Source organism: Sipha flava, unplaced genomic scaffold, assembly GCF_003268045.1.
Source record: "Sipha flava isolate LNK unplaced genomic scaffold, YSA_version1 1_pilon_pilon, whole genome shotgun sequence".
Classification (NCBI taxonomy): Eukaryota; Metazoa; Arthropoda; class Insecta; order Hemiptera; family Aphididae; genus Sipha; species Sipha flava.
Window position 1 is genome coordinate 569,096 of NW_020272783.1, and position 144,179 is coordinate 713,274.

Below are 144,179 nucleotides of genomic sequence, written 5' to 3' on the forward strand. Positions count from 1 at the left end.
TTTTGTCATCATCCCGAGTTATTACAATACGTACAACGTTAGCGAACTATGTACGAACTATTAGGTACGTTATAAATATTATCATTGCGGTTTAAACGGCGCTGCGGCCCGGCCGCGTTATATTGTTGTGCGCCGCTACGGTAAATGTTTGCTTACCGAACATAAAGGACACATTGAAATTTCGAATTTTTTTTCCCTTCCCGTTCTCTTCCCGGGGACGTCGCCCCACGTCCCTCGAGTCCGCCTCGCCGGTTCCGTGCGCAGCACTATCGCCGGTGCTCCGCGCCGCGAGCGCGTATTATTCACGCGCCTCGCGCCCGTTCCGCGCCAATATTGTATACGTTTTTAAGTATAGCGCGACGATGACGATGATGATAATACACGTGTTCACCATACAATATTATACACACTCGTCCGTTGTGTACGACCGCGCGCCTATATCTTTATTGTTGTACGCCCATTGTGTTAATTCGTGTTTAAAAAAGCGAACCGAATCCTCCCTGCACAAGAGCGGCGGTGCGTGCAGTAGTGCATAGCGCCTACGTATTTTGCCGTTCGTGTACAACTTATTCATACACATGTATATCGTATACGATGTTGTACAGCTACCGTTTGTTTGATACGTCCGTAACGTCGTCGTCGTCACTACGAAAATGCAGTTTTCACGTTTGTAACATAACAAAGTATATTCGTTGTCTTAGGGTTCTCGAAAAACAATATTTCAACGTTAACGTATAACGATAAATCAGTTTACAAATCTTTCCCGCGGAAAATCATTTTTTTTCTCGTTCAGCAACCATTTTTTTTTCTCGTTCAGCAACACGTGTTCACATTTCTCGTTTCGTATTCCTAGGCAGAATATTGTATACATAAATCGAACACACAGTAGTAAATTATTTTTAAACACTTAAAGTTTAGGTGAGAACGATATAGTTAACTATTAAAAAGTTCGATGAATTTACCCTATACTATTTGAATACTTATAATTATATAGGTACATATAAACTGATTGACAAAATGATAACATACTTTTTAAATTTATATATTTTATCGTCATTATTTTACGTACGTGTTTATTTCATATATTGAAATATTCACTATACACGGGGGTAAAAAAAAGACTAAACGATTAAATTTTGAATATTATTATATTTTATTACATTTGATCGTACTCCTTTGTTTTGCGTTTTTTTTCATTAGTAATAGATACAAAAGTATGAGGAACATTATACTACATTTTCAAAAATTGTTGACCAAATTATTTATCAACATTTTTTAAGTGCTAAGAAAACAATGAAATTCCGATTTTCATGTAAATAAAAATAAAAATCTTTTGAAAATTATATCATCCCAACCAGTGACCAAAATTTTCCCTTCTATTATTCTATAAACTAGTGAATTTTCATGCCTCTATATGTGACCAATCATGTTTCATCGTCTTGTTTTTATGTATTTGAGTATCTCACTGCGTCCAGCTATTTCACTGAATATTTTTAGCATTTAAGTATTTAAAAATTTTATTCAACTGTAACATTTTATTTAATCATATGCACATTTAGAGAAGTATATAAATTTTACATTAAACTTAAAGAAATTCAAATATTTAACAAAAACAAAAATGTTTTTTTTTTTCTTATTTCTTTAAAGAATTTACGTGAAAGAAAATGTATGAAATAGTGAGAAACATCTTGAACAATTCATAGAAATATTTGACTGAAATAGTACTGCATTTAGAAATCGAAGTTTGATGTTTTATATATATATATTGATTAACCATCAGTAAATAGCATAGAAACTTAAGTAAAATAAAACGATACGTAAATGTATTTTCTTTTTAGAGTTCATTAAGTTGAATAATACTGAGTTCAATATGGTTTAGAGAAAATAAATCATATTATTATTACACATGTATACAATATTTACTAACGTTTTTTTTGTCTGTTTACTGATACTGCGATAATCGTTGTTGAGAAAAACATTCAAACCGTAAAACCGGTAGTTACGACATAATAATAATAATAAAAAAAAAGTAGGTATATAATTATTGTTCTGTTTTACATGCGTTGTATATACTTCACGCATATTGAACCGGTTACCTAGGATTTTGCTGAACCGTACTGAAGTATTAAAATGTGTTTTTAGCAAAACGTATGTTACTATACATATTAAGTGTACTACTATCGTGTGTTATTTCACGCACTCTATACACGAGTACATACGAACGGACAAAAGATAGCGACATTTATAGATATTGGTTGCATACATAATATTATCCATTTACATGAATACAAAAAGGTAACGAAAAGTATTGTATATTTTTGTATATTAATTTCGAAGTCATGATGTTAATTATCGAACCGTAAAAATGATTCCGAACGAAAGTTTACATAATTATATTAAATATTTACAAAAAATAAATAAAATATTACCAATCTTAAGTACTGCATCCCGTTCTTAATTTTCTACATAATATAAGTCATGATGGATTTAGTGCCAGGCAAAATGGAAAGATTTGTTTTTTTAAAGTTTATCTGCAAAGTTGATTTAATACGCTAAAGAAACGTGCCTAAAGACACAAACTTTTACTTATGTAAATCCGTCTTTGAAGATAAGGTATTATATATATATATATATATATATATATATATATGTATGATTCTATTGGTATACTTTTACTACTGGAATGTTTGATAACAATATAAATATACAGTTTTTATAATTTTTTATCTTTATTTGGAATTTAAAACTGCAGTTTTGTATAATTTCCCAAGAACATTTTTTTCTATATTTACTATAAATTTAGAGGTTTTTCTATTTTCATAACACATTATATCGTATAATAATTAATTGAATTGCATAAAAATTCAATTTTGGTTACCTATTAGGTACGTTAAAGTTGGAAAATTGTTTGTGCAAATAAAGAAAAAAATTACTAAACACTTAATGGGATATATTTCTCGATACAGTTCAAAGTTAATTTCGTCGTCTTATCGATAATTCAATCGTTTTACGTTTTTTCGTATCAATCGTTATTTTTATTCTAACTAGAACAAATGATTAAAATATCAGGTCAACAGTTTCGTTCAAATTAAGTGGCATATTCGTTGTTTCAGATTTAATTTTCATACTAGTTAGATACCGGTTTTTTTTCTAGTCTTGCTAACAAATCTGCGGCAGCGAATCAAATAAACGTCTTCGGAGCACCCGGTAGTCCGCTTTACGTAAGCTGCATTCTCTTCAAAATCCGAACCATTTGCAGAAGTCGGTGTGATAAAAATCCATAATATACATCTGAGACACAGGGGCGGAACTAGGGGGTGGAAGACGGTGATTCATCCCCGGGCGTAACATTTTTGAGGGTGTAATTTTTGTAATTATTAACAACTAATTTGATATTATTAACTTTGTTAAATACTGTTATTAGGTTAAAGCTCAACAAGTATGATTGTATATTAATTATTAGAAAAAAATTTTCGAGAAGAGTATTTGATTATTGGTCTATGATTAGGGCGTGATTTTAACACTTTCCCGGGGCGTGAAAATGTTTAGTTCCACCTCTGCCGAGACGTATAAGCGTATCATGCGCTCGTGCGTCATCGATAGAATAAAAATAATAAAAATAAAAACACGTACATTGCTACGCGCGTATGCTCGGTGCTGGTAAACGAGCGTTTCGTGCAGTAGGACGCGATACAGTGCATTTATGCGCAGCGCGATATGCGGTCGGCGAGGGGACGACGGAGCAGCAGGCGGGTGCTCCGATATTATCTTTTGCGTTATTCTTTTCCTTTCAGATGGAGTAACCGCCGCTCGACGTCGGTGTGCCGCGGTGTTTCTCGTAACCGATATCGCTCGTACCTGTCGTGACATTATCTCTCGGCCGTTCGCGCCCTCCGCCTGTCATCCGCTCTACCGCCGCCGCCGACCAGACGCATAATACGCGCGCAAGCGCGCGCGCGCGCACGGTCCCTGCATCGAAGGATCTCGCGTTGACGCGTATTGACACGTTTCCGGTTAAGTTGTCCCGCGTCAAAGGCACCGCGTTCCACGTCTGCGCGTACGAAAACATACACCTACACGCACGTATTTACGGCGGTACGGGAACGCATGCGTCGCGAACGAAACAGACGTGCACGAACCGCGTGCAGGCGCAAAACCATCGGCTACCGTGAAAACCGTCGCGATGCTATAGCAAATATAAATGCTACGTCATCCGTTGTGTTCGCGCCCGCCGATAGGGTTGTACGTACGTTTTGCCGGCCGCTGTCGGGTCGCGCGCATTGCCGCGTCAAGCTATGTAGCAGCCCCGGGGGCAAAATTAAAATATGCGGCCCTTGAGAAAATTACAATCCGGAATAAAAAAATAATATTCGTAATAGAAATAATATGTATTATAGTTATATTGTAGTCATACAAGAAAAATTATAATTATATATTTTTTATTTTATGTTGATCCTCAAAAATTTGCCATCCCGTCGAACATCATAAAATGTGTCACCCCGGGGTAATCTCCCCCCCCCGCCATAAAACCGTGGCTCTGGTCGTGCGGAATTCGAAGGACAGTGATATTCGAGAACGCGATGGTCATCCGAAACGTTTGAACGCCAGACGTGCAGTCCGCGTTCACGCGCTGTAAAACTGTTCGTCAGAGCTGGACGGTATTCAAGGATAGCGAGGACAGCGTGCATGTCGCGGGTACAGCTTTTCGGGCGCAAGAAATTGCGAGGGGTGTACTCTCGACGATTTTTTCTTTTCTTAATGCCTCCGCGCGTTTTCGTCATGCGATGTCGTAATTTCCTTACGGACGAACGACTTGATAAGCGTATCGCGAATCGTACGTTATTCACGTACTGCGTTGTGTCGACGTGTACATGCTTACGGTAAATTGTTATTGTTTTACACACGCACGCGTTGGGCGTAAAAAAAAACACGCTGTTCTACCGGTATCGTTAAAAACGTTACACATCACCAAAGGATACATACATATGTATGTGTACGCAAACCGTACACGGATAGCGCACCGTGTGACATTTATGTATACGTACCGTTCGCTCCCCCCTCACCGGTTCACTTTTTTAAACCAGCCGTAAAAACCGCGGCACGTATACGAGTCGCGTAGAGCGGTCTTATAAAAAAAAAAAAAAAATATATATATATAAAAAAAAATGCGTGCTGCGGCGGCGACGGCGTTATAATCATAGAGGGCACGTTTATATTTATATATATATATTTATACACATGTTATATATATATATATATATATATATATATATATATATATATGTACACAAATCCATTACTCCTCGACCGCCATTTTTTCTTACGCGAGTAAAAAAATAAAAATAAAATAAAAAATACGGCTCGTTGTGATGTCGACCAATGGAGAAGGAGATTATCTCGTCTGAATCCATACGTATATTTATGTTCGTATTGTACACGTGTTTATACGTATATTTATACACGTCCGTTCGGTATGCGTGTACGTACGCATTATGTAGCTTTGTTGTACCCGCCGCGCACGTCGTTACGCGTATAGAATCCGTCCGAATGCGTGTTCGGCTGATCGGGTCCGCGAAAGAAAAGCATCGCGCACGTAAACGATACAGCCGCGTGCATTATAGTTCTGGGAATTTTATTATTATTAGTTTTGAACAATACAAACATTACAATACGTGTAATACTTGTGCGCACCTACATGTGTACCTATACAAAGGTACATTTAGTATAAATACAACATTATTTAAAACACGTAATCTGTATGGTTTGTAAGACATAATATTTGGCATTCGCTCCTTGGTTCTGCTTGGATTTGTTTTGTTTAAGGTTCGTCCGTCGATTTCGTAAAAACGAATAAAATATATATATATATATATATTATCTATTTTATGTGTATCATGACGTACAAATTATCAAATGAAGTATACATCGTTTAATTTATTCCCGTTCAAATTAATTTACGCTAAGTGGTGTACCCTAACAGCCCAATAAAGGATGTCGGGGGTTTAAAAAATGTAAACCACAGGAAAAGTCAAATAGACAAACTCCATCTTGATTCCGCTCCTGATTTCACCATACCGCCTACAAGTTATGTCACTCCCACCTCAAACCAAAAAACTACAACAATCATGTGTCAATACATTACTCATTATTTTTATTTAAAACTGCCGTTATTTTCAATTTGTTGTATTATATGTAATAAGGTATTATGCTTAATGTTGTACAACTGTCGTAGTTAATTGTTAAGCTATTATATATAATTCAATAATTTTTGAGCTACAATAGTTTTTACTAAAAACTCTCAAATAAAAAAAAATAATAACTTATGCTACCAAAAACCAAAAAAATAGTTATGTTTGCAATTTAAGAAATGTTGTATCTAGTCATGATTGTCATTTTTCATATAACATAAAGTCACAAATGAATATTAACTCGATTCTCCGAATGTTATAAAAGTATGACCAAGTTAAATTAAAGAAAATAAATTTAATAAGTATTTTATTCTTTTAGAAACTTTTAGTCTTCTTACTGTTTTTTTAAATTGCAAACTTTTTATATAGATATAATTATCATATTTTCTTAAAATTTTAATGAATTCCTAGTATTAATTAAAAAATATATCAACTTTTGATTTTGAAACGGCCATTTATCATTTTAATTTTCTGAAAACTGACATATACTCATATAAATCTAATCGAACTCGTGATTTAATTATTTGAAATTTTGATAAAAAGAATACGAAAGGTTGATCATTTTGTAATGGCTAAGTTGAAAAAATAAAAAATAAATTAAAAACAAAAATGATTACATTTTTGCATTGTTATTGTTTGGTTCACTTTAAACATTATACATATTTTACTAAAAATGTATAATTTATATTTTATCCGAGCATAAACATAGGTACTTGAAAGTTGGTAGTAAAATTTACACTTGAAATAACTCTATATTATTAACTAAATATATTATAATGTAAAACCAACGTACACACCGGTATTGTCCACAAAAATACTTGCATGATTTATGATCCCATGACGAGTGACCTAACCAGTCAAGCATGATGTGTGTATAAGTGCTCTTTGCACTGTGTAGTCATCAGTCGTGCACTGAAGATTTTATTTTTTATACAATAATCACTTAAAAACATACAAGACTATTATAGTTTATTACATAGTCGTGTAAGTATACATTTTAAGGTTTATGATAGATAAAATACGTTCAGCACGAACGTGTTTTGAAGCGTGTGTGAAAGTACGATGTGTATCACGAAATTGCACGAAAAATATACCATGTTTATATTTTAAAAATGTACCAAAAATATATTGATTCGATTGCCATAAGTAGGACCAATGCACTTTACGTCGACCTAAAATTATTAATGATTACGTTGAAATAAACATAGCAGTGGCGCATATAGGTTTTCATTTCGGAGGGGGCCGATTATGTATTTGATTTTTGGGTGGAAGGGAAGGAGGAAGCACACTATTACGAAAAAAATTATTTTAACACTATAAGACTTCTCGACTGTCTTTACACCATCAGAGAAATATGAAACTCAATTTTTTTAATGATTTTTTATTTTTTAAAAGTATAAAAACTACATTCTGATAAACAAAATTTTTATTAGAGTCACTCAAAATTCACTACATATTTTCTTAAAAAAATAAACATATTTTATAAATATAAAATTTTAAATTATCACATAAGCAACATTCTCAGTGTCGCGACAAATTTTCGGAAACCCCCAGAATTAAGACATATCCATGTTAAAAACAACTATTTTTAACAATGGTGTTTTTCATTTCAGAGAAGGCCTGGCCCCTTCGCTCCCTCCCCCCATAAATACGCCCCTGAAATATAATGTAAATATATTAGGTGAAGAATGATATACTTGCTTAACCTATACATAGGTTTGGGATAGCATGAACAAAATTGTCTTTTATAAATAAAATAAAATGTTATCATTTTATAAATTATAAAATAAATGCTGACATTTAGCATACTTAATACATATTCGTATATATACATATACAGTTTTGATAAACATTAAAAAAATGTATTTGACGTTTAACTTTTACAGAAAAATATTCTATCCGTTTATTTTGAATTATATTATTATATATTCGTACACTGATGTTTACACCTATTGACATATTCACATTGAATTATAAAAAATTTGATTAAACTTACCTTTGATCTTATATCATCATCGTGAATATTTATATGTTTGAACTATATTGCTTTAGTTGTCCGTATAATATGATCACATTTTCGTATAATAATTGTATATATACAATATATATATATTTATACTTATGTTTTGTTATTTTTACACTAAACTGTTAGACTTAAACATTGAACACTCAGAAGCATCTGAAATGTATTTTATATCAGTATATATACAGCGCCGTATTTAGTTATTTTGCGCCCCAGCGCAAAAAAAAAATTGGCGTCCCTCTAAAAGGCTTGTCCACGGAAAATATAGGAGATAGATCCTCAAGAACCTTTTAGATATTCTAAAATCAATGCTATTTTTGTGTAGTAGGCACACCACTGCACGCCGCACGCAATAACATAATACGCCGTATTATTGTAAATAACTTACGTTTATTGACATTATCGCAACAAATTTGGGAACTGATATTAGGTATAATATTTTGGACCGCTAATAGCTATATTGCTATAGGCACATTAATGATATATATATATTAATAAATTAAATACATTAAAATTAATTCAGGGGCGTATTTAGACTTACTTCTAGGGGGGGGGGGCGTCTCAAATTTTATCTTTAATTCAAGCTCAACATTTTCAAGTCAAATTTTGGTGATATTTAAATTGGGTGAATCCTTAATATTTGTGGTTTTTTTTAATCTTAAGTCGGATCCACTTAAAATGGACTTCTATGTAGTTCTTTTTTAACACTTGTACTCGTATGTATTTTGAAAGTTACGCTTGTGTTTTATTTGATTTTTCACTAAGTATGAACCTTACAAAAAGCCCAATTCAGTATTCACAGACACGCGTGATTTAATTTCATTATAAAATGATCCACATTAAAAAAAATTGTAATGTGTATCTCACATACTCGTATAATCGATTCTTTAAATATGTATTCAGGGGTGACGATCGCTCTCTTCGCCCCCTCCCTAAAATACGCCCCTGTATTAAATTATGATACTGTTATTAAAAACAAAAAAAATCAATTTTAAAATAATTTTATAAGTTCAATAATTCCCTAAGTGACCAAATTTCCGACCACAAAATTTTAGAGCCCTTAAAAAACTGGTGCCCAGGGCAGTTGTAGCTAGTGCCCTCGTTTAAATGCGGCCCTGTATATATCATACACCAATAATTTACTATTAGTCGACTTCCTGGAAAAAATGTTTAGATATATTCTCCTGCTAAACGTGACAAATAAGTGTAATATTATAAGGGAGTAATATAATATAATTAGTTAAATCGTTGTCGCTGAATTTTTGTATTATACTCTACGTTTCTGACGTATTTTGATTATTCCTCTTATCAAATTAAATTTAACATACGTGTAACATAATTATATATACAGTGAAACCTTCTTTAATATATACCTCTAAATAACGGACACCTCCAAATAACGGATGTATTTTCATGAATGGGAAAATTTTCACAAATTTTTTATAGGAAAACCTTTAAATACGGGTACTCTAAATAACAGACACTTTTATAACATTTTAATTTTTCTCGTAAATTAAGAATGATAGTGGAATACCTAAATAAAGGTCTACGCTATTAAGCTAATTTTATTACATACATTATTGTACAGTATATTATATTATATCTTATCCGTCTAGTCGTCGAAATATCACGTCGATGAAATGTAACTAATACATCGTCATATTAGTATTTAGTTGTATTTTTAATTCCAATATGAAAGTATACGAATGTACTTTTTTACATAAGTGTTAATTTTAAGATGTATGTATCTCCTTCGCCTTTCTCCCAACTTTTTGGGGTTGGCCGCCCTTGTCCTAAAACTCCACTCCTCTTAATTTTTCATACCCCCTATTCACACACCAACAGCCCTCATATCATTCTCATTCATTTCCAACCATCACTTTTTTGGTCTTCCTCTTTCTATTTTCCCTTCAACATTTATTTTTAAAACCACTCTTACTGATTTTGTTTCCTTTCGCCTCATCACATACCCAAATCATCTCAATCTATTTTTTTCTCATCATGTCCACTATCGATGCTACACCAATACTACCTCTCACATATTATATGTTCCATATTCTATCTTTTCTTGTATTTAATTAATTTAAAAATTAAATTATTTTAATTTAATTTATAATTCTCATTTAAGAAAATAAAAATGTTTCCCTTTAAATAGCGGACAAAATTGCAGTAACCTATAGCGTCTGGCATTTAAAAGTTTCATTGATATTTTCATTTGACAATGACATTTGATTATTTTCATTCATATTTATATAGGTTTACTAGGTAAATTACCCAGCTTCACTGGAGTGTAGTTTTTGCTTTTTCTAAATTAAATTCTTAATTGTTGTTCGCGCCCTACATCATTTTCGCGCCGAAATTGCAAATGGCCAGTGACCACTTTGCGATTACACCGCGGTACTGGTTCAGTGAGCTTCGATACCTGCCGTCGCCGCCCGTTGCACAAAAAAAAACTGGAACGCGCCCCGCGTACCCCGTTCGCCATGTCCGCTTATCGCTTTTTCACGCCGACCGTTACAGCCGCCGTGTACGAAACGTTTTTTTTTTCTTGCTCTTCGTCACTGTCTTTTCGTTAGCCATTGCAACGTGTGGTCGTCGCCATTTTTTCGCGTTCGCCTCGAACGCTACACAACCATACCGCGTGGTTAAAGGTTCGCGAGTGCGTTATTCACGCGTTGTGTCATCAAGGGCGATTCGTGTTCCTCTCTCAACATTTTCTTTGTACGATACTTTTGCCTCCGCCATCTTTCCGCGGAGCCGTCGTGCTCACGTGCCGATCCCGCGATCACCGATATCGTCGTCGATTTGTGCCGTTACGTCGCGTTGTTTCTTTTGCTGCTGTCGGGCGTGTATATTGTGTCTTTGTGCGATACTTTTGCCACCGCCGTCTTTCCGCGGAGCCGTCGTGCTCACGTGCCGATCCCGCGATCACCGATATCTCCGCCGTTTTTATTTTCGATTGGGGATTTCCAACATCGATCACATTCATCACTGTTGCGTCGTTCACTCTTCGAAGCAGTTTGGCGTGCATTTGCTGGCAGCACTGTGGCGTCCGGTGATATGATTATCAATTATTATTATATAATATTATTATTATTATTATCAGTTGTTGTTACATGATTTATTATTATTATTTTCACTTATTATATTTGTGAGTATATTATTATTTACCCCCCTCTTATGGGCGCCCGTCCATATACACTTTTATTTTAATATTGTGTATTTTAATAGTACGTGACGCTGTTGGCTCGCATTATAATTTCAATACGTGTTCTTTTATTCTTTCGTGTACGTAAATATTATAAATACGAAGGTCACCGTCATTCTCCCAAAAACCAGGCCGCGAGTCGGACTGGTCATCCGCCACCATTGTAGGGACTACTTCGGCGCAAACAATTGTTTTAATTTAGTTAATTTGCTAAATAGTAGTAGTAGCTGAATTGCGAATAAAAAATAATAATAATATTTACAAATGATTCTAATGATTTTATAGTTATAATTATGTTTTGTATAACTTAACTTAATTCATGAATATTTACAAATGATTCTATACCGAATTACTCATTTTTCTAATTACTTAAGTCAAAACGTCTTGGTATACCACATTCAGGGTTTTATTTTGTGGTGTATAAAATGTATAAATGGTCTGGTATTTCAACTCTAGAAAATGCTACAATTGTTCATGTAAGGAACAGCTGTTTTCCATAGATACATCACAATAAATTAAAGTCTATGCTTGTACTTTGTTTATTGTCATAGTAAAACAAACTTTTATTGGAAACTGAACTCTTCAGTATTATGGTGATTTCAGTAAAAATATTTTTTTCTCCCTTAGCACAACCAACCAAAATTTTAGCTTAAATTATTAATTAATTAAATTTTTTATAAAAGAAGTGACCCGGTGTCTAGATTTATAACATAACCTTAGAGAATTCAAAATACATACGATACGACTGAAAATCCTACTGTCAGTGACATTTTATGAAAAGACATAAAATGATCAGTTTGTTTTATAAAAATAAGGATAAAAATAAAATTCCCCCTCCCCACAGACAAAAAAAAATTAAAAATCAGGTGACGTGGTGACATTCAGGAAGGTATTTGGAATAACTTTGTGAAAAAAAAAAATGGAAAAATATTAAATAGTGTTGTCACAAAATGGGAACATAAAAAAAGGCCTGTTATTTTATATATATAAGGATAACTAAATATCTATATTATTTCGTCCATCATCGCGGGAGCACGTGCTTATCGCGCTCCGTAGTCCGTATTGGCAACGTTTAATGACAGTAATCCGATCGTTATTACGCAACACATATTTAATGGGTTTGTAACGGAGCGAACCGTTTCACATATATTAGTATGGCATTGCTTCAATCATCACCGGCAACGAATTCTAAACGACACTTGTCTTCGCACTCCAGCTCTCCCAAGCATGAGAAAAAAACCAAATCTTTCACCTCGCCAAATCGATTCGCTGTTTTGTCAACGGCCAATGATGAGCTGGTATCGGACGTATTTATGTCTAACTCTAATGCTACAGAGCGCGAGCAACTACCACCAAGTCAAAACGTACTGAAGTCCATTCATATGCCGGCGATTTACGTAAAGAACATCAGAAACTTTTCTGAGTTTCATAAAAAATTAATACACCTCACGGGTATTAATGATTTTTCTTGTAAGTCCACACCATCTTATTTAATAATTAGGGCCAACAGTCACCCTGCCTTCGCCACCATTTCGAAGTATCTAATAAGCACTAGCGCGGAATTTCATACCTTCCGTCCCCATTACATGCGTCACTTTAAGGTTGTAATTCGCAATTTACATCATACCACTATTCTATCCGATATCTCCGATGCCCTGGCGGAGCATGGACACTCTGTGGTACGCGTGGTGAATATAAGAAAGAATCAACGTCCATTACCTCTTTTCCATGTCGAATTGGCACTTAAGAATAATAACCACACTATCTTCAACATATCAACATTGCTCCATTCCATTGTAGTCATCGAAAAACCACATTCTAAAATTAATGACCCACCTCAGTGTTTTAAATGTCAAGCATATGGTCATACCCGCAATTACTGTTGTCACTCCCCTAGGTGCGTCAAATGTGGTGATGACCATCTTACTGCGAACTGTATCAAAGACCGGTCACTCCCGGCTAAATGCGCTCTGTGTTCTAGTGATCACACAGCCTCATACAAAGGATGCCCAATTCGCAAGAAATTGGTACTATCAAATAAAAAAAAAAAACAAAAATGCCAGATACTCAAAGGCAAGAAGCTCGTACTCGTCATCATGGCAACAACACCAAAGTGGGTCCAACGTATGCCAACATATCTTCAGAGCAACCAAAACACACTACTTCTGATACTATATCTACATTTCTGATTGAAATAAAAATCTTATTAAACCCTCTACTTTCCCTTCTCACCGTCCTAATAAACAAACTCACAACGAATTCCCCATAAATTATCACAACCAATTACCAACAATTGCATTCAACCTATTTATGTAATCTATACGCCCTTATCTTTATATTAACCTTATTAATATTATTATATTTTTGGTTTTTTTTTTTTTTTTCTATTCTGTATACCTATTCAATATTATGATACAATATCTTATTGTTAATTTAATTTAATTACGTTGTAGATAATATAATTGTTGAGCTGTAATAGTTAATACTAAAAGCTAAATAAAAAAAAAAAAAATCTATATTATTATTATATTAATTTATATTAAATTAATAATAATATTAATAATATTATATATTAATAACCAGTACCGGATCAATCATTAATTATAAGATATTTCAAATAATTTCAATGGGCATGGAAATCGAAGTAATACAAGGAAAAAAAGAACAATTTTTAAAAAAAGGTATCTAAAAAATGTCTAAAAAGTGACCAATTATTGATTATTCTTTTCGATCCTCAACTGTATTGTTATTCCGTCAAATTTCACCTTTCGATTTCTTCTCAGGTGGTCTTCGTTGTGTCACATTATAATATAATATATTAGGCGTATAAGATATATAAAATTTACAAACTTATATAAGATACCTGTTGGCTATTTACAATGCACATAAACATATAATATTCTTAATAATACAACATCCAATTTCCGACAAATTTTGTTGACGGACAAAAAAAAAAAAAACGAATCGTAGATTTATAACAACATCATGATCTGTGTTTCTGACAGTAGACTCGTGCGCGTCTCAAAACGTGTCCGTGTAGTACATTGTACACAGGTATATAGGAAGTCTACGGTCGTGGTATAATAATATGTATAATAAAATGCATTACATATATAAATGTACTACATAAGAAACGTAGGACCTTTATTATACACACACACACACACCGTGCATGTAATAATTATATTATTAATATAGCTCTGTATGTGCGTATGGTGGCGGTGATATGTGAGGACTAGAAGCCGAAAAGAAAACGGAGTCGCGCGTGTGTATAATAATATAATGTCAAGAATAAAAAGGAAAAGGGTTGTGACCAGGTGTTTTTATTGCCGGAAGTTTCGATTGTCCGCGTCACGTTTAGGTACGCTTACCTACACGATATAATATAGGTATCCTTCGGTCGGGCGGTGGTTGCGGTGACGCGGCGACGTATATTGGTGGCGCTGTGTGCGTCGGTCGCGGCGCCTCGATCTTGTCACACGTCGTCGATTTTTATGTCTCCGACCGGGCCCGGCACCGAAATTCGTGTCGCGTATTTTATCTACCTGATTCACGGGCAGACGGTTCTTACCCGTTTTTGGCGCCAGTCTGCAGGACACACGGGATACGTGCGACTGCCGCACGGTGTATCACGCGCGGACGATGACGGCAACCGCGAGAATACAACCGAAAAAGACGGACAAGAATGAACACGCAGAGAGAGAGAGAGAAAGAGAGAGAGAGATAGAGAAACGATACGCCGAGGAAGCATAAAGAAGAAGGGATCACAAATACCGAAGAATATAATAATAATAGTAATAATAATAATAATAATAATAATAATAATAATAGTAATAGTAATAACAATAATAATATTGTACTGCGGTTCAAAACGTGCGGTGGACCCGGTCCGGGCGCGAGTGGTGTTCAGTCGGTCGCAAGGTCCGTCGCGGGATACAAGTCACACTCTCGCACACATAGCTCTACACATCACTTCCGTTGCTCCGCACACGTTTACGACGAGATACGCGCATATCGTTACGCCGCACTGCAAATATTTGCGCAGCGCTGCGGTTACGAGTGTAATCTGTTCGCAACAGCCGCGATCATCACGACGGGTTCAACAATGCCTCCGTACTACCACACTTCGGACGACAACAGTGAGTACCCGTCACGTTATATTATTACGTATGCACACGAATACGCGATGAAAACTGTCCGAGACGAACTGACCGAAGCTGCGATCTCGGACAAACGCACGCTCGTAACAGTGAGGACCAGCGGTCACGTCTCCGACCACCGTCCGGAGACGTGTTTGTTCGGGTCCGCGGTTCGTCTACGACAAGTTTCAACGCGTAACACGTTCGGCGAACACGTCATTTTTCGTTTTTTATCGAATTATTTTAAGTTCATATCTGTGCGCGCGTGCAACGCGGTCCACTATTTTCTTATTGTCATCTCCATTACGCGCATTACCGCGCGGTATGCACACGAATTATTACTACTACAATCGTTGTTGGTCGGCGCGCGCGCCTGTGAGAATTTTTATTTTTATTATACGACTCGGCCGTCGATGATGGTGTTGGTGGCGGCGGTGGCGGCGGCGGCGGCGGCGGTGGTGGCGGCGACGGCAACGGCGTCGTCTTGGTCTTGTACTTAAGGCGCCCACAAGGCGCCATAATAGCCCTACGATGCGATGATACGTGCGTCGTGCACATGATAATAATAACAATACGTAGCGCATGCAACCTTGGAACGTTACGTAAATCGTATTTTTTGGAATACCTCTAGGAAGGGGGTAATAATAGATAATACATCGACTATATATGTAGGTAACATGGCATTAAAAAAAATTTTAACCGATAAAGTTAAGACGAGCGTTAACGCTGTACTCAAATGAACTATACACTACGAGATCTACGGTACTAATATATTTTTGTTGTATACACGTAGCTGACTACATTATTATTTCTGGAGGAAAAAGAAATGTTTAAACGTAGGTACCGGTTATAATTGTTTGCTTGGTATGTTATAGATTCGAATATTAAAATACGCAAGGGTAAAATATGACGAGTCTTCAAATGTACGCCGCATCTTTTATCTCTAAAGTTCAATACGTATGTATAGTATAATGAATAAAATAATGTACTTATACAAAGTCGAAGTAATAAAACACTTATTATTGCGAAATTGACTATTGTATTACGGATGTATATTCTTGTTTTTACTTGATAGGTTTTCTGTCATTTAACGTTTCATCAACTTTCAGTCGAATTATTATTTGAAAATACTTTTTGCTATATTACATTACACACTGTACACCTTCTTTAAAAAAAAATTTGTACTCCATGTGAAAACATTTGACACCTACATTATATATCGTTGTATTGTTATAAAACAAAATTTCATATAAAACATTGTATTTATTAAAACTTCTAATTTCCTAAAACTTTATAACACGTATATACAATATACATCACACGAAACATTTATAGTTACTGTAGCGAGTATTATAATAGTTATATTGTCGTTAAAGTTTTCATGTTGGCCATTACAATACCTAACACAAATACATACATACGTATACTATTACTTATAGTTATAATAATTTTAAATGAAATAAGTTATATTTATTAACAGTACACTCCACTAATGTAGTCAACAGGAACCAGGGGAAATATATTAACCGTTAAAAATATTGACATAATACGGGGTGGATTTTCGTTGAAATAATTACTTTATTTATAAGGTAATATTTTCAATTTTTGCAACTGTTTTACTCTATCAGTGAACCAACTTAAATACACCATTTAGACTTAAGAGTGTAACTATTATGAAAAGCGTTTTTCACTATTTCAAATTAATAATATATAATTAATATATATATATAAATAAATTATTTTTATTTTCGCAATTAATATCCTTTGCATTATTTTTGCAAGTATATTTGATCAAATAAACAAAGTTTATGAGTATTAAGATTTTTTTCATTAAAGTTGTTCTATATATTTCATATTATCTTCCAATTCTAATTAATATTTATACCATAATCATTATATTCAATCATTTTTGTGATTTTTGTTTGTTTTTAAAAACAAAAGATGGTATTCACTTTTTTTAATACCTAACATAAAATCAATGATTAAAAAGTGCTATGAACATAAAAAAAAAATTTAAAGTAAATAAAAACTTAACATTTTACTATTATAAAACATAGTAAAATATTTCAATTAATGGTTTACCACCTATAATTTTGAAAAATACAAGCAAAAAGATTGTTAGTATACATTAAATAGTCCATAAATTATCATTAAGTAGGTAGATTCATTGTTATAGCATAATTACAAAAAATATTTATATACACGATATACAAACTACCACAGATTACCATTGCAAAGGAAACAGGAGTTAAATTATTTTAATATTTTCACCATATTTATGTGTAATTTTCAGCTGTAAACCTAACCTCATTCCAAAATGTTTCGGAACACTGCAAATGTATTATGATAATGTATAGATACGTTTTTCAAGAGCAAACGTATAGTTTTAATATTTTGGATACGTACAAATAATACAATATAACAGCTGTTTAAATGTACAATTTTGATATTTCAAATTGAGTACTCATATACACACGATATATATACTTATCCATAAATATATATGTGTAGGGATGTTGTCTGTAAAACGTTCATATATATATATATATATATATAAAATCTACGAATTGCACGTATTTAGGTATTTACAAGTTTTACGGACACTCATTTTTTCCTCACTTACATTTACGAACCACGGACCATACATTTTATAAAACATTTATTTTATATGTGTATAAGTGCGTGTATTTCTATATATATATATATATATATATATATACACATACACTATTTCACTTTTACCTCACGTCTTTTTTCACTGATCCTGTCCGTCGTTGAAGTTTATTATTTTAAAATTACTATATTATATATATCTACACCGTAGACCCAAGAGTTTTATACCATTATGATATATATATATTCACACACTAGGACGCACGCGCAGGTGTGTGTGTGTGTTGAAAAAAGTAATAACAGAGAAAAGTCACTCGAGGGACTAGCTGTAGAATCCCTTTCTTTGATTACACTTTTCGAAGGAGTAGGCTGCACTTGTTTTTCTGTTCTATACACAAAGTAATTTTCACACAGCGTTGCAGCACTTAAATAAACGAATAGTACTATATATAGTTGATATAGATACACATTTAAGCAGGTATATATCTTGTGCCATTTAAACATATATACGATATATCGAATCTGTATATAAATATATAGTAGAGTCAAAATGAATAATGATATATAAAACTATGAATTAATATTTTTTATTATCATATTTAAATAAGATTTATTGATGTATAAATATTTTTAACTATTAACTATAGTTATACATCAGTTTTGTTGTTTCATGTTGATAATATAAAATGTATAGTCTGTAAATGAATGAAATGCGGTGAGATATGCACTTACTTTCACATTGAAACGGATACTTATATATAGGTAGTATTATACTCGTGATGAATCCAGGGATAGAAATTATAATTTTGATATTTTATATCAAGTATTTTATGGTATGATATACTTTAAATTTTTTAATGGTAATAAATAATATGTATTTATATTTATAAATGAGAAATTTATTTTAATTCTTTTTTTTTTTTAATATAAAAGATGTAAAATATATTTCATGAAATTTACAATCGTAAAAAGTTATTATTTAGAACTTATTTAACAACTCAACGATTAAATATACAAACTTTATACCAAATTACATTAAACTTTATTATGATATATGCGTATGCGATAATACATTAACTGTACATATTCTACACCGTAGTATCATACTGTTTTTCTATGAACAAAAATATACATTTTTTATTTTATCCTTTTCCAACGTGTATAATTATACTTAATAGCTTCAATATGTAGTGATAATATTGAATTATCCCATGAAAATAATTACCGAAACGAAAAAAGTTACCATATAGATTCAATAGACATAGTTATATATATTGATCGTTCTATGTATGTATCATTAATAATTCGTAATATTTTCATGCATATGCAGCGCAATTTTTTAATTGTAAATCGTTTTCCTAAGAATAATAATTAGCCGTCATCATCTCGTTCAAATTAATCTATCCGAAAGACTGCTTTATGCGTATAATATGCCGTTTCTATGTGTAGATCAGCGAATTATCAATAGTTTGACGTTCAGACGATTCGAATTTTAAAATAATTCAAAGGCTAACAGACTGAAAAAAAAATGTCCATAACAACGTAGGTACGCACGAATAATATGTTTTCTAAAAATATTCGGATAAATCGAAATCCATAGATAAATATATCTAACTCTAACAAACATATCGATACTAGTTTTCCTATACATTTCTAACTGCAGTGTATGATAAGTATTGAGTTATTCCTTGTACAATATCGTGTCCGTTCGTTATAAATTATAATAATATAACATCGATGAATGTATTCGGTAAAGTCTTATGTTTGCGCTTCATATTTTATTCTTATAAACATTTTTCACCAAAGTCGCGCGGTATCGTTTGTCAGTAACGCGAACGCACGTTATGCGCGTGTGTGTGCTCCGCAGTGCACGCGTAATATTATACACACGCACACACGAGCGCGTACGCACCTGACGACGGGCGCGACGACGCTGTGTGGACGACCGACGCACAGCGACGGCGACGGTCGAATCGATAACTGCACGCGGAGACGAGCGCGCGCGCGCCGCCGCCGACCGTGGCCCGGCCGGCCATTTTACGGCGCGCGTCACCAATGGACGGTGTCGGTGGGCGCGGCCACGGGCGACGGCCAGACGGAGGCGGCCAGCGGTGCCGGTCATCCCGGCAGTACAGTGTGTAGTGCGGTGCCGCCGGGACGCGCGTCCGTCCCCGATATCGACACATCAGCAGTCATCGACGCCTGCACAGACGGAGGAGGACGATTTTTCCAAGTCTTCTTTTTATTTTTTTTTTTTTTTACACATATTATTTTTACTCTCGTGTCCGCGCCGAGAGGTGACGAGAAAATCGTTTACGACGTCACGTTCTCGTCTCGGCCCGGAGAACCGCCGCCGCGTACCGCGAATAATATTTATAATCGCCGTGCGCCGTATACTTGAACATCATCGACCATCGTACTTATGAATGCACACCGCTACGTCTTCTGCCCACTGCGTGCGTGACGTGTGTTATTAAACGCATCGCGTTGTTCGCTATGGTCCCGCTGCGGTCCGTACGACCGTCGTCGCTCTAATGAAAACGCCGCGGCTGCTGCGACGACAACGACATCAATAATAATAATAATAATAATAGTAATAATATTGAGACTCGTGTTGCATAATTACAGTGTTGATCGACATTAGTGTTCGTACGTGCGTGTGCCTGCGTGCGTGCGTGCGTGTAATATATATTCGAGTCCTGCAACCATATACGCGCGTACCTACGGAACGTTTCGTCGAACGCCAATTGCAAATCCGTTTTTATTTTTTCCTATACACAGTTTGCACGCGGTCCGAGTTGGTCGCCGACGGCGGCGATTGTTTTATGGTCGAACGAGCACCCACCACCGTGAGTTCGACAGCGTCCAGCGCGTGGGCGCCGGGACACGCGTGGTCCCAGTACTGCAGCCCGTCCGCTGGTTCCACGCTGGCCACCCTGATGCCGTCCGCCCTGCACAGGGGCCCCCTGAGAATATCGCCCATCAAGTCCGAGCCGTATGACATGGCCGCCGACATACCGCCGTCAATAAGTAAGTCGCTATTCCACATGCATTTGTATTTATTCAATCGTTAAAACATTACGTAGTATATGCGTATAGCGCCGTTAGGAATACGCATGATTTAAACTAAAAAAGTAAAAAAAAATTAAAAATGTCACGTTATCACGTGACAATAGCTAATATGCAGCCCGTTATTGTTTACTTAATTCGAATTATGCAAATATATAGGTAATGTCAAAAATATATCATGATTTATACATGTTCAACTACCTATTTTATAATGAGTAGTATTGATGCAAGTGTTTACCGTTTGACACAAACGTATAGGAGTTCGCTTATGGTGCACACAATATAGTTAATAATTGTATATTGTAAAGAAACCGAATGTTAGGAGATTGATGTTTGTATATAGACTTATAATATTTTAAACCATGTGAATCTATTATAACAATGCGTGTGAAAGATATTCATGTGTTGTAACAAATAGTTTTTGAAATTTAAAAATCTGTAGGTATATGTGTACACATTATTGTAATTAAAATGAGATAAAAATAAGTCTTATAATTTAATAAAATCGTGTTCGTGGACAGCTTTTGCGCTTATAAATTATTTGTTTAAGAGAACAGATTTTCAAATTATTTTTAAAATTATAATTTTTTTTTATAAGTATTGTACACCAAGTATATGATGCATTAATACTTTAATAAAAATGCGTTGTTAAAAATCAATACATTTATATTTTATCATTATGGTATATAAATATAAGAATATAATATATAGTCATACACATATAAAATAAGTCATAAAATCTAAATACTACCATATATAAAATAATACAATAATATATACGTAAAAATACTTCAAAATTGAAATATAATCACTACATGACATTTAACGTGATATAATGCTATTGTTTTTATATACATATATGTAATTTATATTATTTATGCTTAGGTAACAGGTTTCTATAACACAGGAATGGTAAAAAATTTAATCGATTTAAATTTACTTTAATTAATTATTAAGGGTAATGTGCTATATATTTTATACATTCAATATATACGTACCTACTACTGTAGTTATCTATATAATATATATACATAACTATATTTTAGATCCGAAATATATATTATCAGGTCCAAGCTTTTAATTAACAAAAAATTATTATTGTATAAATCAATACTGAAACCCATCTGGGTTTACGGCATTTGAATATGGGGATGTGCCAAATCTTCTCAAATACGTATTATATAGGCCTTTCAGTCAATCTTTCTTTATTAAATAACACTTTCGGCATGGTGTGTTTCCGATATCTCACAACACAAAGACCTTAAAATTAAAATAGTTTCTTTAACAATTAAAAACTACTATAAAAAATTCCACACCAAATCAATTAATTCTACTAATTTACTAATATCCACCTCAGCCAGTGGTTGCATCCCAGATAACCATTCACACCGATTAAAAAGACATTGGTGTTGAGATCCTTTGAATCACATCTTATTAGTTAACCAAATAAACTTCTCTTCAAGTCTGAGGGTATCCACAATGGTGAATCTTCTTCCCCTCGTTATTTCATGTTCTAAATTTATATTAGTCTTACCAAATGTAAAATTATATTAAAGATTGTAAATGTACTTACGTTTAAATAAACAATTAAAATAAATATCCAAAATGTATCTATATATACTTAGGTTTAACGCATTTAGATTTTGTATGCATTGATTTATTCACATCAATCATCTTTATAAGTAAATATTATAGGTATATACATTAGTATTCGTATTCTGTTTTAATATTTATTTCAAGTCTTGCATAAAAAATATACATTCAGTTAATCAAAATACTACTAAAATGTAACTTACTAAACAATTTACAAATACTGTTTTATGAAATCTTAAATTTACAACTATAAAACGAAAATTATTACACCTAAATTACTTTGTGTACATATTATGTAATTTAAATTTAATTGTTTAAATAAATAGCTTTGGTAATTAAACACAAAGAATAAACAATATTGTTTAATATTATTATATTGACGGTAAAGTTTAGACTAAGACACTATTTGCACATATTGCCGCATATTTAAAGCTCGAATAATCACCAAAACTAATGTTAATTTTATATTTTGTCTGTAGTTCCAAAATTATAGATTCTTAAATTACACACGCATAATGCATTAATTTTTTTTCAATGTACATACATGTCGTCTGTATACTTATATATAAGTACTTATATACCATGCGTATCTACTTTTTTTTTATAGTATTATCTTTTAAAGTAGATTGTATATATTTATATATATATATATATTGAATTTGGATGCAAACACATAATATTTTTATCTTTTAGATAAATATAAGTATAAATCTACACAGTATCCTATCCAACAATTTTGTATACTTATATTTGATATTTAAAAAATATAGTATATACATAGGTTATATACCTATATATACCTATATATATTTAATGTTATATAAAAAATAATTTACAACATATTACATCTATTTTAAAATTGCAAACATTTTTATAGAATACACCAACATGTTTAATGTGTAAAAATATGATATTCCTGGGAATTTCACACTATAATTCATGTGTTAACTTTCATATTTTAAATTAAAATTAGAATGTAAACTGTACTTACTACAGTATTTATTAAAATATCCACCATTCGAACCAATGACATTTATTTAATTATTTTTTTATTCTAAACCATACATTAAGTTGGTATATTATAATTATTTTAATTATTCTTCCTTTATCTTTTTATACTGCCAATTCTCTTTTCGGACCTATACATTATACATAAAAATCCAATTTAGATACATATACTGACAGTATGTATATATCAATACAATTTAAACTATTAATCACCCTAATTACATTATCATAAGGGCATTGTTAAAATTAAAATGATTAAATATATTTCAAATTTAAATGTATTAGTAAGCATGTATATATATGTTTTTTTTTTTTAAATAATGGGTTTTAAAATATTTATTTATTTACTATCAAGCATTAAATTAATATATAGGTACTCGTATAATCTAATTACAATTATGTTTTGTTATGCTGTTAAACGATAGGTGTATAATAAGTCGAATGATTATAATTTATAATAAAACACAACAATATTAGATAAATGGTACCTATCTAATGTATTTCATCTTTGTATATATTTTTAATTTAATAACTCGAGTTATTAAATTTATTTATAAATATCTGCATATGTATATAGTTTCATAACGAGAACTATAGGACACATAATTTTTAGCATGTAGGAAACATAACTTTTAAATTTTAGTTGATAATACTTCTAGCTTCGAAATAATGATGATTGTATATGTACATTTTATTTAATTACACAAAACACTGTTACCCAAACGAAAATTAACTATTATAATGTTTAGAAAGTTAATGTAGGTACTTGAAAATATTCTGTTTAATCCCGTTTGTGATTTATATTGAGCACACTTCTCTACACAATTATAATGTCAAGTCTGATCTAATATTCAAATATGCACATGCAGATCAAGGTTTGATTATCGTATAGTTATGAAAGTCCTATATATTTAGAATTTGTTTTTTCATAATGTTCTTCGAGTTGTTACTTAAATGCGCAATGTCATTGTCTTATTTTATTATATTATTTAATTACTAAAAGAGTAATATACAGTTTAATATGTGTTAACTTTTATTACTATTCGATTTTTATGCTAACCGTTCTTAGAACTGAAACATATCTAATGATTTTATAACATTTTCCATAGATAGTTTAATATATTTTTTAAAAGATTCTATTGAAATTTGAGAAACATTAAGATAACCATCAACCGGATTTTATCGACCTACCCAGACCTCTAAATCTGCTCATAAAATTGTATTATGTATATATTTTTATATTTTGTACCACAGTTACAATAAATTATCGTTATTTTTATTTATTGCGAATAGTATTATTTTATCGATGACTTCATTGGTTGGTTTTTGCCTGTATCATTGAATATATTATAATTTATAATTCTCACACACACACACACACACACTTGTATTTTGACATATCATGCATCTTCCAAATTCTAATTTTCGCGCGCGCCTGGTCCTTATAATCATAATCATAGTATAGAATGTATGGAACGAAAATACCTATACCATTTAATGGGTTTACGTAACACAAGTCTCCGTCAATTTGTTTAATAATTTTGCTCGTTTTGGTTATTAGTAACAATTGAAACCACTACTGTTTCACAAAACAGCTATTGTTACGCATAATATTTTTCTAAACAACGTACCAACACAAAAGTTTAACGTTGTTACAGTTACGTGTGCACGTTAAACGCATACAATTCGTAAGAATTAGAGATTTCAAACCTGCCGTCGCTAAGTACACATACATGTTAGATGTAAGTACATACGCGTAGAATACGTAATTACGCGTTTTTACATACTCGAGCGCGGATAGGTTATGGTATACTCGTATGCGTATCGTGTCCGGCTACTGTGGTAAAGGTTGAAACCGCTTGTACAATCTCGTTTGCCGGTCAAAGAATTTAATTGTTTCTACTCCCCCCACACACACACACACACACACACACAATGTATTCTCACTACGAAGTCCGTGCGTACGATCAATAGCACATATGAAATCTTGGCAAATAGCCAGTAGAGCTCGATATAAATATTTACGCTTATTCGAAGCAACTAAGAATATCGGTAAGGGTTCTAAACCATAACGCTAAAGGTATTGTTGGTACGCGACATTCATGTTGCGGGTATTATTTTTTGGGAATCGGTTAAAATGTGTGAGAAAAAAAAACACATCGTGTTTGACATTGTTCTAATCGTGGCCCAATGCATAAATTCAGTCGAACACACTGTTACACACTGTTTATCGAGTTATTGCAATAGAGGATCTTGTCTTATGCTTCGAATAATTTTTCATTATAACTTTGACAAAATGAATTATTAATTTAACTATTTAACTATTATTAATTTAACTGTACGTCAAGAATATTATACTCGTGAAGTTAAAACAACGATTTTGTAATCAACGACTCTTTTAATAACATGCATGTTTTTTTAGCACTGCACTACTGGTAGCTGCTATATCATTATGTAAAGGTACTTATTACGTAGTATTAGTTACATATAAACCTATGATAAGGACGATGATGATATGTAATAATAGTAAAATTCAATCGATTTAATATTGTTTGATTTATAAATAATTTGAAGTACAGGTATCAAAACTACTTCAAATTATTCATGTCAATTATTATTAAGTGGATATACTATGTATACAATATGTATCAATGCATTCCATTCTCTGAAATAAATTATTTATTTATACTATGGCGATATACGCCTAACATAAATTTAATGAAACGCATAAAATACTCATTCACACTTCAAAAATATATACACTTATTAAATATTGCTTTATTTTACGATGCAAAACTGTACATAGGTATATACGTTGATATAATATTGTTAATTTGATAAAATAATATTTCAAAATTTTGAACAGAACATATTCGTATTTGTTTCATAGGAATGCGATTTCAACAAAATACATCCGTATTATGTAAATAGATCTTTAATTATTTTACAAAGAGAAATTATTTAGAATTTATGTAGTAGTTTTTCCAAAAAAGATTATATAATATAATTTTTTATTGAACATAACACACATATAATTTTTTATAATATGTACCTGTATATATTATGATAATTATAATATATTATCATTTATAAAAGAACATTTTTCCTAATAATCCGATTTGTATAAATTGTTCACGTTGATTGTATTGTAAAAATATTTTTTCCCCTAAAAGTTGGTAAAAAACAGTTTTATATACTATTTTTTTTTTTTATAAACAGCAGATTTACAATAAAAATATTAATGTTATAATGTAGTAATATTTATATGTTTTATAAAATGACACAAATTAATGAAATTTAACTAAACAATACTTGTAAAACTTAATAAAATTTTAGTAGATAGGTATTCATGATATAATGTATTTAGGAACTGACGTGATTCCTATTAAAAAGTCCCAATGAAAACATAATATACCAATATATACGTAATTGTAAGGAATCAAATGTACGAAATGTGAATAAAGCTAAATGACGAGTTAATATATGTTGTATAGCCGTAAAGGGTTTATTACGAAAACAAGTAGATTATAGTGACATAAATTGACTGACAGGTGACATTTCCGCCAAAGCCGCGCATTGGTTAATGATAATAATAATAATAATAATAATAACAATAATAAAAATCGTATCATAAGCGACTCGTAAAATAAGAGAGAAAAAACAAGGGGCAATAAAATAATTTTACAAGTTTAACGTCATCACGTTATTTTCAATTCCTGAACGTACACACGTATACATATGTATATTACTCCATATTATAGGACAGTGTGGGACGAACGGTCTTGTATTCCGATGCGTGGTGTTATTTTTTTAATTTTTTTTTTTTTTTTTTTTAATACGAGGAATAAAAAAAAGTATATAAAGAAAAACTAGTTTCGGCGCGTCGTCTTTGTGATTCTTCCGTCTCCGTCACTCTCACTCTTTTCGTGGTTTTTTTTTTTTTTATTTCTTCTTTCTCTGTCCCTGTGTCCGCCGTCTCTCTTGTTCTCCACGGAACGACGGCGAGTTTCTTCTTCTTTTTACATACACTTAACACGTATACGTATATACACGTATGGATATAAAACTGTTTTTCGTCTCACTCTATCCGTCCGGTACACACGCACCAACACGAACGCACTCGGTGTATATATTGAAATTAGCGCGGCATCGATCGTTTATTGGATTAATTATGTGCGCCGGGGCACACATTAAAACCGCTGCCGCCGCCGTTGCTGTACCCGAAGTCTCTGCCGCCACCGCCGTCATGTTGTCTTATTTTTCTTTTTTTTTTTTTTTTTTAATGACCGTCTCATTGTTTTATCGTCTGTCGGTTGCGCGGACCGTCAACACGTTTTATATTATTATTCGAAAAAAACGTACTACACAGAGAGAAAGAGAGAAACAAGTACATAATATAATATATATATACATATACACATGATGAAGGAAAAGAAGAAAACAACTGAAATAATAAAACCCATAAAATAAGACTGCACCCACTTGCCGCCGGCGGCAAAGATACACCTATATATATATATATATATATATATACGAATGTATAGGTCTTCCTTTCTCGCGCACCGTTGTTTTTATACAGCGTCTCGGTATAAAAGACGATTTTTATTTAAATGTTAATTTATTCATTATCTCGATATCCTAGACGTGATGGTAGCGATGTACTCGTACTTAGGATGTTTCAAACGATTTTCGTCCGTAAGTTTATATCCGCATGCGCAGTGGCGTACATACGTTGGAGGATTTCCGGGTTCAAACCCCCCCAGGGCCAAAAAAAAAAAAAAAATTGTTTTATTATTGATCACGTGTAATATATTCGTAGTTTCATTATTACGCTTTGAACTTAAAATATACAACTATACAAATATTATGATAATTAAATAATTATATTGATAGGTGTTTGAAAAGTTTTGTTAACTATGCGGTTTTTTATATTCCAATAACCAGTGGCGTAGGTAAGGGGGGATTGGGGGTTCAAACCCCCCATTCGAAAATTCTATAATAATATAAAAAGAATTTTTTTAATGTACCCATATTTGTTTTTTTTCTATTACTATAATTATTTCAAGTTAACCCCCCCCCCCCCCATTAATAATCTATACCTACGCCCCTGCCAATAGCTAAATAATATCTGTTTATAGCAATTATTTATCTATTTATCAGTGCAACGAAAAAAAAAGATAACTATTATTTTTGTTAACCCCCCCTCCCCCAGAGCAAGATCGAATGTACGCCACTGCGCATGCAAATCGTGTGTTGCTATTATTATTATTATAGTATTTTTTAACACATCGAAAATCCCTCATCGAACAAGTCTTAGAATATGGCGTGAAAATAATATATTAAATGTTGTTGTTATTATTGATTTCACGTTATCAAACTTAAATTACGATCCGTAGTTTTCGTTACTGCGGTGCATATTTTAAATTCGTCGAGTGTTCGCGCACGGTAATGTTTTCGACGGCAGTCCAAAACGGTGATAAATTATACCTTGAGAGTGTATGTCTGCTCTGTGATGTAATTTGTCAATGACATAAACTGTATACAGAAATACTGATTATATATTAGGTACAGTATGACCGAAGCGTTAATATTCAAATAAATTTTAACTGGTCACTGTGCCCTTGTAGCTCAAAGTTTACACAAGATAAGACAAATAAAAACGTAACCTACGTAAATAATAGAGAGTTCAATATTATAAACCCAAAATGTAAATCTAACACGCACGTGGTATGCATGCACGTGTATACCATATTTACCGAAAAAACCTTAAATGGAAACATAATTTTCGTGATAACATACGTATAAAAATAAACCAAAAAGATATTTTCTCTAGTATTTTTTTTTTTTAGCATTTCATAATTGAATTATTTTAATAATATTATTCTGCATAAAATAACAGTCAATCGGTAGAACAACTGTAACTAAAAGCATACCTAGTAGTGTTTCGAAATGCAATGTTCGTTTGAGTCATTGGTTGTATACATTGTATTTGTTCTATTTTTTCGCGGTCACATATCTAGTATAAAACCATACGCGTTACCGTATAATATGCACGTAACGCGTATTATACAATATTTACCTTTATTCCTAGGTTTTAAAATTATTCGAACGCGTGTACACGGTTATAATCAATCTTATGTATATAACGAAAACAGAATCGACCACGTGTAAAACGCGCGCGCGCAAAGCGTAGAATTTTTGTAAAGGTGTACGATTCACGGCGGCGGTTTTATGTTGTAAACGTACGGGCACGTATATTACCGAGTGTTGTAGGATAAGGAGAGAAAAAAAAAGCCGCTTTGCTCTGCGACGTCGGCGCGCACACGGTGGCCGCGTGCGATGAATTTTCTCGCGGCGAACGTCGTGTCGGCGTTAATGAGCCGCACGTAACGCGCGCGCGGCGCCTCGACAATACATAATTTATCGTTTACGTCTGCTGCGGAAAAGTCGTGCGCATGCGGAATTCGATACCGCTCGACGCCACCAAAACTGTTAGTTCAGGCCATGCCAGTAATTTAGTCGAGTGGTTAGTGATTTACTAACTACTAAACGGTTTAGTAACCGAAAAGTGTTCAGACACAACTAGGGTTTAAAACTGTTTTAGTTTTCATTAGTAGTCGTTTCGGTGCTGTGAAAAGTGATACATTTATTATGTATTATATATTTAAATTTTAACGTTTGACATAAATATATAGCTATAACTTTTGAATTATTCAATCACAATACAACAAAAAATTCTCAGAACGTTTAAAAATAAAATTATATTATATTTATATTGAACATTTCGAACGATTATTTCGAGACAACTCCCGATTATAAAAATGTCTCGATTAATAATATTTCGTTTACTGAAATCATTCGATTTTACCCATCACTAGTTCAGACCCGAAGCTAGCTTATTTAGTTATCAGTCGGGAAAGATGGGGTGCTACTCGACCAAAAAAATAGGATAGAATAGATTGACTAAATTAAATTACTTTACTAAACTACACGACTAAATCGATCTTTTCATATATGATAAGTTATTAAAATACTCGCTACTTGACTAAATTACTGGCATAGTCTGAACTAATGCCTTTAGCGCCGTCGGCGGTAACGGAAAAGTTGTCGTACAAGTTACGCCGTATCCCACGTAAACACCATGGTTATGATTTTCCATAAATCCCCGCTCACTCGTTCCTTTTTTACCGTCGTTACCCGGTCTTTTGGTTAATATTTTCCATAAACTTCCCCCCCCCCACCGCTTCGTTGCCATTCCTTTTCCTTCATGCATACACATAACAAGTGTAATACTCGTATTATTTGTTTTCTTTTAGCCTGCAGGTACATTACGTGAATCTAATATAGACTCCGAACTTATCGACCGGTTTTCGTATATCATTTAGCGTTGCACATAGGATGATTGAAATCATGACGTTGGATAGACAACCATCGGGTGGATAGTCTAAGTAGCCGCGACCGATGAACCGAATAATAGATAAAGGATTTCGGTTCTGTCCGTACAGAATAACCGTCTAAAATACACTCTTATAGAGAAATTTTGATATTTTCAAGAATTGGAATATGCATTTTTCAATATATTTTAGATTTATCTACGATTTTTCTACGTCCACTAAGAACTTTTCAATAATAATCAAGAATAAAACAGAACTCGATCATACGTTTCTAAATAAAAGAATTTAAAACTTTTTAAAACTAATTGTGAACATATAAAAATTATTTTTTTCACCATTCATGTACATAATATATTACACTGCGTAGATACTTCAAGTACTTAAACATCAGTGTAAAAACAAAAATTTCATCTTACAAAATTGTAAAGACTAAACAAATCTAACGAATCAAATCTATAATAGATACATGAAAATTGTTGTTATACAATTGGCTTATGTATTTCAGAAAATGCTGCAGCTTCTTAATATATTCCTAAAAAGTTTTTTTGGGAAAACTTCTTTTCAATTCTATATTTTACGTATAGATAAAAAAAATCTTTGTAAAATATAATTATAATAATTTCGTTGCATATAAAGTATCAGTGATGAAGAGCATATATAACGATAATTTTTTTGTAATAATATAGTCAAAGAAGAAGTTCACATATTATAATATATTAAATTGAATTGTTTGAATCTAAAGGTATGTATAACACGCAAAAAGGGTTGGCGAAACGCCAGTTGGCCATCCCTGATATACGCATGTATATGTATAGGAAATATGCATACGAACACGTAGAAACTCATGGAGGGAGGGGTTTGCACAACAAACGAGGAATCCTGTATCTGCTCCTTTGCCGAAACAATACGAGTACATAATTTTGATTGCGCGGGGGGCGGTATGTCGATTGTGTATTCACATGTACATTAAGGGGCGTACAGATGGAGGGGGTTAGAATGAAAAATATGCACATCATGAATATTTTAACGTGTGTATAAAATGCAGTATTCGTCATTTTTTATGGAATCACAAAAACATACATTTTTCGTCCGAGGATGTATAAAAATAGATGTTTGATATTGACATAAGAACTATGTTTACAATTTAATCCTGCCTCCTCTTTATAAGAAAATTGAATGTACCCCACTGAAAAAAAAAAAAAGCTCTGCACGGTTTGGTCTAGATCGGTCCGGTCCCCTTGTTTAATAAAAAAAAATCAGTCCAGTCTGGTCCGTCCGCCTTCAGTATAATAAGATAATAATGGTCTTAATTTTGAACAACAATTTAATATGATATTATATAGTAAAATAATACCCAACATAATAATAATATTATGTTATTATAACTCAGATTATAATGTTTTGGGACATCAAATAGCTCGCGTCGCGTTTCTATCTGGTTTTATTGATGACATAATATTTACTCATTATAGTATTTAGAGCCAGAAATAGAAATTGAGTTAATGATTGTGAATTACCTTATCTGACATATGTATCATTTCCAAATGTGTGCAATATATATTGTGAACAATTTGATATTTTTATGGTTTTATATTTTATTTTGAACATTTTACGTCTTGATGTTGTACATTTTAACATTAGATGATTCATTAGGTAAAAATTTTTAAGCTTAATTTAAATAAAATAATATTACATACTACTAGGTGGCTATTTCCATGTTCACTATACTTGTAAACCAGGTCTCTTTTATCCAATAATTTATATTTTAAATCTTGCTAAAGTGTTATCTTTAAAAAATTGTTGTTTTTTTAATTATTTGAATTGACATATATAGCAGCCAGTATTTTGTGTCTATTATTATTTAGTCCGGTTTAGTCTTATCTAATATATTTTAATCGATTGTCTAATATAAAAATCTGTTCTAGATTGGTCTTATAACTACAAAATATTTAAGTAAGGTACAGTCTGATTTATGATCATTTTTTAAATATCGGTCTGGTGCAATCTAGTTTCATATTTTATTTCATTGGTCCGGTTTAAAAAAACGTACCGTGCAGAGCTAGAATAATATATGGGAATGATAAAAAATGTACAAATATAAATTTACAAATTCCAATACCTGTACGCTATTTTTATACGGACTCCTCTACGCTGGGATAAGAATAGTTCCATATCACCTTTTTTTAAAATTGTATCATCAATCGAATAATAAATACACGCGTGTAGTTATGTACCTGATGTGATGAAAAATCATTCAGTAGTAATAATACGCATAGATAAATAATGTCGAAAATCGTTATTTTCAATACGAACGTACTCATTCCACGTGCAACCGCATCGACATTTTCTTATTTCGTTACGCGAAATAGTCACCGGGTGGACTGCGCGCATTGCGACTGGCACGTTATCCTACCTCATAAATCTTAACACGCACATGTCGCCGTGAGGTATGGATATTCGCGTGTCTAGGTACTCGTCGACGATGTCATCACGATCGCCGCCGAAATCAGCTGATACGAGTGCACCGTAACGTTCATTATCTCGCGTTTACCCGTAGCAGTAGTCGCAGTGTTGTTGTTACGTAATATTTAAATCAAATACAATTATCATTAAGCTATTTTTTCTTCCTGTGATCATTACTATCGGTAACAACACTGTTCTTTATTTGAGTCGTTCTCTTTACGTTGCTCGCGCGCATAATATGCGTACATTGCACGACTTCACGAACGAGAACCTAAACGAGTTATGTGTACGACGAACCCGTCTCCGAGCGGCGGCGGCGGTTTTGGACGACAACGACTGTACGTCTAATTAAGCACCGCGTCGGTAACGGTGGGGAGCGGACAGCGGACAGGAGTGGGAATTAATTCGATCGCCGGCGCCGGCGTTATCGGGAACTGGATATTTCGTGTGTGCCGACGGCGGCGACACAGGACACATTGTACACACACACACACGTATATGTCGCACACGTACATTACGTACCTCTCGTCGACACTGCGCGATGTTATTTTGTATATTGTACATCGAAATCACGTTTATGTTTTTACAATAATCGTCTGCGAGCACCTCTGGTGGGTAAATATATTACACTTGCCCCCCTCCCGGCGCCCCGTGTTCCCACCGACGATGGCCGGCGGCCAAAAACTCGCGCCAATTGTCGCTCCGACAAACAGTAAAATAAAAAAAAAAAAAAAAAAATGAGAAAAAAATCCAACGAAAAAATGTCGGTTTACCTACTCGTACGTACACCGTACGTCTTGTTTTACCTGCAAATCTATACGTGTACGATCCGTCACGTTCAACTCGCGTACGCTTACCTGTATAATACGTCCATACATTGGTGAAACCGAAATTGGCTCATTACATTTACGTATGCGTACAAAAGAAAGCGAATGCGCAACGGAATAAGTATATAACATTAAATAATATAACGGTCCGGCGAGTGATTCACTACGATTGTCAATAAACTGTTAACATTGACTGTAGCCACCCAAGTGTGTTGAGAACCGTGAATTTTTTACGGGTACCCACCAACCCGTTATAACGCAGGGTGTCCCGAACCTGTTTGACAAACACGATAACTTTTGTTCTTGTTAGCATTATTATTATTAACACAATAACAACAAACAACATAGGCGTAACAGATTACTTATTAAAATAAAATATTATCAAGTACAAAATCATAGTATTTAAGATGTAAGAGATATTTTTTGTATGCTGTTGAATTGATTTACTTCATTGTATAACATTCAACAACCTTATCGCCCATCCATGTTATAGAACTGGAGCAGTCTGATCATGGGTGGCTGTAAATTGATGATCACACTTTTTGTACGCGTTTCAATTCCACATGATTCATACGAAATGTATTGAAAGAACTAACATGAACGCGAAAAAAAATAATTCAATTTTTTTTTTTTTTTGAAAAGATTCAATTATTCATTTTCTTTTTAAAAAGATTAATCTATTTCGTGCGCCGTAATCGATTTCGATTTCAATTTGAAAGTTGGCTTTGAACTCGAGAATAATCCGTTCAGTCGGTATATCCAGTAAGTACGATTTGGCCAATACCTATGGAATACGTCATAAAGATCGCAACGTTTTCAATCGTATTATCTGTGCGGCGATCGAACGCACGTGATTCGGGTTTCCGTTATGAATGGACGAGGGAGACCCGGTTTTCGTGCCGCGTGTATGTGTGTTTGCGCGCGCGCGCGTACGCTCACGGATTGGATGAAAAATGTTACTACTTACGGTGTAATGTATAAATATCGGATGTCACAGGCGCCACAAGTCCACCCACGTACCCCTGCGTGCGCGTATATCATTACATTATTAGGAAAAACGAGTCTTGGTCCGCCGTAGCGTCTGTTGTACGTACGAAAAACAATTCACGTCAGTCGTTACGTTAGGTCTCTCCGGAGTACATTTTTTTATTCTGATTTACATATGTGCCGACCGATCGTTTCAGATCGTCGGCTCTTTGCGTGTACATAAATACATGTTTTTATTTTATGTATATGTATACGTGTATTATTATTATTATTTTTTATAATAATATTTCCAATGGACAGAATTGCATACATACGTACCTTTATGTATACGCTAAGCATGTGTATATCTTTTGATAGATTTGTGTCGCGAATGACATAATATATACGTGTGTGTCTGTATGTTCAATTTTTATTCGTTGATTATTAATCACATGTACACGTTTAGCACTACGAACAATTTTTTCGTGTGTATAAACATATATATAAATTACCAATGCAACCATGTAGTACTTTCAATGTGTCAAAATGTTGTCTCTACGATCGTCACAGCAATAACACGAGATTTATAATTGTGTACACGTCAAAAACACCAATACCCTTAAAAATGTATTCATTTATGACACCGTGTACTTAACATTTGATGTTTAATACCTATCACGTAAAAATCACGTATTCTTTAGAATATTTTTTAATATTTTTCTTACCGTGTATCTTATAATCAATGCTGTACTTATGTTTAAAGAATATGCGTTCTACACATGAATACGATGAAAATTCGAATAAACTTCCAAAAATAACAGATATTTTGTGTATCGTTAAATTTGCAAATCGATATACTGATAACGATTAGCGCATACCTGCAGAAATGTCGACAATATTGCTGCGTTGCTGTTATAAAATTATTATGATTATGTAATCGTATCATAATCGCTGACTGGATAAATGACTACATTTTTTTTTCCGCTGATGGTTAAAATCAGTTGTCACAGTATTTTAATATTGCACATACGTATATATTTAACAGAAAAAAAAAATACCGAGTATACGTGCACGGCGTATACAGTAAACGGGTATTACGATCATCACTTTTTATACATGACGGAAGCTCAAACGCCTTTAATGTTACTAACTACTAAAACTACTATACCACTATAATTCCTGTTGTATATTACAACGTAGTGAGTGCGGTGAAAACGTCCCGACAAAAATGTAAATATACATATTTATAAATATATTATTCGAGCTAATCGAAAAGTCGAACTTTCCTCGGTTCATTTGTTATTCATATTCGCACACTATTTTGCGCACATACCTGACTAAATAGCTTCTACGAAATCTATCTATGATAATTAATTTTCTATTTGTTTACGCGGCAAAACTGCGGGTTATTAGTGTAATTTAATACGATTGGCCCGGAATTACTTTACAATACTTTTTATACTCTAAATATAGGTATACGTTACATCGATCTCATGAAATCAACGCCATTGCTGATTACGTGAATTTGATAATATGGCTACCGACTTTGATCATGCATTTCATGCACTCTGCAAATGTATGATTTTACAGTTGCCGAATAAGTGAATTTGGCAACGGCGTTGCTGGTTTCAGATTGTTTAAAAATATACAGAAGGTTATCTATCGTTTTTTTTAGTGTTCGTGAATAATTATAATATTAGTAGGTAGATACCTACCTACTACGTACGAATATACATTCGTAGGTAAATTATATACGTAAAAGCATAAGCATAAATCTACTTTAAATTACTTTAAAGTCGCTTGAACACCAAAAAATAAAATAATAAATGAAAGAAAATATATGTAGACCTATAACATATTGCATAATCATATTGGGTACAAGTATAAATATAGTATAAAGCAACCGTATTATGTACGCCTATTGTTATAACATAAAATTACCATTACCATTTTTGTATTTACAGAACAGAATATAAGTATATGTTTTTTTTCATCGTGCGGTAAAACGGTTTTTGCAAATTTCAAAAACAGTCTTTGTTCTTGAATCGGGAAAACATAACGAAAAAAGGAATTTTATGAGCTAAAATATAGTTCGAACAAAAAAAACAAACACCGAGGATTATACTAATTTGGAATGTAAGGATGTTAAGTACCTGAGGGGTACCATATGCGGGTATAAGCATATTATAATATTATGTATACCTTCAGGCTTTATACTATACTAGACATGTATTTTTATACTGCAATTTTAATTTCTATTCCAATTTATTTCAATAACATAATCTTGTTTTATGTGTCAACTGCAGTGCACCGGCGCCTGGATGGAGTCTCCTTATAATAAATGTATTGCCGGAATCCCATAATGCCCGCTTATACAAAACGAAAACATGGTTTTATACGTGTACCTTACATGAATACCAGGGCAACATCTACAGCTCTAATAGTTAAACATGATACTTGAAACTTTTAGACGTATATCACTATCGTGTATGTTTGTAAACGTGTATATTTCGAAATTTATGATTGATATATATTATTAATATTTAGAATTTGCACGTGAAACGTTCTTCTCATTAGTGTATCATTTAAATGATACACCAAATTTGGTATACCGACAAACGTGCGTACGTTTTTTATTAATATTTGACTCTATACGTATAAATTATACACTGATTTTCAGACACTTATGCGTTTACGTGTGTACTCGTACGCAGACGTGCTCATGTCGTAAAAATAAACGCATACTTATTCGTAATATAACTTTGTAATATTATATCATAATATATTATATTGTTTGACGACTCTATATATTATGCGTGCGGTATATTTAGAATCATGGTGTTAATTTTTCACGGTTATTAAATTACACTCAGCTGTAGCAGCGAGGGAATTGTCTACGTTTTTATTTTATTTTCCTTCAATTCGTTTCGATCGCAACATTTCGTAATCTAATTGTGCGCGCGTATGTTATTATTCTTTATGTGGATAGGTACACGTGTAATGCAGAATTACGGTTTGCGGACGATCACTGCAGTTGTCGGTTTTTTCTTATGGTGTACAGTGCAAAAAACACAAATATTAAAAGAATACAAAATATATTTGTTGTATACATCGACCGCCGAGCAAAATAAATACGTATCTATATACCTATAGAACTATACTAATTTACAGTTTAGCTGCAGACACCAGTTTGATCAAATTTTTAATAGGTAAATACACGTGAATGTAGTTAAATAACACCTATAGTTCGTTAAAAATCAAAACTAAATTAATACATAAGTACATAAAATTAGGCAATGAACATTCAGTATCATACATAGGAATTACATAATAAGACGATGTTGATAAATATTATAATAGTTGTCTTCGGTTAAATTAGAATGCAATATGAAATGTAATAACATTAGTGTATGATTTGGTTTCAAGATCACTGCAATGTGAAAATATAAGCCATGAAAACGAGTATTATGGATATAAAAATTAAACCACTATTATTTCGTCCGTATAAAAAGACCAAAGGACCAAAGGCGTATAAAGTAGTTACGGTTATACGGTTATTTATATTTGGCCTTTGGGTGTGTAGTATTTCTTTTGTTGCAGGTCGTTATTCTTTATACATGTGTACAGTAGATATTTTATTACACACGGAAAAAAGATATGTACTTATCTACGCGTGCATAAATTAAATACGATGCCGCACACTTTATTGATAATAGAATAATTTATATGCATAACTTGTTTTCTTTGGCCATATCGTTGCGACCGCGTGAATAAATTTAATGAATAACGTGAATAATGCTGAATAAATAGTGCTGTGCACTTATTCATATAGAATATATAAAGTAATAATTAGCGTTATCCTACTCGCAGGTACACAATACATAAAATATACGAGCGAAATTATATGTTACACAACAAATGTCATATTTACATCGAAGCCACTAGTTATTACTAGCCTGAAGATGTGCGTTTCTGCATCTGGATTTACCATACCTACGTAGACATATAGTCTATTATACTATAGACGATAGTAATAGTCATTGTGTATCTTCAAACGTATAAATATATGCTTGATTACGGTAATAGAACGAAGTATTATAAATTATAAAATTATAATTGAAACGTGTATTATACGTATATGTGTTTCAAATATTATTTCAATAATACTTATTATTTATAGTGATGTATGTTACATGATTTTTAATTGCTACACGTCTTCAATATTATAAATTGGAGAGTGAATTAATTTAGGTATTTTCATTGGCACATATTATTTTGTGATATTATTTGTTGAACGTATAATGTAATCCCCTATTACACGATGGACTTGAAAACTATATTGATCCTTGAACGTAGTCGTTTTAAAGATCAATATAATTTTCAAGTCAATCCCGTAATAAGGAATTACATTATACGTTCAACAAATATTTTCACGAAAATATCTTACTTAACCCTACATGATATTACAACAAAATTTATAATATTAAATTATAATAATCGATTTAACTTGGTTTAATAAGTAACATTATGATAAATTTAATTTTGAGCAAAATTATCCTGTATTTATTATTACATGTACGTAAATATATGAATCTAAATTTTATTCAGAAGTCATTCTTTAAATGTGGCTATAATTATAATATTTTTAATATTTGCAGTAATAGTAATTTTATTTTATCGATTATTTTGATAATATTTTCGCTATAAGAAATCACCCATCCGTAAATCCTAAATATTCAAAGAAATTATGCTAGAACTCGTGAATATTTATACATGAGGTTGTATTCAAAATCACTCGGCTGTGAATCCTACATATTATATACGTGTATACGCTAAATACTTTATGTTTTCAGTGTACATAATTAAGTTATATTTTTAATTAATTATTACGTGCGTTTTCAATAAAAATACATAGGTTTACAGTTATTATTCTTAAGAATAATAATTTGCATCATGTGTACATATATTGATTATTTATACTTCAAAAAAAAAAATAATAATTAATAATAATATATTACCAGTTTTCAAGTTTATGCCGAACAAAAAAATGAAATTTTAGGATAGTGCATGACAATAAATTAATATCTAAAGTAAACGATTATTTTATACATATTACATACATTCACGTAAAAATATATTAGTGATAATTGAAAAATATTTGATTGATCAGATATTCTACAGCTACGTGTAAATAATTCGTATTCCGTATTGTAGAAGTACACAGGTAGACTTTTTCAGTACATTTCTAGCATTCTGCAATCATTGCAGTTTCCGAATATGTGAATTCAGTAACGGCGTTTTTGAGTTACGCTCTGAATATAATAATAATAATCTTCTATAAACATATTATAATCGATTCGCGCATTGGATTTTCTTCTTTTTTCCGTATTTTCGACAGCTTTTACTTCTATTGAACACGTTTAAAATGCGTATAAGTAATCAATGGATTGTACGGACGCATTATTTTAATTATTTACATATACTCGTATTTACCGTCGACGCGACGACGACCAGGCCTTGATAATAAATGTATATCATTATTGTTATTACTATTATTGTTGTCGTGTTCGAAACACGTCGATCTCGTGTAAGTACAAACATGGCGGCGACACATCAAAGAAACGTTATCCGTTCACCGAACGGGTTCCGAACGGACGTACGCTTTTAACTCCGCCCCGGAGGGCTGTACCAATACACGACCAATAGCACGACAACCACGACGCCGTATGCATGCTGCGCGCACTACAATGCACACGTGTCTCTCTAAACGTTTGTATTTACGCGTAACAATGCGGTGAGCTCGATGGTGCGACGATGATGACGCCGAGGTGCATAGATCACGAACACCGTCAAGGGCGTATTTGAATTGAGGCCATGAGGGGGGGGGGGGGGGCGAAACTAATTTTTCTTCAATACAAACTTAAAAATGATTTACAGTTCATTACCTACAGCTCATGTTTCTGTTATAATGATGTACTAGTCATTTATATTCTTAATTATTTATACATTACATTTTTTTTAAATAAATCAATGTATTATATCAAAAATAATACGAGTCATGGGGGGGGGGGTGAATGTCCTCTTCGACCTCCCTCTCTCCCACAAATACGCCCTTGAACACCGTAATGTCGCCGTTTTTAACCATACCGTTTCCACTCGCCCTCGGTACAACAATAATAATATACGAATATATTTTACAGTATCCATAACAATTGCGGTCGTTGTGGTGACCTAGCTTTGAGATGTTACCCAATATAGTCATACGGTACGAGTAAGTCGATAGATCCGCGTAAAATTCAAGCAGTTAAGTCGTAATCGTATGAAAACAATTTTACAAAGAAATTATGAAACCATAGAGTTCAGATTTTTCTCTATTTAAAATTTTTTTTTGTGATTTTATTAGACTATAACGCGTTTAATAATGTTTCAAACAGAAAAATACATGAAATTGAAAAATATAAATTACCCCAAAATTTGGGGTAAATAAATTTTATATATTTAATATATTGTAATTTAGTATTTATTATTTATCTGATAGCACATAACTTTTTATTCTTCTACTATTAGCTTCAATATTATTATTATTATTATTCATATAAATATATTAATTTAATTACTTAATTATTTATTGTGTATTTTATTATATGGCATGTGTATATATATACATATATAGTTTTTATTTTCATTCTACAACAATCTTCAATTTTAATCAATGTCTATTTTTTAAATCGCATTTACTTATAGATACTATACCTTCGTATCTATTTTGATCACGGTATAGTAGCTTTATTCTTGTCTATCAAGAAAATCGCATGTAGGTTTACACACGAACGGTATAGTTACACAAATGTTACCTCATACAATATTCGAAAGATACTAAAATTTATTAGACTATATTTATGCATATATTATAATATATGCCAACGGTTTACTTGACGATATTTTAGGTTTTTCTGTTTTACCTCACCAGATTATATTACCTATAAATCTCACTATTTTTCGTGGGGTTCTGTATTTTTTCCGTGTATAAAATGTATACATATACCTATAATATTATATACACATGTATTCTGTTGCATAGTAATGTATATACGATTGTATTCCAAGTAATACAAATCCATACAATCCTATTACGTTTCTCATAAATACAAAATCCATTGTATATATGGTAGGTATACCTATAGTTATACGCATATACGTGCTTCACTATTCGTCACCACCGAGTAGTTATTCAATATGTGTAATATAGTAACTTGGAATATTTATCATACATACAATATTATATTATAACACATACATATTTACATATAATAAACGATATATATTGATATGAATGCATATATATATATATATATATATATATATATGCAAAAACCTTTGAGCGTATAGGCGTATATTTCTTAGCTCTTTACATATTGCATTTATGCACGCGCAAATATTCAAATTTTAATCCTCGTTACGTCGTGTATACATGTATATTTTGGTAAACTATCTGCCATTTCCCATCCCTATAGTATATATACTTTAACTTGAGCTGATTTTGCCTATACTCATGTATAGGCATCCTATACATATATACGAGAACTGCTCCGCAAGTGCACGTAAGACACAAATCACGGCCAACGCATTTGTCACAATAAAACACATACACACACACTGAATATAAATATATATAGATACATGAGGTGCCTAAAACTGTATATATGTATACATTTTACTATAAAAACTTTTAATTTACTGCGTGCGGAAATGTATAGGAGGTAACCGGCGTTATAATAAAACGCACGCGCCATGAATAATAATAATAATAAAACGAATCTAAATTTATCGACATCGCCGCGGCCGGTATATATGTATATTATATTCTTTTGGACGTTATAATGTTAAAATGGCGAATAAAAAGTACATTATATGCGTGTCTTACAGATCGTAAATGTTTACAAGCTGTGACAAAAAATCTGTTTATAAAAATGAGTCTTATCAAACGAGTTATAAGAAATGTACACATGTATAAATTTATAAATAAAATAAGGATTGATGTAGGTTGTGGTGATGCGTTACATAAAAACAACGATATATAATATAGTACGCATGCAAATATAGTAATAATATCAATAGTGTAATTTTTATTTTATATTTAAGTTTATAGGCACATATTTGGTAAAAAATATAGCTTTGTAAATACAGCTTTATGTATAGATGTTCCGTGACATTTACAATAGTTCTAAGTAACAAGGGATGAATTATTAAATCTGCATTATTGAGTTACGTAAAAAATTAGTAAATGTAGGTAATATAATCTTATAATAATGCGCTGTAATTACATAGTTACGTATATTTTCATATTCATATACCTTGTATGTGAAAATTCGATTATTTTTTTTTTTTTACTGTGGTAAATATTATGAAAATATCCAAAATATCGTGAGCTACGTAGTAAATACTCTTACACCACTTAGTTACCTTTTACGTAAACGTCCGTGGTATCTACTCGTATGTACTATAGAAGTAATTACGATATTATAATGAATTGCTTCTACTCCTCCTCGAAATATGTATATATATATATACAAATAAGTACACCTATACAGTGGCGTAGCCAAGGGGGAACTGAGGAGGCTGAAGCACCTCCCCTAAAACGTTAAGAAAATTATATTAATGGTCTATGAAAATCGCTAAAAAAAATAAAAATATAAAATATTTAAAAATGTTAGTATTAACACTTTATAGCTATCTATCTGTGGTAGTAGGTATTTAATACATATAATGTTGTGCATCGGTTGCGAAAAAACTAAACCACTATTGTTTAAAAATTGATCAGCTTCTGATGAAGAAAAATCCTGGCTACGCCACTGCATTTATATGACCTATATAATATTATGTTTTATACTCTGCACGCGCTTTATTGCTGTATTGCCCGATTTGACACGAGCAGCGTATAGATTTTATTTAAAATCAGGTGTGTTTTTGTTAAATTTTTCAGAACGACGGCGGTTGAGTCTGTGCGTGGGCTGTGGCGGCGCGATAAATGACCAGTACATACTGAAGGTGGCCCCGGACTTGGAGTGGCACGCGGCGTGCCTCAAATGTGCTGAGTGCCATCAGTTTTTGGACGAACATTGTACCTGTTTCGTGAGGGACGGGAAAACCTATTGTAAATTAGACTATGTCAGGTAAACCGTTGTTATTATCATACTATTGGGTTGTTTAATTATTTATTTATTTATTATTTTTTTTCAAAACATTTATTTTAAAAACATTCGTACCATATGATATCGAATTTAAGTGCATGTACTTAGAAAACGAGGGGTTTGTATTTGATGCTCTATGATGAAACCGAGATTTGCTTAAGACGAGTGATTTCTTTTTAACATCAATAACCTACTCGTTTTATAGCAAACATCCACTCATTTTGTGTACATTCTATATAGTTCACGAAAACTCACATTCTCGAAGCACATCACAACAAGCATATATGTACGCAGTTGAATTTTTTACTGCTAATATAATTTATCACTGTGATGTATACGCGCGAGTATACGTTTAGAGTTCAGTGCTTTTATTCGTAACATTTTTCATTTCTCAACAAATTTAGGTACATTTCTTCTTCTATCGTATCATGTTTTTCGGCGAATTGTTCAAAGCAGTGGTTTTCAATCTAGGGGTGGCCAAAAATAATGGATGAAATGGTTTTTCCATATTATTTAAAAAAAACAAAGTAAATTATTTATTAAATTTGTAAGTGTTAATTAATTAAAATTGTTTATCATGTAAATATTTTATCGGTAATTAAATCAAATTTTGATGAATTAAACAAAATTTTTTTTTGAAGGGGTCGCATTACACAAAAATAAAAATTGGGGGTTCATGATCCGAATAAGGTTGAAAACCACTGGTTCAGAGCATGCAAACATGTCGGCTACGAAGTAAAAATAAAAAACTCTGAGTATAAAATATGCTGTTAAACCGATTATCGCAACGGTTTAAAAATCATTAATTTGCAATGTTCGATGATGTATAAAATTCATTACACGATAAATATCCAACTGAGTGATTTAGTTATGTACTTATACTTCGATCCATATTAGACAGATATCGTCTTAATGTTGTTCATTGTACATGTTCATATAATACTGTATGTTCTGTAAAATCACAATAATTGGAAACTATATAATTTTATAATTTAAAAACAACAACATTTTCATTCATTCAATTTGTTTTATAACAATTAATTTAAACTCGTATTATTTTCTTACATTTCTGGATACTATATGAACATTGAATTACCAAAGTTCTACTGTATACAGATAGCATCTCGCACAGTATAATGTATAATTTATATTGGATAGCATAATAAAAATTCAATTGAATGTTGATAGTTACACTTAGCGAATGTGTTTTACTATGGTATATTATACACAGTACATCCAAATCAAGTATTATACGTAATAATTCACTGGAAATTTGGTTTTTGCCGATGAGATTGTTGTAATTCGCGACAAACTGATACGCATTAGGTTTTTATATAAAACATATCAGTATATTTTTTATTAATTTCCGTGAGCATAGTCATTTGATCCATAATTTTCAATTTTTATATATAATGATTGATGTTTACATTTTGTGACGGACGTCAAATACATCTGCACGCCTCTTGTTTTCGAATGTCTGCCGATGTTTACACGGTACTCATACCCGATTCTCCCTTTGAGTAAATAAATCGGCTCCGGGGTCTTCCATGACAGATGACATTGTGTCAATATAGCCATACACACACACACACACACACACACACACACACACGTATTCTATTATTTCCAAGGGTCATACGAATGCCGCCAAAGTTATGTGTGTATGATGAATGTTTTTCTTTTTTTTTTTTTACAAATATGGGCACAGGGAATCTACATCGACATTATATTTTGTACATGTATAAATTAAGACTGGAAAAGTTCTTTTTCCTGTACTGTTCATTGTTCAATATGTTAACATCGATAATACTTAGGGTATTACTTAACGTGATATAACGCATCGGGACGGGAACTAAAATTCTATACATTTCATAGCATATTTGTGATAAATTTTTAAAAATATTCAAAATATCATTTTGGGTTTGATATGATCATCGAAATAAATCTCAATTAAACAATTTACTTGAAGATTATTTGAATATTAAAATTAAAATAGTATTTCTTTTTTTGTAATTATTTTTTCTATCATGTATTAAATATTAAAAACCAACGTGTTTTGAAAATGTCAACAATGTACCTCAAATAATAGAAAGGGATTAAAATAATGAGTTAGTGGGAGCATGGAAGTAAACTTTCGTCCTCTTCAAAGTTTAGTTTTTTTGTAAAACTATTATAGTTCTTAATTAATTATTATAAGTTTATATTTACTGTATTATACATGTTCTACATTCTTCAGCTTACTAATAAAAAAATGTTTTTATTCACCCGTATGATATTTTATTCCGGGTTCGCGTATACTTATACTGTATAAGAACCCGAAATAATATATTGTTTTAGATACAGTAACCCATATTCAGAAATATATTTATGTATGTAGGAATACTCAATAAACGATCCAATCGTTAATCCATAATCCGAGAACACGATAACTACAATTTTCAACTGAAGTAGGTAAAAGAGAAATTTAAAGAACATCTAAATATTTCTATCACTGCTCTAATAAATGTTGCGGCTAAAATTTCTAAAAGCCTTTCGTGTCTCTCCATCTCCGACAGCGTCTTTATTTAAAATCGTCTCATACGTTCACGTTTGTTTCACAACGTTATCGGACGGTTTCGAACGAAATTTGTGTTTTATTTTTTTTTTCTCGGCCCTATAACGTATAAATATGTGTATATTTTATTTTACCGATGACGACGTTGAAAGGATGCGTCAACGAAACTTTTACTGCAGTTCCGCTGCTCCTTCGTCGCTGCGCCGTCGTGTTTACCTTTTTCAGTGTTTTCGTATACACACATAGTGTACGCGTTTACGTTCCTGTGTACATAAAATACGCACTATTGCAGCGGGCCGTAGCGTAAGACTGCGCACATATGCTGAATCCATTAATCTCGTCTTATACTGTGTGCGCTGCGTGGAAAATGAGTATACGAGAAACGTGTGTAAACGATTATTTTTTTCGCACTCGGACGTGTTTGTTTACAGCGACACGCGTAAATACGGTAGTCCATGTGTGTACATATTATTACTACGATTACGGTTATCATTAAATTACTGTACGGTAAACGCTCGTCGTACCGTTGCACGTGTTCCGATCCTGAGGTCCTGATGCGCGACGTACGGGCACAGGGGGTTTTTTTCTTTTCTTTTCATAATCCGTGTGTACACGAACATGTTTTCGAAACGCGCTAATTGCGGTCTCGACGCGATGTTTATGAAATATTTTTAAAACGTAAACGCGGCCTCGTTGGGTGGCCGACGGGATCCGATGTCTTCCGCGTGTTTCTCGTCCGTAGTACACCCCGTTCCACCGCAGCCGCCGAACACTTGTCAATGACGAATTCGACGAAGATGACGACAGATCGGACTTAGTTTATTTTTATTTTTAAGACCCGTCAACCGACTTTTTTTAATCTTTTTTTTTTTTTTTTTCATACGTTCGTTCTCCGAGCCACGATGACAATGTTACACATTGCTCAATGTACTATTATTATTTAGGTCCAAAACCTGCAGCTATACTCGCCTATAATCTATGTATTGCGTATATTTCATACGACCGAAAAAATTTAATTTTAGAATTGTATACGTATATGTAATAGTATACTGTTAACAACTGGGCGATATGAATTTCAAAAATAATCCACGCATTTGAAATGGAAACATTGTGTTATAACGGCGATACACCAGAGTAGTCATAATGGAAATGATAAAAGCGCACGATTTTAATTATAACTTTAAAGTTAGTTAGTTGAATTATACGTTTAATGATGAATCCACGCGAAAGCTCTTTTGAGACGACTCGCCGACGTAGTTTCACGGGAGATATTTCGAAATTTTGGTTTTAATCGAGTTAGTTTCGAATTCATCGACCACGCTGTCTCCTCTCTAAATAGTTATTGTACACCGTCAAAAAGTTTCGACGATTAGAGTAGAGTTAGAATCGATTCGCAACATCATAACCGTCGACAAGAACGGTGTCGACACACGCGTAGAAAAAAAAACAGTAAACGTGACAGTGAACCGCACGACGAGCACTCGCGTCTCCGCGAACAGCAACGGACACGAATAAAAACGAAATTCCGCTAATAACGTTCTCAACGAGCGTCCACTCTTATGCATAATGTATTCAACGTGTGTTGCAGATTGTTTGGCACCAAATGTGATAAGTGCAACCTGAGCTTCGACCGGACCGAGCTCGTGATGAGGGCCAAAACTAAAGTCTATCACATGGAGTGCTTCAGGTGCAACGCGTGCAGCAGGCAGCTCATACCCGGCGACGAGTTCGCGCTGCGCGACGACACGCTGCTGTGTAAACACGACCACGACCACCATCCGAACGTGAACGGCGGCCTGGGCGGCAACGTAGGCGGCGTGAAGAGCAAAATAGCCGCTCAGCTGCAGAGCAACGAGAACAACAACAACAACACCGCGTTGGCCGACCACAACACCAGCAGCACCAACTCGTTGCACCACAACGAAGGGTCCAATTCCGGTATGTGCACCGCGCGCTTACGCATAATTCTTCGCTGCAACTCAAACGCAACGTTTGCGCACATTCAAAATGTTTTACCTGAAAATCGACGACTCGTTTGCGCACGACAAAATCAGTCGTTTACTTGAAAATCGGTAACTCGTTTGCGCACATTCACACGCATGACACGTGTATACATATATCGTCACAGACTGCAGTACAAATTATCAAATATATTATCTTATAATCGACTGTGTAGACTGTAGATTATATAAATTTGGATTTTCCAGACAAATGTTAGTAGGGTTTCGGTAGGAATGGACTATGTACAGGGTGGGGCACTAAAATGGCCGATTTCCAAAGATAAATTTTCTCATTAGTTATTAAAATAAAAATTCTCTCTAAATATTATTAGTTGTAAGACAGCATGCCATTTAGTAAACATGGAACAGTGGAGTGATGAACAACGTGCTTATGCGATAAAATCATTATACAAAAATAATGACAGTTACGTAGTTGCGCAGCGTTCATTTCGTCTTCAATTCAATCTTAAACGCCATGATTCGGCACCATCGGCAAGGCTATTTAAATATGGATAACCAACTTTGAAGACACGGGTTTAGCATTAAAAAATATATGCCCGTAAAAAAAAGCATTCATAAACATCACTGCTGTTAAGACCGTTCTCATAAGGAGTCCGAAATGTTCTGCACAAAACATATTTTTTTTTAAAACTTGTTCAGTAGAAGTCTAGGTCGGATTTTACACAGCGACGTGTTTTTTTTCGTACAGGCTTCTTTTTTAATGTTGAACCCGACTCTTAAAAGTTGGTTACCCATATTTGAATAGCCATGCCGATAGTACTGAATCATGGCGTTCAAGATTAAAATGGATACGAACAAATGAACGCTGTGCAGCTACGCAACTGTTATTATTTTTATAAAACAATTTTATCGCATAAGCACTTTGTTCAGCACTCTACTGTTCCATGTTTACTAAATGGCATGTTGTCTTGCAACTAATAATATTCAGAGAGAATTTTTACTTTAATTGCTACTGAGAAAATATATCTTTGAAAATCGACCGTTTCAGTGCCCCACCCTGTATATGTAATATGTATATATATATAATATCGATACAGTGGTGACTAGTGTGTTGGCGACGTAAACTTTAATATGGCGTAGAAATTTCTAATATTTTTGAATCTCGGTGAGGAAAACGATGTTTTAATGTTGATAATTATAAATTTAGTGAATACCGTGTTTTAATGAGTGGATGTTCAAATCTTAGATGCACTAATAAAAAATGTCTTGCGAGTGTTATTGTTAATAAATCAAACAAAATAATAAAAGTAACCAACTCTCATAATCACGAGGAGTATAATAATCAACGACAATAAGCAAACGAGTTCTGACACTAGGGATTTTCGTCACAGGTAGCCAAATATATATTTGCGCAATCGAGTTGTGAATTTGTGCGCAAACGAGTTTTAGCCATAATTCTTATAGTTCTCTAAGGTAGACGCGGTCGTGAATTAAAATTGTTTACGTATTGAACGCGCGCCAAGGAACCTATTGAACCCATTGTTGTACCCACATTTGTTTCGGACACTACTTATCACTTTACAGCTTGTCGAATGCGCGCAGGATATCGAGCGTGCGGGGTCGTGTCGTATCGACTTATGATGGAAAAAAAAATATATTTCGAGAAATCTCCGTACGAAAACGTTTATGATACGAAGCTCACCCGTACTCTTGTAAATAAAATACACCCAGACCAAGTCGACGATACGAAATCTATACTAGAATACTCGAGTATGTGCGGACGTTAATATTTCGATTGCCACTGCTCCACGTCCGCGGTAAACGATGCACGACGGTATCGCAGGGAAGAGAGTTAGACATCTTTATGAAACATCGCCCCAGGGTTTTGTGTTCAGACGTATACTTTATTGGTGCCTGTGTGTGGTACATACCTTTTGTGTCAAATACATATTTTATACAAAGAAGAGTGTATGTGTGTGTGTTACATGTATATATGGTACCCATGTGCGTGGCCCGAACGCAAACTTTGGTGAAAGCGATGTAAAGGGTGGAAATACCACGTAGGCCAAGTGCGGGGTTTGCGCTCTAGGTATATATTTATATATACTATGACGAGTCATTAGCCTAATGGAAACACCGTACGTACGCGTCACTGCAGGACATCGTCCACCCCAATCTCGGCGCGCGTATACACACAACATACATATTTCACGTGACGTCGGTGCAATAAACTTGTATACCTATATTAAGGATGATTCATTTAGTGGCACTATTTTCAAAAAATAAAAAAATTATTAAAATAGTAAAATTCAATTTTGTTAGGTTATCTTTATCATTGTAAGAAAAAAAACTATTATTTACACTTATTTTTTTTAATATTATATCTTTTAAATGTTGGCCGTAACTGCGGTCAACAATGTCGATTTTAAAATTCACATTTCCAATGACACGTTCAAATATTTCGATTGGTTGTTGACCAATGACATTTATGATGCTGTCTTCTAATTCATCTATCGTAGTCGGCTACTACTTCTACTTCTCACAGTTTCTCCGTTCAGAAACCGCTCTGTCCGTCGCCGGGAAAACAGAGTAATAATCGTTGTATGTAGCGGCGGTATTGCGTAGGATTTTTACAAATAGTCACTGTCTTGGGCACTAGCGTTTTGAGCTAGTCGGATTCGAGTTTTTCGAGTTATAATATGACCGGCAAGAAGACTCGCACAAGCCTCGTGTTTATAGACGTAATTGCGGATGCGTACAACATAATATTATTTATTTTTGTAACTTTCTACATCAAAGCAGTGTATCTTTTGTAGTACACACGTGATGTGAACTAGCACGTGCTTTTATAATTTAAATATCACCTACGACGCGGACGTGGAAAGGCGTTCAAAATAATGTTCAACAACCTCGTGATTCACGTGTGGCGTTATTCGCGCATTATCGTAATGTATGAACGCGCGCGTCCAAGTACACGCATTATATCGATTACGCGTCAGCGGCGACTTGACGAAAAAAAAAATACAATAATAATAATAATAATAATAATATATACAAGTACAAACGCATACGGTGATAAAGCGGAATAATATATATATACTAAACACGGGTTGCCTTGCCGGGGGAGGTAAGTTTAATCACGTTAAAAGCGTTTTCGGATGGTTCTTATAAGGGGTGGCGGACAGAAGTCGTTTTTGTGTCAGCCGCCGCCGACAACCGTCTCTCCCGTCGCCCGGTCGCCCGAATGTTTCTCCGATCCTGCGGCGGCCGACACACGCGCCCGCGCGCGCCCGTTAAACGAACCCTATTTACGCCAAACAAACCCTATTCAACTCCGTGTCCCGGACAATATTCACCGCGACGCGTTTATGGCCGTTAACTCCGCTTTTCTACGCGCCCGCACGCACGCTGAGCACACCCAGTCACCCACACTTCTCGACCGTACTTATGTACGTGTGTGTGCGCGCATAGTACGCATAAGTGTTAGTCTCCCGCTCGTATCTGATATAATACCCACGGTGTATGTGTACAATAATGAAATTAGTCGGCCAAATCGAGTTAAAGTCAGCCCGTGCTGCAAAGTGTTTTTCTCGTTTAATACATAAACGTTTTCGATGCCCGCGACTTCTTGTACCGGGGTATCTAATGTTTCAACGAATTCAAACGACAAATTGAACGATTTCAACGACGAAAACGTTGTCAAAAAACTTTCCGAAAACAACTCTAATCGTATGGTATTATATCCATATGCAATACTATCCACACGTTGCGTCAGAAGTTGATGTATACGTTTCGACAGCAACGTAACTCGAAGACAATTTGTAGTTTTATGATCTTTGCCTTTAAATTAAAACTACAATACATAATTTTTCAAATTTTCAAATGTTTATGGATAATTTATCGTTTATTTTATGTTTCTCACTTATGATAATATTCGACACTGTATTACAGTATATACTATAAGTACTTGATTACTGAATACAAAATAATCAATAAATCATACGTGGCAATCGTCGTTTATATGAGTCACGTAACTGGTATATTTTTCATTCATAAATTCTATAATTAAACGAAATTAAATTGTTTGTTCTAATAACTATAACATCATCCCACGTGTATAGTAATATTGTAAGGACAATATGCTTAGCCATCGCGTATATACGAACAAAGTGGATTTTTCAAAAGCATTACGATGTCTTTGATATACTTATTTCTAATACATTTTTTACTCTACATGTATAGATGAAAAACTATACCCTAACAAACACGTATTATATATATATATATATATAATATAAATACAAATACATCTAAATCATATGAAACTGAGTTAGAGTGGAGTGTGTTAATCTCTTACTACGTAGTACTCAGTGCGATTCAATATGATAATCTTCTTATAGTAGATATGCACGTTCACTGCTTTGAAAGCATCATATACGCTGGAAAAATATTCAAACCATGACGTTGACGTGAATCGTAAATACAACACGGTTAATACAAACAGTACTGTACGAATAATGACTTTACTAATTATATTATATTATTAGGCTTATAATATAAGCTATTTTCTATATAAATATAAAATCAAGTTGCTGCTGCCGTATATAATTATGAACGCATTTTATTTTGATTATTCCATCTGTACATAGGTATACTTACTTTTATAAAAAAAAAATATTTTTATGCGCTTCAATATGAAGTAATATGGTAATGTTCAATAAGTACATATACATTTACATATTTATCATCGTGGCTGTCTAACAAATCTTGTTCTGGTTATATAATTTTTATTTTTTATAAACTTTGCGGCATTAAGTTCTCGAAATGTTACAGAGTATATTATTATATTTATATATAAATACATTCTAGTTCAGAGCAGCAGTGAAATTAACAAGAAAGAATATTAGGCCCCTTGTGCTTGGCGGTGCTCATTAAAGACCGACCCATTAACGGTGGTGGAGCCATTAGAATAATGTTAATTACCGGATTGTTTACGAGGGGAACTAAACGAGCGAGGGTAGGTGGATAAAACATCGCCATAGCATAAGACTATTGATTTTGCACCGCTACCGTGCAGAAACTTTTTTATCATGTTGTTTTCCGTTTTTATTCGTTACGTTTGTGATTCTGTAGGTTCAGCGGCGGCCGGATATTGCCATCGCGTATTTTATTTTATTTTAAAATCCGACAAACGAACCCTTTTTGCATAATACTCGTTCCCGGCTCGAGTACAACGCAATTTTTATGATTTTTGATTCGCACCGATGCCGTAAAAAACACGTTTTTAAAAAAAAAAAAACTGGACGTCCCCGAACGTTTCCATACGTAATGGTCCATTCGAGTGAAACAATAATAATAAAACATATACCTATGTAGTTCCGTGTATAATGCAGTCACGGTGAAACGCATACATTTTGGGAAAGCGAAAAAATCGACAGCCAGTACATATTGATTTTTCCCAAAGTTCATTTCTCACCGCTGCTGTAATTCGTTACACGATTGTATAGTGCGTTACAGTGCGTATGATAATTTATATTTAAGACTCACGTCCGGCGTTTATTTTCCATACACGCGCCCGCGTGCAGTGCAAAAGCGAAATGACTACCGGCGAAGCACTGTGGCAGGCGGCGGAGGGTGGCGTGCGCGCTGGGTATAATAATAACAACAATAAAACCGTCACGTGGCCGTCGCCGATGCCAACGGTCGCGGAACGTCGGTTTTCGAACACAAACGGTTCCGGACGCACACACTCGATATACAACCCTCAATTTGCTCCTTTTTTTTCCGCCTTCCTTCTCCTCCCTCCAGCCACCACCCCTCCCTCCCCCTATTTTCTATTCCGTTACCGCGTAGGCGAGCCCACCCCGCGCACGCGTCCTTGGAAAACCGCACTCGGACCGTGTACACTTGCGCCCGCGCGCGTCGGCGTCGTCGTCATCGTCGCACACGAGAAATTGAAAAACACACCACCTCCGACACTGCAGCAGTAGAGTAGTCGGAACGTGCACACACCCTTATATGCGTATAATATTACGCGGTTACGTGATTCCCGGGGGATGAACTTTTTTTTTTCCGCGGGGAAACCGCGACCATCTCCGGGGACTGGAAACAAAAAAATTACCGTCCCCGCAACACGCGCGCACGTTTAATGCGGTTAAAACTCGATAATTTTCAGTTTGCGTTCACCGCGACGGCGGCAAGAAGGGCGTTTTGACGTTTCAATCATGGTGCCCGCAGTCCTGGGCGACGCGTGTACCGTGTACACTACACCTACCGCGGCCGTGATCATTAGATGTTATTACATTTCGTCCGACCGGCGGTCATTGACACCCCGTTGCGACTAGATGCGCGGTCACGAAAATCCGATTTCTTTCCTTCCCCGAAAACCGTCTTCTTTCACACGTATAGGCGTACGTGATATTGTGTAACGTTTGATTTTTACTTAAACGTATCGTTCATTACGGTTCTTACCCGAATGCGTGCGAGATCAAAATACCGTCGATTTTTTATACTGACGGTCACGAAACGAAATAGACCGAATCCGGCACAAGGTTATGATAGAAAACAAAAAAAAAAAAAAAAGTCCTACATTATTATTAAATTGATTCATAAACAATTGCATTTAAAACTCTAAAATTACTCCCAATCAGTGACGTAATTGATTTCTATTCGAATTCGGAAATCGAATAATCAAAATGTTCATAACGTACGCGTGGTCGAATCACGTTTACTTAAATATGGAGGGGGGAACAAATGATGAAGTGACTTATGCATCGAGATGAATGGACATCAACGTGTATACATTATTCGAAGGAACCTTAAGTGTTGTTCGTGGGTTCGCGACCCAACTATATACTGTATACGAAAACAATTATTTGTAATTAAAAACCGTAGCCGATAACCTTAAACCTGCCAAGAACGGGGGGTCCAAATTATTCCACTTTCTATGGGAGTAAGTCTGTACGCTCATGTACACGCTTTTATGTATATTAATAGGTAAGCCTGCCAACGACAGTGCGTGCGCCTTGGCGCCAGCTATATATTTTATGGCCATTACACGCCGACATGCGGCGGTATACGCTCTCGATCCGGGCCCAAACGTGGTCGGACTCGACCGATTAACAACCCGTGTAAATCTCATTTTCCGTTTTGTTATGGATACACCGCTGCACGTAAATCTGATATACGTATATTATTATATTCTACCGAAAACGGTACGGTCGATACTGAGTTAGGTACTGTTACGCGCCTGTGCGTTATAGAAATGTCGGTATTCTCGTTTAGTATTTATAATACGTGTTGTACGTAGTACGTATTCGGGTACACACATTATAATATATACCGTATTAATTGAAGTATGTCGCACCACTGTATATACCGAACAGACACACCTGCGGGCACGGTGGCGGCGGTGGGACCTGCGTCTTTTTTATCTTACGACCGAACAAATATTATACATTCGAGCGAGCGCAAACACCGGGTACCGAAAAATCATTCGGCGCGCGTTTCGTATGTAAAAGAAACGACACCGCGCGTGACAAATATTAGAATTTGGAAGTATTACACTGTACAGCACTATGTATAAAGTACGAGATTTTTTTTTTTTTTATTTTAAAATCCCCGCGGAAATCGTCTCGCGTTGTCGTCGTCGAGTGCATCAGAAGAAATATAGAACCGTACATAAAATATTTAACTAAAACGCGAGAAATAAAGGGGTTTTCAGTAAAAAATGTATTTTAAGAGACGCGCAGAAAAAAAAATGATAGAAAACATTAAGCTACGTATATTTGAAGATTTAAAAAACAAAAGTTCCCACAAAACGGAGTCTGTTAAAGAAAAATATGAACTAAAATATATACTCTTTTAAGACAAGTATGTCTTACGTATATACCTATATATATATATATGTATATTTAACACGTACACACACAAATGTGTAAACACTTTTTTCCCCTGCAGGCTAAGTCCTTGAATTTTTTTTTCTTCGACATTATAAAGATGTGCGTGTACAAACAAGAAAAATAAGCTTTTAAGACATTTCTATACACAGGCACCTACTTACTTTATGTTGAAAATCACGTGAAAAACACTGAAAAGAGAAACAAAAGGTATATTGTTTTTTCCAACTCGTTTATTTAAAGCTATTTTTTCGTCTGAATGAAATTCTTAATATATTAACAATAAAATATATGTATATTTATAATTTTATTATAACAATCTAATACGGTATTACCAAAAGTAAGCTTAGCCTTTACTTACATTTCACTAGAGATCGAATTAGCACCCTTACCTGTATAAACATTGTTTAGTATAAAAGTGAATTTAGGTTTTAGGTTTTCTATGTACTTATTTCATTTAATTCTAAGTAGCTTTTGTAAACACACATTTTTGTAAGTACAATTTTTTTTATTAATATTTCAATTATTTTCCAATAAAATGTCACTATTTCCAAATAATTTAGGCATATAATTTTTACATTGTTATACAGTTTTGCACTTTACTGTGTATAGTTGTATATAGTATTTAAAGTATAAAAAAATCGATTCATATGCATCATGATTTTTATTTAATTTAAATGATTTTATTTATTATAATTATTTATAATATTAATTTGATATTATTTACTAAAAAATACGTAGTAGATAACTTTTTTTATGAAAACACTAATAATTTTTGCTATTTATTTATATCAATCTGAAGTATATTTTGAGTTTATTTTGCGTGTTGACCTACATATTAAATGTTATACATTAATTGCCTCCCGTATTATGATATAATCTTAAAACGCTCTTCCTTTCAGCACCGGTAGAACTAAACGTAAAACATAAATAAGCACTTTGAATATAATTTCGGCGCTATGTCCGTTTCATATTACGATTGTATATCGCGCGGTGCGTATTTATTAAAATCAAAACCCTTCTATTCAAATTTTACCAAACAAATAGTTTTTTATTTACGTTGTACTCACACAGACACTGTTTCCCTTTTCGTCGTCATTGTCGGGTCGCAGTCGTTGCATTGTACGTGAGTTACGACATAATATGAAGTACACTGTAGTGTATACCTACTATATACATAGAGTGGTGTAAGATTTATATATATATATATATATATATATATATATATATATATATATGAATGTATGTATAAACGTGACGGCGGAAATCCAAAACGAATATTATTTTCGCAGCTGTCGTGGGTGATTTTTTTTCCACCAACGAAGTCCTACGCGTCCTACGACGATGACGGGGAATGGATAGGGTTATCGAGGATCGGGAAGGATACGCTCCTGTTTTATACTACTGCTACGGCACATATTATATAAGGGGCCATGGGAACTGGACCACTTGTGTGGTCTTCCCCGAGCCGTGTTTACTCTTCGGCAGCAGCCTGCAGGATTTTTGTTCTTTTCCGAATATCCCGCGAACTGAAATCTCGGCGATCGCCGTTGTCATCGACGTACATATACATACGTATAAAGCCGGTGCACCAGAAATCCTCCATCAACTACAGTGGTACGTCGCAGTATAAATGTATTCTTCGTATTGGCTTGAATCCCTGAGCGAATTATTCACGTAAATAGTCCGACTGTTTCTAGACCGAATAGAACGGCTTTATAAACTATTCTGCACTGCAGTGGCCTCCCAGATCTTTAACTCTAAGACTTTTTGCTGCGATTTCAAACAAAGATTTTACAATGATAACATTTTTGTCCTTTAAACGCTATTTTTTATACGCTGTGAATCTACAACACCATAAAGTTTTCATTTTTTCTCATATGATCGAAAATTTGAACTCGAATGATACGTTTAGATTCTTTAACCTTGTTATTATTAAATATGCTCATTGATTTTACAAAACGTCTAATGTAAAGATGATTTACTTATGTTTTTCGAGGTAAAGCTTACAATAATTAAAGTTTACATAACATATACATTATTCGTTATCCGCTCTATTTGTAATATGATATTTATAAAATCTTTGATCACTATATGTATATTACGTTATTATGTACTTGTTTGGCTGGTTGTAGTACGTTGTTTACGATTTATTAACAAGCAGCTGTGTTTCGTTTCAGACTCGTCGGAATCGGGTTCGAACAAGTGTTCGGGGAGGACGGGATCGGACGGTCCGGGTAACAGCCGTCTCGGTTCGGCGGGCAAAGGCTCATCGGACGGCAAGCCCACTCGCGTCCGGACTGTGCTCAACGAGAAGCAGCTGCACACGTTGCGGACGTGCTACTCGGCCAACCCGCGGCCGGATGCCCTCATGAAGGAGCAACTGGTCGAGATGACCGGACTCAGCCCGCGGGTCATACGCGTGTGGTTCCAGAATAAAAGGTGCAAAGACAAGAAACGCGCAATCGCCCTCAAACAGCAAATACAGCAAGATAAAGTATGTACACATCGCATAACGTGTAAATTAAATACTCTTAAATTACGCCGTGGATGTACGTACATCTGAATAGAGTAACAGGGTCCTACAAATCGTACATGACGGCTCATTATTGATGTACAGCTTTTACCATCGCGTAAAAATTCAAAAATCTTGTATAACTATATGATAAGCGTTTGCGAGCATAAACTGTGGTGCCGGAAAATTCGTTTGCATCACGCGTGTATCTCTTGTAATCTATAATCTAATACTCGTGTGTACATACGAGTAAATACTATGAAACGTACAATATTTGTGATGCTTGTGTGAACGAATTTTATTTTGATTTAATACTTGACGTGTTGTGTAATAATAATATATTCAGAACCGTCTCGTATATCCCGTCGACGCACACAAACGCGTGCATTTGTACGTATGTAAATAAGTATTTTACTATACAGCGGAACAGCGACCGCGCGCGTTAGAAAGAAGACCAAAAAAAAAAAAAAAAAATTACCCGAGTGTTCGTATAACAATATAGTAGTATAAGCTTTCTATTTCCAAACGGATTAAACTTCGGAATCGGACGAAATCGGTGACCGTATTTAAGGGTTTATTATTTTTTTAAGCTATTGTGAACGAATAAATGTGCGTCCGCGCGGCCCTCCGCGTGCATGCGTGCCCGTGTATTACAATAATAATGATATGGGGAAAAAAAAAAATAAGAGTACCATACAGTATATTATATTATATTCTCCAGTTTCCATTTAGCGGTCTCAAAAACCGGTTACGCGCGTTCCGTGACGGCTGCCTTCCGATTACAATGTCGCCATCGTGTCGCCCGTTTGGCGCCGCCGGCACCACCGCCACTGGCGGAAGATCGTCGGCCGAAGACGACTTGTGTACGTACGGGATATGTGTTTTCCACGCTCGGCGTGTCGGTATTTCCCACCGACAACGGCGGCGATGACGCCAGTGCGCGCGTGTCCGTCGCGTACACGCATCGAATACGCATCCGTATACGTATCCGCACGCACGCACATTATTCTCCTGTTATCTCTCCGCAGACGCAATAATACGATATGCCGCTGTCGGTGTGTTTATTTATTTTTTCCTTCCCGAACACCCCCAGTCGCCCGTACCGTAGTAGCGGTTGCGGGCAAGAACGCGACGGGGTCAATTAACTGGCCTATACGGACGATGCCGCAACACGGCGAGAACCATTACACGCGGTGCACGCGGACGCACACGACCCACTCGTCCGTTGTACGCGATGCAACCCGTTGGCGGCAACGGCATCATAGGTCGGCCCGGACGACCAATGGGCTTGAAACGATTTTGTAAACAATACGGCGACGAAAAAACCGTAAACTCTTGCGCACCGTTTAAAGACAAATGCACTCTCCTGCATTTTCCTATCCCGGTACGTACACTCCGAGACCGAAAACAGTACACCTAACAGACGCGAGCGTCTGCGGTGCACATCGCACACTTTATATCACGATCGGAACCTTTTTCTTTTGTTTTTCAAACGATGTACCGTTTAGGTGACTAAACTTTACACTTCCACCGATATCGAACGAACAATGCGTGTACGTTGCGGTATAGTAATGAACGGTAACAATAGTTCACCAACTGTTTAAATCTTAAACACTATGTGTACAATAAGCGGACGGACTAATCAATAGTTACTAAAGTGCAGCGCTGTATGTCTATGTAGACAATAATATGTAGCTTTAGAAATGAGTAAATAAAAAATGAAATTCGTTTTCGCAAGCCCAATTTCTTGAAAGGGTATTTTTACGCGTCGTGCACCACGCGTTTGTTAAATCGGTTCACACTTCAAAACGACGTTTGACGGGTCTTTCTTAAAATACCTACGCACACGCTTAAACACATCGAATACGTATGTATACACACACACTCATAACCTCACACTTGCACACACACACACACACACACACACACACACAAACTAAAGTCGAACCTCGTATTATTTTTTAAACCATCAATTTCGTATAGGCGGTTTGTTGACGGACTGCCAACTACTTGGGCGGTGGTTTTTTTTCATTTCAATCATTGCCGACGCTCAGCTGTCGTGTTATTATAACTTTTTTTCCCTTCACCCTTTCTTTCGTTTTCACCTTACGAATCGTTCGAACGACGTTGTCGCCATTGCCGGACTCCTAAATAAACGACAACATGAGAAAACTAAACATTGCACGAGTTATACGGCCAACGAATCAAATAGAATGCACCGTCGGCAAAATCGTTATTGTTTTAGTGAATTTATCCTTACACATCGGTAAAAACTTGAACCGTATTCATAAAACTGTCGTTAACACGAGGAAACAATAAATTATATAGGTACTCGTTTGATCGTCGATGCTTTTACTCCACGGTACAATAATGAATGACTACTTCATCCACTGTATGTCTAGCAATAAAACCATAAAAATCTGTAATACTATACGTCAAATATAATTTCGTTTAGGAGTGTATAAATGTAGTGTAATACTAGTAAGTACTATACATTCTGAAGTATTTACAAGTTGGACTTTATTAGGATGGTATTAGTATAAATCGGACGACCTGTTTTTATAATTTTATTTAAAAGAACATTAACTATCAAAACAATAGGTATACGTTAATCTTGACAGTAATATTTTCGTATATTTCATTATAATGTTATGATGTACATGTTCATGTTCATATATATATACAGAAAAAGGATAATCTTGTATTTTATATATTGTACTTACACAATACATATACTTATGCGGATTATTACTAACGTGTCGATTGGGTTCACGCGTGTTTCAGGACGGTAGAAAAATGGGATACGGCAGCATGCAGGGTATACCAATGGTCGCGTCGAGCCCGGTGAGGCACGACAGTCCGTTGGGCATGAATCAGATAGAAGTGCAGAGTTTCCAACCACCGTGGAAAGCGCTGTCCGAATTCGCGTTGCACTCAGATCTCGACCGAGTGGACACCAATCAACCACATTTCCAACAGCTGGTCAATCAGGTGCTTATACACATTTACATAAACAAATATCAAAGTTAAACATTGCGCAGCACATCTTTGTTCATACCGATTATCTATATCAGGGTACTATTGAAAACATCGATTGATTGGTTTAACTGTAAAGTCAACAAATTTAAAAGCCGTCTCAGTTGTTTTCGTGTGCGGCTGTAGTACTAAAACGATATGGTACAACAGTTGTGTTTTGCTTTGTATTTTCATCAATATTACAATGTAGTCCACCGAATATTATTTCTCTCCGCGGTCATGAAGCGTAGTCGCAATGCCTTTAAAAAAAAATAATAAAAAAAATTTTCGTGTCGCATTACCGTTTTATCGTCGTAGGTGTAAATATCGATGAGCGATTACGGCTGTAAAGCGAACTCATTGCCTGTGTTCGCGCGTAATATCGAAAGCGTATAAATAAATAAATAATCGTATTCTCGCGCGCGCGCGCATCAACCTGTCGGCTACTGAAACTACGCGTACACCCGCCGAACAGTGGATCACAATAACGCGACCGACGACTGTACTACGTTAGTACGAAGGTTTCATTAATTTCTTTTTTTTCGGGCGCGAGACGTGGTCGCCGCTGCTGTCAAAGAATCGTGTTTTTTTTTACGATCACCGAACACGGACGGACGCTCACGTAGTGTACAGCGTCACACTGCCGATGTCTTGACAAGGATAATCCCGGTGATATTGGAAAGTAACAGCAGCAGCAATGTACACACGACTGCGCTGTCGACTTAGTGCGGGATTACATTGCCCCTGAATGTGTAATTACTACACGCGTGTCTGCAGCAGTGTATTTACGTATATGTATATGTATATATATATATATATATATATATATATATACGTGTAGTGGTCCTGGGTCACTAGACAACCTTGTCTCGTCAAATAATATTATTTTATTGAACATCCTATACGGTGTACACATATATAGTTATATTCACGTATCTTATATGTATGTACACGTATTATACGCGTCCAACTCGACCGAATAAAATTCGTGCACGTTTCTTATCGGACAATTTTCGAACGACGACGCAGCGCAGTTTATATTTTATAATATTGGTATAGGTACGCGCGTACGATTACACGTTCACTTTTTCACGCGCGATCCTCTTACGAAACCGTTTCGATTAGAGTAATATATTTTACACGTTATACGCGATTATAAAACGCATGCACATATATGTTTACGTACACAACCGTACGTATTACGTTTATAGCAGTACAATAATGTATGTGTTCACTTTTACGTATTTATTGTGATCGTATCTCGTATGCGTTTTTACGTAAACTACAAAACGTTTGTAAAGTAACGCGGTCAACGTGTTCGCAGATGCACGGTTACGACATCCACGGTCCTCCGCCGCCCATGACCAGGTTGGACATAGACCCGGGCCCCGTGGACATGATGCACCCGGATTCGACCGACTCGTTCGTCACATACCTGGAGAGTGACGATAGCCTTCACAACGACACGTCGAGTCCCTAATGCCGTCATCGTCATCGTATGCACGGGTGAGTAATAGATATTACTCTTTTACTACGTTAGTTCGTGATCTCTTCGATTCAAAACATGCATGTGGGCCCCTTAAGACCAACAGTAATTATTATTTTTCTCGGGGGAGAGGGGGGTGTACACTACACCGTGGGTAGATAAACCACGGTAGATAGTTACACTAGCAGACAGACTTTTTGTTTATTTAAATATGATATCCTGTAATGTTTAGCATACACACCCGTAACCTCCCAAAGTTTAAGTGATGTACCAAACGCGTGGTATACTAATATCGACATGTTTCGTTTTTTGTTTCAGGTCCGCACGACACCCATATTTATTTAGGCACATATATACCTATAAATCTTTGATTTGTTTTTTATTTGTTATACATATTTTCTTCCCCTATTATCGTCCTATTTTCTCCACTACTCCTCCGCTCCTCATCATAAATATTATATGATAATATGTATTGTTACATAAACGCGTGGTGGATACACGCGTCGCCGTCATAATTATATAACTATAATCATTGTCTATGTATGTACTTTATATTTATATTGTACGCATATATATGTGTGTGTATGTATTTGAAACCCGAATATAATCGTAAGAAAACGACGAGCAGTTCGTTGAGCATCCTCCGGGAATCAGCTGCCGTGCGCTGCACAAATTGTGTGTAAAATTTGTTGTAACTTTTCATGTAAATATATAATGTAATGAAAGAAATTCGTTAGATTTGTATTAATCAAAAATGTTTACTTGTTTTTTTTCTTTTTTCTTTGTTTTGTGTCACTATACACTTAGTGCGATTGAATGATTTGTTTATGTATTTAAACCGATTAAAAACATATTATGAACATGAATTTTCGTTTTCTGGTGATCCACACATACATTTTGTCGTTCGTGTATACTCGTATATTATATCATGTATACACGTATATATATACATAATAATGTTGTTATTATTTACCATTTTTTATCTACTACATAGCATTATAATATCGTGTCATCGTTTTGATCAAGAAACGCGCGAAAAGTGTCAATTTGTGGCCCAAACAACTAATAATTTTGTCCGGTGGCCACTACACATTATTAGTTGTTTTAAGTACTCGTACGTATGTTGTAGCAGTAGCAATAATTGAAATAATATTATGACTTTGTTTATATTTTCTTTATTAGACACGTTTACGAACGAATAATTTTGAAGAAATGCAATTAAACTAGTTATGGACAATAATTCTGATGCGCATTTACATAATACACTATGTTTATCGATTACATTTTTATTCTTCACCGCTGGCGTTTATAATATTTAAATATGTACGTGTGTTGTATACAAAATAAGTCCCTTTTATATCTATCCGGTATAATCTCCGGAACTACTGTGTCAGTTTACACGCGATTTTTGTACAGTATATATATATATTTAATATTCGTAATACCTCTCTGAAACTCGTGCACATATTTCATATTGACAACATTCGCAATTACTTGTGACAATAAGCTTTTGACACTCGGATAAAGCCGAGTGATTCGGTAACATTGCAATCGTCTAGGAACCTATTTGTTAATTTTTCGTAGTATTTATTTTATTTTTACATAAGGGAACAACGATATCCGCAAATCAATATTACAATTAATATCCGTCCGGTTTTGAACGTGTGAAAATATTTACCATCTGTACGTAAAACGAAGTTTGTGGTCGGATTTTACACCACGCAACGTATATATAGGTATAATATACCTGGTATGTTTATATGATTTGCGTACATACATATAGACACAATACATTATTCGTTAAATGGGTAAACGTTCGGTTTTTTTTGCGAATCGGAAAAATATAGGGCACAACAATTGCTGCCACCATCACTGGAGTTATATATACGTATATATAAACAAAACAACAAAATCGCTAAACGACCATTAATATTATGTATGCGTGCGGGGATGTGACCTTAGTAGATCAAATATATATATACCTCGATGTACACATAGTGATCGGGACTTACTTTTACATTGGTTTGTTTATATCGTATGTACTAAAAGAAAATGTATAGAATACAGCTTTTTTTTATGAAATAGAAAAATCTAAAATAATTATTTCCTGTGTTTTTTAAATATATTTTATTACACAGCACTTACCAACGCGAATGAAAAATTAAAAGTGTTTCGCGTTCAAAAGATCACCATGTTGGTAGGTGCCTTTCTGTGACACGATTTGGTTCTACGTACGAAATATGACGTTGATCCGGACCATAGTCAAGTACTCCGCGAATGATTTATGTTATGTTCACTCGTCCTCGTATGTAATTATTTATAAAACACTGCAGCCGTATAGTAAACAAACGCTTAATAAAATGTCTTACCGCGGTACTCTTTCTAGACTGTTCATGCACTATGTGGTATAATTTAATCGTCGATCGTAGTTGAAAATAAACATTTTCATTGCGTTTTCATTTTCATCCGTCGTAAATACAAAATTATTATTATTATTATTATTGATATTGTAATAATAATTGAATACATTATTTATTTACCATCAACATGTATTAATTATTTTATTCTATACAAATAAACAGCCCAATGTTTGGAAAGTTAGATTACAAATATAGTAGGGCCTTCAATGATATCTTATCCACGGGCCTCGATGATCGCAGTTCTGTCACTAGTTATACTGAACGCACTTCCTAGGTTAGAAACTATGCTGTAAACATTGTCGAATTATTGATCGCGAAGATGACCGTCTCGTGAATATGATACGGCTCATATTATACTACAATGACAGCGCAGAGCGACGGCTTTTCGCAGTGAAATCTCCAGCAATGATTACCTGATAATATGAACACCTCAGAACTGAACTCGAATTGTAAACATACGTACGTATCATAATACACTCGGGCGTGCACGGAAAAAATGTATGCTATTCTGTACTACTATATTCTATGAGAACTGTGTGAGATTGAACAACATGTTTACTGCGTCTAAGACTCTTGTTTATCCAACATCGTATCCACCATACATTTGACTTGATCAATAAACTTCCATCACGGATAGGTTTCTTTGTAATTCGATGTATTACGATAAACCGGGAGACAGATACACCATGAAAAAAAACACCAAACCGATCACTCCTCTCTCCATCACTCTCCCGCTCGTTTTCCTAAATATTTCTTTTATTTCTTTCTCTCTATTTCTCTACCGACCGCTGGAAGGGTTTTTGGAACGAAAGGGTTTGATAATATTCAGTATCTAAGTAAAAAAAAAAAAAAATACATTCTTCGTTTCATTCAAAATTTTAACACTACACAATTGATTGACTTTTACAAATAATAATTGATCTATGCATATATAAAATAACTGTTATCACAATAGGTGAATTAACATATCCAGAAACGCATTTTGGAATTTTCTCGTAAAGGATATATCAATTAATTTTATTGTTACCTATTTTCACGTGTATTGGGTAATGATAAAACACGTAAAAAATTATAAACAAAATTGTATATTTTAATACTAACGATACAAAATTTAAATTTCTTTTTTTAAAGTAATATTTTTCAATAATTTAATCTGTAGTCGTTCATACTTCTCGATGGCATAAAACAAGGCTAACGAGATTGTAATTATAATTTAATCTCAAGCGATTTACGTAATTAATTTAATTTATATTATTGTAAATCATTATCACAAAGGTCAACATGATTTCTAATATTATAAGTTATGAAAGTATGGATTGTTTTAGATTGTGAATGTAACACTTTTACCAACAGATTATCATATTTAAGGCTTATTATTACCTATCACAAATCGATTACTTTTGATAAAAAAATCAAATCATATTATTGTTTTAAATAATTTATAAGTATGAACCGTAGAACCATAGTTACACTAAACTTTTTTAAAAAAAAAATTGGGTAAAGAAATCCATCCGCCTTAAACACATGTCTAAAAATTATCACCTTACAGTTTTACACGTAGTACATATTATAATATATTAATAACTTCATACTTTTTAATATTATTGTTTAATAGTATATTACGTTCGTATTTAATTTCAGAGTTTAAAATTTGTGAACACAAGTCACAACTATCATTCCCAGTAATGATCATTAATAATATTACAAGCCGACGACTAAAAAATTATCGTATAAAACAGAACACTGGGTACAACTTATGACATCGCCGACTCCAGTTTCCCTCGTCCCTAGCAAGAAGAGACCGTCGTGTAAGAAATACGCGTCCACATAAGACGTACAGTATACAGATCTTACAGATCTTGGTGCGATTGCATGCCCCCCTATCATGCAGATGATCTGCAGTTATACCCATCTCGGAGTGCAAATAATGATTGTGATCTAATATTATGAGGTTCAATAGTTGCTTAGAACGCAAAAAAAAAACACTGTTTTTCGATAAATTTTTCATCGTTATGAATCCGAATGAAGGGTAAACAACTGTCATTCGAATTGCACGTGTTCTCTACTGTTCAAAATCCTCAATCGGAAATATTTCAAGCGAACGCCATGACTTGGAAGGGGCCGCCGAGTCGAGTCGTCGCTATGTACGCCCCGAGGAAATAATAATTTCACACTACCGTCGTGAAACACGCAAAAATAATAGCGTTCCGGAGCTGTACCAGTTATAATACGCGTTGTGCTGTGCTTATATATCTCGTATACGTACGCTACGGCGAGCATAGTACTAAACCGCGGGAGGTGACTCGTTCAAAGCACTAGTCGGAGGGTGGGGGAGGATAAAAGTTTTAAAAACGCCGAAGTCTCCCCGAACCCTTGCCGCAGGATAGCGTAGTTATGGGTCTTGAATTCGCCATACGACATAACATATACATATATGTATGTGTACACACACGCACGAACGTATACGATACAGATATATATGTGTGTGTACGTACAACAAGAGGGTCCTGCGAACGGAATATAAGCGCGTGCTTTATATAATATGTTTGTGCGCACGTGTACAAGCCAGTGGTTGTGCAATGTGCGTGCGTGCGTATACAGCGTGCGTGATGTGCGGTGCGGTACCGCGCCCGATTACCCCCTAAAAGGGTCATGAAAAATGTATTTTCCGAGGGCGTACTCGGAAAAACTCCACCCCGCCGCGTCCGCCCACGACCGCACCACCCCGCGTACCGCCGCCGACCCGCTGCAGCCGCTGCACAGTACCGCTGTTACAATACTTCGTGTGTAATATATATATACAATACGGGCAATATGGAATACCACCAGGCAACGTACACTTCGCCCGGGCAATTCGAACCTGGAATAGGAATAAATAACTGTACAATATTTTACTATTAATTTACCACGATTGTATTGTTAGGTACCTATTAGTGATATACGTATTTATTAGATTAAGAATATTTTAAAACAATGATGTATCGTTTTATCGATTTTTTTTATATTATAAATATTAAAAACACAAGTTTTAAATTATAATCAAGTATTAATACATTATTATACTTGATAGTATTACGTTTTAAAATTATTTTTTATTCATTTTCAAAAGGTACGCTGAAATGGCAATTAGGATTACAAATACGTCCTCCTTTTTTACACTTGCATTTATTGGTCTTACAAAGCTGCGTACAAGTGCACCGATCATATCCCTGTCCTCATAAATTACAAATGTTACGGGCTACTTCTCGTAGTGAAATTAAACAACACCGGTATATCATCAATCTGTACAAATTTTTCTTTACAAATCGTAAATTGGTTTCTGCTGTTTAATTTGTTTCCGGTTTCATAGAAGTTATCATTTACTAAAATATATTTTATAATGTTTATAGATTTTATAAAATTATTTTATCGATAAGTTATGAAATTATTACTTAATATTATTACGCCAAGAACACATCGAAGGTCATATTATTATTATATCATCTGCGTGCTCTATCCACATTTGGAATTTTGACTTTAACTGAATCTCCAATATTTCCTTGGCAAAATCGTTTTTCGGACATTTCTGTAATTTTTGTTGCTTGGAATTTTCGGTTATTTAACGAATCGTGTCGGTTTTGGCTTATCAATATTTGCCTTGTTTTTGTTTTACTTCATCATATTCTTCTATTTTTTGAAATATTTCATTATGTTCATTGTCGTTCGAAAGAATTTGTATCGACTTAAATTCTGCTTGTAATTCTTCTTCGGTTCTTAATTCTTCAATTATGTTAACAGGAAGTATTGTAGGAGTTAAATCAATTTTAGGGTGTGTACCAAACATCGCTTCATATGGTGAATGTTTTTTACCATGGTGATGAGCACGATTTTTCATAAACTGGACAAATCTCAAGCCATAGCTCCATTTTTTTGTTTTATTGTCATAATTATAACAGTTATTTATTTCTATTCGAGGTTCAGATTGCCTTTGCAGGATCAAATTGCCCGGGCAAAGTGTACATTGCACGTGTATTCTATATTGCCCGTAACATATACGATACGTGCAAACACGGAACCTCCACCCTGCAAGCGTATGGTTAATGGACATCGCACGCGGGTTTTCTTTCTCCCACGTTCACTATACGTCACTAGCCACAGTTCGTAACCATGATACAAATACATATACGTACGCGCCTACTAGGTACCAAATGTAACATTTGATGCGCTACGTGCGCGGAAAACTCCAATGTTGTAGTACGTGTGCACAGCGCGATGCAGTTAGTCTTCGTTTTTTCTTGAGTAGTACTGATGCTCCGATTAGAACGCCGACTCGATGGCTCATCTCACCGAAGTGTGGATTGACGTGGGCCACGTCGCACCGGTCCGGAAATATAACGATTCGTACATTGCACCCGCCAGCAAGTACACGTTTTTCATTTTTCTGATTTGCAACGTGTCAAATGGGCTTGTAAAAGACGTATTAGTATTTTGACGACGCGCCGAATTCGGAATAGCTACCCTGTAAGCCAGGGGTTGGCAACCTTTTGAACCACCGGGGCTTTATTTTTTTTCAAATATTTATCAAGGGCCACATTAAAAAAAATTTTTACATATGATATATACTAATAATTGTATTGCTATTATATTTGATTATTTTACATAGAAATATGAGTGTAAAAAATACGAATTTTACTGAAAAAAATTGCTTTTAAGAAAAAATTTAATTTTTTGACAAATTAAACATAATGGCTTACCTTTGTTTTCGACGAAAAAGTATAATAAATCAACCCAAGAATTATTAAAAAAATGATGTTCATCATAAATTTTTCTTTTTTTAGTCGCCATAATGTTTGGATTTCTTATAAAATGAAATTATTACAAACGCAAATAATCAGACGTACGGACGTAATCACGGTGTAATACTAATTGCTACAAACGCAAAGTAACTATGACCATAGATTAAATATATTAGATATATATGTATTAAATACATAGATTAAATATATATATATATATATATATATATATAAGTATATTTAATTTATCCTATGACTGAGTAGTGCAGCCATCATTATCTTCGACTCCAATTAGATAATAATAACAATTTTATTTATAAAGAAAAAAGAATTGAATAGTATTGAAAGTTGTATGAAAAATGTATTGAATAAAAATAAAACACAACAACTAACTACCTTTGTGCGGGCCATAAAAAATTGCTTCGCGGGCCGCGGGTTGCCAACCCCTGCTGTAGGCTGTGGCAAATGCATAAGTTGCGACGAGTTCTTGCAACGGGCATAAGGTGCGAGTCGAAGCATTTGTGTAAGCGTATGCACAATAAAACCGTTTCCGAACCATACGATATCCGATATTTCAGTGGTTTTTTTTTTTTTTTATCACCGCATTGAGATGTTCTATTACAACGCAGATACGGTCGTAATGCTGTTAGAATTCATAGCAGCTACGTGGACGCAGGCAGCCATTAGACGTTGCTGCAATCATTTGCATCCGACCGGATCGAACACGTTTTCCACAATCGAAACAACCATTAAGTTTTCTATTGTTCGGAACCTGCTTTTATCAATTGAATGCAGATGATTACGGTAATGTGTCTAGTGGCTGCTCTGTAGTCGCTACTGATTTATACAATACAACGGCGTATCTGTATATTATAAAATTGATTGTGTAAAAATGCTGTGATTCAAACACACGCTTTTTCGTTCGTTATATTGCCACGAGATACATATGATCTCAACATTATTTTGAAAATTCACGGGTGTACTTCGTATACTCTCCAGCAGTTCACGGAGAATTTTAAAACGGAGTTCGAAATTAATGTTAAATATTTTGATTTTAGTATATCTCGATTTTAATTTTTCCTTTTGTCAGTAATCGACGGCACGCTATACACCTACTATGACGTAATTGATAATACAATATTGTAATTATTTATTTTTATATTTATAAACATGTGGTACGTATTGATATTACTATCGGCTACTCAGCTGTTACGTGCTATTGTAGTAGCAGATATCTGAGCGGAGGATACTCTACACATGAGTTACCAACGAAATAATTTCGTCAAAATGGTCACATGTCAGTGTCGATCCGTCAGATTTTTTTCAATTTACTTAAATTCGTTTTTTTTACTTATCATATAAACGACCGTATGCAAACACTCGTCGACATAGTACGTTTCCTAGCACCGGTTCTACGTACTCTACGCCGTTCTTACACTATAGTATACGTCAGCACCATAGGCGCAACTAGAGGGGCGCAATAGGGTTTTTAGCACCCCCGAGTTCGAATGTAGCACACCTGTTTTTTTTCTTCAAATCTATATAATCTATAGTAATTGCTGTTGAATACCGTTCAACATCAATTTTCATCAATTTCAGCACCCCCCCCCCCTTACAATATATGGGCTCTAGTTGCGCCCATGGTCGTCAGTGCATCGGGAACGCGGTTCGTACGCGTAGGTACGTTGGTGTGTGTTTCTGAGCTAACCGTTTTCACACTCGAGCGTCAGAACCGCAAGTGAAAAGTTTCTCACACACGTCAAGTCGAATTTGACGCGGCTCCGCCGGTGGTGTGCACCTACGCATCGGAAGCGAACGCGGTGTCAACTGTACGCATTCCTCGCACAAGTCGCGACCGTCGGATCAATAAACCACCACGTGTGAGAGAGTGTGCGCGCGCATGTGTGTGGCCGCGTGCGAATGTGTTCGTGCGTTTACGCGAATATTTGTGCGCGTACCTACACTCCAAGTGCTTCCGTTCGGAATTTAACCGAGCGAAATCCCCGGAAGCAAACGTACCAGTGGCGTGTACAGAAAATATTTTCCTGATGGGCTACTATGGACAGTGTTAAATTACCATTGCAATCTAAGAATCGCTAACAAGACACAGTAGGCACTTATCTACATTTAATTTACAGAATGTCCCAAAACGATTGGACGCCAATTTTAAATAAACATAAAGCACCCTTACAGTATAGCATATGTTTAAAATAATTTTTAAATTTTTTAAAACATTTCGGGGGGGGGGGGCTGTAGCCCACTAGGCCACCCACTATATACGCCACTGAAACGTACAGTGTACCGTCGACGGTGATATTAATAATATTATTACTGTCGGCATGTAATTACATGTAATCGATTGTTTACGATCGTGCATCGGTAGCCGGCTCACCGTGTGAGTAGCGACTTACCGGGGCGAAACGCGGATATCGAACAGATCACCGCGGCAGTACCTCGATTTACGCTGATCGCATTTATTTCATAATGTGTAGTTTAGGCCTTCCACCCCCCGTTTTTAGATTCTGTGGTTATTTCGCATAGTAGCGATTTTACGAATAAAGAAACGCTTAAAGAACCGTTTGACTATCGTTTTCAATCGTATTAATTCATATTAGTGGCCGCGATGAGATCCTCGAGTCTATTCGTATGATTACGTGCTGGCAACCGTGTAACACTTTTAAATCCTATACGAGAAGTTAATCGGTCGAGCACTTCGACGGATGAACCAGAGCGTGTAGGTATACGACGGATTGATCGACTGGATCGGTAAAAGTCGGATGGTCGAATGATAGCAGCATTGTAATACTCAGATTATAATCAAACATAAAAATACGGAATGTGTGTACGAACCAAATTTTTCTAAAAACGAAAAAAAAAAAATTTAAACACACATATTCATGTAGATGTTTCCAGTTGCAATGAAGCCCATTCAATTCATTAACAACAATGCATTTTTTAAATATTTAAAATGCATTATAAGTGCAATGGTCAAACGTTAAATGCATTTTAATTTTTTTGTTATTTGTGGGTAAATAGTTTAAAAGAAAATTAAAACTATATAAATATTGAATAGGGTATTGAATATAATTATAAATGACATCATTATTTTGCTTACAAATTTGTTTTTTTTTTTTTTTTTGATCTTATCGCGCGGCCTATAAACCTCATAAACTACGATTTGTTTTGATGTAATTCACATCATATTATAACGATGGGATCCACAACAGGTAAACATTATATAAGTGTCATGCATACATGCATTACTGTTTAATATGCATATGGTCGTGAAATCATGCCAGTCGCGGTTGATTTCGTGTCAAGTTTATTAGGCATGTTATTATTTCGATTTCCCTATAGTGTAAATAAAAAATATAACTAATGCTACTCATTTTAATAATATTTACAGCTTTGTACGGATAAAATATTATAACACATTATTCACACGTGTTCGACTGAAATGCATATTTAATTGACGTGTTAATGCTTCCGTTTAACCCACCGGCCAGCAGTAAAATATACTTAGCTCCCTATAAAACTATTCCCTTCGCTTGCGCACCTGAATGAACGAATATAAAATAATATAAATATATCGGTTCGTCTGTAGAGACATGCACGTGCAAGCAAAAATCGACTTGTCGTGATGGCTAAAAGTCCGACGACGAAAAGCAAATAAATTAGACTTGAACATTTTTACTCTATAAAAATATATTTAACAATTTTCCTGAATTTCGAGGAGGAAGGATTGAACCCATAAACCCTCCTTGTATACTTGCATGTACACACCTATACATAAATATATTATATTGATAAATACGTGGATTTTGGTATGTATTAAAGGGTGTGCAAATCATTACTCAAAATCTGACTATGTATACATATAATAAAAATACCATTTTGTATTAATTGACTAATAAACGTACAGTCAAAAAATATCACACCGGTTCATCGAACATTTTGAAAGAATGTACAGGTACACTAAGAAAATACTTCGAAAATCACATTTTTAAAGATCGTAACAGTTTTTGGGCTGGTGATTGGGTTTATATATTTTTTCACTTTTTGGTTAAATACCTAAATTTTCTTTTCTTAACTATATTAATTTTAATAATTACCGATTGTGGTATATGTAAATTAATACGATTTTAATAAGTATCAATAGAATGTACGTGGGGTTTTTATTGTGTACTATCTGATTGCTACTGAGAGTATATAATTATGTTAAACCCTAGTAACGTAGTATAAATAAATACGAATATATACAAGATTTTCACACATATATTTGGCTGGATATAGTTGGATAAACCATTTTTAATATTTTCAGAAAGCTGGCAAACATGTAACTATACATAGCTGTTTTCCTAACCCGATAAAATCCTGAGGATTGGTAAACCGTAAATGTTCTTGTAAAGAGGGGGAAGGGACAAATGACAATTTTGAAGACAAATCTTTTCTTTATGCTATTTCGAATGAATAATAATTTTTCTCGTCTCATTCCTTCAAGAAAATTCTAGAAGCGTCACAGCGCTAAGGCGATACTCCTGCTCAAGCTGATGCACTGTGGTCGGTACATACCAGAGATTATGCTGATTACGTTTCTCGAAGAAAGTCATCGGATGACAATCATCAGCGATGTCGATATTATTTAAATTAATTACTATTATTAGACTGTATTTCTTAATGGTATTATGTGGCGCGTTTAATTATCTATACGCAACATTTACACACCACGTTTTATTCGCGCAGGTAAAAAATAGTACTGTATAGCATCGCCACTGTTAATATATGCGAACGCGTAAAATATATCAAATAATATTCTCGTTAAACTTTTAAAAAATAACCGATATGTAATCACGCGCTGAAAGACATAAATGCATAAATTACCTATATGTGCGAATAAAAAAATTGATAAATGCACGCGGAATTATGTGCAATTATAAATGTTTCGTTCGTCATTAAATATCCGGCTATACTACACGGGGAAATCGTTTTTACACACGAACGCTCATTGTAATAACATCGTTGGACGTTTTTTTTTTATTAACTTTTACATATACTTTTATCCGAAAAAAAATTCCTGTTTTTATTTTCTTAAATATTATTCAATATTATACTCGTGCATTACACAATGAATGCCTAACCTGCCTAATTTTTTTCCAAAACTGTCCTTACATTTGTACCTATTACGTCTTAACGGGAAAAATATTTTGTACAAATATAGTGACCGGTTTCTTCGATTCGCGTTATCTTGCACTGTGTATATATATATATATATATATATGTATTATACGATCAAAAAAATTGTATTTTCTTAACCACAGATAAATAATGTTCTTACACGTCAAAATCGAACATCTCCTTCGACAGGGTCTGTTACCAAAAAATACTCAAAATATTGACACTACGTGGACGATATATATATGTTGAACTGTATAATTTACATGGTTTATATTCAAGTCTAAATGTTTATACAAAGTTCTATTATTTTTGTGTTTACGTTCAATTCTCGTTAACGCATAATATTATGTACATAACGGCTGCGCTGCTCGGTGTAATCGTATTTACATTGTTTTAATCGTTTATTAAACCTCGTCAATCACATCGTTTTAAATGTGAATTTTTAACGAATACTTGGACTATGATTTTACTGGTGCGCGATGTTTTGGTAATAATGTTTTTAATAATACGTACGAGACACGCGCGGACACCGGAGCACCGGTGTAAATACGTACGCGTAGCGGTTCTATAAATACACGGACACCGTCATGATGATGTTGTAACGATCCATTGCGAATTCCGTTGATTTATTTGCCCGTGTTCATTACGCGGTTATCGTACGCTATTTTTCCGGTCGCGTTCTGTGACTAATACGGTTTTATTGAAGATTTATCACGGACGCGTATACTGTTCGCATTCTTCGACGAACCAGTATTTCTAGGAGACCACACATGAGTAATCGTGCGCGCTAATGTGCACACGCTGACCACTGTACGCGTCGTGTTACGCCGATACTTCTCGGGCAAATCTCGCGGCCGCACATTCCATTTCGGTGGCTCGTACCTACGCGCAGCTTTCGGGCGAACCTCGTACAACCGTGTTATGCCACTACTTGTATTATAAAAACATACGAGTACATACGCGCAAAAGTTACGCGTAGTGATTTGGAAACGTACACGAAAACACGTGGCGCAACGTGTGTGTTCTTCACCCGGAAGACACATTAAGTCGGGTTATCGCGGGTTGCGCGCGTATCACTCGGATCGAAGGAGTACACGAGGGTTCGGATAAGAGCAAGTAGGGAGGTGGGTCGTTACTAGGCTTTTTTTTTCATTCCCATACCACATTTTCATCATTCTATTTCGCCCGAAATGGTGAACGGTCAAGAATTAATAAAATTAATGATTTAATCTGCAAACGATACTAACGATGTTCGAAAATCGAGTGTATGATTAAAAAAAAAAAAAAAAAAAGTAAAAAATTGTTGTCCTTTCCACGGTAAATGTTCACCGACGGCATAGACACGTGCTCGAGTCGCATATTTTACTGATACGTATACTTGGAGTTCTGGAACGAATTCATAACAATAAAGAATAGTTAAAAGTTCGAGATCTGAGAACACACTCCCTCTGAATCAAATATTTCAGTTGTATACGTAGTTCTCGTGTTGTATTTTTACTTACATGATTTATGCGAGACCATCGTATCGTAAGGTTTTATTGGGAAAACATTAATTCACACGCGACTGTCGAAAACGTGATGTACACTTCAAATACTTATTTCTACAATTAGCTTGGTTCTACACACTATACCATTGGAATTATTCGTCATTTCTTATTACATTTTTTCAGACATCAATTCCGACGTGAGTATTAATTAACATAATGTTTTATGTCCTATAGATTTTACAACTTTTAAGAGATAAATACGATATATGTAATATATTATATTTATACTGTGTTAGCGGTGGAATCGATAAACGATCGATGGTTGATGTAGAAGAATAAATAATTGTCTCCTAACTTTATTCTATTTCATACACAGTTCCTTTTTTTTTTTTATCATAAAATACCTCTCACTTCTTATTGATTATATCTTAATGCATACGATGATTGCATTTTTTTATCGAATTTGTTAAAATTTAAGCTAATTATTAGTACATCAGCGATGTAAAATTACCATCGCAATTGTCTAATAATGTTTTATTTTATTTTTCTACGACGATTTTAGACGGTAACGTCGAGCTCTTGTAGATTATATGTATAATTAATGCAGTGTAATCGCATGCTAATATTAACAAAATACGATTAAGTTACATAATAATTCAAACTTTAAAGATCCGTTCCCGAACAATAATAATAATGCTGAGACATTAACTATATAATTTAATATTAAATTATGTTAATTTTATACATTATTTGTTCTACATTAAATTATTATTCTATATAATATTTTGTTTTTTCTGTTTATCGCGCGGCCTATAAACCTAATAAATTGATTTGTTTTGACATAATTCACGCGATCATATATGTATACATTAAGTACATCTATGATTCAGATGATATCATGTAGCATAATAGTCTTATATATATATATATATAAAGTTAAATGTTTGGACGAAAAGAATATTAAGAATATGGTCGTTGATACAAATTTTTTGAGACACAACAAAGTGTTAGTAATGTATAACACGGTAGTCGAAGAAAAATTTGTTGTTCGTTCTTCATTTTGGTTAATAGCACAAATCATAAGAGTAAGAATGCTCGTATGTAATTGACCTTTTTACGTTTTAATAGATTTTTACTGAATAACTTCGGTTTCTTTATGAGTGTACGTATTTAAAATATTAATTATAATATAATCTAAAGTGCGTACACGACAGTTAATAAATCATTTAAAATTGGAAAAATACTATCGAAACTTTATACCATCATTACACACATTTCATAAATTATAGCGCTTAATATACTCGTACATTAATCATCACGTATACCAATACGCTGCTTTCACCAGATATTAAAATTCTACAACTCGATTGTGCTAACGGTCTATACATTTCTGAAAATAGGAAAAAATTAGTCTACTTCTTTTGCGGTCGATACTTTTTAGCACTTTGAAAGAAGAATGATTCGGTTACTCTACATTTAACTGATATTGAATCATGACGATACTAATTCCAGAATATTTTAAATCATATCATAATGATTATGCGAATACTATATATTTTAGTAGGTAGGTGTCTATAATAATAGTCGCGGATCATTTCATCAAGTTATTATATTATAATTTCGATATTTTAATGTAAAAAAAACATTAATTTGAGATAAACATATTATTTATATTGGAGTTTTAAATTTTGTATAATTGTAATACAATGGTAATACAATTTAAATTAATTTTAATAGAATATAATGTATAAATCATGATTTTTTTTATATTTTTATCTTTTCTATAAATTTAAGAAAATATACAAAAATGACCATATATTTTTTGCGTTCAAGAGTTTCGATTTTCTGCCAATAACGCGTGTATACTCGTATAGTATATATATATATATATAAAACAACTTGCGACGATTTTAATCCAAGTGAAGTCAACACTTAGGCTTTGAATCGAATAATATATTCCGAATGTTTTTTTTTTTTTATTCTTTCTCGGAAAAACTTTTGAAATATTACACGAAAAGTTTTTTTTCCAAACAAATTCCACGCGATCGTGTCATATTAGAATATATTATGTTAAATGACACGGGAATGCTTCAATTTCGTTCTGACAATTCATTCCCTTTGACAATATCTAAACCCATAATTCACATAGGTTTTATTTAGGCCAATATAATTCAAAAACTATATCAACAGCCAGGTTATATCTATGGTTTTCATTTTAGTCAAATCCATCGCTCATATTCTCGTTCATTTAAAACGATTTATAACAATTATTATATACTATTATAGAGTCTTGATAATATATTTTCGACGATTTTATGAATAAATGTTTAAAAACACGATTTAATTTTATAAAAGGTGATTGAACTTAGACAAATCTTGATATTTTGAAGTTTTCTACTGTTATTAACATTAACGAAGAACTCAAAATAATATTTAATACAAACGTTCATTTTATGTTATGTTAAATTTGATTAAAATCGTCAAAGCTTTTAAAACTCTTAAACAACAAACAAAGTTTGTTAAACAAGTAAAACGAATTCTTAAATTCAAAACTTTACTAAGGAATAATATATTGAAATTAAATGAACAATATTTATTTATAATATACTGCCCTATAATTAAATAAATAGGGTTTATTTTAAATTATATTTGGACCTTTTCGCTTTCGATTACTGCGTTGTATACAGTACATTATTTCTAAGACTACATTCTGCACACCGTAAATGTACCTATTGTTATTGTTTACATTATTGTCTCCGAACACGCTTCGGCACGATGCCTTGTGCTTCGTGTACTAAAAAGTTCACCACCGAAGAACACCACTCATGAAACCGAATACGTTGAGCGGCAATATAATTTCACAACATAATGAATTCGGCGACTAAACTTAGTTGCTCTCCACACACACACACACTCATATACAACAATACAACAATATAATTCAATGGCGTATAAATTGGACTTCGTGACCCTACCCACATCTTCTCGTGACACTATAAATGGCGCTCCTTTACGCTAAGACTTTCCCATCTATGTATACCTTATCTATATACGTACAGGTACATCTATAGGAGTTAAATTCTGCTGTAAGCCCAACACACTTTTACCCCTCATGCAGTTTACTGTACGCACCATATACGCATACGTATGTATGTGTATATTAAAGAATACACGGAACGGTCTGGAGTACTATTTTTTTATTAAAACAATCGTGAATACACTAGTCGACGGGTTTTATAATCACAATAATCGTTATATAAAATCGTCTTTAATGGATCTGAAGACGTACTATTACGTATAAACGTAGCCTGGCAGCCCGCACGACGACAGGCGCCGGTACATTTCGACCATAATATATTGTTTAACATTTCAGTGTAATTAATGTACCTACACGCGCGTGTGTTTGTGTGTGTGTATACAAATACTACGTAATAAAAACGTAAACAAATAATATAAAACAGATATATATTGTTTTAAATCATTGTTTAGCCCCCACCCCTACTCGTATAGGGTTTACGATTCGGGGTAAATATAATAAATACCTGACAGTAGATATTGTATACCTACTGTGTTAATACGCTTATTATTATATTATTCGAATGCTTCTTGAAAGGGATCGAAAAGGACCATGGCTGAAGTACCGAAAGGTGTTCATTAATCGCTTGCAGCCGCGACCTAAACCTGCAAATCAATGAACGCACGCGATGTGTCGCCCGGATTAAAGTAATGCGCTCGATAATAATTAATCGACGGTTTCTTGCATTCTAATAAATATTGATGCGTACAAAATACGACTTATGAATAATATCTATACTTGAATACCTTTACAGAACGTATACAATTTACCACTTATACACGTAATACCACGTATACTTAACAAGAATACCATACGTGCAGGTGCAAAATGTGTTCATAATTAAGTCATCGGTCTAGTCAGTTTAGACACGTCGTGTCTAAATGGATTAACGTAAAAAATATGTAAAAACCATTTAATTAGGTTTCCTGCAATATTCGAATGTATATATTATAATTTATGTTCTTTATTAAAAAAAAAAAAAAAAAAATATATATATTTGTTTAACTATTTATCATTATATATTCACGGTTATAATATTATGTATAAATATTATGTAATAAGACACTTCTTATACATATACCTATACACATTACACATATATAGGCTTTCTACCCCGAGAAACAAAATAATATTATAATTGTTTTCGTTATATACGTTTGTAAATTAAACGCGTGGTATTCTAAACATTAATCAGTTGTTAAATTATCCACGTCCAGTGAAATTATTTTCCATACACGCGTTCACAGCAATCGTGCCAGTACATCATACACTAAAATATGTAATATTCGTTGAAAGCTTCATAACATTTTAATCCGTACACATGTGTAAATGTAAGCGGTGTTCACGTTTCGGGACCGAATAGAAATCTGAAAACCTATCAATCCGGATAACCCGATTAATGTAGCAAATCGTTTCGAACAATGAGCTCACGCGTGTACGCAATAATACATAATTATTTATTAATAAAATGTACCGTACATTCAAACGCTTGATCTCTTCTACGCACATTGTGATTATGGGTCAGAAATCAGACACTTTTTGATCCGGGTCGTCAATATCCGCCTGCATCGCAGGATCCCGACGACTCCAAAAACCGCAAACTTTTTTAAATTATTGTAACGAAAAACCGCACATTTAATGATATATAATTTATTATTTATTATTTATACTACATATTTATTCAAAAACAATTTATTGAGGTACAATGTATATAGGAATTGAAAAATTTTAAAAAATATATAAAAATGTTTGTGGCTAAAATTTTTTGCCGACGTTTTTTCAAAAAATTAAAATATAAATAAAAACCTTTATGACTATCTTTTTCTTCTTTTTCTTAGACCTTATTAGGCCTTTGAGACCATCCCGTCTCACAACCTTTATTACTATCAATAGATTTAAAATCCAATAATAAAAACCTTTTTTTTATTTAATATATATAAACTTTACGTTATACCACGCGTTTCGGTCGACAAATGTACTGGTTATTTTTCGAGCACATCAACGTGCGATAAGCTTTTGAATGTAACAATTAACTTTAAAATTATAATTACAACATTCGTCTATACAAAATACATTATACAGTGAGGTTTTTACCCACTGTAACTGTGTGGTATTTGACTGTACGATATACTTACCTGGAAATCCATAAAGTGTGCAGTTTTTGGATGCAACCCACAATCCATAGTCGTAATTGACGATTGCTTATTTGAATGTTATTTGAATGTTTTTCGATGTTTTTTTTTTTAATCTAGTTCAGTTCGCACTATTTATGCAAATAAATAGCTATTTATTTTATAATTAATTGTTATTCAAATCGATTAAGAAATAAGGGACGAAATTTCCGCTGAAATAGGTTGATTTATAGTACCTCTTTTCAAAAACCATTATAGGTATATTCTATTTTAAGATATCTGTAATATATATATCTTACTCACTCTGCAAACAATTTGATTATCCCGCATAGTTTCGATGACAAGAACCACGGTATTAATCGTTTTAAGGGTCTGTTTGATCTTTCATTGTATTTGAGGAATGTTCTACTGTACCTTACTTAAGCCATCCAATGCACGTGGTTCAAAACAGAGAATCATTTGAAATGTTCAAAAGTTTCATTTGCATTTTTCTCAAGTTTAAAATAAGATTGCGCGTGCACTAGATGTACACATTTAATTATGTCGATTACATGATTACGCGAAAACACCGAGAAATTGAATTTAATACTGTTAATTGCCAATGATTTCAAACCATCGGTCGTATTAATTCGTTAAAAGTTTTACTCCATGAGAATATTATCATCGAACTTTCACTATACGTATAAATACACTTAAAATGCAAATATTATCAACGCAGTCTGAATATTTTTTACATTCTAAAACGTTATCACAGTTAAATGTGTTTCTTAATGTTTATTGATTATATATTCATCAACCTACGTTCGGTTCCTTTATTTTTTTTTCACTCATAACACGGCTGTCTATTAACACATGGTTATCGTGTGGATCTTTTCTCATTGGAGTATATTAAATGCATACAATTTAGAGTGCACCTTTCTTCTACCATACACGACCAGCTCAAAAACAGAGGCATTTTTCTTATTTTTTCCACGACGTTATGATTCTAACAAAAACAAATTTTATTACTTCTCTACCCGTGCCGCTATATCACATAGATCATTTGTTAATTAGAATCCCTACAAGAAATCACAGACTTTCCTTGAAATGTTCTTGTAGGGAAACAAAGAGCTTGTCGATATAATTAATAACAGTACATTTAAGTAATAATATTTAAATAGACCGTGATTTCGATCAGGGTGGGAAAAATGATCTTCAGTACTTTCTCCGGTTGCGTGAAAAATCCTTAATACGGCTCTGCCGTACGTGGATAATATTGTGCTGAGTACTCGTTATCGTCAAAAACAACACCACACTTGTGCTCAGTAGATTATCGATAGTCAGTCGGTGTTCCGCACGCATAACCTACTACTTCCGATTTTTAGATATATTATAAATTTATAAACACGCGCGCACGAGTCGTAATTCTGGCGCGGTAGCCCGCAACATCGCTTTGTGTACGTAGCGTACAAATACGAACCTAAACATAAAAGATAAATAAATGAATTTAAACTCGCCGTATAATATTACATATACGTATATATTATTTTTTTCCGCCGTAACACGTGGTTGGTATTTTTTATTATATATTTTTTTTTGCCGTACAAATTATAAGCTTCTGCTGTTACCGCGACCTATAACTGGCCAAACATTATTACACTACAGTTTACACGGTGCACCGTGCGCGTGGAATATATAAATTACGTTCGTCTTTTATTGGTATTATTATTATTATTATGATTTCTCTATGTCTCTCTCTTTCAGAAGCACGTATACACGCATAGGGATATTGAACTCGTATACACTGCACATATTATATCAGGTATAAACGAGAAGAAGTGTTCGTTATTCGTCGAGAAACCATAAAACTTAATATTTTTAATATAGTGTATAATATGAGCAGCGGCTAGCGGTGGTGTATATATAAATAAGCCGCGCGTGTACCAGAGTGCGATGCGGTGCGAGGTAGTACTATTATTATTATTATTATTTTATTTTTATTGTTTAATTGTGTGCACGTAGTATCGCGATTTTTACGATTGTACGCGCGCGTTATTACTGTACACATAAACGAACGTGTATTGTACCGGTATACTATGAATTGTGTGGATTGTAGTTACACACGTACGCGTTATTACAATATTGCTGTGTGGACCCGGACTAAGCGTGAAAACGTGCATGGTGCGCGTGTTGTTTGTAGGTATACACTACGAATGCGGTACTGTTTTCTGGGGCGCATGCAAACTCCGCCAGTGAAGAAAATTTAATAGTAGTATAAAATTAATATGATATATTATTAAAGAAAAATTATAATACTGTACAATATCATGTCGTTCACATAAAATATTTAAATCATAGTAAAAAAATCATGATAAATAATCGTTAAGTCTAATAATATAAAATCATAATTTTGATAATAATAATTAAAAATCGTCCACATTAAATATTTTAATCGCAGTAAAAAAAAAAAAATCATCGCAATGGATGTCAACGTAATTAATGTGAGAAGGCACGTGGCAATGTGAGCACTGAGCAGGTAAACAAAAAAGGTACACGGTCCTTTCATCCTGACTATTTCATCGCGAGCCTATTCGCTGTGCGTTCATTTATCGCCACCAGTTCATCTCTCCGAACATTCTCGCAAACATTTCATCGCATGGCATATCATCGTGTATGACACATCATCGCAATATTCATCATCGTATTCCTACATAATTATTAGTCATTCGTATAGTCAAATAAATAGATAAATTAGATTTTATTATAAAATGTTTCTTAATTTATTTGCTTCATTAGTTTCATTTTTTTTTTTTTTTTTTTTTTTTTTTTTATAAATAAATAAAATAAATTATAAAAAAAGGTTCAATTATTAGGTAAAATTTTAAAATAAAAAATAATATACAGTTTTAAAAATAACTAAAAATAGATTTAAAAAAAACAAAAAAAATTTTATTTGGCTATTAAGATAGGTGCGTTACCTATACAACATACGCCGGATCCACGTATGATACGATGAATAATCTTGCGATAAAGTAAAGCACGATGAAATTAAACGAGCGCCGTAGTGATCGCGATTAAATAACCACGACGAAATATTCGCGATAAGATATTGCACGATTAATAAGCTTGCGATAAAACGTCAGCGATTATCTTTCGCGCGATAAATTTATGCGCGATGAACTGTCGCGGAATCAACAAAAAAAAACTGGCGAAGTTTACATACACCCATTACAGGAAGGAAAAAAAAAACTAGTGGAGTTTACACTAGAGCTTTTATTACCTTTTTATCTTAACCGATATTCTGGAGGAATTTACAATCGCCCGTTTTCTGTATAGTAAATATACGCACCCGCAATGGTGCTCAAGTATAGTAAAAAAATCTCGCGCTCATTCGGTTGCCTGCCAAATGGTACATTACGTATACTCGTGTGCTGTCGAATCTCGTTTAAAATCCGACAACTGGATAGCATTATTAGTAGTGTTTATTGTAGATATACCATTTTGACACTGTATGATTCTTGCATATGTTTACAGTTTGATTTCTGACAATTTGAAATTGGATAGAGTACATTCTAACCCTTTATGGTTTTTGACTATTATAATAATATATCAAATATAGACCGAGCAGTCCAGATGACAAGTTACTATCCGACTCCAAGGAAATGCTTACGTTGGTACTACGTAAAAAAAGTTTTTTTTCACATTATGGACATATGGTCATGGAATGCTAATTATTTGTACAAGTAAAAAATAAGTATACCACATATAGAATTTAGAAGAAATGTTATTTTAGTTCAGTACTTCTCAATCTTATTCAAACTACCGTCCCCCTAAAAAGCAAAATGTTTTTCAACGCCCCGTCCACCCTTCACTTCATTAAAATAGTATAGATGAAATGTTTGTAATTGAATAATAAATAACATAGATATAAATGTAAATATAATAAAAATAAAATGTAAAATTTATGTTTAAATATAATTTAAAAGCATGATTTAAATGTTTTGAAATGTATTGATTAGTAAAATGCTTGGTGATTCAAAGCCAATTTTTTTACGTTTGGTTCAAAATTTGTGAGATGAAGCTGTAAGTCTCCTCTTTTGAACGATGTCTAGTCGATTTTTTTTTCATTATTAGATAATAACGCACTGCCTCTCATGTATGTAGTTTATATTTCATAATCACGAGTTTATTTTAGAAATCGATAAAAGGAAAACAGTTACAGATAAATCTTGGTATGTTGCATTAAATTAAAATTTTTTATTATTAAAAGTTTGATTAAAACTTTTTAAACTAAACCAGTGGTTCCCTAAGTATGAGACGTGTCTCTCTTGGGAGGCGCTAGCACTTATTGGGGGAAGCACAAGGCAAATATTTATATTATCTGTTACACTACCATAAAGGTATATTTATTTTTAGATCGACAATAATTTACTTATGTTTAAATAATAAAAAAATGTTGTTTAATTTATTTATAGAAGACATGATTCCATTTTTTTGGGAGGGAAACAATGTGTTTAAAATAATATTTACTCATAAATTCAAACTGTACATAATAATTAAATTTCAGATTAATTAAGAATGTGAAAAACAAAAAAGGTTTAAAGTATCTTTTTCGAAACGTACTATGTGATTGATAAAATCATAATACATTATTAGGTATTCTAGAAGAATTCAATGCATTCTATTTTCTACGTAAAATCTTAAAATTAATTTTGGAATGATTATTGCAAAATGTATTTAATTAACAGCACTGCTAATTTTGAGATATTTTGAATATTTATTATTATTATTATTATTACCTAGGAGTTAATTCATTTTATTCTGGTGAAATTTTGAATGTTTCCGCTTCAAAATCTTATCAAATCATCATAATGTATAGAAGTATCAAATGTCAAACCTGATGCATTATTGTATATAGTGGTTTTCCGCCTGCATAAGTCGTTTCGTAAACGCGATTCTTCTGTACCGAATTATCAGCGTTAACTTTAGTTAAAATATAAAAAAAAAAAGAAAAATTTCAAAATAAGTTGATGTTTTTATATACGCAGCTACGATGTTGACGTTATTGTCAAAATCGGTTTTTTTTTCGCAAATGAATTTATGGTATGCCATTATTGAAGAAAAAATTGTATAAAAACGTAAACAATCAATGCAAATGTCGCTGTTTTTTTTTCTTGCGAACTCCGTGCCATTTGTTCGATTATAACAAGTGACTCGTTCCCTTTATAGTTGTTATTTGTTAGCTCTTATTATATTTATTCATACACATATATCGTATATTTACGTTGATATATTTGCATTCGACGTTCTCTCGATAGTAGCAAGAACACATATCATGTTATAAAATATACCATACTCGTAAATACGTTCGCGGTAGTAAGAAAATAAAAATCAAAACTTTATTGTCACCTTCCGATTAACAATATTGCTTTATGTACATTATATATGTACGCATGCTCATATATTCTATAAAATATGGTTAATACGTTTTCGCATATAATAGGTTACATATGCGTATGTACGATTGCAGAAGTATACATATATACCGCGACGATCAACCGCTTTGAATATTACAATTTTATTTTTTTTTTTTAACCAACATATATATATATACGTAATACGATCGCGTGTTTTTATACAGATTTTATACATAAACTATACTGATTCCGTAGTCGAATCGTTCACGATATATGTATGATATCCTCATATTTATTATTTATATATAAATGAAAAATTATATGCATGGTCGCCAAATACAATTATTTATAAAGTTTATAGGAGTATAGTTTACAGTTCAAAAATCTATAGTCGATAAAGAACCATGCCGCAAACGTAGTTAGTTTCTGTATACCTGAATAATTTAAATGTCTTAGGGGCGAGGGTCTTGATCAAAATGTCAACCTAAACCTCATAAAAATACAAATAATAGATAAAAGAGTAAATAACATTGTAAAAAATTACAATTTATTTAGGTAGTAGAACTAAAAGTAAATTAGATAAACCTAATTTTATATTATACATAATAATCAGAGCTCGGATGAATTTACTTATTGTTATTTTTTAATCGTCTTAAACGATACTTTTTTAGATAAAATTGTGTTCTAATAACATACAAACCTAAATAATTATTCTACACAATGATTTTTTTTTGCATTTTTTTGCTTTTGTATTTCTCAAGATATTTTTATGGGCTTTTAAAGGCAACCAACCCGGATCATGACATTAATAAATTCGATAGTTCGCACTTTTAATTACAATAATTCATTGAGTAAGACAAATTGAAATAGTATTTTTTTTTAAAACATTAATTCTACAAGAGTCAACGGGTGGAGAGGAGATGGTCTCTTCCATTATTCCCTCGGATTTTCGCTTGAGGTATTCATAGAACTTTGGCTAAAAGTTAATAGGAGAAAACCCGAAGTGTTGTATTATAATTGGATCGAAACATGCAATAGAAACTCTCACAATATGTACACAATTTTACTACAAATACGTTTATAATCTATAAAAGTACTTTAAGATAAATCGTAATCAATTCAAATGTGTAACGACATTTGGATATCAACTGATATAACAAACGTTATATAATATTAATAAAAAAAAATTGTGTTCCTATATTAATTTCAGATGAAATGAGAAAACTGTTTTTTTAGAAGCAGAACATTTATTTAAATTTTTTCCCATTGGTAGGATTTTTCGACTGGGTGATCTTGTAGATAAATTCCCTTATTGTCTGCACACATATATATATATATATATATATATATATATATATATCGAACTATATCATCAAAAACGCGATTGAAGACGACGTTTAACCGCAGAAATTGTTTATGCAGTTTTATACGCGCATAGGTAACAACTTCGACCGTATGATCCAAATTTTTTGGAATACAATTGTGCGTTCCAAAAAATTTAGATTTTACGAGTTTGACGATAAAACATCGAAATCGATCATCGCGTGTAGAGTTTTTAACGTAAAAACATTTCACACGTGACTTGGTAGTCTCGTAAAGTTTCGTAATAAGCTACGTGTACACATTTTACTTGCAAGTATTATTACGCGTAGGTGAATATATTTCGTATGGTTCGTGTGAAACTACACGTAGACGGCTGACGTCAATCCCGCAACGCTAAGAGTACATACTAGCACGGCTATATCTGTATAATGATACACACACGTCGCGGTAGTGGTGCTGATGGTGGCGGCGGCGGCAGTGGCTTCAGTGGCGGCAAATGCGGCAGCGGCGGCGGCAAGTATATAAATATAAACGTGTACGGACAGCTCGGAGGGGTTCGCGCGCGCAGGTATTATTAAATTACACGCGCACGCTAAGTTTCTTTCTCTCTCGATCCTCCTCTTCTTTCCTTGTTCACCGCATTCATCGACCCATCACTCTCTCTCTCTCTTTCGCTATATCTCTTTTGCACACACACACACACATACGTTCACTAACACACTCATCCACTCTCCCTCGATTGCGTCTGTACACAGCTCACCGCCGTGTACATACATATACAGACGCACTCGTGTACACACTTACATAGGTGTGTGCGTGTAGTCACATCAGCCATTGTGTTTAGGGGGTCAATACGTGTGTGCATGTGTACGTGTACGTGTATGTATTTGTCGTGTATTTGAGCGAGTATGTGTGTGTGTGTGTGTGTGTGTGTGTTAATATATATATATACATGTATTCACTTACTCCGTCGCCCCATGTACCCCCAATACCACCACCACCACCACTACTACCACCTCTACCTTATCTAATGGATGATTCGACGACGACGGCGACGACCAGGAGCTTTTAGTACTGATTATAGGGTGAGCGTTCCCCGCGTTCGCATGTATATATATATATATATATACGCCATTATATGTTTACGTGTGTGCGTGTGCCGGTGTTCGGCGTTGAGGAGGGTGTGGTGCGGCGAACGGGCCCGAACGTTCTCGGTGCTTTTACGCTTAATACTCTCTCCGAGCGCGCGTGCGCGCGCGCATTCGCGTCCTCATCCCCTAGAACCCTGCGTGTCCACCGTCCGCCCATCGATAAAAGCTTTCTTCCCGCACCACCGAACCGCTACAAGCCGCTGTCGTGCCCGCCGCCTCGCCACCGTGTGCTTCGATTATTATCGTTATAAACAAGTGAAGAGTTTTTCGGGTTTTTCATCCCTTTTTCTTCTCTTCTCGTCTCTATATCATACACCCGTACCCGCCCCCGCTGTACTCTTTTTATATTGGATTTTCTTTCAACTTTTTTTTTTATTTATTTTTAACCAACTTTTTCTCGTATGTACGGTTATATATGTTTATAAATAGGTAAGTGTAATAAGTATAAATAAATATATATATATATGAAACTATAACCAAAACCAGTGGCGGATCTAACGGTCGTTTAGTTGGCAAATGCCGACGGGGTCCTTAGCTATATTTAAGTATAAGGCCCCATACATTTTTGGAATACTCAAAGATTATTTTTTTGTTTTTTATTATAAAAAATGTAAATCAATTAATACAGTATGTATTTAAAAAAATTACAATAGGTAAATAGGAGAACAACTTAATACGAGAGACAAGAAGACGGTGAGTAAAGAAGCTATCATAAGTAATAGTACTCTTAATGGAATACCCAATGTAAAAATAAAATTGATAATATTATTACTTCATTGTACGTAATATTATCGTTAGCTGATTGCGAATAATCCAACGGGTTGGTAATCGGTATCCACAACCTACTATCTACTATTTAAGGTGTACCTATCTAAAAATTTAGATTAAACTGACCATTGATAATAATTTATATCTTCACAAATGTATTTAAAAATATTATCTAACAACAAACAATAACGATTTACGACCATTTGAGTTTGGTGTTTCAACCATTGGTGACGTGACTACGTGAGTACTGCGTTGTGAGTTATCTTGTGTACCTTACTCTACACAAGTTCCATTAATTAAATATATTTAATAATATATTATACTGTATAGTTTAAAATTATATTTAATCAATGCTATTTTTATAATTCTATAATTTTATAATACACAATATATCGTATGTATAAAGTTTTAAACACTTTTAAAACTATTTTTGACATTACCAATCGGAAGTGCTAGTGTTGAACGTGCAATAAGTGTGCTACGAAGATTGAAAAACTATTTACAGTCAACCATTGTACAAAACCGTATGAGTGATTTAGCTTTACTTTGCATAGCGTATTATGATGCACTTAATCTTAATATAGATGAAATTATCGCGAGGATCGCGATTGTCATAAAAATCAAAAAATAAAAGAACAGATTTATTTTAGTGTTGTTAGCTCACTATTGTAAAAGGAAAAACTTTTATTACATAAATGTAAAAGTACTAAAATATTGTATTAAACATGTATATAAACTTATTTTGTATGTATTATATTTATGATCAATTAGATGAAAAAAATAATTTATGAATTTGTCTTTTTTCGGTTCTTGTGCATTTCAAAAATATAGTACTTACATAAAGATATTAGCACCTTGGCATTTAGTAAAAAAATTGGGGGCTAAAAAAATATATTATTATGAGAGTCTATTTTTATCGGACACATGAACATTTTACACACATATTCGGAGGAGCTTATTATGGTTTTAAGCCCCCTGCTCCTAGCCCCTCTAGTATGTCAATGAATAAAGGTTAAAATTTAGCAGTTATAGCTTCCTAGATCGAGGCCCTTCGTGTCAATTTGCCGACCAATATTTTACTCTTAAATGCGCCACTGACCAAAACATAAGTCGATTCTTTCACATTTCGTTTTATTATTTACAAACGTCGTAGTACAACTTGTTTAAGATTCACCCTACAGTTGGAAATATTTAAATACCGATTTTCGTAATACATAATTACACCGAAAAAGCAGTTCATGAAATGTCAACCTACCTGAATTGCCATCGTGTACAACAATCTTATTGATCAAACTGACTTGATCGGTTTTGATGTAAATTCTAAACTTATAGATCCGATTGCTCGTCACGAAAATATTTGAATTAAAATGATTTATAATAAACGACTTCGAGTTTTTCAAAGCGGAAGAGCGACTAATAAAACAGAAATATTCTCCTTGTAGGATTTTTAAGCAAGCCTTATTAAGATTTATGTTTATTTTAGCAAAGTAAATAATTGGTTATGATATCAGACTTGGAAAGATAATTATAAAATTATTTTTATCGAATTCGCATAATATTTTTTAAGTATCTCAAATGTTGTGTTTTTAATACATAATTTTTGTTAGGGGCGCTTAATATTTGTGTACACAACAAACTAACCTATTTTCACTTCAAACGGTTTTTCGAATGTGATTAGCAATTTCATCGCTCTGAAGTTAAAAGATGCTCAATCATGTACAGTAGCCAATCTATGACTACTAAAGGTAGTACTTTGCGCCGAACAGTTCTTTAATGATGTTTATACGTTTATGACGTGCATATTATTCATGTTGAACGTGCATAAATACCTTATCTTAATTTAATACACTACATTATAATGTACACATAAATAAAAACGAATCGATGTTATCTTCCCATGTGCCATTTAAAAACATATTTTTAACCGGTGTGTATGTATTTAACCAATGTCTAGTAAACTGTAAATTAAACGGACGCCAAAAGAGATTTATTTCACTGGTACAGTCTAAAATTAAATTACGCTTTACATGCATGTAAATAGATTTTCTTATATGTACACTTGATTATGTATAAATCATGTTTAGTTCAAGAATTTTTAAAAGCTTTTAAAAAAATAAAAATAAAAATCACGTTTTACTAAAGCGTATACAAGGTTAAGTTAGATTTAAGATGAAATCCACCGGGATGGCACCAATAATTAAAACAGTTTTCACGAGTTCCCCCCGTTGTATTAAAGTAAATTCATTTTTAAATCTGAACTTTTTTTAGACTTTATGCTGTTTCAAACCGATTTTGAGTATTCATATTTTAAGATAACCGTCTGATATTAAGGTTAAGCTGTAGCTATTCCCAATCGATTAGATATGTTTTAACTAGTTAGGAACGAAACCTCATAGACCATCTACTCGGAAGAGTATGAGAAGGTTTTTGTTAAGTAGTGGCTAGTCCGCAGTGCTTGTGTATGAGTATAAGCAAAAAATATGAACAATGTTGCTAGTTTTTCCCGTGATTTTTAACCATATCGTTCCCAAATCGAATAATTTTATTCTAAGTGGGAAAAGGTCCATGAACCTACAGCCAATGGACCGACACATAGTTTTTAAGTTATTAATTATATTCTTATATCTGTGCTTAACTAGTTCACTGTAACAAATAACTCGTCATAAAATACAAAATTAACGATTGATATATTTTTTAAAGGTTAGCTTATAGCATAAAACTTTAAAAATATCATTTATTTTAAATTTAATACTAGAATTATTCAATATTTTTCTTCGCTTTTTTATGTTATTCATAAATTTTATTCGTAATTTTTAATTAATATACAACAACGTTTTTTTTTTTATTTAGCTTATTATTATTGTTTTTTTTAACTTTTTATAAACTATAATATATTCGGCTCTGCTTACTGTCTACTGTTTACTGTCTACCCAATGGTTGTCGATCCCATGATCCCATTCCATGAGCACCAAAATGTATCTGAAGATCAATTTCATTGCAGAATAACTGATTTTTAAAACAACTAATTTTAAACTTCAAATATTCTAATTAATAATTCTGTCAGACTGAAAAACATTTTTACGATTTATTTAGTATGCATTTAATGCCGTTTTGTATAAAATTCACGTCACAAATTATATCAAATATAATTTATTTTCAAACATGGATCGATTGCAAAAATTAGTGCTACTTGGGTGTATGTATACTGTTATACAGTCATCAGCTATAAAATATAAAAGCAACCGCGTGTAAGATTTAACTCGATATAAGTGGAGTAAACTCAAAGTTTTTTTATTTATTTTCATCCTTGAAAGGCGATTTTATGTTACGAATCACTCTCACGATTTCAGAAAACGAAGTTTTTTTTTTTTAATTCTCCACCGGACGAGTGTTCCCGTAGATTTGTAAATTATCTTGTTTAAGAACATTCAGTAAGGATGACGCTTAAATTTTATTATTTTATTCTTCTCCACTCGCTGCCAGTGTACAACAAGTTTTCAAACGCGCTGGGGGATTTGGCGTCGAGTTTTTGCGAAAAAAAAAATAAAATAAAATTCCCGTCGCGCACTAAGCTTTTGTACATATATAACTGATTCTTTTCCATCGCCGTTGGTGGTGTACGGCCCGAGGAGTTGGTATTCGAATGACGTATATATAAAACGCATAAATTATACGCCGTAGCGGATATTTTGACGTTTCGCGACGGGACGAAAAAAAAAATCGACGCGTGGAAACGGTGAATAAAATCCTATAAACTACCTATACGCACGCCTATATATTTATAATATATATATGTATACACGTACATAAATACGTGCACAAGGGAAAAGGGAAAAAAAAATAAAATAAGCGAAGGAAAACCGCTGCGGTGTATGCGGTGTGTACGGTTGTGTGCTGTGCGTTGGGTTGCTTTCCGCACACGTAATGACGTGTTTCGTTCACGTGTAGTGCGATCGACCGGGAAAATATATCTATTTAAGAGACCGTGTACGCCGTATATAGGTATATATATATATATATATTTATTATATAAAAGGAAAGTGAAATAAATAAAGGTTTCGGCGGCGCGCGTACGGCAATAACAACTACGGTCGAAATACTCGCGTATAAATATAGCATATCCTTCGTCCTTCGCGTAACTTATATCGACGCACTAACCTAATCCAGTATACCTTACATATCATGTTGGTATATATACATACACGTAGTGCACCTATGTACGTCTTTCGTCCTTTTCGTATGTACAATATATAACCTTCCGTTATTCTCGCATATATATATATATATATATATATATTTACTCCTTTACGTATAGTGTACATTGTACACACATATACGTGTATTTAGTTGCGGAGGTGTAAATGGTTAGTATTCGAGTTTATACCTATATCTCAACAAAAATATTCCGCTCGACTCCGTGATATCCAAACGCTCCAAATGCTAAATATGGAAAAAAAAAATTTGCTCCCAAAGTTGACATTTGATTTTAGAGCTACATTTTTAAACGGTTTAATATATGTGAAAACCTTCTGCTAATAATTAAAGTGTTAGCTTGGTGACTATGGTTAAAATTTAAAAATATTATAAGTACTTATATTTTATATCTACGTCCTTCATTCCAAACTTCCTTCCAAGTTTATACCACCCATATGTGTATATAAATTAGATTAGTTCAAGGTGGGTAAGTAGGTAACGAATAAATGTTTATTTATATATATATATATATATACGTGGAGAACGATTATGTGTTTCGGTCCGTGAGAAGTAAGTAACCGAGTAATAATCGAATGTGACTTTGACCAGGAAATGTTTCGGTCCGATGCGCGCTCGTTGTCGTCATCGTCGTCGTCGTCGTCGTCGTCGCCGTATTTGCAACAATCGGATTAGTACGGTACCGAAAGCAAGGGCGAAGGGTAGGAAAAAAGGAAAAAAAAAACAGTTTTAATTCGATTTCGGATTAACCCTCGTCGTTTCCCGTGTGCGCGCGTTTGATGATAAATAAAATCTTCGGCCTAGTCACCATCCTAATGGATGTGTCGCCACCGATGTAAGCTCGACCCGTTCGCTGCCGCCGCTGTGTAGATGCTGTAATCGTCTATTATTTTTTCTCCTGTTTTTCTGTTTTCATTCTTTCTCTCTCTCTCTCTTTCTCGCTCTCAAAAATTATATTACTTCGATAATGCTTGCACACGACTAACCCGTCAAATTGTATTATATATAAATATGTACATGACACCGGATAAAATATAACGTAAAAATAGCGAAAACAACGATTTTTGATCATACATAATAATGACGCAAAGAATAGTAAATATGAATTAAATAAGAATATTAACACGCATTTTATTGGTTTCCCTTTTTTGTTATTTTGTGCGTTTTCATCGTTGTACCAACTCTTTTTCCTCAAACACACAAAAATCATTTGAATATCTTAAACAAAAATCAGATAGATCATTAAAACGAAAAGTATAATACGATTATAGGGGTATATTGATTAACATATTTTACTCAAATTATTATTATCGATGTACCGTCAGTGAGCTGCTTTTTTTCACAAGATATTCGTGTACAATTTTTTATGTACAAAATGTAATTGTTTTAGTTAACTAATGTTTAATAATTCACTTACATAAAGTATCCTTAGACTAGCTTTAGATTTAGATCAACTAGAAAAATATATCGTTTCCATGAATACCTTAAAATCCTATTTATTAAAAATATAACATAACATTATTGGTGTAACATTCATATTATAATCTGTATGACACTAATGACATTAACATAAAATCCCCGCAATCTCAGTCAACAATATCTTCTCAGACAAGTTCGATATTTTTTCACTTTTATAGTTTTATTGAAAAAATTACTTTATTTTTAACATTTCCGATCATTTTTCATACCACGAATGAAGATCGATGATATAAGGTCCGTTGCAGTCTAACGCTTTGCACATCTTTTCAGCCGGAAATGATACAACTATACATCTGTTAATTAAACTGTCGACGGAAAAAAGATACGAAATTGCGATTTTCCTAGATTACGAAAACGGACGTCATTCGAAATGATATTTGTGTTATTTTTATCATTATAGCGATCGTGAAGGTTATAAATGTTCAATCTTTGTAATATTTAGTGTATTATTTACATACTAAATATTATACAGTGCAGTAAATTGTGTAAGCTATACGTGTTATTATACGAATGCTTTTATAAATAATCGAACGAAAACTGCCAACAATAGTTTAGTGTTATATTAATAAGTATAATTTAAAATAATATGATACGATAATGTATGAAAAGTAAGTTCACGATTGTAACGTTGCAATTACTTAATAAATTTTGACCGATATAAAACTTCTGTTCTTGCGTATATGCAAAAATTATACTTCCGTGTCGTTTTAGAAACCGCAGAAATAGTTTGCATTTTTTTTGTTAATTTTGTTGCTGTTGAGACGTAATCAAAATGATGTATTTCAAATTATATGAGTCAGATGCATACGCATACCACCGTATATCGCCAGTTCTTTATGTTTTCCAGAAAACCATATTTTGTAACAAGACAAATATGTAGTGACTAGCGGTCATACGTTTTGTCGCGCGATAAATACTCTGGATGTTTCAATTGTTCAACATCGTACGAATAGAAAACTTAAACATTTAGTTTAAGTAAAAAGGAAATTTATTTACTTGATTCAATTAATAAGTACAATTTTATCAATCTCTCACCACATTTATTGTAGTTACTGAGTGTTATAAAATATTATGTACCGCATTAAAAACGTACATTATAATATATTATATGTTATTCATTTATTACGTATACATTGTTGTACGACGAAACACTATAATGCGAATTCCATATGCGATTTATCAACAGTCGGCTCGAAAGTATTAAATAAAACTTTTTCTGTTAGTAAAACAATCGAAAAAACGCACCAAAAGTTGTGAAAACTTTGTCCCGACCCTGAACTTTTCATTGGTAGAAACGTTTCTGGATTTAGAACTAACGTAACATTATTTCAAACTTTCGTCGATAATACATGTACCTATTGAATAAAATGTTTTTCGGTATTCATTGCAGTCGTTTTTATTTAACACGTTGAATAAAAAACTTTAATACGTATATTAGTGATTAGCGTAATAGCTAAAACAATCTCCTACTGACTGTGGTATAAATAAGTAATAAGTATACACGGTTAGAGCTATATGGGAAATATTTCTCGGCTATGTTTTATAGCGAACAGTATAATCCCAACCGAAACGCTCCATCAAACTCCATGTAAAAGAAACCGCTCTGAAAGTTTTGATATAATATTAACAGATAAGTATTTGAATTATGGATAAAAATAACTATAAAATTATACAGTATTTAAAAAAAATATACTTTCTATATTTTTTAAGTACAATATTTTAAAATCTGATGACATTTTTCAGATTACTTTTTAAATAATAAAACTAATTTATAATGCAAGTTAATATTTTTATTTATTATATTTTTAATTTTAATTTAAATCTTTTTCCATTATTTTTTCATTAATATTAGATAAATATATTTACACAAATCCCTAATAATATATCGAAAATATCTAATAATATAATAATAGTCACGTATTTTCAGTAACATCTAATCATAAAAACAATATAAAATCAATTTTTAACCAACCTTTGACCAATTTTAAATTATATCAAACACAGATAGAAAACGCTGATACAACTATTACATAATTTTTTATTGAACAGTTCATATCATTCTGCTCATCATATATGTAAATATAATATTTGTAATACGGACGTATCGCAAATTAACTGACGGAGCGCCGTATTTTAGGGTCGCCAACCTGTGGCCGAGATCAGTGGTTGGAACATACAGGATTTTACCGATAACTTGGTAGAAAAAACAAACATTTTAGCAGGTTAATTAGGAAGTATTTATTCAAATCTGTACTAGTTTAATGTATGTATCGTTGAGAAAACCTAAATGGCATAAAACTCGACGAAAAATAATAATAAAATAAAAGGAAAATGTAAAACTATTAAATATATAAAATATCTGTAAACCGGCCACGGCGAAATTATTCAATAATAATAAAATTAGTTCTACCGCGTGTACGAACACACGCAAATATTTTACCCCTCGCGGACGTCATTTACCACACCGTGAGGCATGTGAATCAAAAGTTACAAAATGTTTTTTTTCTCTCTTTTTTTTTTTTTTTTTTGTGTCCACGTGTGTATACATATCTCCAATATATATATACTGTAGTTAAATGAAATACAATACAAATCACACCGCAACAAATATTTCTGATCAAAAAAGAAAAAAAAAAAATCACAACATCACTATTCAGTCGACTTTGAACTCCCCAACAGTATCGGGTCAACGAGCGCTTCTCGGTGACGATTTGCCTGTCGTCTGTCGTAGTCCAATGTGTGGTCTTGTACGGTCTTTTTTCTCAGGTAACAATTGAAATATGAAAATAATCCCAACGATAATAATAATATACGAGGACCTGTTGTTTGTATTACGCGATAATTGTCATCCGCTTGAGTCCCAAAGCAATAAGTGCGACAGTTATAACCTGCCGTCTACCGATAAACGAAACGAGAGCAACAAGAATAACATTAATATAGGAACTGCGTGTTTTCGTGCCGATTGAAAACCGAATGTTCCGCTCGGTTGGCAACGGTACTGCAAGAGTAAAAAGACCGTAGTCGGACGTCAATAGATGATAATGTTCATACGGCATCGACGTCGTTTATGGAAGACAACGTGTTTGTAGTGTACAAGTGTATGGCACGGTCTGAATTACGATTTTTATTATAATTTCGTGACGCGGAAATAACAAACAAACGTTCCGCAACTAAACATCACTTTTTATTACGGCCCGATTGTGTTCGGACTAAACAAATAATGGAATATACATTATTTGTTTGTCCGGGGGTGAAGCCTTCCGTCGAAAACAATACATCAATTATTAATGGTATTTCAAAGCTTTTTTCGACCATTAAAATTGATTTCGTTGAAACCACCGTAGCGACCTCCCCCGACAATTTCACCGGGCTGAGATATCACCGAACGCTATCTGTCTACGGCTAGGCGGTACAACTCGCGTTCGTTATACACAGGACAAAAACTAATCTCTTTTCTATGACAAAAACCGTCGGGCCGATCGCAATTCACGTTGATATTTCAACGCTATATTTATGGAGTGATTCGAAAGATTCAAACGCCTAATTACGTACAAAATGGTCTGTAACTCGCCCATGTCCATAGGGATTCATTTCAGCCCGATTTCGACCTAATACCTGCAAATGCAATCGGACAAATTATGTTAATAATTAATAAATAAAAACAAAACCTTTAAAACGTGTTTTATTTGACATTTTCTGAAAATCACATCGGTCATGATTTTTATTCTGTAAATTTCTACTAGGAAATATCTATGTTCCAACCAGGGACTGGAACCGTTTGGATTTATCGTTACCGGTTCTCAAAGAATAAAATAACTGTTCCGGTTATTTGTAAAAAAAAATTAAGATACCTGTTCCTGTTATCGCTAAAATATAATAATATTTCTTATCTTGTGAATAAACTGTAATATACCATCGTTTTGTTGAAGTGTATTATATGTATTATAATAATAATATTATGGTAGTAAACAAAAAATTATTTTACAATTATTTCAATGTAACCTCCCCTTAAATTATATAAAACATTGTGGTTGGTACTATTATAAAGTCGAAAATTACAGTCACCAAGATATTATTTTCGATTGACGGAACGTTTCGTTTACGTATCGTTCGCCATAAAAATACACTAGCGGGTAGTGCAGTGGCATCTCCAGACCTTGGAGGAGGTGGAAATAGTAAAAAAATTTATATTAATATACATGGGATTCAGGTTTAGAGTCTAGTACCATTTTTTTTTTTTTTTTTATATCTTTTGGAATTTAGAACTAGTCTCCTTTACAAAATATTTGTACACATAACCCCCCTCCCTCTATAAGGACACCCCTGGAGTTTATGTTTTTCAGTGTACATGCTGTATTTAAACACAAGAGTTTCGTGTATAATATGCATTTTTCTTTGATTGCCACATATTTTTTGTAAGGTATGGGTGTTTTATAATAAAAATTTAGACTAACCGATTTTTTTCTGTAATTTATCGTGTACGATTCTTTACAGAGATTTTCGTTTTCACTAAAATAATATATTAAGTATATCAATACAATTTTACATACACTTAACCGTTTGCTTATGCACGATTTTTCATAACAAATGTATACATATTAAATTTTATTGTTAGAACAAAAGAGTTCCTAACAGTAACGTGAAAAATAAAATAATAAAATTGGAATAGACAATAATGTATTTTATTAAATATTTCCATTATATTTTTACCCTAACATTTTAATATAATAAAATAAACTACAATAAATTTGTGATGATTTTTTCTAAGTAATTTTTATTCAAGCTTAATTCTTCATAGTCTCCAATAATTTCGAGTAACGCTGTCTGTATGTTCCTTGAGGATCGTATTTTTCTTCGAGTTGTTTCCAAATATCACTTCTCTTTTGGATTAAAAATTTAATGACTTTTTCGGCGCCTTGCTTTTGTTTTTCTGAACAACCTTCACATTTAGTTTCTATTGCATCCGGAAGCCACTCTGAATCATAAAATGTATACAACATCTATATTGTAAGTACAGTGCTCGACTTGTGGGGGGACGCAGTGTGACGGAGTACCCCAACTAATTTTCAGAAATGTTAGCGTCCCTCTAATAATATTATGTTTAACAAGTTTTGGAGACGCTATTTTTTTTTAAAGCAACAGAGTTCCTCTTCTTTAATTTTTCCAAGTCGAGCAATGTGCAAATATGAAAATTATACAACCCTTAAAAATTATCATAATATTTTTAATACGACACTAAAATGTAAGGCTATTTTTTTAATTAATCTACAAATTATAAAACACATTAAAAAAAAAAATAATAATTTAGGAAACAATATATATATATATATATATATATATATATATATATATATATATATATAGAACGAATAGATTAAATAGAAAGAGATAATTATACAATTATGTCATATTTTGATACATAATTTTTATTAGAAGCATTTTTCTTAGATGATGCAAGTGGTATTTCGGTATTTAATGATTCGATATCTTTATCATTGTTAGTTATTTATTTATTTATTTATTTATTTTTTTTTTTTTTGTTGTCTCGATTTGGAATTAATTATTTAATTAGTACGATTACTATTTAATATTGTTTACTGTACATTTATTACTGTATAGTGTTTAACTTTATGAGACTTGATATTTATTTATAATTTAATTATAGTTCTTAAAAATCTTATAAAATATTTTTAAGTACTAATCTTTACATTCATGAAATGGGAAGAATAATAGTATAATATAATTAGTAAAATAGTAGTATAGTTTCTCATTCAAATTTTATTACCTACTACATTGTTTTTTTATTTTTTTATTCACAACTCAAAACTCTTTTTACTTTTCATTATTTATAACTGCTAGTCGGAAATATTTTCCATTTAAATATTAGCTTATTATGGTATTACACTTTGGACACAACTCGTTAACTTTTATATCCAAACAAAAGTTATTTAATATATGAAATAATTTCTAATAAACGAACAAAATATTAAATGTGTCATACTTACTTTTGAGTTCTTCGCCTTCTTGTGTACATTTCCCCTCGTCCACTAGACACTTAAAGTAATTAGTGATCAAACGATCATTGTTCAAGATTTCGTCGAGGTCTATGTTGTCGTATTTAAGAGTGTATTTGATCAGCGCCGCTCGAGTCGAAATAATCGGCAACAGAACAGCACAGCAAACAACCGCTGCTAAAAACTTGATCATTTTGTGATTATTAATTTTGATTTTACTTTGAACAGTCGAACTAAAGATCGTCGGTGAGTGAGCCAATCGAGTATATACGTGAAAATGTGGTCTGCTGTTTTTTATATATTAATTATGTTAGGTTAACCTCCGGGTCGAAAATGCAAATACACCTGTCCACGACGTTATGGATATACATTCATTAGTGCGCCCATCGGACCGAATCGAATACATAGTTTTTCGGAAAAATGAAAGAGTCCTTCAAGGCGCATCGTGAGAGAATAATATGGCAATGGACATTTCCAGATGATTTTCATTGCACATTTGTATAACAAACAAATCAACCTTGGAAAACTTAAATGTTGTACGCGTGTTGCCGTTTCTCAACTGTATTTGAAATAAGAACTGGAAACTTGATGAATTTTATTGTTCAGGTTCCTATTCTGTTACCAGAAAAAAAAATCGGTCCAGATTACGATTCCAGTTCTTAATAAACTAAATTTTCGGTTTTGGTTTCTTTTCATTTTCAAAATAAAATTTAGGTTTCGGCTTATACATTAACGAAAATTTAAGTTTAAGTTTCTTTTCAATTCTTAAAAAAATTAAAAATTCGTTTCAAATTTTGGTATTATACTTATTTAAGAAAATGTTGTTCTGTTTCGATTCTTTAAAAAATATAATAAAATATTAACAGTGTTAATTGTTGTCAATTTTGGCGGTCAATACCAATTTTCAACCAGATATCCAACCAATAGCCTAGAGAAAAAGAAAGGAGTAAATAAAAAAAAATTTACTCATCACTGTCATCTAATATCTGTTTAATACCCTGTTTCAAATAAAATTTTTGGTTTTTTATAGTTTTCTCTGTAATTGTTATGTATCATTTCCAAAGTACCACTTGTCAGGTATATCCAGTGTTTAAACCTTTAAAATAGGTATACAATAATCTTTTTTTTTATTACCACATACTTTATTTGTTCAAAGACGTTCTGGGGTTTCAGTAAATAGTACAAATGAAAATCTGTTACACTTTCGCAGAACTTTATACTGATTCATTTTACCTCATATATATACGATAATTATAATTACGAGCTTTATTTTAAAATAATCTGGGATACATAAATATCAAAACATTTTAGAATACTAAATAATATACAAGCAGTTAAAAATATTTAACATTTATTGATGAACTATGCATAAAGTCAATATAATAAATTTTATAATTAAATAATAATAAATACATAATAGTTTTTATAATAATTTTAAAATTAATTATAGAGTTAGACAAGTACTCACTTTTTGTAAATTTTTTCGAGTGAGTTCGAATAAAGTAATTATAAAAGTATTTGTACCTACTCATAAACACGAGTACTTAATTTTAGTTGGCTTAAATCGAGTATTTGACTTGACTCGATTTAAATCAAGTACTCGCATTTATTTAACTTCTTTTATAAAAAAAAAAAATAACTATTAAAATTATAATTAACTGAAAATTGAATATTTTCGTTAGGAAATACCAGAAAAATTGATGGTTTGAATCTTGTGGTCCTCGAAGTCTTTTTTTTACCCCCTCCATAGAAGATGCGACATTTCTCAACTGTTTAGTGGTGTCGTATTGACGGAATATTCGCGACCTAACCTAACCTATGATTGATATTCGGAAACCGGAGTACATGGGATCTATTTTTGATCTTTAGTGTGAAGAAAATTTTAAAATGCTAAATAAATAAAAAAAATAATTATAAGTACCTACATGGTTGGATTTAAATTAATTTATTATGCAGAAAACTCGGAAAGGCGTAAAAATCCATCAGAAAAACTAATAAGATATAACTGGGACAAAACTCATAATAAAATATAAAAAAATATAATGTGGCCGCCGTTTTCGGAGGTTTTCGTTAATGTTAACATAATGATTTTGTTGTATTTTAAATATATATATATACCGACCAATATATGCTATAATAATAATAATAATAATAATAATATATGTGTTTTATAAAATTTATAAAAAATTTAATTTAATTTTATATTATTTAATTTTTTTTTTAATTTTATTTTTTATTTTTAATTTATAATATTTAATATTATTCTCCAATAATTCTCCAATTATTTTTTATTTTAATACTCTTCATTATAAATATAATATAATTCTCCATTATTCATATGGTCTTGCCGCCGGACCATAACGCCGCGGAAGAGAATAAAATTTTGTACTCCATATTGAGTTACCAAAAAAAAAAAAATAGATATCTCTCAACCTTCCGGTATTTTCATCAGATGGAGAGTGAGACTTTTCTACATCTTTAAGACTATTACGGGAACCTTCGATTATCACTGGACTTTGACAGGCACGCAACGAGGGTCTTCTAGATAGGTTAGAAATGCACTCTGGTAGATATTTATTGCATCAAAAAAAACCGCTAGATACAAAAAGAGGTAAAAACAATTTTACATTTTTTTTCTCTACAAAAAAATGTAAATACTTAGCGCCATCGGATCAGGAATTATTTATTTGGATCAATGTATTATACAGATGCAAAAGATTTTTGAACATTAAGCTAAAAAATATACAAAAAAATATTTGAATATAATTTGAAATCAATAAAATACTATGTTAATGTTGACAGAGTAGGCAATATTATTGCAATTGAGCTCAATTCATGAACTTAAAATACCCATAATTAATAAATAATAAACTTTTTTAAATTAACTCAATTATCGAAATTTATGTAGGTATATACGTTTTGCTAAAATATTTTTGTTCTTTTTTTATAATTTGATGTAATAACTATCACTTATTAGATTTAAATAAGTATAAAAATATCTCATTTTCCCTAAACAGATTTCCTTTCAAAATTATCTTAAATTATAAATCATTTTACTGCATAATTAAATAGTATATAAATCAAATATTTCTATTTATTACACATTTTTTAAGTTATATCACAATAGTTTTTAGGTCAGTAGGTCATATATGTCATATTATTAAATTCTCCGTTCAGTGATTTATTATAAGCACATTTTTTAGTATTTCATTTAATGAAAATTTAATAATTATTTATTATAAATTATATTTTCGATGTAAAAATATGTATTTTGTTATACGTATGAATCATTGTTAACAATACTGCAGTCACTAATTAACAAAATATGTTTAAAATATTACGAAAGATTTAAAATTATAATTTGCATAATTTATAAATAGATAGTCTATGAATAATAGTGAAAGGGTAATTATATATATATATATATATATATATATATATATAGAATGTGATTAACCAAAAATGAATTATAATTTTCAAATAATAAAACTTAATTACATTATCTCAAAGTCGAAATTTGATTTGCAAAGGAATCCATTTAAAAATTATATAGTTGAAATTTCCTTCATTTCATTTCAAATGTACTTCTTATTGGATTCTTGGTTAAGATTATTGCGATACTTTTGAGGGCATTTCTTTTTTAAACACAATAAACGAGCAGTATAGAAAAAATAATTATATTCATAATGGTTTTAATTCATAAAATAATAAGAAATAAAATTAAAATTAAAAATTAGTAAACGATTAATATTTGTAATACTAATAATTTATATTAAGAAATAAATAAATAAATAATTACTTAGCCTGAAGTGTAATATATTTTTAAATTACGAACGGTTTCGTATTAAAAATTCGTTGTCAAAGATATACAAAGTCAACAAAATCGAAATTTTAAAAATGTTATAATACAACATTTATTTATATTTTTTAATTTTATTGTAACGTCAACGAATCTGGTTTATTATAATATCTCATATCACAGTGTTTTGATGATATAATCGCGCGTCGGTGGAGGCCGTTTACCTCATTATGTAAATAGTAAGTATATTTTCCCGCGTGCTCCCACTTCACTGTTTGTTTCGGTATAACCGTATGTCCATAACTGTCGAATCAGTAAATCCACTGGACGTTGCACTGCACTTTTTACACCAGAGCAATATTTCATTCAGGTGACTCTGAAGTGCGTCTATTATGTGGTCAGTTTCCGTCAAGACTGTATCGAAATTTTTTTGATATTTTACGAATGTTTAGAATAATTATTTTTTTTTTTTATAATACCAATAAAAATATTTTCTGTCAAAAAAACTAAGCTCTAATTAACCATTGGCTACTTTTAGTTTTATAACATAATATCATATAAAAATGTGCTATTAATTTTAATAAAAGAAGATTACATTTTTTTCTGTCTTATTTTTAACCAAATATCAAAAATTAAAATCTAAATTCAATAAAATTACAATATACATGTTTTGGACCCCTCCTGAAAAAAATTGATAGATACGGCCTTGGTTTTCATGGAGTCACAATAAATAGTCGAGATGACGGTAAAAAGTGTTATGTTAGTATGGGGAGACTTTGGGATATCCAAGACAAATATATGAAATAGAATAGGCCCAATTTTAAATCCTTGGGAAACTTTCCCAAGTATTGGTTTCAAGTATGATTTTTCATCATTGACTTTGACGGCAATGAAACGGTTGGTCAAAAACAATTTAATTATATTAAATGCATATTTAGATGCATTTATTTTCATGAGTTTAAATAATAGGCTTTATGTCACACTTTTTCAAATGCTTAAGAAATATAAATATGTGAATTCAATAAAGGTTTTATAAACTCATACAGGGGATGTCCGAAAACTTTGGAAATGGATTGATCTAATAATTAACTTTAAATTCTTCGCGTTGAATTCACCATACCGATACTAAAAACGGAATTAGGAGGAGGAAGACTGGAATTCATTCTCGAGCGTAAAAATTCTTAGTTTAGCCTCTGACAGATAGGTACTATTTTATTTTATCTATATTTATAATAATTACCTTTTTATTTTTTTTACATCTCCCTTCGAAAGGAAAAAGAATTATTATCACGTGAAACAGACCCGATCTCACTTATTTGGCCGCCTATGTTATACAAATTTGCTACCCCCTCTTTCCAAATTTTATATCTGAGCATTTTCCAGAGTTAACTTCAAAAATGTTATTAAAATTATTATTATTTTTAGTTATTATTTAAAACATGTTTTATATTATGTGTACAATACATTTTTATTATACAAGTAATTATTGTAATAAGTTTTTCTGAGATTTGATTTATAAAGACGCCCTAAATTTTCGGCCACGCTTATTTTTTTAACACTTTGCACACCTAATTAGTGCAACTTGTCTTTTCATCTGCGAACAACTTTCTGTAGCATCGCCATCCTGTTATCTACATTTACCTACCGACTTCTTAAATTAAATAGCTTTTAGCCAGTTTTGAAACTATCAATAATAAATTATTTAATATTGCTCCAGGTAGAGGAACTTTATTCTAAACGCGCACGTGTTCTTCCGTCATTGATTTATCGATATATTTGTGTAACCCAACTTGTGTCGCAAAGTTGCAGCAAGAGAGTGGGTTAGGCGATTATTATTAATGTACCTACCCATGAAACGAAAGATATCAAGACCTATACCACACGATAAGTGTGGTATAGTATCACGGTAAAGTTTTCCTAGTTGAAAATGTAAAAAAAAAAAAAAAACAGCGTTGAATCATGTCTCACAAAGCGATTAATTTTTTTTTTACAATTACCGATAATCACTGTTATAATTATAATAATATTCTGTTGCCACTTCCAGGAGCTTATCATGGTCGGAACCAGGTTATATATTTCAAATGCATAAGAAAGGAACGGATCCACAGTATTTTCATTCATTGAATCAAGAGAATTCAAAATAATTTGATTAAATTTGAAAGAAAAATAGAAAAAATAAAACAATATAATATCATTAAAATTATATTTATCTAAAAAATTATTGCATAATAATAAACTATTATTTTATTTCTTATTGACACACTGTAATCAATGCTCAAAATATCTTCTGGGTCACTGTATTACCTAAGAACAAGTCTCAAATGTCTTCCTAAAAAATTAACTGTCCTACTGAAAACTATATATTTATTATAATAATATATTAAGATCAGGATTGAAACGTAAAATACGGTAAGGTAAACCGTAGTTTTATTTTAACGTAACAATATTTTTTTTTACTAGAAAACAAAATTATTTACTATCTGTAATCAATATATTTAATCAATATGAATATAATTAAATTTAATCGAAGTTTATGCGGGCACGAGGATATTTTTGAATAGTGACTATAATGTATAATAATAATAATACATTTTATACTGCTGTTGATGTATAGCCTTATGGTAATGAAAAATTAGAAGCTTGCGTATACCATTATGTACGAATGATTAGTTAGCGTATACCCATAATAGACGAATTTTCTTAAAGGTATACGCATAAATCCAAAAATAGGGATCCGGGTATACGACGTATACCCTCCAATACACCACTGAGTATAATTTATGTAAGAGTAGTGGTCGGATTGTAGTCTTGACCGAAATAATAGAACTTCACGGGTAAAATTAATTGCGACAACAAGTTATAGCTTTCAATTCGAACTTGGTGAGTGAGTGATTGATCATTGTACTACGTATTACATATCATGCACACATTTACAAACATTTATTCAAGTGAGTTTGAACGACAAATAAAAAAATTATAAGAACAGTGTATCTCTTATAATTTTTTTTTTTATTTGTCGTTCAAACTCACTTGAATAAATTTTTTTTAGAATTGCAACCCAATACAAGTAGGAGTATAACATTTTATATAGACGTAAATTTGGTATTAATAAACAGTATACGAGAAAAAACGTACACACTTAAAGACCACGTAGCATAAATTATAATTACACCATCGGATACCGATCGGAATATTAAAAACAAATATAACCATGGGCACAATAGTGCTATTGTACATTATTATTCCGATATGTATGTTGATTATTAATATTACTATATTATAAAAATACTGTAGCAGCGTTTCGACATAAATTTTATCACAGAGGAACGACACGCAACTTTTAACACATTCTATTTTGACAGAATATTATTTACTAATTTCATTAATACACAGCGTGCCATCGGTCGTGGTGTAAAACCACATAACCTTTCACGAAACATCGTCCCATGTAGTGAATAATTAGTGCATGAGGAGGAAAACTCGGATGAAATAAATAATCATATAAATAACAACAACTGTACTTACTATATTTCTATTTTTTTTTTTTTTTTTTTTTAAGTAAAAATGACATAATAGAAACATTAAGGCTCAAGGACATATTGGGTAAACACGTTTCTAACATATTCACGTGTTTAAATCATTGATTTCACACCACTGAACTCAGTCCGTATGTGTCCGAACTAACTCGGAAAAAATAATAATAATAACATACAGTAATGCTCTCTAGTGACCTACGAGCAGAAACGAAAATATTGACGTTTTGGCTCGCATGGACCACACCCAGAAAATTTTGAACAAATTTCTGAGGGCACAAGCACTGCATTAGTCATTAAATATTATTATCGTCACATTAAATAATTTACAAATTTTTTTAAAATTTTTACATATTATTTGTTAACATTTAAGAAACTATTTACCCAGAATGTCTTAATACTTATTGAAATTACAATTTGTACGATTCTTTTGAGCCGCTAAAGCCAACTATTTATTTTAATAGTGAATTTGCTATAGTGGTAGAATTATTAATGAATATATTATATTTTTTGAAAAAAAAACCATTTATATTATGTTATTATATATTCTATATAATAATAATAATGATAATAATAATAATAATAATAATAATAATAATAATAATAATAATAATATAACATTTAACATTATCTTAAAATTATGAAGAAAAAGTTTGTCATACAATGAGATTTGTTTTGTTGGTTCTGAAAATTAAAGCCGTTGGCAGTGTTTAATTTTTGATCAGATACGCGTTAAATAAACAAAATAGATAGAAATGAAAGATGTAGTTTAATTTATATTTATTTAACAACAACCCCCTCCGAGAGTACCTTTTTTTCAAATTCTACCACTTAACATTGTTTACCTGAATAATATAATTAAAAAAAAAAAAAAAAAGCTTTTAATTAAATTGAGTCATAAGTGAAATAGTCTATAATATGATACAATGTGGACGGGTGGAAAAATAATAACTTGTTTTAACTATGAAATTAATTATTTAATGCTAACAATATTATTTTAGTTTTAACAAATTCTACAAATATAACACTGATTAAATAATAAAAAGGTCTTATACGAGTAACAAATAAGATTTTTCACACCAATGTAGGAAATAAAATATAAACGTTTCAATATCTCTCTGGTGTCAAAAAATTGATTGTAATGTCACTACGTTAATATAGGCTTAAAATAGTTTTGTTTTGGAGAAAGTTTTTTTTTAATTTCATTACAACAATTTAACAACAAGCAGTGACATTATATATATATATTACATAATAATAAACATAATTTTATACGATTTAAACTTAATTTATGCTTATTGCTAAAAATAAATTTCCAACTGGGCAACCTTCAAATTTGATAAGCACCCTTAATATTCTAATTATAAATAAAATAAACCACTTATAAGTAGAATAATAATAAATGTATATCTGGGGACAGAGGAAGTTATTATTATTGAATTAGATGAAAAAGTGAAATTGTTAGAAATAAAATCAGCGTGTAATAATCTATCATAACACTAACCTACAAATAAGTAACTCACATTAGATTTCTTAACTTTTTTTTTTGAACAACACATTTATCATAAGCTACCTATAAAATAAATCTATGACCAGAATTAAAGTAGTTTACTTTTAGTTAAACGATAGGATAAATTTAATATTATTACGAACTGAAGGAATAAACATTTATTGAGCATTAAATGCAATATATTCAGGCTTGTTAAAGCACAATAAACTTAAGATTTGGTTAAGTTAGGCGTGATAACATTGAAATTTTAACAAATCATTGTGGTTAACAGGCAGGGAGGGGGCGCGATTATTGTATTTTATTAAAAAATAAAAACATAAATCAACTTTGGTAAAAAAAATAATAATAAAAATAAAAATAACACAACAAAATACGGAGAACAAATGATCTGCACAATGAGCCTAAACCTTTATACACAATACAGCTAGTATACTTTTACTGAACTTGAATTACTCCCCGTTTGTATATAGGAAAACATTCAATTTCAGTGTTTGGAGTAAAAAATACAATAAGCAGTAAGTATAACATTGTTTCAGCTGGACCAAAACAAATAGCTGTTTTCAATTAGTTATTTGTTAACAACTATGATAAAATTTTTCTAAAAACATAAATAAAAATTGGTCTGGCAAACCTAATGCATCTGTATCTAAAACTTTATTCCTTACTTATGACCTTTGTTTAAAATGTGTTATTTATTCATTTAACTGTCAAGTTATTTCCGGTGTCGAACATCACCTCCACTATGATCGTTAGCATTATTTCTGAAAAGAGTGAAACAAATCCATTGTAAAAAAAGTTGTAATCATTTAAGATAAAATATTAGGTCACAACATTAATATCTAATTAGAACAGAGTTTCCCAAACTTTTTGCAATGGCGACCTATAAGCTTAATCTTTTTTTGGGTACGTGACACCCTACTAAAAAAAAATCAAGTTAGACTTCACATTATTATACAATATAGACTTTTTATTATAGAGCAGTGGTTCCCAACCGGTGTGCCGCGATAAATCTATAAATTGTTTTAAAAGTATGTATTTATCAGCTTACTACTGATATTCGAGATGAAAATTGATCGAACTAATAGTAGATACATATAATATTATTTATTGTAATTAAGCCCGTCGTAGCCGTCTCGATCGATCGATTGTATTAATATATTTCTCAATAAATAACCTTCTAATAGAGTAGACTGTAAACAGTATATATATATATATATATATATGGTTCACATAATATATGAATTAGTATGCCGCGAAAACTTTGTTTTAAATGAAGTGTGCCACATTGTTAAAAAGGTTGAAAACCACGGTTAGAGAGGTATCAATTTACGGCTAAAACAACTGTAGTTGTAACCACGAGTAGCGACCCATCCAAAAAATTTCAACCCATGGTTTGGGAAACACTGAACTAGATCATGTTAAGATGATTTGTCCATATTTTTTCTACAACAAATAACAATATTCACATATAATGTGAATCAAAAATGTATGAACTTAACTACTTTTCACTAACAAATTTGATAGTTTTTTTAACATTTGTTAAAAAGAAATTTTATTAAAGAGTAATAACATTTTTCTTACTTAAAATTTTTTTTACAGTATGAAATATATGCAAATAATAATAATATTATATAGAAGTAATTTACTATAATAATATAATCTTACTATAAAAATAAATTATTATTTGTACAGTAATTTATATAAATATGTATTTAATAATATTACATAATAATTAATATTTATAATAGTATGGATAAAATATTAGCATAGATTATCTGTGACTATATCATATAGATTCTTTAATTTTTTTGCCCAAAATTATTACAAGTGTGTATTCTGTAAATTATAATAATTTAAAATTGATTGAAGAATAATAATATGGAAATATTTGTTAATGAAAATCTTATAGTTACATAAAAATGTTATAATGTTAAAAGTTTTTTTAAATAGTAGTTTGATTTAATTCTTAAGGTGTAATCCAATTAATAAAAATAAAGCAATCTTACTTACGTCTCTGGCCCTTGGTCGGTATCACTTTCTTCAAATTCAGCCTTGTTGCGTTTCTTTTCATATATAAATATAATCAAACACAATATAATTACTTCAGCACAAATACCCAAAAAAGGCCACAAAGCAGCCATTTTATCTATACATAAAAAATATATATATAATAATAATAATTATAATTATTTAACAAATAATGTTTTAATCGTATTACCTTTAATGCGCACATAGGAAGGGTCGGACACTACAGGATCAAGAAATACAGAATTCTTTCCAGTACAATAAAAGTTTCCTCTATCTTTCATAGTGATCGGATCCAAGACCAATATGGCATTACTAATATTCCTCTTGTTGGCTAGAAATTTAATGTGTTCGGAAGGAAAAAGAGTGTTATTTTCTAAAACAAATAATATATCAATTAATTATCAAGTTAATCAGTCAATTAAAAAATGTTAATATAAAAAAATGAATGTTTTACAAATACTTACCAAATCTCCAACTAACTTCTGGTGTAGGTTTACCAAATACAATGCATTCCAATTCCATTTTTTCACCCTCAATATATGTAGCAGTTTTTGGCAGTTTCACGTAAGGTTTTACTGTAAAAATATAATAAAATTTATTAATAATTTATTTATGAACTTATATTTTTGTTGTTAAAATGTTGTTAGTAAAATTGTATACTTTTGTTCTTTTTTTTTTTTTAACTAAATAAAATAAATCTGTTTAGCAAATTCAATTGTTCATTAAGATAATTAAGTTCAATTACTTCCCTTAGAAAACTAAAGCTAACAAAAATAATATTAATTTAATACATTCATAATATTTTTAGTAGCAAGTTAAATGGTTTAAGATTTCAACTTTTTAAAAAAAAAATAATTTTAAGAAATGTATATCTAATATAATGTAGACATTTTAGATATAAAATTAATTAATATTAAAAATTTAAAATAGCTGATAGATTAATATTTCATATTCATAATGAAAGTTCAAAATAAAATGAATAGTATAAGTAATGTATTATTATTTAAAAATGTATTAAAAAAATAAATAAGTGTTTAACAATCAAATTATAATTAAGTATTAAATACAAATACCATACACATGAAAGCAAATTTTCAAATTATAAAATAAAAAGTTGTGACAACTATAAATAACAATAATAACAAGTAGGCACACAAGTAAAAGTAGTCAATTATGTGTAGAAAGACATGATAGAATGTATGCTATATTTTGTAACACAACAGTACATGACAAGAATAATGAGTTTTTTAAAGATGTATAAAGTGTGCCTTAATAATAAAAATTTCATTTTAGTTACAATTTCTACAAAACTAAAAATTATTTTATTATTAAAACATAATTATTAATACAAATAATATGCATATAGATAAAAAAATTATTTTTAATTCAACTTAAATAAATATGCATATCAAGCAAAATTAAAGAATGATAAAATATAATATACTAACAGATAACGTTGAACGATTTTGAACCAAGCACTTGATTATTATTAGAATTGAGTAGTTTACATGTATATGGACCAGCATCAGATTCAACAAAACGGTTAACTACTAACTCATTTTCTTTTACTTCAACGTGGTGGGGTGTATCATCATCTGAAGATATTTCCTGATCACCTTTGAACCTAAAAAACAATTGTTATAAATTTATTATTTTTAAAACTGAAATATTTGTTATATGTAAACTGACCACTTCCATATGTATTTTATTGAATCTTGATTGCCTTCGATACTACAATGAAGAAGTAATTTTGTTTTATATTGACCTACTCTATAATTTTCACCATAGTCATAGTTTGCTTTTACAGTTACATCAGCTATAACAAAACAAAAAATAAATATTAAATAATTACTACTCAAAACTATAGTAAAAACCAATAAATCTAAATGTTTTTCAGGACTTAGATATTAAGTGAATATCTAATGTACATATAGGTCATTAAATTGGATTTTACACAACATCAACAAATTACATATTATATGCATTAGTAAAAACAATTATGTGAATACCTGAGAGGTTTAATGTTTTATATATATATATATTTATGTATTTTTTTCAAATGCAAAGTCTATAAACAAATAATGCAAACAAAAAAAACTGACAATAGTAATGGGTTAAATACCTAACACAATGATAAATCTACTCTATATGAGATGTCACAGTATACTGGAAAGTTTCTATTCGCAACAGTTAATTTATATGCGAGCCAAAAATGAAGCGAGGCGAACCGGTCCGGGCACATGGACATTTAGTTTAAAAGCTCATCATAGCCGGCACGTACCGGTAACCACATACAGTACATGAAACTTGTTGTACTGTGTTGTACATCGATATGCGCCTGTGTGCATCGAAGATGCAGAATTGGCTGAAATTGTGGATACAAATAAATTGTTGCTAGTTACATCCTCGCTGATATTGTAGTGTTCATCTGGTACCAGGTTGTGGCCATCCCTTTGCCATTTTATCACTTGAAACACTGACACACGACATGTTATCTTAAATGGTTCGCCTTCCTTCACTGTTGTGTTACCCTCGTAACTGGGTTCGTCAGCTATGTTGTCCAATTTTGTTTCCAAGATAAACATATGTTTTCACACCCCATAACCACGAAAAATAAATTTAAATTAAACAAATAAAAACTATATAATAAACAATAAAGTGGTGTATACTTTATAATGTATTTATTGAACAGTTTCAATTACGCAATAGTACATTTCCCTAGTTAAGAACCAATTTATAAAAGATTAAAAAATATATATATATAGTACCTACACATTTGTTGTTTAATACCTCATTGACTACTCAGTTTTGGACGGACTTAAATTATTTTATTTGACCATAAAGAGAAATTATATATATAAAATTATACATATACAAACATACACACAAACACACACACACATACACACATAGGTATTGTAAAAATAAAACAATAGTTTTATATTCAATGATGATCAAACTACTGTTATATGTGAAAATGATACATCTAGGTACCTACCTACATTGAAACAAAATTAAAATAATAAAGTAATTTATCTAAAATACCATTATACATAAATTCAAGTTTAAAAGAAATAGTCTGATAATGGAAATAACCATATTATAATGTGTAAAATTAAATACAGCTTTAAAAGATTTTAGTAAATACGAAGAAAATGGTTTTTAACTATACCAATAAGAAAAAAAAATACATAAATTACTTGATTTGTATCAACATGTTCGACTATACTTTTAGTGAAATTCCGAAATAGGTTATATGGACAAGACAACTAAAATTTTTTTAGTTATAAGATAATACAATTTATTCATTTTGTATTTCTTTAATCTAAAAATTCAACTATATACAAAAAAATTAGACTTGTACTTATCACATTTAACTTTTAAAACAAAAAATCGTATATTTCAGACTTATCTTTTCATAAAACATGGATGTATAATTTGTACCCTATTCGTATTTAATATCTAGTACCTATATTATGGTATACATACATAGATATAATAAACTGTATTACTTGTTGACCGAATTTTAATATAAATTGCAATTTGTACCACACCAATATATTTTTAGGTCTACATAAAATGATTAGTTCTTGAAATAAAAATGGACAGAATCCAAAGCTGAAGCGTTCGTATAGCAGTGTAAGACGAAGTGATGAAAATGTCTAGCAGGGCGGTTTTGTTGGTCAAAGACGATACATAAAACAATTTATAACATGGCATTTTGAGACAAATATAACAGGACGGGCTACAAAAGAACACAATGGGACCGACTTGGCTACAAGGAATAAAAGAACAAAATTTATTATTTAGTCCAGTTAAACACGGATTTTCACTAAAATGTAATTATTCCATTATCGGCAATATGGGTCAACGCCCAAAGTCGTGCTTTGAGCGACGAGACTATTGCACACAGCTGCGAGACCGAAAACGTACCCAAAACCCCGGAGGGTGCGAAGTCCAACAGGGCGCAGAACACGACGCTGCACACAACGACGCTGAGCGGATTCCAGCACATATTTCCGTGGATGCGGTGTACCGGTACGGGTCTACAGGCGCAGGAGCCGAATCTCTCTCGGTGGATATCACTAAAAAACGATCGTCACACTGGTATGGTCGTCGCGGCCGCCGTCGCGCTCCTCGCCCCCGTCGTCGTCGTGATCGCCGTGGTCGGCCGTCGCCGGTTAGGTGTCCGTGGTCGTCGTCGTGATCGCCGTGTTCACCGTAGTTGTTGCGGTTGCCGCGGTCGTCTTAACGGGACGAGCGGAAAAATTACCACTTCGACACGGCAAAAGGTTAGAGAAAATTCGAAACAAAAAACACACGCACAACGCACGACCAATATGTGTGTGTGTGTGTATGTATTTATGTGTGTGTGTGTGTGTGTGTGTGTGTGTGTGTGTGTGTATATGTGTGTGTGTTTTAATGTGTCGTACGTATGAAAAACCGTACGGACGCCCGCGCGAGCGGAATTAAAAAGGCGATATTATTCGGCGGACCGTGTGAGTCAGTGTTGGCGCGCGCGCGCCTGTGTGTGTGTGTGAGTGGGAGAATGAATGCGTGTGTGTGTGTGTTGGTGAGCGAGTGGAGTGAGTGTGTTCGAGGTAGGAGAGAGGTGAAATAGGCTAAAAATTTCCTTGTGCCCCGCGGAACAGGGCCGAGACAGAAAATAACTCGAAGGGAGAGAACGAGAAGAGACGACGTCGACGACGCGCGAGGCACACACGCACAGATGCGGTGACAGAGAGAGAGCGACTACGGGGCCACCGTCATCGGGCTGGCGTTGGTGCGACCGAGACGGCACAACTTTCCTGCGGCGGCGGCGGCGGCGGCGGCGCCCTGTCGTATTGATTCGCCGCCGTACGTTCCTCGCCCCACCGCCGCCCGTACTACCGCCACCGCCGTTCTGCCGCCGTCGGTCGACAGTGTGACCACGGTCGTCGGATCGAAATTATTTGCGCGCGACGTCGCCGAACACGCGCCGGCTCGTCCGCCTCCGCAGCGGGTTCGCACCGAAAGCTCCTACACGGTTTTTCTATTCGGCCAACCGGCAAGCCCCTCCCCGACCGCCGCTGAGGCGACCGCGAAATTCGACCGAGAGCCCTGTGCGTGTGTGCGTGAAACTCGTCCTCCCGGGCGGCCCCGACACCCTGCCGTCATCGCTTCGAGCCCGTTCGTCGACCGTTACCGTCGCCGCCGGGACGACCGGTACACGACGACCAAACCGTAGGTCATGTCCCCGGCGTACGCGGTGGGAGGGAGGGCATTGCGCGCACGCCCGTATACTTTGCGCTCTCTCGCTCTAACTCTTTGTTTCGATTATCTCTACTATATGTGACCGTATATATTGCTCTCTTTCTCTCTCTCTCTACCTCCCTGCAAACCTACCTCACGCGCTAACCCGACCTCGTCTCTCTCTCTCTCACTCTCTCTCTTTTTTTACTTTTTCCTTCGCCATCACCATTCTTTTTTCACCGGTCGACGACGACAACGGTATACTGCGGCGGCGGCGATCGTACAACTTTACTATAAACTCATATACGTGCCAGTGTAGTACCCACCAGGTACGGTGGCGGCGTGGCCCAGATCGGGACAGATCGCAACGTTTACGTCATTTGTACAGGGCTTATCAATAGTCCGTCGCCTTGGCGAAAGCGTTTCTATGACGTCGGCCCAGCACACACGCGCATATGGATCAAAATTCGTGTACGTGTAGTAATAACCGTGTCCACAAAGTACCACGTTTTATTATTATCCAAACGTTCGACATGCTGTCTACCGATACCGTCGTTTATACCTGTATTTATCCCGACGGCGATCTTTTTTTCATTCAAAGTTCTCGACAAAAAAAAATCCCTTTTCATTAAACGCCTCACTTAGTCTTAATTGGCGTGGGACGCACGATTTCTGTTGTTTTTTACGTATTTTATTCTCAATTCTACACGTTTGTTGTACATCGCGTGCAAACCCACGTCGAGGTCGTTGTATTCAACTCTGGCACCAGTGGCGTAATTTCAATTTTTACTAGAGTAGGACAGTCGGCACGCTCTTATTAAATTACTGACTCGTCGGTTCATTTTATCAAAGTGCCGATTAACGTGGGGCACGTCAAACCAGTCCAAAATTTTAATGATTCGCACTTTGTACTTAAGTATCCGTATAGTACACGTCTCATTTTTCTGATTCAATACATGTCAATAGCTTTATGAAATACTTATTCATATTTTGATGAAGCTTCGACTTTGGAATAACTAAATTCTAGACTGTGGAAAGTACATGAATTTACCCTTCCCCCCCCAAATAATGCGACTAGTTGGCACCATCCAAATAGCGACACTTTTTTACCTCTAGTTCTGCGACCCATAGGTCTCTGGATATCGTTAAAATATTCCAATTATAACCTCTCTTTCTCTCCCGTCCTCCTTTCTCCTCCCTCTAATTCTCTCTTTCTTCCTCAAACACCCACATACAAACTCGCATACACTCCACTTAATAACACGATTGTGTAAAAAGTTGTGTTAAGCATTGCTTGGATGACTGGTTTTTGAGTAGTCATTGACTTTTTATGACTTTAATATGCACACTATAAAGGATATTGTTGTTGTTCTCGGTTTTTGTTGCTACATTACATCTACTTATACTGTGCCAAAAACGCAAAATTCCTCTAATTATATTACAGTAATGTTTACTAGAAAAAAAAAATATTTAATAATAAGAATGCATAACCATGGGCGCCGGATTTTCAAATTATCATGGGGTGCCTTAAAATCTTAAATTATTTAACTTGTACCTAAATAGAAATCCTAATTACCTAATGAAAATAAAAAAATTAAATCAACAAAACAGACTTATTACTACAGAGTGCAGACTACTACAGACACAATACATTATTATTAATTCATAAGTACTAAATATAGCATCGCTATGGTCGCAGTCGTCGTCGACGGACAGCGATAGCACGACCGAAATAATAAGAAAACTCAAAACTTATTAATTAAAAATGTTTTTTTCTACATGACATGTAATATTAACATATTAAATATTCATGTTTTATTTATTTCACGGGGAGCTCGAGCATCGCAGCACCCCTATAGTCGGCATCCATGTGTATGACCATAGACTTAATGGATATGAGAACAAGTATACGAATATAAGAGGGAATTATTGTGTATAAATTATTTATTACAAAAACTTCACACTATAGATGAAAGAGAACTTAAAAATATTTATAGTCTAATATATTTTTATAAATAATATATTATTGGAAATTGACAATCGTTTTTAATTAAATTGTACGTTTATCTGTTGTTATTATGCCGTGACTAGATAGTACACAATACAATACACATTGGTAAACGTGAATACAAAATATAAAGCTAAACAATCATTTATCTTATTTTAATTAGACAAAACCATATTCTCTTCATCTCTCATTATTCTTTTTTGTTATTATTTTAATGATATCTAAAGAAAAAAAATCGTTGACTATTAACAAAGTGTCCTATCAAAATAATTTTATGTTGGAACTTATAATAATTTTAAGTCATTATTAAAATCATACATATTGTATGCTTTTTATAAAATTAACTTAACGGAAGAGTTGCGATTTTATTTTTCATTTTTTCTTAATATATGTGAACATATGTTAAGAATTACAATGTTGTATATTTTATTTTCAAAAACTTCAACGTTCTTTTTAATAATTGAAGCAATTGTTAAAAATAATATCTTATTATTATATTATTTTATAAATTAAAAATTCACAAGGGCACATTTTGAAGTTTCATCCCAAGTGCAATATATGTTTGCTACGATACTGAATATACAAAATTTAATTTAATAAAATTAAATATGTGATCCATATATTTGAATATTCTATAGAATACTAACCTGATTAGTAATATTTGGTTTGAGAATTACAGTATAAAATTTATAAAAAATTAACTGTAAAGGCATACGAATAATTATAGTTAGTGTTATTAATAGACTGGTTTATTATGAGATATGAAATACAGTAGCGATAATTTGTTTATACTACAGTCAGAAGAAAGATATTATTTTATGATAAACTATGATCCTTGAAATCAAAATAAAATAAAATAACATAATTTTATAATTAAAAATTAATTCATATGAAGATAAATGTTTCCCCCCCACCCAGGGCCGGCCTAAGCAGAAATAGCGTACTAGGCAAAACTACATTTTGCCGCTTCTAAAAAAAAAAATTGCGCTCTCATTTTAACTTAGCCTCTCCCCATATTTTTTATGTGACATATCTAAATTAAAAAATTTTTACATTTTTTTTTTTATATGTACAAAGACTAAAATTATTTCTATAATTACATATTACTCAAAACCCATCACTATTGCTATCACGACTATTGGAAATCACGAAAGTGATTCTGTGGTTATTTATATTTTTGGAATAATTGAAAACGCCCAGCATAGGCCTTAATATAAAGTAATACTATAACTTTAGACAATATTATTTTATTATATAGATAAGTGGTTTTCACGGATGAATTAATTTAAATATTTTTCTTATAAAACACCGATAGATATAAAAAAAATGTACGAGTCAATTTTGAAAATACCACCCCTACTAAAGTGCTGCTCTAGGCAAGTGCCTAGTTCACCTATACTTTGACCCGGCCCTGCCCCTATCCATTTTATCAGATTAATTGATATTTATTATTATTTTATATTGATATACGTATTATTTTGCAAAAGGTCGGATAAGAAATATACGATTATTACAATAACACGCGATATTGTTCATTTAATCTTCATTCGGGTGTGGTACATGAATCCGTTAATGAATTCTAGAATATGTTTATAACTCATGTATAATATTTCATGGTATACTCTAATGACATTAAAATAATACTTTTATAAAACTAATTCATTTTAATGACTGTATTGTAATATTAAATTTAAGTTAAAATATTAATTTGCTAAATTGAAATATTATACATTATATTATTGAAACATATAGTGAACGATTTAAATTTAAACACGACAGTGATTACATTATTATTTATTACGAAAATGTCAAATATTATAAAATACATTCGGTATTCATGTTGTCAAAAATTTGTGTAAATATATACAGTTCAACCATATACAGGCAAAACTTACACTCAATGTATACAGATGAACTTCATACTTACATGTACATTTCAAATTAAATACATCAAGTATTTACAAAATATCTTTTACCCTGGTAACCATACTTGTTAAATATTTACATAAATATTAGTATTTAAATACTTATTATATTTTTTATTTAAAAATATTAAATACAAAATTTTCAAACAAGATTTTTAGTTTGGTTTTTCGATTTTGAAGAAATTACTTATCGTCGATGAGATGAGACGATAATCGTTTTGACGATTATAAATTATGTTATCGACAAAAAATATTTAAAAATATTACGGGAAAATTATATATCCAGTGTATCGTATATCATATATCTATTTGCTTATTTTTATTTTATGGTATCGTAGCACGGCGACACCCCGAATTCCAATATTTCACATACTCGTTATTCGATAATAATCGTTAACATTAATTTATTAAAATAATCACTAGTCACTAGAAATGAATGTAATATTGTCTTAATGTTTTGAGAATTAAGTAACTGTCAATGACAAAGCTTAAAAAATGTATTTAAAAGTACCTTAAATATTTTTTGAATATATTTATATTTGTATTTAGATACTTATTAGAAAAAGTATTTAAATATATATTTTTAAATAGTATTTTTAACAACATTGCTGGTAACCTTTAATATTATAATTTATAATATTCAAACAAAATAGGACTATAAAGTTAACGTATTAAAAGAATTTCAACATTATATAACATATAAACATTTTTTAATATTTAAAATATAATAATAGTGTATAAAGATATTTTATTTACTAAATGTTTATTCTCAAAAAGCTTCTGTTATAAAATATAAGTCTATTTACACATGATGGTGACACAAGTTTATCAGCTGCTACAATTAAGATAGATGTTTGCTTTTTAAACCTTAAGGTAAGTTTACATTTATTTAAAATACGAATTTATTTATTTTCCACATATTTTTAACTGGCACATTAAGAGGACGCCATTCCCGCATGTGTTATTTCCGTCTGATACACGTACATCATAACAAATTTGAGTTCAATGGTTCAAATGTAGTGATGTTAGCTTTAATATTAGAGTAAACTAATCTATAATAACACTTTAAGGGAAATCATTAAATATGTTTGGTTGGTTGGCTTCTTACCTACTCATAACTTAAAAATTAAAATATCGGAAAAACCAACCAACAAAACACAGATAATGTGTTTCTTCTCTTCTCTTAGTTTTATTATAAATCAGTTCACTCAAACATTAAAGCTAATACTACATAACACAACTGCATTTGAACTACTGAACAAAAGTTTGCTCTGTTATACGTCTTTATTACGAGAGAAATATACATAATGAATCATAAGAAAATCAAAGTTTTTCAAATATTAAAATTGTTTATAATATATAAAACCTTATATAGCGTGCAATAATTAATTAAAAGTTTAAAAACAACTTAATGAATCTCAAACGAGATACAGTTCATTATAACATCTTTGTTGTATTGTATATTAATATGTACAATATAGTCAATATTGAATATATACCAAGTATTATGTATGTACTTGATAGTAAAATGAAATTAAACACTTGAAAGTGATGTTCATGCAATACATTTGTTTATGTTAGAGTTAATCGATCTAAATATAACATTTAAATTACTTTTTATAGAGACTACAGTAAATATAATTTTTTTAAAAAAAGTTATAAAATATATTTATGACACATTCATATTTCACAATGTATATAATATATACATATTATGTATACATACACAATAGGTACATATGTGTACCTATCTTTAGTTTTATTAAAACTTGTGTTTCTAATAAAAAATTAGCCTAAACCAGCGATTCCCAACCTTTGAGCCGCGAGCAGGTGGTACTGGGCCGTGAACCATATTATATTAACATTACTTACATATATTTTTAAAATATTAAATATCAGCAAGTGAAGGAGATTCATTGATTGAACTTTCATATGATTAGACTCTTAAATCGTTTTTTAAAACTATACCATTATTACCATTCTAGTTAAATAATCGGCAAGGAATTTCTAAAATTTTACTTAGAAACTTGGTGGGCTATATTTCGACAACCTGTGTGTCTGTGTGAACGAGATTTTTCTACTTTAATTTTTTTTAAAAATAAATGTAGGAATAAATTGAATTTTGAGTGATTTAAGGCTAAAACTTTTCATTTTTAATCTAGATATTTATTCTCTTGTGGGGGGACAATCCAAAATTACATTAAATTGTTTGATTCTTGAATAAACTGGTCCAATGCAGTTTTTTTTTCGAGAAATAATTGTTTTTTAATAAATAAATTGTAATAACTGACGTATTTACACATTATACATATATAACTATTGATGGGTCTCAAAGATTTTCTACGAAATTGGTGGTCACACTACTAAAAAGCTTGGGAACCGCTGGCCTAAACAATTAGTTTTACTTAAAATCTATGTTAAAATGACCTAAAAATTAATACTTATTACAATACTATATTACTTATATACTATTAGTACAAATATTTTATCGTTAAGTATTTATTTTAAAATGTAGATTGTTGCACTAAATTATTTCTTCTGGCATATCTAAAATTATTTTATATTATCCATTACATATAACTATACATTTATTATATAGGAAGATACTTTTATGAATATCGACAAGTTAATCGTATATGTAAATTTTTTATTACATGTTATAGAAATTGATAAATATATTTATGTATATTACTATATGTATTATAATAAATGGATATTTTTTTAGAGATTTAAGCTTTTTAAACAACCATTATAAACGATTATTGACGGTTTCCATTTATTAAAAAAATAAGACATCGATTTAGATTATACAACTATAGATAGGTATTATATCATATTATACATTTACTCATATAGAATGTTACAAATAAACTGTGTTTTTCATTCGATATTATGTACTACTATACAGTACACATGACTTATATTAGTTTATAAGTTATTTTATTAACCTAAATATTATTTATAATATGGTATTTCAAATAAATGTTACGTTTAATGAGTAAAAACAAAATTGAGCATGAAAAAATGCTTATGTCATTATGGACTTGAACGCATAGTTTAACCACACCTAGAACTTTTAGGGTTTCGCTTAGACATTTTGTTTTGACCTAATTTGTCCTGTTTCAGGTATATAGCGAATTTAATGGGGTAGCCGCATACAACTTATACGACACCACCCAACTATTCAAAAAAAGAAAAACAAACCTTGTCCATTCAAGAAAAATTAGATACAGTAGCTAATTATGTATAGTCATTATTATATAACAACATTTACTTAAGTAGTTTTGTTGAATATTTATGTTCTACCTGCAGGTATATTCTTTTTCTATACATGCTACAAATATAATTTGCCGAACACGTACACTACACCAAAAAATCATTACCTCTCTATTACCATTGAGTTGGATAGGTGAAATGTGTTTTGGATGCTAAATAGCAAAATAACTTGAATGTATAGAATGCTTCAAATAAACATTTTAATAATTATTCTTATCATGTTCTTCTTATTGAGATATTTTTATTTGTAAATAAATAATAATACTATTTATAGGTGGACATAGTTTTGTTACAACACTACAACATAAAAAAAATAACTGATTCAAAAATCATTTCATCTTTTTTTTTTCAAAATGTCAGCAATACATCTGATAATGTTCCATTTATCGATTTTATAATTCAAAAAAGTATCGATCATTATATATTATTTATATTTTTTTTACACAGAACAAAAAAAACATGAACTTATATAAAACATTATCTGCATATTTATTATGGATATTTGTATACTTAATCGTATAAATTATAACTTGATTAATAAAAATATAAAAATAAAAACGTTAGATTAATTTTTTTACCAAGACGAATTCCAACCAAATAATAAAAATCTTAACAAATATTATTTTTTTATCCTAAAATAATTTTAAAATTAATAATTTATAATTAGAACAGGAAATGTCATAATACAATTTAGTATAATAAATATAATAAATATAAAATCTTAATCATTAATAATATAATCTATAAATAAAAACGTTGAAGTTACATGGAAATCTTGAAATAGAAATTTCAAAATATGCCACAAAACTGAAAATAATTTATTTTTAATATTAAAAACATATACTTGGTTATTTTTATCCCACAATATATTATTGTTATCTGTGTTTTTTAAAAAAATGATCGAAGAATTTAAAATTTTGTTAAAAATACAAAATAAAGAATCGTAACAATTAAAAAACCGCAAACAATCAACAGTTATTATTTTTTGTGTATGCGTGTTCACGCCGCAATCATATCAAATAATTATTATTCTTATTATAATTCACACTTACAGCGAATAAACTATTGTGGGTTGTTGCTATTCTTCACGCCACGATAATTATTATTATATCCGTTTATAATCTTTATCATTTTTATTAATATACCTATATACGACTTAATTACTATATTATATACAACTCTTCAATCTCAAATATTCTGGTCCATCAAGCCGGATACAGCATATCAAATCTAGATCTTATCGTAAATTTACCGTCTTCTACGTACATTTATCGCTCATATTAAGATGGTTCTATTAGAATCAATCGAATACATTGACGCCGAAACTCGTATGGTTCGAACACTGGATCACATTACAAAGTTCACGAGAGCAATAGATAACTTTTTATTTATTTCGTATGGTAACACAAATCAACTTAACTATCAATACAGTTTAAATATATAATTAAAAAAAATATAAAACTTATCTCGCAGAATTCACCAGCACTAAAAAATGAGCAAAAATAGAAACCATTCTCTTGGAACTTAACGATCTGTGTGCGAAAGGGGATCAACATATTTAAATCATGGAAAGCGCAGTGGGATCACAAACAACGCCTACCAATATCACTGATAATTCATGCAGTACTTCGCTGAGCGGTTCCTAATATATTCCGACATATTACGATTTAATAGCTACATCTCACTCACATAACATTCCATTAATTAGAAAACAGAAAACCATTTAAACACTCAGTAACCAGATCACTTAAACCAGTATCTCGTCGATCTACTAACTGCCAAAACACAAGTTTTCCATCTTTTTCGGGAGTGTAAAAGAGTGGCTAGGACTTGAGGATTTATTTACATCAATACTATAATCCAGAACTTCAGGACGTTGAGAAATTCGAATATCTGAATATATTGATAGAAGGAGAAGCACCTTCTCTTATAGTATAACTCGCGATGACATCAACCAATTATCAAAGAGCATGGAAGATCTTGTAGAGGCGGTACGGGATCAAACGTGATTTAACTTGTATCCGTTTAAACGTACATTGCGCTCCACAAAAGGTTACGTTTAACAACGCTGAGTCAATCAAACACATAATTAACATTACTGTAGAATATACTGCCACATTGGACAACTTTAATTTTGTCAATTCAGTGTTACCTCATTTTAGCAAAATAGAAGGTGGCTCCACTTAAACGGGTCACTATTCCATGCTTGGAACTCTACGGAGTGTTATTTGCCGCAAAACTATTTTCAGTTATTAACTAATTAAGTTTACAGTATTAACTACATTCAGTGCATCACATTCTCGCCCCGTCATACATATCAATTAAATGCATGCGTAGATTGACTACTCAACCACTACTCTGGCTTGGATCAAATCATCGACCCACCGATAGAGTACATTCGTTGCTAATGGAACAAGCCAACTATAGGAACTTGAAACACCATCAATATGGTGTTATGTATCCACGAGTGACAACCCGGTAAACTGTACTTCCAGAAAGCTCTATCCATTTGAGGTTCTTCATCACCCACTCTGTTGGTACGGTCCACGATTTTTTCATCAAGAACACCATAAATGGTCATTAACAGTAATCCAAAATGAATCTTTAAAATAAATGCTCATCAATATCTTCAATCATACATGTAGTCGTGTACTATGCGAGAGTTTTCAACAAATCTAAACCAATCACCATAAAGTTGTCTCCTCCTGAACAAGTAGATGCCTTGCAACAGATTCAGTCTTATTCGAATGAATTAGCAAAAATAGGTAATTATTCGTTTACTGGCACCACTAAACCTACTAAAGCTTATCCATTATTCGATGATCACGGAATCATACGTGTGGATGACAGACTCAAGAATGCGACAATGTCTTGTGAACAAAATGATTATTGTAAATTTGTACAAATTTTTCCTCGTGCCAAATGTAACATTTTCTAACAGTTACTGTAATTGCTTTATAAGTGAATCTGGATATTTTCTACTTGTAAGTCCCCCAGTCATAAAATTAAGGACCTAAAAGTTTTCCATCTATTAACCTCCACCACACATTTATAACCCAGACTGGCAGAAAGTTAATTTCTCGAGACCTGTGTGGATTTGTGTTGTCCAAAATTGTATGATTTTTTTATTTATTATACCATTATTTTTAAATTAAGATTCATCAGTCTACAAATGTCAGCAGAGTCTTCTTTATTTATGTCTTATTTGTTTATATACAGATTATTAACATCATATTTTGATTTTCAAATATGGAGTTTAACATAATTCAAATTTCATCAAAACCAGATTATTCCTAAATATTATACTTCAACATACTACAAATTTGCCAATTTTGTAATTAGAAAAAAACTTTTTGTACAGAAATTATTTTAAAAAAAATACTTCACTCGAATATATAGAAAAAAAGTGGTGTTGTCATTTAAAAAAAGTAAGTTGTAGTGCGCATTCGCGTATCGTCAAGCTCAAAAATTTTAAATTTGTCTGAAATTGTATATTTTGGTACCCCTTTTCATTCATCGAAAATACCATTTAAATATATATAAAAGGAACAACTGTACAAATTATCGCGATTAAATTATGTCATGAATTAGATTTTAATACGTAAAATCAGCGCGACTATGCATAATGCATTTGTGAAGTTGAAGGACAATAACTAGTAAAGTTTTTGGTAAGTATAAATAAGTGGTTTTACAAATAGTTAATTTTTTAAATTACTGTATGATCACTTTTATAAAAATGTATTAGAAATGAGATAATATGTTATTTCTTCGCTATGTTATTAAATAAGTTTATGGATCCAGTATACATTTAGTGCGCATTTTATCCAGTGGCGCCGAACTCAGAGTTCAAGTCTGGTCATAATCAGTCCATATTTTTATATTTTGAGGGTGATGGGTGGTACCGTGGTGGATCAGTTACGATTAATAAGTGAATTAATCCAACTAACTATAAATTATAATACTGCTCATTTAATTATTACTATTTAAGATATTTTAATACCTAAATGCTATCATAAATGCTGAAATAAATTAAACACGTTTAGGAGGGGGTGAACTCCCAACCCTTTAAATTACGTCCTTGGGTGGGGTAATGTAAGTTTTAAATTGGGTGGATATTAACCAGACCATTCAAATTTTTGTTCGGCGCCACTGTTGTTATCTATTAATGAAAAAATATTATACTGCAGAATCAGAATCACGGTGGATTTTAGGGCCTGATGCAGAATTTTCGCCGAGCCCCGCATATATTTGTTTAATTTACTTCATTTTTATATAATTTTATAAACTATGTGGTGTATGGTACAGTCTTGATTTTCGTCGATAATAACAATGAATAACCCTATTATGTCGGAGTCCTATGCTAACCGTGCTTTTTTAAGAAAGAAATTATTTTAATATTAAAAAGTATCATTTTCAGCTTTTACAATTGAATAAATTTCTGAAATGCAATTTATTTATTATTCGTACATTTCAATTTGATTTAAAATAATTCTCGATTTATAAACTAATAAGAAATTATAGGCTGTACTATTTCGTAATATGTGACGTTATTCAATATTCATATAGGTATATAGATCCTGTATATTTATATTATAATACGGTATACTTTTTAAAATCAAAAGCTTTTTGATTGCGATTTCCAAAATAATTTTTTTTTTCACCGGCTTTACGATCCATCGAGGATCTTACCGCCAAAACTACCTCCTCCCATTTCTCTTCCAAAATAAATTAATATAGGAAAATTCAAATAAATAATTTGCTACACTAGTATTGAAAAATGAATATAAGTAAATTGGTTTAGTGTATTATGAATATGAATACCTGGGGAAAGATGACAAAAATATCAATTTTTTGGAAAATCCATATTACATCTATTTAAAGATGAAATTAACTGTTCAAAAAATTCATGGTATTAGGCAATAGACGAAAGAAGTTCTCATGTCAATTTTAGTGTTTAAATTCACTCACAGTGTTTTTACTATTTCCATGGAAAATGTATAGCAAGAGATACATTATACAGCAATTATATTATTGTAATATTTATTTATTATAATTATAAATTAAATATTTAAATTTATTTTTAAAATATTTTCATTGTGAAAATTTAAAACTCTTTTAATTTTTAATTGGAAAATTATATAGGTTCACTATTGAGAAAATCGAAAATGAATGAACATATTTCCAATCTCAAAATGTCTGTAAGATGGATATACTCAATGCCGTAGCTACCCTCCATGGCATTTTATTTTGGCACTTATTTAATACAAATATACCAATTTTAACCCAAGCGTGCCCCCTTACATTTCTACGCCCTTGGCAACCACCCATTTCGCCAAATTCTAGTTACGGCACTGAAATATATCATTTAAATAGCATAAATAGAAATAAAAAAAAAATTATGATTGTTAAACTTATACTTTCTTTAATTCGCTTAGAATAAAAAATGAACTGGACAACAATTTCATAATAAGCATAACAAGCATTTCATTTAAAGTAATAAAATTTTATTAATTTTTTTTTATTATTATTGAAATATTTTTATAATATGTTATTTACAATTTTTTTATTTTATTTTTAAAACACATTAAAATCATTTTCAGATAAAATATATTAAATTATTTTTTAGTAATGTTTTATGGATCTTAGTATTATTAAACATTCATAAATAACTGGAGCAAATAAATTATAAAGTGATTAAAATAAACATAATATACTTAAGTAGAATTTTTTAATAGTTATAAAAATACATTTATTTATTTAATGTATTATATATGTATGATCTCGCAATAAAATAGAACTAATATTAATTAGAACTAATATTATATTGAAATTATTAAAAATACATTCACAGCAAAGATGATTGATAAATTATATTTATGTAAAATATAAAAAATGTAATAAATTTATGACATTTAAGTATATTTTTAATATTCCAGCATAACATTAAAAATTCATTCTTCTGTCCCAGTTAAAGAAATATAGTTGAGAGCAAGTGGTAGTCAAATAATGTTGTCATAGTGGGGAATGGGATTGATCATCAACTTTGATCATTGAAAAAAAAGGTATAGTTTAAGAATATTAGATCACTTGATTAAATAATTTTATTAATTTTAGTGTTGCAAACTGTTAAAATATATTATAAATAAAATATTTTTAGAACAAAGTTTACAACAGCAAAGTAGTTCATTATTTTAAAATTAGACACAATAAACACTTAAAGTCTTATTAGCATAAATAACGAAAACAAAACCAGAACACAAATTATTTATAAAGTCAACCAATAAACTAAAAATTTAAATAATAAAAATAGTATAGAATATTCTATACATAATACATATTAAAAATTGATAAATAATATAAGTACCTATTATCATTATAACCACACCAACAGCAGCTTTTGATTACATGAAACTTCAATTATAGAAGGTATTATAATACAAATATAAATATATTTAATTCAATATATTTACTATCGATTTCACTTACTGATGTTCCATTTTTATGTTCATTTTTGTAAACTTCATAATCTTCTACTTTGAAAATGTTTTAAAATTACTGATAATTTTTGTAACTACTTCATTAGAATTAAAATTAAAAGTAACTGTAACAATAATTATTGATGATTCTTGAGTATCATTTATAAAACCCTTTAATTTGCCAAAAAATATTGACTAAAAACAATGCAAAACATTGAGTTCGTCCAAACTCCATTCTAAAATAATGTATCAAAGATAAAATTGAATAAGATATTCGTTACACATATACCAAATACTTTTTTGTCATAAGCTATTATTTACATTTATTAAAACGAAATTGTACATTTTTATCAATTATTTCCGGTCACCCTGTACAATAGTTAATTAGACTTATTAAGATAAATTAAGAACACTTTGCTATTTTGGAACGCAGGATGATACAGATAGTATTCAATTTACTTATTATTTTGTTTCAATAAAATTAATTATTTTCATAATATGTTGGTGATTAATTATTTAAATTTAATTTTGGTAGCGTCAAATTCTATTTTTGTCAATGTAGTATTATGAAATAGCAATTAAAATTTGAGTAAATACTAAATGTATAATCCATATTTGAGAAACAATTTTTTTTATGAACTCTTATTAATCTTGAAATAATATAAACTAAGGAAAATAAATTTCATAATTTTCGTATGGATTTAAATATGAGAATATAATAAACCTGCAATATTATAACCGCCCAGGGAACATTTGTTGGAGGAAATGGCTGAAGACCATGATTTAGAGAATGTATGGTTTCAACAAGACGGGGCTACAGCACACACAGCTCGAATATCACTTGGTGTCTTGCAACAAATGTTCCCTGGGCGGTTAGTCTCTCTAAGAGGAGACATAGGCTGGCCAGCACGGTCTCCAGATTTAAGCATGTGTGATTTTTTCCTCTGGAGCTACCTTGAGAATAAGGTTTTCAAATATCGCCCACATACCATAGAAGACCTTAAACAGAAAATCACCGAGGAAATCGAAGCCATATCAGTCGAAACGTGCCGAAAATCATATGAGAGCTTCAGAGATCGTCTACAACAGTGTATTGATGCTGACGGCCGCCATCTTCGAGATATAATTTTCAAACAATAATTTTTAAAAATGGGATTCAATACTTTTTTTAATAAAAAAAGTTTTTTTTTCTAAGTTTTACTGTTCGTTTTTTATAACCCTTCAAAACTCGTCAGTCAGCTCTGCCGCACTCTGTATAATAAACAAAATGACTTTTTAAAAAAAAATTTTTTCTAGTTAAAATAATAACTGAAAAATATTTTATTTTTTTATACAACAAAATGTATAACAAATATATTATTGATTAAAAATTAGTTTTAAATATTTAACTTATAAGTTGTAATTAAAACATATTTAACTTTAATAATCTGACTGGAACGAAGAAAAATAATAATAAATAATTGTTCAAAAATTGATGTGTAAATAATTTTAGAAATATGAATTTTCAAGTGTTATTTTTAATATAGGTAGAGTAGAAATAATTAGTAAATACTAAATAATAAAAACTATAAATTTGTATTTAAAGATTATATTAAAATAGTAAAATAATATTATGACACGCAAGTCAAATACAGTTTACAATACTACGATAGTAAATAATTAATTAATCAATATTCAAAAGTAACCTTATTATCGGTCAAGTTTTCAGAACAAATGATACATTGAAAGTTATAACCATAAATCACTAGTCACTAAAAGTATCGATAATCTTATGATTATATAATATAAAGATGATATAAATAAGTATAAATAATACAAATAAGTAAATACATCTAATAAGATGTAAGGTGTATGAGATATTCGACAGTGATCATTGGATATTAATTTGAAATTTAAGTATATACCTGTATATCAAGTTTATAAAAATCAAAATTAGCACAATTTTTATAATAATTTGATGTAGATTAATATTAACTCAAAAATGAAAAAAATAAAATGTAAACAATTTTGTTCTCATAAATATTACAGTAAAATTAAGTCTGATATTGTTTTAATGGAGCTTTCAATGTTTTTTTTAATTCTATTAATTTACATAGAATGGTTGTAATTTGTAAGTATATTCAATTCCTTAAAGTTTTAAATTGATTTACAATAAATAGTGAAACAGGTTTGGATCTAGAACTATATTTGGAGGGAGGAGGGTATTTTTTTCAAAAGAACAAAAAGATAATACACAATTAAAAATAAAAAAAAGTAAATTATTAATTAAAATTAGAATTGTATTAATTATTAATTTGAAGGTTATGCCCTCTATAACCCCTTCAGGATCCGGCTTGTGAAAATATTAACGAATAATATACTAACTATAATAATATTTTGTAATATACAAGTATCAAAATTATAATTATATTATAAAAATATAAAATATTATTAAACGTTTTATACATTATACTCGTATGTTATAGAAGAATCTATTAGACATGTAAAAATACCTTATCTAAGTCACGCTTACAGGATATCTTTTCTACGATCTGAATTTCTGTTAGCATATAACAGAAACAAAAACCCCCCACTTGAACTTTAATAGAGAAATGTACGCACTTTCAACAAATTTTATATATTTTAGAATTTTAACAAGAAATGTTTTGATTATTAAAATGCGAACAAATCGATTGTAAATTAATAAATATATTTTATTTGTTAACCAATTGTTGTTAGTTTGTACATTCAAGTTTGAGTACACCGATTTAGTATTACTTTTTAAAGTAAATTATTTTTTTACTGACTTAGAATCTCGAAGAAGGGGGAGTTTTATTTTTTCCACAGACAGTTACAGTTGATTATGATTACAGTTTAAATTTCAAATTATATAATCTCAAAAGTAAAAGGTACGGCAGTGTCGACTGACGAATTTTAAAACACTATAAATAACTAACAGTAAAACTTAGAGAAAAACAGTTTGTATAATTAAAATCTGTATAAAATCACATTTTGAAAATTATATCTTTAAGATGGTAGCCGTCAGCTATATAATACAATATGATATCTATGTTATATTATGTTATCCCATACACTCTTGTAGACGATTTATGAAATTCACATATGTATCATTTTCGACTCGTTTCAATTGGTATGACCACGACTTCTTCTATGATTTTCTCCTCTATTTTAAGTACTCTGTAGTATGGAAGCTATGTCTGAAAACTTTATCCTTAAGGTAGCCCCAGAAGATAAAATCACAAATGCTTAAATCAGGGAAGCAAGCTGGCTAGCCTATGTCACCCCTCAGAGAGACAAACCACCTAGGGTACATTTGTCGTAAAACATCGAGTGAAATTCAATCTGTGTATTCTGTAGCTCCATCTCGTGTTTTCATACCGATTTTATTTATACAAACCGTTTTTCTCTAAATTGTACTATTCATTATTTATAGCCTTTCAAAAATCATCAGTCAGCACTGCCGCACCCTATACAAAGGTGTCTTTAGGCACCCTTTTGTTAGTATGTCACAAACCTCTTTTAATACTAAAAGTTATTGTTTTCAGATTTTCAACTCAATAATTTTGAATTTTCTTAAAATTAGTTTTATTTTTAAATAAATATTAATTATTTAATCCTTAGATTTATTAAGTCTTATGATAAAATATTAGAACATGACTTGCGTAAAACATTATAAAATAAACCTAGCTGTTGACTATGCACTTTTTATTTTTTAGTATACATTGGAGATTTCTTATAATGCGCAAACAAACCACTTTGTATTATATAACTGCAGATATCATAAAGTCAACAAAAAATATAAAATTATGTAACTGTGTTTAAATATAATGAAAAATTATATTGCTATACGTTTTATACAAAGAGTTAAGTTGAACAATTAGTTAAACATTAAAACTTTACTTGTGTTACCATTAAGGTCAAACTTAAAAATGAATTGCTTCATTTTTGAATAATTTTGTTTTCAGCATTTTCTTTATTACCCTAGGTACATCAAATTCTTATTCTACATTGGAATATTTTTCCAGCTACCAGAGGTTATTTAAATCATTTGAATTCTAGGTAGCGAATACTGAAAAGTCCCTTAGAAGTATTACATCATGATGGTTTATTAAGTGTATAATTAATATTGTAATAAATATTCAATAATACGGAATCACTGTTTTTAAAATATATTTTATATACTCTTTGAATAAATAACTTTATCAACTCGTCTTATCATTACGATTTATAACTAGGAAAATATAATTTATTTTTGATAAAAGTGTTGACATTTAAATACCTATTTTCTAAACGTATTGTACATAGAGTACTTAAGTATTTTTTGTCTTAAAATATCTATCATTTTTATTCTATCAAATAAACGATGGCTCCAAACATTGTAGTTGTCACTGGTTTTGGACTTTTCCGTGATTACCAAGTGAATGCAAGTTGGGAGGTTGCTCGAATGTTACCTGCAACTGGAATTGCTGATGAGTTAAACATAAATTTGGTCACGATCAACGTTCCTGTGTCTTACAAAGATGTAGACCGGATTGTGCCAGATTTGTGGGATCAATATAAACCAGTTGTAAGTAGCTCATTGTTGTCCTTGGTATGATTCCAATACAATTTATTTAAATTTTAGCTAATGATTCATTTGGGTGTATCACACTTAGCTAAAATCTTAACTGTTGAGTTACTTGCTAATAGCCATGGTTATTGTAATATGGATATTCATGGAAACTGTCCAAATAATGAGAGTGTAGTCAATAATGTAATTGAAACAGGCTTGAAAATAGAATGCACTGATGAACTAGATATATGTACATCTCATGATGCGGGAAGGTAATTATAAGCTTAAAGCATAAATAGCATTTCTCAATATTATTTATGTATTATACAGGTATTTGTGTGAATATATTTACTTTAAGTCGCTAAGTATCAATAAAAATCAAACAATATTTATCCATGTACCTAACTTGGATCAAGATAATACAGCTGAAAAATTAGCTGAGAAACTTAAATGCATAATTAAAAAATTACTGGAACAAATTTCTTTTTGATTTAATTTAAAATATGTGATTTTTGAATTAAGTTTTGTTATTTTTATTGTTACACTTGTTATATTTTTATTTTAATCATTTTAGGTAGGTATATATTTTAATAAATATTTTATAAATATAAGTCTAATTATTTTAAAGATATCCAATAGGTATAAGGAACAAAGTTTTGTAATAAAAAGTATTTTTCTATGAGATATGCGTTTTTAAAAAATAATATCTATATAAATCTTAATAAATATAACCTAGTAAGTTAATCCTAGTTTCTTTGCATTTATATAATTATAAAAGTATAACTGGGTTTACTCGGAGTGTATACAATGTAATATAGGAGCAGATTTATTTCAATGAATATTCTTTGACTACAGTTGTTGATAACATTTTTGAAAATTAAAAACATATATAATAATAAACTTACTAAAAGTTACTAGTGGTTTTGATTTCATTGTTTTGAATTTTTTAAAATTAAATAAGAGATGAGATGAAATTGATGGAACTTTAAGGCTAAAGATTTTTCTTCAGCACCTCTTAATTATTTACTTTGATTACAAAAATTACAAATATATTAGAAATCAAATTTAAACATACCTAATTATCACTTCTATATGTAATATTATGATTGTTATGAGAAGAACAATGTTCTTTATTAATCTATGCTATAAAGTTACAACTTCATTATTTCTGGATAAACAAATTCTTCTAGCTTCGTTGAATAAATAAGATTAAATCTGTTTTTATTATTGGCATTTTGAGGCTGTGTGAAAACCCATAATAAAATAACAAATTGACAAATAATTTACGACAAAAACTGCCTAAATATATGAACATGGAAATTATATGATATAGAAATGGTCATGGTTAATTTTATGAGAAAGATGACGCTGCGTGCGACATCTATAAGTTAAATATTCAACTACAATCTTTTAAATTTTGTTATTGGGACATTTGACAAAAATAAAAATTTGACATAAAACAAATGTTTTATTACAATTTTAACCATGCTTATGTTTTAAGTTGAAGAATTATCTACAGAATAAAATTACAAATGTAATTCAGTCCTTGAGTTTTTGAGTTTGTCACAGGAAAAATTATTAAATTTGTTATTAAACTCAATAATTACTGTACAAAATTAAGTAGGTATAACGACATAATATTGAAAATTTTCGAAAATAATTTTTATTTACAATTATTATTATTATTTTTAATATTATCTAGGCATATTTTTTTATTTAAATTTTTTTGCCAATAAGTGTTTTTAGACTAATGATAATTTATTGGAGAATACTAATTAACAACAAGAAACATTTTTATTAAATAGTTTTGATAGTAATGTTACTTTATTTTTACTTGAATAGATAAAAAGGTAACCTACCTAATAGATTTTATTTTAAATTATACTTTACAATAAAAAATGTTATATGTTAAATTATGTTTATGAATTAATTATTTCAATGATTTTAAATTTGTATTTATTTATCTAATTTTATTATTCAGTATCACATTTAGGATTATATTTTTCTACATAATTATTATACCATTTTGTTAATATTTTTTAAGTACATTAATTTGATGTATTAAAGTAAATTCACATTATCCTAATGAATATTGTAATGTATCATAACTCACTATATGTTTTATTATAATTTTACAATATATAACAAACTCGCTACGATTGTCTTTAAAATAAACATTTTACTTTTTTTAAAATATAGAGTGTATATTACACATTTTAAGTTCTTTAGAGAAATTTTATAGAGCAATTGATTAATGCTTTGTTAAGATTGAAATTGAAACATCTTTAGAAAGTACTCTAATATCGTTAATTTTGAGACAAATTCCAAAAAAATATTTAGTGATGTATTTATAATTTTAGAGTATTGAAAGTGGCAAATCATAAACTTTTTATGAAAAAATTAGTAATTAGTTCCATTCCAAATAATTTTAAAATTGTAAATGCGTTATTATTGCCGCGTCAATTTACTGTTCAATATCAATTATGTATGATTCACAAGTAATGCTGGATCTAGAGCATAGGTTCTTAACCCGGGGTCCATGGACCCTTTGGGGGTCCGTAGATGACTACTCGGTGGTCCACGGGGTGGCTGTGATTTTTTTTTGAAATAAGCCAAAATAAATTTGTTTTGATAGTATTTTTAAAATAATTATGATTGTTAAAACATTCGAAAGCCATTTGAAAGACAACAATGTTTTTAAATATAAAACCTAGATTACGATAATCTTATATGCCATAAAAAGCTATCGTAATCGTAAAATAATATAACATGACAATACAATCTAACGAGCAGTTCAATTTAACACTGAAACCTATCACTTCTGTTGACCCGTCGCTGTATAATAAAAATTATATTTATTTACCTATACATATATATTTTTTTTGCAGGGGGGTCCGTGATTTTATTTTATGCTTTAAAGGGGTCCATGACTAAGAAAAGGTTAAGAATCTATGATCTAGAGGAAGAGTTAATGCTTGTCCTAAGTACTGTTGGAAGCGAGCACTTCTAAGATTATGAAAAATCTTACTTAACACCACCTACGTGTATGTTAGATAATCTATAGATTATTAGAATTAAAATCTAATTATATAAGAAATCTTTAGTCTCCATGAACAAATATATAATCAAATAAAAATAATGTAAATATATCCGTTACCCATCTATTGTCTATTACTATGGTATATTCGTATTAAATGAATTAGTAAAGTTACTTATATTCAACATACATATTTTTACACTATAACTATTATCTAGGTACTTCTTAGTTTTTATAATGTTCAAAATCGGCATTAAAACGGTCAAAATAATATGCCGGTTACTAGTAAAAAAACATCTGTCTACCCTAGCAAATTATAATTATATTTTACTGAGGTAACGACAAAATATACGATAATTTTTGATAAAACTGCAAGTAATAAATTTCGAGGAAGCCAAAAATTATTGTTTTTAATAAAATCTGAACTATTCCGAATTAATTATTAACAATAGTATAAATTATCAAATTTGATGTATCCAGATTGAGAATAAAAATACTCCACGATATTCTCCATTTAATTATATGTAGCATAATTAAAATAAAAAAAACCATTTTGAATTACAGATTTAAAAATCTTTATACAGATCATAGAACTCTTACATTTAGATAGGATACCATAGGTAGGTACAGTAGTATTGCGTTAGTAATCTAACCCAACTGGTTTTTAAATATTAATTTCTTCTACGAGGAAGTGTAAAAATAATTTAAATGTAGGAATAATTGATTCAGTAATTAAAAACGAATAACTTTAGGATGAATTTTCATTTTTTAATTTGTTTCTGAGAGTTTAAATAATGGCTAAAGTAAAAAAGTAATTCTAATTTGTTTAAGATTTAAATAAAAATAAACAGACAGTAATTAACTTTGATAAGTAACACAGTTTCAAGAAATAAATGCATGTTTAATGTACTTGCATTTCATTTACACAGTTTATATGTTCTAAAACACTATATTTAATTATAACTATATAAACATTTTATCAATTATAAAAAATGAATAGTAACTATTTAAAAAATCGATTTTAAATCCTATTGGGAGTACTATTTTGTTATATTAATATATCTTATTTTCTTCGCTATTAATATTTATTTAGAAAATCTTGACTATTATTTCAATATAATATTGAAATTACCTACAAATATATTTGAATGTAAGACAGAAATTGATTTTTCTTATGGAAAGCCGTTAAATATTTTATTTATTTGAAGAAATAACCAAAGTTCTTATGTTAGAGATTTGAAAAACGTTTTATAGCTATTCTACCTCTGCATTAAAGAGTTTTAAGATGTTATTTTTTATCACTAGGTGTACCATAAGTTCTGTACGCCAATAAAAAAGTTTCATGCTTTAAATTTTGTATAAATATTTGTATAAATTTATTATTTATTTTATATGAACAGAAGTCGAATGATGGTATTTGTTTTTACATTTCGTTAAAATGTTAAGACCTTGACGTGGAGTGTACCCACGTAAATTTATCGGAATACTTTACATGCTTTTTTAAATGCATTAATGTTTCGAACTGAAATACTAAATGATAATTTACGTAGTTCAATTAATAATTAATGTACCTAACTGTCCGAATTAAATTAATTAGTGCATATTAATTCTTCATTTACATATTTTGTAAATGGTTTTATAGATTAATGTAGTTATTGCTTTTAGTAAATTGAAACGTATACAAGCAATAACGAATTTTTACTCTTACCAATATTGGTATAGTATAGAAAAGCCTTTAGGACATCGATTTATTTTTAACTATTTTAGGACATGTATAATTTACCAGACCTTATATTAATTTTTCTTATTTACTGACTATACTGTGGTTCTTATTCACAGGTCACTTATTTAAAAATAGGTTTTCGACTTTTGAAGGCTATTTGCGGATCATTCATAAAGGATACCTACAATTGTATTTAAAAAGGCTGAAAGTCTTATATATATATATATATATATATATATATATATATATATATATATATAAACACAACTTACATAGTATTAATATACATTTCTGAAATTATATAAGTAGGTACATAACCTTCTTGAACACATATTTTATATACAATATAACAATCGATTTGCTCTTAGAATCTTAATGCTGTAACTGTTTATACAAACTATACAAAATATAAAAGCATATTGTGAAGTATGAACTCTAAATTATATGGTGAAACGTTTATATCATATTATACGTCATAATATTGTTACACGATATTTTGTAGTATAGACGTATTTATGTATCAATATATTCATAGCGGTACTAACCGACCGTAATGTGTTCCATACAAATTATAGTAATTTATTGATGTCATTTATAAACGATAATTAACATCCTTATCGACCATCGCCCGTATAAGTTCACATTTAAACTTTTGAAACTAGTAAATAATTATTGAAGTGAACGAGAAGGTACACCGCTGTGGTTTGTTGTATTCATATATGTAGTATATATGTATAGTATCATAAAATATGTACATAAGATTCAGTGTTGGTCTGGCTCATGTTTGGGTCTCCGGCAAAAAATTTACAATGTGCAACATAGGTAATATCATTAATATTGGAGTGATATTCAATAAATACCTATTAAAAATGTTTTAGGAGAGATTCAGGAGATCAGGTGACCCACAATTAATATTTATTGACTAAATTGGCCTCTTGAAGACTTCTTATATTTTTTACGTGAACAGACTATAAGTTGAAATTAAAAATAAACTGACAAATTCCCCCAGCCCCCCCCCCCCCCCCCAAATTACGCCACTGGTTTAATTGTATAGTAAAATAAAAAATCCCTATGTCAGATCTCATGTAAGATTCCATAAAATAAGATAATTGTTAATAATGGTTATTATGAATAAACTTAAAAAATTAATATTATATGATCACATTGTTTTTTTATTACATGGAATACATTTATAATCCACTTTCAGCTCTAATAACTACTAAGGATTCGCCCCTAATTGGACCCCTATTTTAAGAATAAATTTCAGGGCCCCCCGGCGATTGCCGGGTATCCAAGTGGGTCAGACCGTCACTGATAAGACTATAAGCCAATAATATTTCATCATCATTTTATTGATTTAATTAATTCTATGTACATTACTTTGGTATATTTCAATATGTTATAGTTATTAAATAATCTGATTCTCAAACATAAACATATTATATAATAGTTTCCTTTTGTTGGGCGAGCGAGTCTCATTAATATAAATAGGTATACAGTGACGTCATGATAGCTAATCAATTATTCGGCAATTATAATAAATGTATATGTTACGGGAATT

The 144,179-nt window shown here is 31.9% G+C and overlaps 5 protein-coding genes across 7 annotated transcripts; 3 read left to right on the forward strand and 2 right to left on the reverse strand.

The window, feature by feature from the left end:
* The first annotated feature begins 15,273 nt into the window (after positions 1–15,273).
* Positions 15,274–64,977, forward strand: LOC112681965 (insulin gene enhancer protein ISL-2B). Of its 2 annotated transcripts, none has more exons than XM_025552358.1 (8): positions 15,274–15,558; positions 20,953–21,201; positions 44,451–44,664; positions 48,825–49,174; positions 59,276–59,592; positions 62,395–62,601; positions 63,950–64,131; positions 64,430–64,977. In XM_025552358.1, the coding sequence occupies exons 1-7, from the start codon at positions 15,525–15,527 to the stop codon at positions 64,103–64,105; spliced, it is 1,527 nt and encodes a 508-aa protein (XP_025408143.1). In that variant the 5' UTR covers positions 15,274–15,524; the 3' UTR covers positions 64,106–64,131; positions 64,430–64,977. The 2 variants fall into 2 exon arrangements, with proteins under 2 accessions (XP_025408143.1, XP_025408144.1); XM_025552359.1 differs by having other exon boundaries at positions 15,276–15,558; positions 44,475–44,664.
* A 37,232-nt stretch (positions 64,978–102,209) lies between these two features.
* LOC112682114 (ejaculatory bulb-specific protein 3-like) lies at positions 102,210–103,809 on the reverse strand. The gene is made up of 2 exons (XM_025552607.1): positions 103,511–103,809; positions 102,210–102,480 (listed from the first exon to the last, which is right to left on the reverse strand). The coding sequence occupies exons 1-2, from the start codon at positions 103,710–103,712 to the stop codon at positions 102,290–102,292; spliced, it is 393 nt and encodes a 130-aa protein (XP_025408392.1). The 5' UTR covers positions 103,713–103,809; the 3' UTR covers positions 102,210–102,289.
* Positions 103,810–112,504: 8,695 nt separating this feature from the next.
* On the reverse strand, positions 112,505–119,170 carry LOC112682018 (neuroplastin). 2 transcript variants are annotated; one of them, XM_025552463.1, is made up of 8 exons: positions 118,323–119,170; positions 116,671–116,940; positions 116,079–116,205; positions 115,838–116,013; positions 114,854–114,964; positions 114,580–114,762; positions 114,368–114,507; positions 112,505–113,122 (listed from the first exon to the last, which is right to left on the reverse strand). In XM_025552463.1, exons 1-7 carry the CDS (start codon positions 118,402–118,404, stop codon positions 114,368–114,370), a joined length of 1,089 nt encoding a protein of 362 aa, XP_025408248.1. In that variant the 5' UTR covers positions 118,405–119,170; the 3' UTR covers positions 112,505–113,122. The 2 variants fall into 2 exon arrangements, with proteins under 2 accessions (XP_025408248.1, XP_025408247.1); XM_025552462.1 differs by having other exon boundaries at positions 114,372–114,507; positions 118,323–119,168.
* A 14,901-nt stretch (positions 119,171–134,071) lies between these two features.
* On the forward strand, positions 134,072–134,446 carry LOC112682158. The gene has a single exon (XM_025552673.1). The coding sequence runs from the start codon at positions 134,072–134,074 to the stop codon at positions 134,444–134,446; it is 375 nt and encodes a 124-aa protein (XP_025408458.1).
* A 3,101-nt stretch (positions 134,447–137,547) lies between these two features.
* Positions 137,548–138,384, forward strand: LOC112682041 (pyroglutamyl-peptidase 1). Its single transcript, XM_025552495.1, has 3 exons — positions 137,548–137,873; positions 137,931–138,130; positions 138,189–138,384. Exons 1-3 carry the CDS (start codon positions 137,670–137,672, stop codon positions 138,346–138,348), a joined length of 564 nt encoding a protein of 187 aa, XP_025408280.1. The 5' UTR covers positions 137,548–137,669; the 3' UTR covers positions 138,349–138,384.
* The last annotated feature ends 5,795 nt before the right edge of the window (positions 138,385–144,179 follow it).

Coding starts and splice junctions, on each gene's coding strand:
- LOC112682114 (XM_025552607.1), bottom strand. CDS start 103,712: ATGATCAAGTTTTTAGCAGCGGTTGTTTGCTGTGCTGTTCTGTTGCCG. Junction 102,481..103,510: donor AGAAGGCGAAGAACTCAAAA/GTAAGTATGACA, acceptor TTTATGATTCAG/AGTGGCTTCCGGATGCAATA.
- LOC112682158 (XM_025552673.1), top strand. CDS start 134,072: ATGGCTGAAGACCATGATTTAGAGAATGTATGGTTTCAACAAGACGGG.
- LOC112681965 (XM_025552358.1), top strand. CDS start 15,525: ATGCCTCCGTACTACCACACTTCGGACGACAACA. Junction 44,665..48,824: donor TGTAAATTAGACTATGTCAG/GTAAACCGTTGT, acceptor CGTGTGTTGCAG/ATTGTTTGGCACCAAATGTG. Junction 49,175..59,275: donor CAACGAAGGGTCCAATTCCG/GTATGTGCACCG, acceptor GTTTCGTTTCAG/ACTCGTCGGAATCGGGTTCG.
- LOC112682041 (XM_025552495.1), top strand. CDS start 137,670: ATGGCTCCAAACATTGTAGTTGTCACTGGTTTTGGACTTTTCCGTGAT. Junction 137,874..137,930: donor GGGATCAATATAAACCAGTT/GTAAGTAGCTCA, acceptor TTTAAATTTTAG/CTAATGATTCATTTGGGTGT. Junction 138,131..138,188: donor ACATCTCATGATGCGGGAAG/GTAATTATAAGC, acceptor TGTATTATACAG/GTATTTGTGTGAATATATTT.
- LOC112682018 (XM_025552462.1), bottom strand. CDS start 118,404: ATGTGCTGGAATCCGCTCAGCGTCGTTGTGTGCAGCGTCGTGTTCTGC. Junction 116,206..116,670: donor TGTACTGTATGTGGTTACCG/GTACGTGCCGGC, acceptor GTTTTGTTATAG/CTGATGTAACTGTAAAAGCA. Junction 116,014..116,078: donor ATAAAATACATATGGAAGTG/GTCAGTTTACAT, acceptor ATTGTTTTTTAG/GTTCAAAGGTGATCAGGAAA.